Source organism: Ovis canadensis, chromosome 5, assembly GCF_042477335.2.
Source record: "Ovis canadensis isolate MfBH-ARS-UI-01 breed Bighorn chromosome 5, ARS-UI_OviCan_v2, whole genome shotgun sequence".
NCBI classification, from domain to species: domain Eukaryota; kingdom Metazoa; phylum Chordata; class Mammalia; order Artiodactyla; family Bovidae; genus Ovis; species Ovis canadensis.
In genome coordinates this window covers 43,291,015-43,435,193 of record NC_091249.1, presented here as the reverse complement: position 1 = coordinate 43,435,193, position 144,179 = coordinate 43,291,015, and the positions used below count along the sequence as shown (strand labels likewise).

At 42.2% G+C, this 144,179-nt stretch overlaps 1 protein-coding gene and 1 long non-coding RNA gene across 4 annotated transcripts; both read left to right on the top strand.

Annotated features, from left to right (window-relative positions):
• The first annotated feature begins 24,209 nt into the window (after positions 1–24,209).
• PRDM6 (PR/SET domain 6) lies at positions 24,210–135,240 on the top strand. 2 transcript variants are annotated; one of them, XM_069591674.1, is made up of 9 exons: positions 24,210–24,680; positions 25,183–25,777; positions 34,808–35,115; positions 98,528–98,655; positions 102,185–102,309; positions 117,821–118,163; positions 127,014–127,190; positions 133,973–134,121; positions 134,235–135,240. In XM_069591674.1, exons 2-8 carry the CDS (start codon positions 25,198–25,200, stop codon positions 134,106–134,108), a joined length of 1,797 nt encoding a protein of 598 aa, XP_069447775.1. In that variant the 5' UTR covers positions 24,210–24,680; positions 25,183–25,197; the 3' UTR covers positions 134,109–134,121; positions 134,235–135,240. The 2 variants fall into 2 exon arrangements, with proteins under 2 accessions (XP_069447775.1, XP_069447776.1); XM_069591675.1 differs by lacking the exon at positions 133,973–134,121.
• A 2,151-nt stretch (positions 135,241–137,391) lies between these two features.
• On the top strand, positions 137,392–143,143 carry LOC138441145 (uncharacterized). Of its 2 annotated transcripts, XR_011257265.1 has the most exons (3): positions 137,392–137,456; positions 139,896–139,964; positions 141,076–141,537. It is a non-coding gene; the product is annotated as an uncharacterized lncRNA (long non-coding RNA). The 2 variants fall into 2 exon arrangements; XR_011257264.1 differs by lacking the exon at positions 137,392–137,456 and having other exon boundaries at positions 139,028–139,964; positions 141,076–143,143.
• The last annotated feature ends 1,036 nt before the right edge of the window (positions 143,144–144,179 follow it).

Below are 144,179 nucleotides of genomic sequence, written 5' to 3'. Positions count from 1 at the left end.
ACAGCGCATGCATGGTGCTGCCCTCAGGCTGGGGTGGCCCTCAGAGAGGGAGCCAGGATGGATGGCAGATTTGGGAACATGGGCTTCTACTTGACTTGGACCAGGGAGGGGAGGAGTTGCCTGGTTTGCTGCCTTGTGTCAGGGGATAACGAACGTGGAGCCTGCTCTGGAGTGAAAGGTCAGGATGGGGTGGCCGTAGAGGTGGGAGTGAAGGGAGAAAACCATACACTCTTCTTTGTGGCTGTAGCGGCCTTTTGGGCCAAGGGCATTTTCATGGTCAGACACTCGCCCAGGGGAGTCATAATGCTTATGCTATTTGTATTTTCTGTGACTACTGCCTTTTTCCCTGTCTTGGTACAGAGAGCAGCTCTTTGTAGAAGTGCCACCTGTTCTAGTTCTGCTAAGGGGAACACAAGCAGAGGTTCTGTGAAGATTTGGACCAATGTTTTGAAGGAGAGGCAGCTCTGAGAGGCAAGTGAGGCGCGGCTGCCATGGAAGAAAGGCTGGGAAGATAACCAATGGGAGGGAGGGGCTTGGGAGCCAGGCTTCCAGCAGGCTTCCTCTGGGGCCTCTCCTTAACACACCTCAGTGTTTATCCCTCACAAAAGCCTGTGTTCTGCAAATGTGACTGAATAATACTGTGAGATATTAATTTACAGACTTTTCTCATATTTCCCCCTTTCACCTCCCCTCTTTAAATCAAATGGCTCTGCTCCATAATCTCAGGAGAAAGAGGTGACTGGCCCCACACCATAAATTACATTCTGTGTGTGTTTTGAAAGCCCAAATAGGGGAGCATAGGAGATTCTGGGTTTGAACACAATGATTGGGTAAAGGGGGCTTTCCTTTTACCTTCAAACTTGAAGAAAGGTCCTCCTGGGTTGGTGTAGGGATAGGGCAGGTTAAGGTGGGTACATGGGCATGAACAGAGAGGAGTGTGGGTCCCAGAGCAGAGGGGCCTGAGCCTGCTTTCCAGGGGAGCCTGGGAGGCCCCAGGGAGGGAAAGATCCTGTGGGTTGTGCTAGGCTGAATGTGTGCAGGCGCGAATGCTCAGCTGTGTCCGACTCTTTTCGACCCCATCTGTTCATGGGATTTCCCAGGCAAGAATACTGAAGTGGGTTGCATTTACTTCTGAAGGGGATCTTCCCAACTCAGAGACTGAAACCCTGCTTCTGGCACTAGCAGGTGGGTTCTTTACCGCTGAGCTGCCTGGGAAGCCCCCACTAGACTGAATGATGGCCCCTAAATGTCTGCCTTCTAATCCCAGAATCTGTGAATGTGTTACTTTACATGGCAAAAAGGGACATTGCAGGTAAGACCAAGCTAAGGATCTTCAGATGGGGAAAAGGAGCCTGGTGCACCCAGCTGTGCGCAATGTAATGACAGGCGCCTTAGGCGAGGGAGGCACGTGAGCGCAATGGGTCGTGAAGATCCTCCAAGCCGGCTTTGAAAACGGAGGTAAAGGCCACGAGCGGAGAAGTGCCTGAGGCCCCCAGAAGTTGGCAAAAGCAAGAAAACAGACTCTCTCCTAGAGCTTTCTGGAAGAACCAGACCCACGGACACCTTGATTTTGCTCATAAGACCCATTTGGACTTCTGACCTCCAGAACTGTAAGGTAATACTTGCCCTTAGTTTTAAGCCACGGAGTTTGTGGCCATTTGTTACAGCAGCCCTTGGGAACTGAAGAGTAGGGCGTCCGGCTGCATCAGGATGCCGACAGGGGGGCTTAAAGAGCCACATGCAGGGGCAGGGGGAGCCCAGCTGACTGTGTGGGCTGGGAACTGGGGACCTGGTGGGCTCCTAACCCCCTGCCCTGGCATGACAGCACCCCAGGACTTCCTGTCACAGTCCTAAGGAAGGCTGGAAGCTCTCTCCAAGTGACACTGAATTTCTGTCACCCAGCCTAAGTGAGCACTTAAAATATAAATAAAGGAAGTGATTATTCTTGAACACAGAGCTTTGGATCTGAAATTCTTCCTCTCCACATGATGTTTCATTTCAAGTTTAGGGGGTGGGGCAACCGCTGTGCGACACATACTTTATATATGCATGTTTAGTTCATTTTCACAGCCCAGTGAGGCATCATTATCAACTCAATTTGTTCCTGAAAATATGACATCGGGTTTAGGGAATGGGAGAGACTCTATTTCATTATTTTAAATAGTGCAAAAAAAATGAGTTCCAGGCTTGTCCAAAAAATACAATCAGTTTGCTCCGAATAGCACTGAGCAATAACTCTACTGTCATTCATTCATTTTTTTAAAAATTATTGAACTATAGTTGATTTACAATGTTTTAGGTATATAGCAAGGTGATTCAGTTGTACATATGTATATTCCTTTTCCAGATTCTTGTCCATTATAGGTTATTATACAATATTGAATATAGTTCCCTGTGCTATACAGGAGGTCTTTATTGGTTATCTATTTTATATGGAGTAGTATATATCTGTTAATCCAAAATTCCTAATTTATCCCTCCCCACCTTTCCCTTTTGGTAACCGTAAGTTTGTTTTCTCTCTGTGAGTCTATTTCTGTTTTGTAAACAAGTTCATTTCTATCATTTTTTTTTTTTTTTAGATTCCACACATAAATGATATCATGTGATGTTTGTCCTTCTCTGATTTGGTATGATAATCTCTGGGACCAACCATGATGCTGCAAATGCATTATTTCATTCTTCTTTATGGTTGAGTAATATTCTGTTGTATACATATTGCACACTTTCTTTGTCCATGTATATATCGACGGACGTGTAGGTTTACTTCCGTGTCCTGGCTACTGTGAATAGTGCTGCCGTGAACACTGGGGTGCAACAGTCTTTTCGAAGTAGTTCAGTTGAGTTCAGTCCCTCAGTCGTGTCCGACTCTTTGCGACCCTATGGACTGCAGCATGCCAGGTTTCCCTGTCCATCACCAACTCCTGGAGCTTGCTCAAACTCATGTCCATCTTTTCCACATATATGCCCAGGAGTGGGAGGGCAGGATCATATGGTAACTCTGTTTTTAGTTTCCTAAAGAACCTCTGTACTGTTCTGCATAGTGGCTGCACCAATTTACATTCCTACTCAACAGTGTGGGAGGGCTCCCTTTTCTCTACATCCTCTCATTCACTCTTTCAACTGGTGTGTACTGTTTGTTTGCATGGAACTGTGATTCTTTTCATGATCCCTGTATTAGTTTTCTCAGGTTACTCTAACAAAGTACCATAACTGGGTGGCTTGAAATAAAAGAAATTTCTTCTCTCATGGTTCATTTCTCTTGAGTTCAGTAGCTCAGTTGTGTCCAACTCTTTGTGACCCCATGGACTGTAGCCTGCCAGGCCTCCCTGTCCATCACCAACTCCCAGAACTTGCTCAAACTCATGTGCACTGAGTCAGTGATGCCATCCAACCAACTTATCCTCTGTCACCCCCTTCTCCTCTTGCCTTCAATCTTTCCCAGCATCGGGGTCTTTTCCAGTGAGTCAGTTCTTCACATCAGGTGGCCAAAGTATTGGAGTTTCAGCTTCAGCATCAGTCCTTCCAATGAATATTCAGGACTGACTTCCTTGAGGATTCACTGGTTTGATCTCCCTGCAGTCCAATGGACTCTCAAGAGTCTTTTCCAACACCACAGTTCAAATGCATCAATTCTTCAGCGCTCAGCTTTCTTTATGGTCCAATTCTCACATCCATACATGACTACTGGAAAAACCATAGCCTTAACTAGATGGACCTTTGTTGGCAAAGTAATGTCTCTGTTTTCTATTATGCTGTCCAGGTTGGTCACAGCTTTTCTTCCAAGGAGCAAGTGTCTTTTAATTTCATGGCTGAGGTTACCACCTACAGTGATTTTAGAACCCCCCAAAATTAAAGTCTCTGTTTCCACTCTTTCCCCATCTATTTGCCATGAAGTGATGGGACCAGATGCCATGATCTTAGTTTTTTTAATGTTGAGTTTTAAGCCAGTTTTTTCACTCTACTCTTTCACTCATGGTTCAGGGGCCAGAAATCTGAAGCCAAAGTGTCAGCAGGGTCATGCTCCCTTCAGAGGCCTGCAGAATCCTTCCTTTTCTCTTTTAGCTCCTGGTGATTCCTGGTGTCTCTTGACTTCTGACAGCATAGCTCCAATCTCTGCCTCCATCTTCCTGTGGCTGTCTTCCTGTGTCATTGTCTCCACACAGCTTGCTTACAGGGACATCGATCATTGGATTTAGGACCTAAACATCTATTTCTGCTTAATTGACTATGCCAAAGCCTTTGACTGTGTGGATCACAATAAACTGTGGAAAATTCTGAAAGAGATGGGAATGCCAGACCACCTGACCTGCCTTTTGAGAAACGTATATGCAGGTCAGGAAGCAACAGTTAGAACTGGACATGGAACAACAGACTAGTTCCAAATAGGAAAAGGAGTAAGTCCAGGCTGTATATTGTCACCCTGCTTATTTCACTTCTATGCAGAGTACATCATGAGAAATCCTGGGCTGGAAGAAGCACAAGCTGGAATCTAGATTGCTGGGAGAAATATCAATAACCTCAGATATGCAGATGACACCATCCTTATGGCAGAAAGTGAAGAGGAACTAAAAAGCCTCTTGATGAAAGTGAAAGAGGAAAGTGAAAAAGTTGGCTTAAAACTCAGCATTCAGAAAATGAAGATAATGGTATCTGGTCCCATCACTTCATGGGAAATAGATGGGGAAACAGTGGAAGCAGTGTCAGACTTTATTTTGGGGGGCTCCAAAATCACTGCAGATGGTGATTGCAGCCATGAAATTAAAAGACGCTTACTCCTTGGAAGGAAAGTTATGATCAACCCAGAGAGCATATTCAAAAGCAGAGACATTACTTTGCCAACAAAGGTCCATCTAGTCAAGGCTATGGTTTTTCCAGTGGTCATGTATGAATGTGAGAGTTGGACTGTGAAGAAAGCTGAGTGCCGAAGAATTGATGCTTTTGAACTGTGGTGTTGGAGAAGACTCTTGAGAGTCCCTTGGACTGCAAGGAGATCCAAGCAGTCCATCCTAAAGGAGATCTGTCCTGGGTGTTCATTGGAAGGACTGATGCTAAAGCTGAAACTCCAGTACTTTGGCCACCTCATGCAAAGAGTTGACTCATTGGAAAAGACTCTGATGCTGGGAGGGATTGGGGGCAGGAGGAGAAGGGGACGACAGAGGATGAGATAGCTGGATGGCATCACTGACTTGATGGACATGAGTTTGAGTGAACTCCAGGAGTTGATGATAGGGAGGCCTGGCATGCTGTGATTCATGGGGTCGCAGAGTCAGACACGACTGAGTGACTGAACTGAACTTATCCAATGTGACCTTATCTTATATACTTACATATGCAAAGACCTTGTTTACAAATAAGATCACATTGTGAGCTTTCAAGTGGACATGAATTTCAGGAGACACTGTTCCACCCATTGCAATCCCCCACCCGCTCCCACACCACCACCACTTCTATGCTCTTGCCAAGGCATGATCGAGAGTTAATTTTTTTTTACTTTTTCTTAAATGTGATATATTCCTGTTACATCTATCTATTACTTGTATCATTGGCCACCTGCCTTGTACATCACTTCATTTTCTTGACTTGCCTCAGTGCCTCTGAAGGAATCTGCCATATACCTTTGTATAGCATGCACATTGTCACTGGGCTGTTTACCTCTTATGAGGAGGTACTCCCTCTTTTGTCTTGGCATCGAATGGATTTTACAGTATGTTTGGTCAGAGATGGTGCTCATCTGCATGTTTGTTGGAGGAGGGAATGCTGTATGTGAGAGAGAAACAAATTGTATCTCCTCTGCTAATTGGATGTGCTAATCTACTTTAGAAGTTTCACTCTCCTTTCTGGCTGCTGCAAGGACTTACCCATTTGTTCCTGTTACCGCCTGGAAGCCTCTGCTGCTACCCCTGTTGATAGGTTAGCCTGATTCATCCCTCTACCTAGTAGCTATTGCTGCTCTGTGAATCCTGTAACAAAGAGCGTGTGAGCTGCTCATTGGTCATAACTGGAATCTTCTAGAGCCCAGGTACACATTCAGATGTACAGCACCTCACGAATGTGTAGAGGAGATGCTTTGACACACACCAGGTGAGGTTACCACTCAGATTCTGTGCAGGATCGGCACGGTGCCCTGCTGCCTTATAAAATGGCCTGGTTTCTATAGAATGGAAATAGTCTAATGAAGTTCACACCCGGTGAAGAGTACAGATGTGCTCCATTAAAAGAAAGTATGGATAATTTATGAACCAAGTCTAGGACAAATTATGGATCATTAAAACCAGCTTGCCTCAATTTAAGCTTTCAAGACTCACAAGTTGAAAGTAGTGAGTGTTGAACTTTCCAACCAGGCACACTTCAACCATTTCAAATTCTACTTTTGGGGGGGAATTATTCCTAGAAAACTCTCTCGTAACTTACCTTGTCATCTAGAGAAGCCCTAATAATTATTTCTCTTTCTTATATCTCTCCTTTTGCCCATCATTAATTTTGGTGATATCCTGAATATTACTTTGGATTGGCCACAAAGTTCATTCAGGTTTTTCTGTAAAAACTTAAGTGAACTTTTTAGTCAACTCAGTATAACATGTATTGCATTTCAGTCCAGACAAAGAGGTAAAGATAATGTATTTCAGCCCATAGAAAATCAAATGAGTTACCTAACTTCCTTTCATTTTCCTCATTTTCCTCATGATAACAAATGGCAACATTGAGGGGGTGGGGATCACTTTTGGTCTTTCATGTCTCATCTCTCCTTGATCCTGCGACTTCATGAGGATTCAAACACCAAATGATGTTGTCTCCTGTCATTGCTACCATGTACCACTCCACCACGTTTTGCTGCTGCTGCTAAGTCACGTCAGTCGTGTCCGACTCTGTGCGACCCCAGAGATGGCAGCCCACCAGGCTCCCCCATCCCTGGGATTCTCCAGGCAAGAACACTGGAGTGGGTTGCCATTTCCTTCTCCAACACATTTTACATTATATTATATTGCTAAGCCTAAGTTAATTTCCCCAGGCCTGGCACTCTGTTCCTTCAGAGAAGTGAGAGGAATTCCTTGTGCTTGTCCTCACTCTTTCTTTCCTCATTAGACCTCCATCTACCCTGACCTACCATATTCCCCCTCTACCCCAGTACCATAACATCCAGCTGTGCAGGGTCTCTCTCTTGAGTGTATATATTTGCTCAGCTTTGACTCAGAATTCTACCTGCGAATTTGGTGTGTTTAATAAATGAAACTCTCCCATTGTTCCAGGATCTGATGTAGCTTATATTATTTCCAAAGTATATGTTTCATGTGGAATTCATGAAAGCCATGGAGTTCAAAATTCATTTGATTACTCGTTCAGATTATTTGGGGTTTTGCTAAGACAGGCCAAGTTCCTGCTTCTTTCCTCTGTGTTGATTAGATCGCATCATGTTTTACACTAAGATTTCTCTGCACCATTATTACACTCGATGGACTTCATTTAGAATGTCATGGCATCACTCTGGTGTGAGATATGAGTGCATTCTGCCAGTCCACGGACGTGTGCTGTCATTTCCTATTAAAAAGAAAATGGACCACATATTTCTTGCTGTGCTTATGAGGCCTTAATGGGAATTATTAGACCAGAGGGAAGATTTGTAAGAGATAATGGTAATGTGATCATTTTATCGATCTTTCTATTTGAAGGAAGGAATCCCTTAATTTTACTTGCTCTATTGGAAGAACTGTTGATGAAGGTAAAGTTTACTGAGTCCAGAGGGCTGTGTGAGGGCCACGTGGGGATCCCAGACAGAGACCCTTTTCTTCAGGAAGGATATAGAAGTATAAATGGGTACAGATGGGGGAATATTCAGTTTGTAGTTAACTTGTGCGCGGCATTATAAAAGAGAGTGAGCTCTGTGTACCTAGGGCAAAGACAGCACTCTCCTGATACAGGGGGCCGAGGTGGACTCAAACTCTCCTGGTCTTCCAGCTTCATCTTCTGCCCTGCTGCGGTCTCTGAGCACCTGCTGGCTTTGACCCTTCAGGTTTTGTCTCTGACATGCCTCCATGTGGTGGGACCTTGGGGATCATTCATTCATTCACTTGTACATGCATTTATGTGCACCCTTATTCATTCATTCACTCATTTGACAGTGATTCAGCAGTATTTGATGACAGCCTCTGTGTGCCTTGTGGCATGGCGGGTACTGAGCACTGTATACAGATAAAGGTTAGCCATAATCCCTGTCCTCCAGAACCTTACTGCTTTCTTTGAGAGAGAAATCTAGCACATATTTTTGAGTTTAGTACGTTGCAGTTCAGAGTTTCAGCACCAAAAACATGACCCAGAGAGGAAGAGCTAGAGGAGATCAGAGAAGGTGAGTGTGAGGAGTGGGGGCTACCTGGATACAGCAGGACGTGAGCAGGACCCTAAAATAGGGGCCTTTGGCAGGTATGGAATAAAGAAAAGGAAAGTCAAAGCAGAAAACACAGGATAAGCTAAGGCAGAAGGTCATAAATGATAATGGTTTATAGGGGAGAGTGGAGAGACCATTCTGGCAAGAGGAAAAGGGCCATGTGTGGAGCTGTAGAATGTGAAAGTCAAATTAGATCAGGACCAGACTGATGAAATAATCTGAAAGAAAGGTGCCTTTTGACTTTATTCAGTACAGGTTTGAGAACCACTGGCACTCTGGAATATAAATGTGATACTGTTGCAACAAACTTAAGATAGCTCAGGATTTCACCATTCCCCAATAGTCAGATGGTGTGTCTGGGAGTGCAGGGTGGAGATGAACCCTGAATAAGATGACCTCTTTGATAGGCAATGGGAGGGGGACTGGAAAATGAGCAAAGGGGTCAATGTCCAATTTTCCTAACCATATGTGAAACATTGAAGAATTTTCTGATATACGTTTACATGGGTAAACGAATCAAACAGGGTTTGCCAATGAGAGGAAGCCTTGTGCACAGCGGTTCATTTAGAAAGAACAATGTACTGGCTCAGGTGCCTAAACTGTAGGAAGGGCTAAGGATACAGCTCAGGACACAGACAGATTTCATTTATAACTCTAGTCATTTTACATAAAGTTTAAGACAGTTATTTTTATTTATTTTTTGATTAACATCCAAATAATTTACATATTTAACCAAGTATATTTCTCTTAAACACTTTGCACCAGTTACATATCCAAATTCCCAGACAATTTTTTCCCACACTTTGAACTTTTTGTTTTGTACTGAAAAAGTGAAGTGAAAGTGAAGTCGCTCAGTCGTGTCTGACTCTTTGCAACCCATGGACTGTAGCCCACCAAGCTCCTCCGTCCATGGGATTCTCCAGGCAAGAATACTGGAGTAGGTTGCCATTTCCTTCTCTGGGGGATCTTCCCGGCCCAGGGATCAAACCCAGGTCTCCCACATTGCAGGCAGACGCTTTAACCTCTGCACCACCAGGGAAGCCCTTAAATACAAGAATACAGTCTCTCAGAAAACTACAGAACTTCAGATCCAAGTACTAACATCAAAAATTTCAAAGGAGGAAAGGAAGCCAGGTTGGAGTTTAGCCAATTAATAGTGTTGTGATAGTTACAGGTGAACCGACAAAGATACTCAGCCATGCATATACATGTATCCATTCTCCCCCAAACACCCCTCCCATCCAGGCTGGCACGTACCATTGCACAGAGTTCCATGTGCTGTACTGTAAGTCCTTATTATCCATTTTAAATATAGCACTGTGTACACAACCATCCCCAAATCCCTAACTATTCCCCCCAGCACCCACACGTTTGTTTTCTAAGTCTGGGAGTCTCTTTCCCTTTTGTCAGTAAGTTCATTTGTATCATTTCTTTCTAGGTTCCACATATAAGGGATGTCACACAATATTTTTTCCTTCTCTAACTTCCTTCACTCAGCATGACACTCTCTAGGTCCATCCTTGTTGCTGCAAATGGCATTATTTCATTCTTTTAATCGCTGAGTAATTTTCCGTTGTGTATATATATATATATATATACACATATATATATATATATATACACACTACATTTTCTTTATCTGTTCCTTTGTTGATAGACATTTATGTTGCTTGCATTTCTTGGCTATTGTGAATAGTGCTGCAATGAACACTGGGGTGCATGTGTCCTTTTGGATCATGTTTTTCTCTGGATATATGCCCAGGAGTGAGGTTGCAAGGTCATATGATAGCTCTACCCCATTTGGTAGCTCTATTTTTAGTTTTTTAAGGAACCTCCATACTGTTCTCCATAGTGGTTATACCAATTTACGTTCCCACCAGCAGTGTAGGAGGGTTCTCTTCTCTCCACACCCTCTCCAGCAGTTATTGTTCCCACAAATAATTTTCAATGAGAAGAACAAACCTACTATATAAAGATATAATGATGCCATAATGAACACTTACATAGCACTTACTATGTGCCAGGCCCTATTGTAAGCACAGCACAGTACTTACAGTTGGTTTTCCAGGTGGCACAGTGGTGAAATATTCGCCTGCCAATACAGGGGACATAGGAAATGTGGGTTCAGTCCCTGGGTCGGGAAGATACCCTGCAGTAGGAAATGGCAACGTGCTCCAGTATTCTTGCCTGGAGAATCCCACGGACAGAGGCAGGCTACAGTCCATGGGATCACAAAGAGTCAGACACAACTGAGCACACATATTTTATATACACATAATTCATATCCTCCTCAAAACAACTCTATCAGATAAATTGTTATCAACCCAATTTTTGAAATGAAAAATTGAGCCCTTTGGATTTATGCATTTAATAAGTCGTATAGATTAGATTTCAACCTAGTCATTCAGACTCCAGAGTTCATGCTCTTAACCATTATACTTCTACTACCTCTCAATATAAAAACTATTAGAAAGGTATATTCTAAAACTAGCATCATGCCTAAGAGGGAATCACTGTTCCTATCTTTATTTAATAATATTTTGGTGACACTAAACAATGCAACTACATATGAGAAAGAAATCATAAATATGAAACATTGCAAAGCAGGAGATAAAATAATTATTTGTAGATGCTATGATTCTACACCTGGAAAACAACAAGAAAATCAGCAGAAAAACTGCTGCAAATAATTAGGGAATTCAGACCATCGACGTGTTATAAAATGAAATTAGATATTTAGTCACTGTCATATATAAAAACTACATAAATGGAAGATATAATTGAAGAAAAGCCCCATTTGCAATAGTAAGAAAGCTAAAACTCTTTAAGATAAACCAAACAAAATCTATGCAAGATTCACATAAAGAAAACTTTAAAACACAAAGACACAGGAAGAAACATGAAGAGATAGAAAGGCGTGCCATATTCTTGGATAGGTTGTCTAAATACCATAAAGGTGTTTATTGAGGTATCTTAATTTAAAGATTAACTTGAACTTGGTAAAATTCCAAAAGCTAATTTTATAGTTCATATAGAAAAAATATAAAAGCAAATATAAGATTGGCTTAACATCCAAAAAACCAATGTAACACACTGTATCAATAGAAAAAAGGTCAAAATCACATGATCATCTCAGTGGATCAGAAAAAAAATCATTCATGGTAAACAAACAAAAAACTCTGAAAGGGCTTTCTCTGGTAATCAGTGGTTAAGAGTCCACCTTGCAATGCAGGGGACACTGGTTTGATCCTTGGTTTGGGAAAATCCTACCTGCCACAGAGCAACTAAGCCCGCGCACTGCCACGACTGAGCCCGTGAGCCACGACTGCGGAAGCCTCTGCACCTAGAGCCCGCGCTCCGTAACAAAAGGAAGCGCAGCAATGAGAAGCTCACACACCGCAACAGAGTAGCCCCGCTTGCTGAAACTAGAGAAGAGCCCACACATGGCAGCAAAGACCCGGCGGCAGCCATAAAAAGTTAAATAAATAAAATTATTTATCTTTAAAAGATTTTTTTTTTAAGCCCTAAAAAACTTGGAAGGGGAAGGAAGTTGATCAAACTGTTAAAGGTCATCTATGAAAAATTCCAGCTAACCTAGTGAAAGACTGATTGCTTTCCCCCCATGATCAGAAAAAGAGACAAGGATGGTCACTCTGACTCCTTCTATTCAATATTGTCCTGGAGGTTCTAGCCAAGGCAACCAGGCAAGAGAAAGAAAGAAACGGCATCCAGATAGGAAAGTCAAAAGTAAAACTGTCTCCATTAGCAAATAACATGACCTTGTATAGAAAATCCTAAGGAATCAGAATAACTGTTAGAACTCATAAATTTTTTTAAGCTATTAGAATTAACTAAGTTCAGCAGCAAGTTGGCAAGATACCAGATCAACATAAAAAATCAATTGTGTTTCTATATATAGCAATGAATAATGCAAAAGTGTAATTAAGAAAACAATTCCACTTGTAAATGCATTAAAAAGAATAAAATACTTAGAAATAAATTTAACAGAAGTGTAAGACTTAAAACTGAAAACTATAAGAAACTGTTGAATGAAATTAAAGATAAATAAATGGAAAAAAAATCTCATGTTTCTATATCAGATGACCTAATATTACTAAATTGTAGTACTCCCTAAACTGATCTACAGATTCAACAATCCCTACCAAAACTTCCCAGGTACTTCAGATGGTAAAGAATCTGCCTGCAATGCAGGAGACGCTAGCTCGATTCCTGGGTCAGGAAGTTCCCCTGGAGAAGGGATGGGCTCCCCACTCCAGTATTTTTGGCCCTCCTTGGTGGCTCAGACGATTAAGAATTCACCTGCAATGTGGGAGACCTGGGTTTGATCCCTGGGTTGGGAAGTCCAATGTTCTTGCCTGGAGACTCCCCATGGACAGAGAAGCCTGGTGGGTTACAGTCCATGGGGTCACAGAGAGTCAGACATGACTGACTAAGCATACACACACCAAAACTTCAGGTGGCTTTTTTGCAGGATTTGACGGGCTGATCTTCAAACTCATATGGAAATTCAAGAGGCCCAGAATAGCAAAGAAAAAAAAAAAATCTCGAAAAAGAATAGTGAAGTTTGAAGATTCATACTTACTTACTGCAAAACTTAAAACATAGCTGCAATAATTGAGATGGTAGCTCAGACGGTAAAGCATCTGTCTACAATGCGGGAGACTTGGGTTCGATCCCTGGGTTGGGAAGATCCCCTGGAGAAGGAAATGGCAACCCACTCCAGTATTCATGCCTGGAAAGTGCCATGGACCGAGGAGCTTGGTGGGCTACAGTCCATGGGGTCACAAAGAGTCGGACACGACTGAGTGACTTCACTCACTTCACTAATACTAGCATAAGGATAGATATGTATATCTGTGGAATAAAATTGAGAGTTCAGAAATAAACATTTATGGTCAGCTGATTGTCCACAATGATGCCAAGACTGTTCAATAGTGAGAGAATAATCTTTTGAACATATGGTGCTCAGATATTGGATTTCTACATGCAAAAGAATGAAGTTGGACCCCTATCTCACATCAAACACAAGATAACTCAAGATAGATCAGAGACTTCAATGTAAGAGTTAACAAGATAACTTAGAAGAAAGAAAAAATGAGGTCATCTTTACGACTGGGATCACAAAATGACACTAAAAGCCCAACGACAAAAGAGACAATTGATAAATTGGTCAAAGCTAAAAACTGTAGTGCTTCATGCCGATCAGCAGTAGCTCTCTTGAGTCCCCCATTCTGCAAGCTCTAGCCACCTTGGACTCCCCAGAAGCTTGACTCTGTCTCCTCTACTCAGAGGGTCTGCTGGTCTCCCGCTGGTTTCTTCCTCCCTGTGCTGGGTCCTGGAAGCTCTCTCAAGGCAGTAGGCTGGGAGAGTTAAAGAGCTTGTCTCATCTGCGCTTGACCTGTCAGGAATCACTGTCCTTCATGGCCTGATGTTACTGTTTTGGCAATGATTGTCATATATTTTGTTCAGTTTCTCAGTTCTTTTGGACAGGAGGGTAAATGCAGTCCCTGTTTTCCTATCTGGGCTGGAAATTGAAGTTCAATATAATTTTTAGGGAAAATATAGAATATATTCATGATCTCAGGATAGGGAAAGATGTCTTAAGCATTAAGCATTGCTCACACAAAATTAACATTTTATATTTAATATTAAGACCCCATAAAGAGAGTGAATATGTAAGTCACAGAAGGGGAGATGATATCTGTAGTGCATATAATTGACAACTCGTAAATAGACTATATGAGAAGAAGAAAACTGCAGATTAAGATCTAAAAAATATCACTCAAGATAAAGACATGGAAAAGCCATCGGTAGGCACCACACAAAAAAGAAATAGCCACTGATCACAGTGGCTGTTAACACAGTGATGTTAACTCATTAGAAATCTGGGAAATGCAAATTAATATCAAAATGCCATGAGATTCTGCAGGCAAGAATACTGGAATGGATTGCTGAGTCCCCTTTCAGGGATCTTCCTGACCCAGGGATCAAACCCGTGTCTCTTATGTCTCCTGCATTGGTAGACAGGTTCTTTACTACTAGTGCCACCTGGGAAGCCCCCCAAACTGCCACCAGGTAGACAAACATTTTAAAATCTAACAACTCCAAGTGTTAACAAGGCGTGGTATATAAAAACCCCTTTCCATTGCTTGTGGGAATACAAATTAATGTAACTATTTTTGAAAACAGTTTGGTACTTTCTAGTAAAGTTTAAAATATATAAACCCTATGATCCACCAAATTCACCCATGGGTCTACACCATACAGAACCTCACACGTACATGGAAGAGCATACAGGTCCAAGAATGTTCATGGGGCATTTTTCATAATAACCAAATAATGAAAACAACAATAAAGGTATATTCTCATAATATGCAGCATTAAAAATGAATGAGCTCTTCATACATGGAAGAGCATACAGGTCCAAGAATGTTCATGGGGCATTTTTCATAATAACCAAATAATGAAAACAACAATAAAGGTATATTCTCATAATATGCAGCATTAAAAATGAATGAGCTATTCATAATGTTGTTATCCACACAACAATGTGGATAAACTTTACAAATATAATTTTGAGCAAAAAGAGCAAGATTCTAAAGAAAGGAACAGTATGACTCTATTCATCAAGTTCAAAAACATATGAGATGAAGTATATTATTTAGATATGCACTCTTAGGTTGTAAAACTATAAAGAAAAAAGCTAAATGTTTCCCTAAAAAGTAACTCATATCCTCCAATTAAAATAAATTTAAAAAGAAAGAAAAAAAAGTAACTCATATCAAAGTGAATATTACATGAAATAATACATGAAAACAATCCACGATTTGTCACACAGTCTGTGCTCAATAAATTTTAGTTGAAAGTATTTATCTTTATCTTGAAACCCCGTCCTTTTTGTGGCAACAGCATGTACTTAGGTTGTGAATCTGAATGTGTTAAGTTAACCAGTTAACTCTGAGTGTCCTAATGATCAAGAAAGTGACCAGCTACTTAGCCTACTTCTTACCGACTTTAAATGGCAGTTTTCTCCTGAGGCATTTCTTTTTGTGTGAAATATATATATTCTCAGTCATAGTTATTGACTTCATATCTAGCTTTTTCTTACAGTCATAGAGAGAGAATATAAGAGAATATCTTCAGCTAAAGCAAGTAAATATGCATTTAAGAGTTCAGCCCAAACATCAACATAATTATCTTGAAAGTGACTGGAATCGAGTTGCAAGAGAAAGGATGAGGTCTGTGGTAAAGATGGCCCACTAACTCTTCTGACAACACAGTCTCTACGTTGTGATTCATAAACATTTAGAGGTAAAAATATAATCAGCCTTGATTTTTAGCAGGAGTTGACTAAGGAAACTAGCAGCATAATTTTGGAACTGCTAACTGTCCTTAGGACCAACTGTCTCAACACTGTGGAAGTGGGAAGGCAAACAAGACAAGCAACTGAACAGTTAACCATTTCTGTCTGCGTGCTGTGTGTCAATTGCTGAGCCATGTATATTAACTGGGAGTTACCTCCAGGAAACCAAAATGTAATGGAAATAAATCTTAAACAATTTTTAAAAGGCATTGTACATAACAAGATAAAACATATATACAGAGAGTGCTTTCTATGCTCTAAATATTTTTTTTCTAGGACTAACACCTTGAATGCTCATAACACCAGGGATGTACAGATGAGGTCTATGGGGAGCAGGGAGTAGAGGGGCCTGTGCTACCCACTTTCACAAATACGTATCCAGAAATGAGAAGACAGATGGAACCAACAATCAGATCACAGATAAAATAGCATCTACGAAAATGAAATGAAACATTGCTAAATGTGCATGTGTTATCTGAGCCATTTTTACCAAGAAAAAAAATCATTTTGAAAATGCTTTCCCTTGTCTTACAAAGTGTTTTGGGGGTTAGCCTTATAAAGCAACCCATGGAAATCTATAAGGCATGTGACCACTAGAGAATCTTGAAGGTGACAGAATAGTAGTGATGGATGTATGGAAGAAGTTTTCTGGAATGTTTGGCCGCCTCTGCTGGCTCCAAGACAAACATTTATTTTGAGGAAACAAATTGTGAGAAATGCTGCTGTTTGAAGACATTGGCTTATGGAGCACACATTTAACTTTGAAATCTATACTTAAACTATTAGGTTGCTGCCAAATAAAATACTTGTCTACCTAAACATATGTTTCAGTTGAAAATGCTTGTCAGTGTAGACAGACAAGAAGGAAATGCCCAGAACATGGTCAAACTTAGCAATATTTTAAAAAGTCAAATTGTTAAGCACTGAATTTTTAGAATATTAATTTTCCAAACAATGTTTCAGTGTCACTTGTCAATTACTTTTATAAAAATGAACTAAGAATGCATAGCCTTTTTTAAAACTTCTATTTAAGAACCCAGCAGTCTTGTCAATGAAAAAAAATGATTTTTTTTCCTTTGAGAGTCAAGAATCTTGTCATTTTTCTGTAATTCCTTTTTTTCTTTTAAAGAGGAATTAAACATAGTCTGTCAGAATCCTCAGAAAGCATATCTGCTTGTTCTAAAATATTTTCCTGTATGACTTTTCCTTCAGAGGAATCTAGATCACTCTCTCATACATATATATATGTTTATATATATGATAAATGTATATTATACATGGTTTTTGCATAGTTGTTTACAGTTTAAGAAGAGCAGTTCAGAACTTTTGGACTCAATGGGAGAAAGTGAGGGTGAGATGATTTGCGAGAATAGCTTTGAAACATTACCATGTGTGAAACAGATGGTCAGTGCAAGGATGATCAATGCATGGAGCAAAGCACCCAAAGCCAGTGCTCTGGGACAACCCAGAGGGATAGGGTGGGGAGGGAGGTGGAAGGGGGGTTCAGGATGTGGGGGGACACATGTATACCTGTGACTGATTCATGTTGATAAATGGCAAAAAACCATCACAATATTGTAATTATCCTCCAATTAAATTAATTAATTAAAAAATGCAAAGAGTAGTTCAGAACATCATAGCTTATACCATCCAGAAAATGGCGTTGTTGAACTTGCCAAATCTTTGTCCAGGGCAGTGTCTTCTGTGCTGACGGCTTCTCATCTTGGAACCCTCAACTTGTTTTCAATTATCTTAATTGTGAGTTGATTTCAGACTTGAAGTTGAGCATATTGGGTCAGGATGCTGTCATAAAAACATCATTCTGACTCTATGGAATATGACCACAGGGTCCCCCAAGGAGATGGCGTTCTGGCCCTTGGAGAGGAAGCAGTCAGCCAGACAATCATGATTGTCATGAATGGAGAAAAAAGTCACCAGGCCTCCCAGTGTGTTTGTACAGACAGTTCATTTGCTCAGGCAGCTCCCCTGATCTCGGGTCCCTTTCCTCAGTTCCTTTTTCCCTGCCTGAATGCAGGGGGCAAATTGATGGCTCATCTCATTTGTGAAACTTTGCTTGATCTTCTCCTCACCTAAAGTGGTAGCTTCCTCTTCTGATCTGTTATGCCACGCACTGGTTCCAGCTCCTAGCAACTAGAGAGGGAAAGCTGAGTTCTTGAAAGATTTCCCCAGTATAAGATCCTTAAAGACACTGGCACTGCAATTTACACTCTTGGTTTTCCCCACAGCAACTTCCAGGCTTCTCTGGTAAAGAATCTCCTGCAATGCAAGAGATGTGGGTTCGATCTCTGGGTCGGGAAGATCTCCTGGAGGAGGGCAGAGCAACCCCCTCCAGTATTCTTGCCCTGGACAGAGGAGCCTGGTGGGCTATACAGTCCATGGGGTCACAAAAAGTCAGACGCAACTGAAGTGATTTAGCACGCCTGCACACACAGCAACTTCCATAGTGTCTTTATTTTAAAGAGAAGTTTTCTGGTTCCAAAAAGGAAGCTGAGAATAAGTTGTTGTTGTTGTTATTTTAACTGAGAGGCTCTTACACAGTGAACAGAAACTCACCAAAAATAATACAATAATAATAAGCCTTCGTGTCATCATCTGACCCACTAACTCAGAGGAGGGTAAGGGTGGGCACCAGTCCAGACAGGAGAGGGTAGGCTGAGGGAGCAGACCAGTTTCCAGGATTCCCATAGGCATTCATAAGAGCCTCTGTGGGACTATGGGTCCTGTTTCCTCAGGCTGGCTGGTGGCAGTGGAGGGGGAAGGAGGGAGGCCTCAGGGCCCCTTCACTTCTGAGGCTACCTGTAGGCCATCCTGGCTCTCAGAGACTGTTGTTGAGCACTCAGGGAATTCACCACGCACTAGGACCCACCAACCCTCAGAATGTGAATCAACCATAGCATATGTTACTAATTTCAAACAGATGCACAGCAATATGCTTGCCTCATCCTGATTATAATTTAAAGCCTACAGGCTTCAACTGAGGTGACAAACTGGTCACCAAAGGAAGATTGTATTAGAACCAGGTAGCATTTGCTGGAAGAGTTTCGTAGGAGATTGTCCTAAACATCCCTACCAATAGTTGCTTGCATACAGTAGGTGCTCATTAGATATTATTTGTAGCTGTTACTTTGTAAGTAGCTAACTTCCATCGGGCTTGCGTCTTCTTAGAGATTCTTTGAAAAATGGAAGAATAAAGTATGAGGGGACAAGTGGCTGCAAAGGAGATAATGAAGGAAAAATATGAGTTTCTGAAGGGCCAGTTCCCCTTGTCTAATTCTTAAGCTTTTCCTTTACTTACCAAGAGTTGTTTTTTAAAAAGAGCAGCTGTTTTTCACACATTGGGTATTCATTAAATCTTTATGGGACTAAACTGTGTTTTAAACTGCATGAGGCCTTTGCAAATAATAGCTGATTTCCCTGCAAACGGAAAGGATATATTTAGAGGCTTTCCTGGGAGAATGAACCGGCCCCCGGGGATTTGTAATGGACTGTCGAGCCTTCCACCTCGAGGTCAGTAGGTCAAATCCAAATCAGGTCTGGGGTGGCTGACAAGCATTGTTTGAGTGACAGCTGTCGGGTGACCAGGATGAGAGGAGCTGGAGGGTTGGGCTGCATTCAAGTGAAGTGAACAGGTGCTGTCTGCAGTGATCTTGGCAGAGGACAGAGGATGGGAGAGTGGTTGGAAGATAGACGGAGCTCCGTGCCTCAGCCCAAAGGCCATCTTCGACCTGGTCAAGTGAGAAGCATGCCTTCCCAGGATGGTTCCGACAGAGGAAAGCTGAGGAGATGACATGTACAAAACTGCCAAGGCCTCAGAAAAACAGCGGCATTCATGCAGCTTTGTGGAAAGAGCTGACTTGTCCAGGCTAAGCTCTAATGCATCTTATTTTCCTGTATCTTCTTCCTCACACGTCTGCTTTCTGAAGGTAGTTGGCACTGTTTTCTGAAACTGAGTAAGGACAAACAAGTCAAGGTGCAGAGGGATCAATTGGAAGTAAGTGAATGATTCAAGTAAATGGTGTGAGTTTCTCAAATACATTCTTCGCCCCACACGCCTTAGACTCATGGCATCCAGGGAGTGGGGGTAGAAAATGGGTAGTGGAGAGGGAGGGCAGAATTGGTGAGTTGCTTACGAAAGAGCTTAGAGTTGACAGCTACATTAGTGCCATCCTTTTGTTTGACCATGGAAGAAACTGTGGCTCAGGGCAGTTTGGAATAGGTCACTGTGTAGCGTTTAAGTCACCAGCAGCGAAGGTGACTTCAGCTGATATAAATAGTGAATGGATGTATTTGAAAGGATACTGAGTAGCTCATAGCACCTTGTGGGAACCAGGTGGGAAGAGGTAGGAGCAAGGGGAACCACGTGTGGCCAGAGGTTGATGAGGCAGGAGCCTTCTCCAATATCTTGGGCGCTCTTTGGGGAAGCCCTTTTCACAGTGTTCACCACTGAGCCACAGGTTAGGGCAGGGAACGTCCCCACTCCAGGCACAAAACTGGCATCCTCTTGTTTAACTCTCCACCCAAATTTCATCTATGAGAGAAGCCTTCTCTGACCACTAGATTTAAAATAGTGACACTCTCCACCTACTGCTCTCTTCTTTCCTCTCATCCTTTCTGTCCTGCTCTCCATAACACTTCTTCCCATCTGACAATTACTTGTTTATTGTTTATTCCGCCTCTACCCCCTACAAAGTGATCTTCATGGGGATCTGGATTTTTTTGGGTTCATCTTGCTTTAAGGCCCCCACAGCCCCCTTTCTGAGGAGATAGAATGCCCACTAGAAGCTGCTTGTTCCCTTAGGAGTGGGGAGCCTCCTTGGGATCCCAGGTCTGGGCAAGTTGCAAAGCTCCTCTTCTGGGAACGTCATAGGGGTGGGGGTGGGAGGTGGGTAGTCTCCTTTCAGAGGTTCCCCCCTTTTGCCTGTACTCCCAAGTCCTAGCCTCCCAATTAGGTGGCTCTCCCCTTCCTAAAGAGTGGAGGGATGGCGCTTTCAGAACAAGTGTGAATGAACAGATGTAAAAGTAGGGGAAAGCACTGCTAGAGGCAGAGTCTTTGTGCAGTTTGGATGCCACGTTTTCAGCCAGGTGTTTAACAGCAGGGTAGAGGCGTCTGTCCACTAACCTGGCTAAATATACAAAGATCCTTCCTGGGTCCGGCCTCCCTTTTTCTCCGCCCCTTTTTTCACCTACAGTCCCTCCCACCCCCATCCATTTCCCAGGAAAATAAATCTCTGGGAGGAGGCCAAGAGAGTGGATCTCAGAGAACCCTTCTGAATAAATGTCTATATTAATGAATTATTAACTCAGTCACCCATGACCTTAAACCTGGTAGAGGGAGCATGGAGGGCAGAGAGGAGAGCTGCTGAATTCTTTATTGGAGTCCTGTCAAAGGCAACCGACCATTTGTTCCCCTCCTCCATCAGGAAAAAAAAAAAATTTAATATAAAAGGCAAACTTTAAAACTGTACGTCAAACGAAATCAGATAGGGAGTCCCCGGGACAGAATTCTCTTTTTGCTTTCCTGCCCCTTCTTGCCTCTCCTCCTCTGCCCTGCCCCCATCCCCCACCCACCAGTTCCCCCTCCAAGCTTAAGGGTCCAATGGCTTCCCAAGATAATTTTCTGGGGGAAAAAAGAATGCTCGAGAAAATGATGAATTTGGGTAGTTAATTTATCGATCCTGGCTTCTCTTCCCACTTGTTTTATTTTAGAGGTCATTAATCAATGAAGAAAAACACCACCGTGTCCCCCGTTTGCATTTAATACACTCACGCTCCTTATTTATTCCTCTGGAACAAATTCCCAGCAAATATTCACCCATCGATTTGGGAGCGATGGATTTTTATAAAGGTTTGATCGCTTCCTAAGTGATTTGTTTCATTGGTCTTCTAAATAATGAAGAGCAGGGGCGCGGATTTGTGGAGGCGCAGGCCGGTGGGCTCACTTTTTGAAAACTTCCGAGACGTGACAGGGTGGCTTGTGACAAAGAAGTCCGGATCAGCTGGGTGAGCGGAAAACGGCCCGGGGCGTCTGCTGTCCCCAGTAGGCAGCGACGGTGCGCCCCGGGGTGGGACTGCGCAGACCCTGTGTCCCAGCTAAGCCCCTGCCGACCTCGCGCTGATCACGGTGGGAGCCAGGGCCCCGCCCCGCCTCACGGGCCTGCTGGGGAGGCTCGGATCCCTGCGACCCTCCTTAGAGAGCTATTCGTGCTCACCTGGACTTCCCGGCCTTCTGAGCGCCCCCCTCCTTTAGCTAACCCTTGGTTCCCTAAGACCTTTGGGCCCTGGGTCCCGTTGCCTCAAGACCCGAGCACGCTGGGGCCGCTGGGAGTGGAGGGTGGTCCTCAAAGCTGGCAGGTCAGGAATACCGCAGGGGAGCAGAGAAGGAGAAATGGGCTCGGCTAGTTTCTACTTCTCCCCGTGCCCCCCACGCCCCCGCAGCAAGAGGAGCCAAATCTTCCCCCATGGTGCCCCAGTACACATCTGGCGTCAGTGCTTCCGGGCTAGTGTGGTCAGGAAGATGAACCTTGTGTCTCACTGACACGGGCTTGAATCTGCCTCCATCACTCATTAATGTGACCTCAGACAATTCACCAAACCTAACTAAGCCTGTGTCCCCATCTGTAAGATGGGGTGAATGGTACAGGTTTCTCCTCGTGGTTGCAGGGCGGACTTGAAGCTTCTTCCCGCACCTGTCCTGTCGAAAGCTCTCACAGACGGTCAGCTAGTCTTATTAGGAAGGGAACTCTCGGGCTTCCCGGAGTGTGGGCGGCAAGAGGCCTTGGGAGTAGTTGTCAGTAGTTGCCAGTTCCCAAATCCTGAGATTTTGAAGTGTGTTTGGAAGGCAGTTTTAGGAGGAGTTCTTCGGAACGGCCAGTGCTGGGGACCGAGCACTTGTTAAGTAGTGGGTTTGCACAGAGACAAGGAGGCGGCGGGACCGCTGCTGCAGTGTCCGGGCGCGGAGTCTCGGTGCTGTCTTTGTTCCAGAGAACAGAGGGAAAGAATATGAGAAAGACAGTATGACTCTTCTCCCGAGGCCCAACGGAGGCTGCTCTTCGGCAGTCCACGGGCAGATGAATTAAAGGGGCCTGGCCCTTCCCCCTCTCCCCCCGATGGAGTCGTTCAAAGTCGGTGGAGACTGAGTGACTCGCCTCGGGGGTCCACAGCACCGTGGGTTTTCCCTAGCGGTGTTTGCCTTAAACTTGGGTACTATCAATCTATTCAGGGATGACTGATGACCTTGTCACGGCGACGCCAGTCAAAATATTTTCGGTCCAACTCCGTACCAACCAGCACCGAGGCATCCTGCGTGAGACCGGACAGAGTCTAAACAGCGCGTTTCCCAGGCTCAGAAGAAATGAGTGGTGGGAAGACAAAAAGAAACAAGCAGAAATCAGGAAAGAATGGCTATTAATTGTTCAGAGTGGCAGGTGCTAAATAAATTGGCTTGTTTTTGCGGGGTGGGGGAGATGAATGTTATTTCTTCTCTGTGAGGTATGGACAGAACTCCGGTGATGGGAAAGCGCCCGAGCCAGTCCGGTGCCCTCTGCCTACCTGACTTATGTGAATGCCTTGAAGAGCCGGGGGCGGCGGGTGTCTAATACTTGGATGTGAAACCACGCCTGGAAGGGCTGCCACGGTCCGAGGCGCGGGGAGGAAGTAAGATGGGGGTAGGGTTGCGCTCCCACTCCGCACCTCGAACACGAGGTTTTGGGGGGCGAGAGACCCCTCTGGGGGCAGCCAAAGGCAAATAAGCCTAGCTTGTGTCCGGAGCACTTGTACCACCAGACGTAGCTCGGGATACTTGCCTTGCATGCCAAAAGGGAGAAGGAGCCAGCCTCCCAGGAAGAGCACTCGAAAGCGAATGGGCTGAGGGCTGGGCGCTGTGAGATTCCACTGCAGCCTCCTTTCAGCCCTGCGGCCTGGCCTGAGTCCCGCCAGGACCGGTGCCCTTTAGAGACCCTCTCGGTCTCACGTCTTCCACCTCTCAAAGACAGCCTTCTCGATTGCCGACTGAATTTCATTCCAGCTTGCAACCCACCCCACCCTGGACTCCCCCTTCACTCCCACCTTCACCAAGATTTATGTTAGAGACTGCGTGGCGGGCTAGCCGACTCTGGCACCCAGCAGTACTCCTGAGAAAAACTGAGCCCGGCAAAAGCGCAAACCCACTGCCGGGACTTGGTCCCACTCGCCCGGTCGCGCGCGCTCGCCCGGATGCCGACACCCGAGCGAGCGCCGAGATGCGTTCCGGTTTCCGCGTTTCCACTGCTTCCAGGACCAGGGCAGTGAGCCGGCACCTAGAAAAGATATATCATGGGCAGAAAGAGACAACAGGCGAACCGGAGACGTCACGCCAAAAAAAAAAAAGGGGGGGGGGTGGGAGGGCAGAGGGGGTATTTGTGCGAGAGAGGCGCAAGAGCTGTGTGTGGGTACACCCGAGTTAGAACTTCCTTCTTCCCTCTCCCCTCCCCTTGGTTCTTCTGGCCTGCCTCCCGCCTCCCCCCACCCCCATCTCTCCTCTCTCTTTCTCTCTCTCACACACACATGCACACACACTTGTATTTTGTGCTGTCGTAAAACCCACGTGTCCAGCCGGGAGGCTGCCAGAGCGTGGAGCGGAGGAGCCGGGACGCGGCAGCGGCCAAGAGCCCGCCGCCGCTGCTCGGTCCGGCGCCTTGGTCCGCCCCGCACTCCCGCGCTCGGAGTAACTGCTCTCACGCCTTCCGCAGGCTTCCACCACATCTCTGGCTTGTGGCCCCGGAGGGTCCCGGGGAGCCGGATCTCTAGCGCTCTGTTCCCGCGCTGCCCAGGGGCATGTAGCGTTCCGGGGGCGCACACTCTCCTGCACGCTCGCCAAGACAGCACGCACAAACCCGCCGGGCAGCTCCGAGTTTTCGGGTAAGCGTAGCTCATCTAGGGCTGAGGGTCTTGGGCCGCGGAAATGGGAGGCTGGAGGTCCCGCGCTGGGGGCGGGGGGGTGGGGTGGGCGAGACTGTCCCGCCTCCTGGCGCCGGAGGCCAGCGCGGCTCAGGCGCTGCGCCACTCGGGCGCGGGTCGGCTTCGAGCGCCGGCAGAGGGCGGGGGCTGAGTCCTGCCGCGGAGTTCCGCGGGGAAGCGCCCTCTCGCCGGGCTTCGACAGCGCAGGGTGGGAGCTGGGCGCCTCGGGCCGGGAGGCAAGGCAGGGTGCACATAGCTACCCTCGCGCGAAGCCGCGGCTTCAGAGTAAACTTTGCGCCCCAACCGAGTTGGGAAGAGGGAGCCGCCAAACCCGGCTGCCGCCGGCGGAGGCAAGGACTCAAACTCTTCGCTCCAGGGTCTTGGCTGCGGTCCTCCCCGCCCCTCTCGCACCAGGCCCTGAGTCCGGCTCACGCGCACCCATCTCTTTGCCCTCTGTCCCCAGCTTGAATCGTTGGACATGCTGAAGCCCGGAGACCCCGGCGGCTCGGCCTTCCTCAAAGTGGACCCAGCTTATCTGCAACACTGGCAGCAACTCTTCCCGCACGGGGGCGGAGGCCCGCTCAAGGGCGGCGGTGCCGCGGGTCCCCTGGGCGCACCACAGCCTCTCCAGCCGCCGCCACCCCCGGAGCGCGCGGAGCCCCAGCCAGACAGCCTGCGCCCGCGGCCGGCCTCGCTCTCCTCCGCCTCGTCCACCCCGGCTTCCTCCTCCACCTCGGCCTCCTCTGCCTCCTCCTGCGCTGCCGCTGCCGCTGCCGCCGCCGCCGCCGCCGCGCTGGCGGGTCTCTCGGCCCTGCCGGTGGCGCAGCTGCCGGTGTTCGCGCCTCTGGCCACCGTCGCCGCGGAGCCTCTGCCCCCCAAGGACCTGTGCCTCGGCGCCACTTCGGGCCCGGGGCCCTCCAAGTGCGGAGGCAGTGGCGGGGACGGCCGGGGTGCCCCGCGCTTCCGCTGCAGCGCGGAGGAGCTGGACTATTACCTGTACGGCCAGCAGCGCATGGAGATCATCCCGCTCAACCAGCACACCAGCGACCCCAACAACCGTACGTAGCAGCAGCCCGCACGCTCTCTTTCGGGGAGCTGGCTCCGTCGAGCGCGGGCGCCCGTCCAGGAGGCGCATCAGATGAGGGGGACCCCGGGTGGTTGGCTGTCCGGGCCGCGGGCCTGTACCTCCCTAACCACTGTGACCAAACTTTTCTGGATTAGAGAAGGAAGGAGAACGGCTAGGATGGCGGGGTGGCCCCCATGGGTTTCCTCTTGCCTCTTCTCTCATTCCCTGCTTCCCAGTCCCGAGTCTTTAAACCCAGTTTTCCTGCGGACCGAGCAGCACAGACCGCCGCCCTGCCGCGGCATATTGCGCCCGGCGCCGGGCGGGTTCTAGCAGCGCGCGATGGGAGTGCCCTGGGACCGGCCTGGTCTGGCCTTCGGAGGGACAAGACAGGAACTCTCAGCGGTTCTGGGGAGCGTGGATTCCAGGGCTGATTTCTCCTTATCTCTGTCTTACCTCTGGGGTTACCTGTGTCAGTTCATTTTCCGACCGTGGGGTTGTCGGGGGACCAGCAGGGAGCTGCTGGCTGGCCGGACCTCGAGTAGGAGTTTTGGATGGCACTGGGTCAGTCTCTCCCTGCAGGCAGGCATTATTCTTAAGTTTACTATTTATTTTAGGAAAGAAGGAAAAGAAAAAGAAATGCCAGTTACTTAGTGAGAAAACATTTCTGATTTCAGGCCAGGGTCGTTTCTTGCGGATCCCGCATTCTCCGTGCACCGTTGATCCTGCAAACGTTTACAGTCCGTAGCCACGCTTGTGGGCTCACACATCTTTTTTTTTTTTTAAATGAGGGTAATAGTAATTTAGTATAAGAAGCATATTCTTCTTGTCCCCACGTAAACGGAAAATGCCTAAATTAGCATCAGTTTTCTTCTAGCGTCCCTTCCTGTATTCACAATTTCAAACCCTTATCACAAGTGTAGTTCCATTTTGAGGCTTTGAAGTAAAACTCTAAATGAACACCAAAAATGTATTATTTATGTTTTATATCCGATTCTTCTTGGTCATTTCAGAAGTTATGCTATGTTTACACTTTTTGTGTTGTGACAAGTTGCAAATACATTTCCAGAGACCCCAGGAGAGAACATTAAAGCGGGTTAAGAAAGTTAGGTTGAAAGCAGTTCAGGATTTGAAAGAGCAACACCCAGCTACTTTCTTCATCTCATTCCTTCATCTAGCTTCTCTGTCAGCAAAGTTGATTACAAATGTGTATGATCATTCTATTTTGATCATGTCCCTTTTTACAGAATGTCTACCATCCTGCAAGCTTCTTAATTCGTTGTAAAAACAAAATAACTACAGGTTTTAGTTAGTGAAAGGACTCCCAAATTTATTACTTTGATTTAAAACACTGGGAATGACCCTAGTGATTGAGATGTATTAACCTTTTCATAATAGTTGGAAATAATTGTTTCAATGGAGATAATTATTGTTAATAAGAAGAGCAGTTGTATTTACTTTTTTCCTTTCTAGAGTCTGAGGCTAAAGCATTGGGTTTACAATGAGGGTTTCGATTCAAATTTGTTCTGCAGTTAAGGAAATTCTTGTATTTCAGAGTTCCAGAAAATGCTACAAAGCTATGTTGTCTGAATGGACTTAAAAAAAAAATACTTATCACCTACTGAATTCCTTGATGGTGTTGTTTTCAAAGCATTTCTATTTTAAAAATATTAAAAGCTAATACTTTACTAAAAAGGTATTTCTTTCAGTGAAGTATAGTCACTGTGGGCTGAGAATGCTTCATCAAACTTGCAAACTTTCTTCTGAATTAAGTCAGTACTGGAAAAGACACCAGCAGGGCAGCCCCAAATCCCTGTCTGTATGCTGAGCTCCCCATAGTGTTTACAATGCAGTCTTGAGGTTTAATGCATTTTCATCAGAGAAAAACCTGGACTAATCAGAGAAAGAACTGGGACAGAGTCCCAATTAATAATATGACTGTTAAACCAGTTTATTGTCTAGGTACCATTTTTCCTGGTTGGAGGAAATGAATTGTGATTTATTTAAATTACTCCTATTGTGTTAATATTCTGATATCTCCTTTTGAGTTGACTGGACTGCTTCAGTGGGCAAAGTGCAGAGGCAAAGACAGGAAAGAAAGGAAGTCAGATTCTCCTATTAGAGTTACACTTCATGTTGCTCTCTAATTAAAAGACAATTGAGAAAGAAAATAGAAAGCTGAGCTGGGTGGCTGTGTAATGCCAGGAGACCAGGTGTGCCATGCTTCCAGGAACCTCTCTGGGCAAGAGTAGGCACTCATTTGAAACCAGGAGATGTGTTTTGCAAAGACAAAGTGAGAAGCAATTGAGTTTAATCTAACTAGAGGATCAAAACACATCAGAAATGCATAGAGTGGGAAACTTTTTTTCCTTGGCAGAGGAAGTTGATATTATCACTTGAAAGATGGTGAAAAACAGTTTCACCCCATTCCCAGGTTGTGGTGGGGTGAGAGATGGACAGAAGGGAATCACCTATTAATTTATCATGCACAGATCTTTTTAGTTTTCCTTTTAGTCTATTGCCCTTTCCCTCTAAAAGAATTCCGTGAAGTGACCACTCAGCATTGGTTCATTTTTATTACTTTGTATGTAAAAGGGTATTGAGTCGTTTTGTCTGTTCTTTTTACAAGGCAAAGGCACCTCCAAACTTGTCTTTTCCCTTTAGAAGAGTAACTTGCCTGGGATCACCAACGCAGTAACACCTGTGAATCAATCAGTAGCACTCCTTTCTCTTGAAACTGTATTGGCATCTATGGGAACTGCCATAGGGAAGGCATAGTGAAAGGTGTTGCAGCTCTGTTTCACACATAAAAAGACTGAAAAACAGCAGAAACTATACAGCCTAGCCCGGTGAGCTCTTCTAGTATATATCTAACTCTGTGTATGAAGTTATTCTGTAATTGAAGTACACTTTCCACCGAACCACTCAATGCTTAGTTGCCTCTTCTTGCATCTGTTTAAAGTCAGGTGGGACTTTAAGGTAAATGGGAGATGGGGGACCTTCCGTCCTCTTCTTGTATTACTGCCCTCATTTGCTGACAATTTGCTTGACGCCATTGATTTCGTCAGGCTCTGTTGCAGCGGCAGCCTCTTCTTGGATTCTGGGAGCTCAGTGCGTTGTTTGAGACCCTGTCACTTTTCTTGGAAGGTATTGAGCAGCAGCCAAGCGGCGGGCTGAACGCTTATGTTTGTTCAGAAACGGCTGGCCTAGCCACTTTGCTCTTCATATCTTTTTAATTTTTGATTAAGATCATCCTCCCTTCTACCTGGGAGAGAGGAGGGGGCTAAGCCTGTCCCGGGTCTCTCTGCGGAGAATTGAGTCGGGGCATTCCGCAGCTTCCCCAGCAGGAGGTCTCTATTTCTTCAAATATTTCGGGGAGCCCTGCTGTGCAAGGAACAGCCCTGGGAACAGCACTGGCTCTGGCACAGGTGTAGGAGTTGGGGCCCCTGTTGAGTTGGGGCTGCCCTGTTGGTAGCGCCATCCTTTCCGAGGGTTTGGGGAGAGATACTGGAGAAAGAACGCTGGGGTTTGTTTAGTTGAGAGGTCAGGGCGAAGAGATAAAAGGAGAGTGAGTGTTTTCTGACCTTCCCTAATCTCTTCCCACCCAGTTGGAAAACGCAGGTCCTGTTTGGGAAGCTCCCGAGCCCAGTAACCCAACCAGTGGGATCTTCCTGACACCAAGGCACACTCGCTGCGCTACTCCTCACTGTCAATGGCCCTCGAGCGACTTAGATTTCAGACCCGGTCCTCGGTGGGAGGGAGGCGGCTCGGCGTCAGCGTGTGGGCTTTTGTGTCGTTCTCTTTTTCTTTTTCTGCTTTTTGTGTGCAGGCCCAAGCCCCATCCCGGAACACACATGATTTAGCTATTTTACATCATCCGTTATCTAGTGCTCTGAAACTGAACATAGAGCCATATATTAGATTGAGGTTAGGAGAGGTGGCGACTGTTTATTTAAGGTGATAAAATGGTCCATCAGCAGTAATCTCCATCGATATGTGCCACCAGGAGATGAAGGATGAGGGGACAAGCCACAATTAATTGCCCTATAGTTTTGTAGGAGAGAGTGGAGCCGGCCCAGACCCGCTTCGATCTCCTCTCGCGCCTCCTATTCATCATCTGCGCATTGTATATGGCGGCCTCGCAGGGGCAGGGGCCGGTGAGGTTTATCTCTGCGCAATATTCTCTCGCCCTCACACACTGGCGCTCCCATTTAATTTATTAATACAGTCATCGGGAGACCAAAAAAAAAAAAAAAGAATCACATTTCCTCTTTCTTTCCCTCCCCCTTTTGTCTCTCCCTCTTGGTCCCAGGGCCAAGCCGGCAGCCAGGCCGAGCAGCGGAAGCCTGACGCGGCTGTGATTCGCGGGCAAAGCTTTAAACCCGCCTAGAAAGAGTCCCGCAGAAGGCTCCCCGCGAGCTGGGCCACCCCGCGGAGGCCGAGACCACGCCTGGCGGCTCCCCTTCCTGGCCTGCCTCGCCTCTGGATCCGCTCGCTCCTAGCCCCGGTTCCGGGAAGCCTAGAAGACCCCTTCCCAGGGGAGGAAGGGGGCCGGGCCGGTGGTGGGAGCGCCGGAGTGCGGGTGGTGGCGATCACGTCTGGTCTTGTAAGAAAGCCGATCCCTGGCAGCCAGCGGGGCGAGGACTTCCACATTCCGGTTGAGTGCTGAGGGGCCCGGCGTCCACCCCGCGCAAGGTCCATCACCATCCCAGCCAGCCGGCGTGATGAGAGGAGAGTGCGCGCTGGAATCGGGCGTCGAACCCACGTGCGGGAGACTCCCGGCCACTGCACTCCACCGGCCCCAGGCCCGTGTCGGCTGACCCCCTCGGCGACCCTGAGGGTCCGCGCCACCCCCCGCCCCACCCCTGCTACGAAGCAGGCGGAGCTGCCAGCAGGCGGCACTCCCGGGGCCGCGTCGCCGTCGCCAGGCAGGGATCGATGGGCGCCAGCCCCACGGGGCTTGGCCTCAGGACAGAGGGCGGCGACCTCGGCGGTGGTCGCAGAGAATTTATAGCTCTGCAGTTACCGCGGTCCGGGCGGGGAGGCAGGCTTTTCAGCTGCTCCCCAGTTCCCTGCCCCGAGCACGCGTGAGGGCAGGAGAAAGCGGCGGGGAGGCTCTCGGGAGCGAAGGCCCAGCGTGACGGGAGCGTCCCCAGGGGTCCCCGCTCCGCCTGCGCCCACACGCGCCTGTCGAACGGCCCTGGAACGCTGTATATTTCACCTTTCCTAGAATGAGAAATGAGATACCAGAGGACTCTGGCCTCCTTTGCCCCTTTTGCCTTAAAAGAGATCCATTTTCAATTACAGGAGCCCCACGTGCTCTTGTAAAAACATCCTAACAGTACAGAAGGATAAGGAGCGAAGTGAAAGTCGGTTCTTCACTCCACTCGGTCTGGCCTTTTGAAGTCAGTGCGTGAACAAGTCTTTAACTAAGTGATACCTCCTCCTCATTCAGAGACCAATAAACAGGAGCTTTAAAAGATCTGTTCAAGATAGAGACCATGATCTCATATTCCCCAGTGCTATAATGGCATCCAAATATCTTGCTTGGAGAGTATAATATCTCTCACGATCCTAAGAGACAGTAGGAACATTTGTTTACCTCTTCGTTATGAAATCAAATAGACATATTATGTATTGTTTGGCCTAGAATGCTGTAACATGTATTATATATATTATTTTTTATGTGTAGTTTAGGCATCTAGCCCACTTCTCCCTCAAATCTTTTCATGTAGGTGTTGGTGGCTTGCTATCTAGAAGACACTAGAAGGTGTTGCTGGCTTGCTATCTAGAATGTTTGTCCACTTGGGCCACATTTGTCAACCCCAGGTAATCAGTTACTTGTTTTAGCCATTCTTAGGCTCCTTTGGGACTCTTGAGACATACGTCAGAAGTCACATATTTTCAGTGACAGAAGCTGTTTCTATTAAGAAACAGTAATGTTAGGATAACCGGTATTTTTACGTAATTGGTCAGCTTTTGGGGTGGAATATTTTGAAATAGCATGAAGTCGTTTATAAATGATAACTTCTATTGGATGGACTAAAGACAGTGGATTGGCGTTGCCTATCCTGCAAGTATTCTTTGACATATTGGGAGAGCCTCTGCTTGTCACTCTGCGGAGTGCTACTATTGTTCTTAACACTTCACCGAGACAAATGAAAATTCCTAAGTTGAAGAAGTGCTTTAGAGGACATCTTTGAGAAACGACTAGACATACTCTATCACGCATAACAAAAAACAGGAATATGCTTGTCTTTGTGGGTGGTGGCTGGAGTTGGCACCTTTGCTCCTTATTTTATTGCTGATGTAGTTGGTATGATGTTACAGGTTGTGGTAATCTTGTAGGTTGACAGAATCTCTGGTATGGACTGTTGGGGAATGAATACCAAATGCTCTTCTCACACTTTGTTTCATTGAGCCAACTAGAAAGGAAAGGTCTGTTAATCAAATCCCTGGGGTGATTTATTTTTACTTTTACAGGCATATTGCGTTTGCTTATTGTCATTTGTTTTAAGCTATTTCTGCTAAGGTGCTGAAAGGCCATGTCTGAAGTTAGGCACTAAAATTCAAAATTACGGACGTTATCATCTTACTTTTCAAATCATCCTCTTAAGTTAAACTCCCCAAACCCCAGAGTGTGGAAAAGAGAGAAATCTCTTTAATTCACTCATGCTACAACACTTTTGTAGCGTTCTGCCCCACCCCCCCCACCGCCGCCAAATAGTGACTTCAGTGAAATATTTCAATTCTATTGATTGAGTTACAAGTTTGGATATAAAATTCTCCTGGCTTTCATTAATCTTCGCTCTCTAGATTTGGAGGCTTTTAGAGTCAGGTGGACCTGCTGGTGAATCTTTGCCCCTTTCTAAGTTTCTGGTCCTTGGTTAAGTTATATTGCTCATAAAGCCTCACTTGCCTCATCTGTAAAATGGGAATCGTGATATTACAATAATATAGTGGCTGTTTGGTTGAAGATGGGTGCCTGGCACCTAGGTAATTGGTAATTGTGAGTTTTTATTGTCTTTCTTTCCATGCCCCCTTCCTCTTAAAGTTTTTCTTCTCACAATCAGGAACTTGAGAAGGTGTGAGAAATGAGTACATTCTGGAGGAGTTGAGAGTACCTCCCTCCATCTAGGCCCCAGGGTCAAAGGCATAGCCTGGCACAGTTTTGATGGTTAGTTTGTGTTGCTGAAAGAGAGGCCCTTTGTGTGACGGCAGTCCAAGGGGCATGGTCACTTCATGACCTGCAGAAAGAGGTTGCTACTTTCCACTTGAGAGGCCTGGGGACACCCTCAAGAAGCTCCAGATAAAGGTCCCCTCATTCTCTGGGCTCTTTGGGGAGAAGTGTATTAGGAGCCGGCTGAGAGGGAGGCACAGAGGGCTGGAGCCCTTCTTCACTGAGATAGGATGCTCATGTAGTCAACCTTCAGTTCACTGTGAAGCAATTGAGGAAAATGGGGGATCACTCACCAAGCTGGGTTGCCATCAGATGTTCCTCGAAGGTTGCTCCATGACTCACTTGTCACGAATTCTTTGGGCATTTCAGTTGTTCTAGCACGGATAGAGTACACCCAGGGCCATCCACCAGGACCGGCTGTGACTAAGGTTGGGCACAAGTGTCCAGAGTGTGATCCGTCGCCCAGTGCTGGCGCATCCGCTAGTGCCCAGATCTTGCCATCTCTGCCAGTCGGGGCTCGCCCTACATCAGGCCCAGTGCCACAGGGCTCTGCTGGGCAGGGGCGCCGCGGCTCCCCAGGGAGGCTGGGCCAGAGAGGCCGGTGTCGTCGGCGGGCGCCGAGACCGCGTCCCAGAGGCAGGTCCGCCGAGCCGGGGCGCAGACACGGCGGCTCCGCCAGGCCCATTAATAACCCGGAGGGCGCTGCGATCCGACAGCATGGTCGCCGCAGGCCTGCTTCCCGCGGCTGCCGGGCCTGTTCCTGCCGGGTTTCAGTCGAGGGATACCAGGCCGGCCGCCCCAGAGGGTGTAGTGTGTGTGTGAGGCTGCGGGTGTGTGTGTGTGGGGGGGGGGGTGCGGTGGGCTGGGAGAGGGGTGGTCCCCTCATGCGCTGGCTGCTCTGAAGGCTTCACTAAAGCTCTCACTTAGTTTGTAATGTTAAAAAAAAAGCGCATTTAGCCTCGGTATTAACCGTCTGGGAGGGATTTGGGGCCCTCTCCAAGGAAACTTTATCTTCATCATTAAAGACCCATTATTTTGATCATTACATTTGCTGTTCGTTTTTTCTCGGGGGTGGGGGGCTTCGGGGAAGAGCTTGCACGCAAGCACAGGGCACCCCAAACCCGCCAGAACATCCCCCTGTCTCCCACCGGCTCCAGTAGAGCCGGGACCACCGCAGCGCTCGAGAGACCCTAGCGCCAGGGCGCCCTCTGTGGCTGGGGTGTGGGACTGCGGCTCTACCGGGCCACGGTCGGCTCCGCCCCCTCTCATGGACCTTCTCGCGGGAGCAGAGCGCGTATTGAGGACCCGGGGGTGGCGGGGAGGGTCGCCCGCCTGCTCTGGTGATTTTGAAAATCTCTTTGTAAAGGAAGGAAAACCAAACATGGCCAAGATTCCACCAAGGTAGAATCTCTCCGAGGTTCCAGATGGGTCGAGAGATGGGTCCCTCCTGGTACAACGATAAAGACACCTCGAAACACCACGCAGAGCGAGAATAGGGGAGAGGGTGAGAAGGAGAATAGGGAGGGGAGCCAGGCAGAGGCCGGGAGAAGCCGCCAGCTGTCCCGTCGGTTCCTTGGAGACGACGACGCCATCCGCAGGCTGGAGGACGGCTCCGGAGGCTTGTGGAGGGCGCGCGGGGTCTCGACCCGGTACCAGACAGATTTGGGCCCGGTGAATTCCAAGGGAGAGCGTCGAGTCCACCTCTCCCTCGCAGGCGCCTCGGCGCCCTCGCAGCGTCACCTCCCTCGCAGGTGGCTCACCCGGGCGGGGAGGCTTGTTGTCTCGGGGTTTACCAGGGGTTAACCCTCTCCCTTTCCTCCCCTCCCTCTCGCGTGTCTCCGGCAGGTTGCGACATGTGCGCGGACAACCGCAACGGCGAGTGCCCCATGCACGGGCCGCTGCACTCGCTGCGCCGGCTCGTGGGCACCAGCAGCGCCGCGGCCGCCGCGCCCCCGCCGGAGCTACCCGAGTGGCTGCGGGACCTGCCCAGGGAGGTGTGCCTGTGCACCAGCACCGTGCCCGGCCTGGCCTACGGCATCTGCGCGGCACAGAGGATCCAGCAGGGCACCTGGATCGGGCCCTTCCAGGGCGTGCTCCTGCCCCCGGAGAAGGTGCAGGCCGGGGCCGTGAGGAACACGCAGCATCTCTGGGAGGTAAGTCGCCTGGCCACCCAGGACCTGGCCACCCGGCAGAATCTAGGCCCATATAGAGCCTCCTTTGTTCCCCAGAGGGCAGTGGAGACAAGATTTCTCTGGTCATGCAAATATCTGGTATTTGCAGCACCTGCAGAAAAAGAGGTGCCCATAGCAGCCCAGCCAGGAAGCAGCCCAGGCTTACAGGTTTCTGAAGATGGAATCACCTTAACAAGCTTCCAGTCCAGCTGCGATAGCTTTGACCCTTGGTCTCCCTTGATCTTGAGAAAAAGAGAAAACACCTGAGGAAATAAAACAGAGGCGATTGGGCATCAGGATGTGAGCTAGGTGAATTTTGTGTCCTATTTTTAAGCTCTTCCAACATGTTTTTGTGTTTGTCCACTGGGCAAAAAGGAACATAAGCATAAACAGGAGGAAGGAGAGTCAGGCTTCTTTTCTCCAATACAGACAATTCCCTAAACGCGGAATGTGAGAGACTGTAACACATTCCACAACTTTCAAAGTGCCCAAAGTAAAGCAAGACTATATTGTGAATCAGAAATCACAAATTCTGCTTCTTCTCTGGCAAAGTACAATTGTTCAGATAGAAAATCATACTGTACGAAAACTCTGAAGTGGTTTGGTGTAACCCAATTGATAGTACTTCAACAGTACAATCTTACCTGATGCTGTTACTTAAAAATCAACAATGTATTTGAAAAATATTAACCTGAGAGTTGTCTCAGAGCTTCATGGTTGATTACCAAGGTCCATTCTGAAAGAGACAAGTCTCTTAATATAGGTCCTCCCCCTACCAATTTTGGATACTCCTACCCTGGAGAGTTGTTTGTGAAGATAAGGTGCCGTAAGTCTTACCCTTAAGCGATATGTAAATCTGACCGAGACCAGGGAATATAATGGAATGGGATTAACCAGAAAATAAACATTTTTAAAGGGCCAGGTTGGCATGGACCTTAGGCCTCCATTAAAGGGTCATTTCTGCAACAGCTTGCACCCCACACTTGGCTCAGTATCCTCCAAGATGACCATTTTCATTGCAAGCTGCCCTTTAGTCACTAAATGAACTTCATGGGATTCAACAGTCTGCTCAGATTTTTGCTGAGCACCTTCTCTGGCCAGCACTATGACTTGGTCTCCAGAACACTTATATGACTGTTGGCAATGGGCTACTATGGCTTGTGTCTTCAAAGCCACCTTTGATGGAGGAGGAGCTAAATCGGTGAGCTCATAGAGAAACAGCCCGAGATGACCTCATGGTGGCTGTTGGGCTATGTACCATACAGTTACCCACTGGTGCACTGTGCCCAGGCTCCCAGGTTCCAGTTCACACCTGAACAGTTATTGGAAAACAGTTACATTTTCAGTCTTTCAGATTAGGATTCTTGAATGAGGGGAACATAGAGATATATTTATGTTACCAAATAGTGCTCTATTTAAAAACAATTTTATATAGGGAAATAGGGCAGGAGAAAATGGTTGCTACGTTGAGGCAAGTTAGACATTAGCATTTTGGGGTAGGAAAAACTGAGAAGTGGGGAATAAAGCATCTGATTCTGAAATGTTTCCTAGCTGGTGTTTGTTTCTGACTAGTTAGTTGTGACCTCCAGTGTGGTTTAAAGTTTGTAAAACAGTTCCAGGCACTTTTCATGTTCCAGTGGTATTATTAGGAACTCTGTACCATACAGCTGAAGGTCTGCCAGTACTTTTCTGAGGAAATTGAAAAGCAATTGTTTAGTGTACAGATTTATTCTATCTGAAAGTGTTAAAACTGAGCACTATTATATTGCCCTCTGATGCCTTGAGGTCAGTGCCTATTTTTAGAGTGCCGGGGACAAAGCCACAATCATGAAAAAATCCCATAGTTTATTGTCGTTGTTGGTTTTCGTTTTCCTCAAAGGCTTTAAATGATTGGGATGTTGGCAGGAAACCACTGTATAGGTAGAATGTGATGATTTTTATCAATAATGAAAACTATGGATTCTTTTTTCTGTACCTTTACTTGTACTTGATGAAGTTAAAATTCTGTTGCAGTAAGGAGACCAGGGAATTTCATTTGTTGTTGGTGGTGATGCTTTGGTAGATAGAGTGAGTTTTATCTGTTGCTTGAGGTATGTGAGTTGAGTGTGTTGGGGATTGGTGCATAGACTTGGTTCTGTGTTTAAAAATAATACTTGTTGGGTTTATGCTTGAATGGTCTACTTCTAAAAAGGACATAATCCGTTTATCATCTGTAAGAATAGTTATAATGACATGCCTTTAGAGGATTGAAGAAATATTAAAACTGTGACCATGTAAAATGTATCAGGCTTCTGGGAGATTGTATAAAATGTGACTGACTGAGGTCAGGTAACTTAGTGCCAGTGTCCGTTTGTAAGATGAAATACTTTAACAGGTTTCAGATGTTTACTAGTAATTACTTTTTAAAATATGAAGTATAAGTTTATTTTTAAGCATTATGATTTATTACTTTTATGAAATGTGACTATTTGGATTAAGTTACACTTATAACAAAATTCTAAATGTTGAATTGTTCCTTAGACTTTAGTCTTTCCTTTCAAATCTAAATTTTATTATGAAAAAAATTTTAATTACTATTTTTTTATATTAGAATCAGTAATTGGAATACACTGTAGGTCTATAGGAAACTCTTGGCAATAATTGTTTAATGACTCATGTAGTAATTATTCATTTTGAAAACATACTTTTAAAGATATCTTCTAGAATACAGATCGACATAAAGCAGATCTTGAAAAAATTAAAAGAATTGAATCATGACTATTGCATTGTAAATGTTAACTGGAATCATTTCTCTTTCTCACATTTTTTTGTCACTTGCTGATGAAGAAATGTCTTTATATTTAGAGTTCAATACTCAGGACCTGATGGATCTTACTAAGGTTACTTATCTTTATTTCAGTACAATAAATGGATTGCTAATCTTTTCCCATCACTCTTTCCAAGTGGATGATGGATTTTCGTTTCAGTTTACAGTTCATTGTTTTTAGTGTGGTTGTACTTTATTATACACATGAAGGCTTATTACAGAAACAGATTCACCTTAGTTACTCCTTTTGTTTAATTTTTTAAAGCTCTATTTTTTGTAGAAAAATGACTTTTTAAAAAATATTTAAAGTATATCAGCTATGAAGAGCTTGATTGGTTTGTAAGTGTGATGTCATCTTTTAGTTAATATTTTCTTTTTGTATAATCCTGGTTCATAAAAATATAATTTTATAAAAGTTAAGTATCATACCACTACCTTCATTATGTTTTGACTCTTTGGGGTACCGTGGGAAATTCTAAGAATTTTTCTTGTTTAGCAATAATCCAAGGTAAAATTTTTTGTGTGCCTTAAAGAGGTTAACATGCTAAAAGTCAAATTTATCATTTTGGGGGGCCAATTTCTTTTAGAATCAGAATTTTAATGTATTTTACAAAAATAGTAAATTTAGATCTCTTAAAATAGAAATATAACTGGATAGATTAAATAATCACTTGCCTTGCTTGTATACATTTATTCCAGCAAGGCTTGGATGCATGATATATTTCTAGCTATTTGGCCATAATGGGAAAAATCTTTCTAAATGTTTTGCAAAGAAAACATAGTCTTTCTCAGCGACTAGGTCTTATTGATGAGAGTGAGATAATTTTGTCCTAATGTGTTTTCTAATAAAGAAGTGAAAAGGCACATTTGATTCCAACATTTATGAAAACATTATCTCCATTATTAATGTGCCCCTTTTCCCTTGAGATAAATTAATCTAGTCTGCACATGGTTTCCCCTTTCTGCTTAGCATCAGACTTTAATATGACTGGACCTGAGGAATGTACACAGTGTATACTTCGGATTCTACTGGAAGAAAATACGGAAGTTTAAAATAAAGTTACAGTTTAAGATAGGTTAGAATTACTCAGGCCTTTCAACTCAAAGTCTGATCTGACAAGAAGTTTTAACAACGTTGACAAAATAAATTGCACTTATTTTCACCCTAGAAAAGTTACTCTGTTAATTGAAAATGTAGTAACTTGTTAGGATTGCAGTCAAGGTATTAGAAATTACACTAACTTGGAGTACTTTCCAATACTTTGGAGTTAATTTTATAGAATTTCTCTTTGCCTAGGTTAATTTGAGTGTCTCGTTTTCATTTTTACTGTGTAGAGGCTTTCATTATTTTTCTTCAGAAAATCAAGGGGGATAATATACAGTGGTCCTTTTTGTGGTTTGATTTTGTGCCATAATATTTTAGATTTAATAAGAGGTTTACTTTGAAGCAAATAGTCTATTTTTCATCATTACTATTTAGCTTAGGTCAAAAGACATTAATGAAAACCAATATTAAAAATATATTGCACGCTACTAAATGTTTATATTTCAAAACCATCACAGGTAATTGGTACTAGAAGGAAATGAATTGATCTCGTATTTTAAATGTATTATGTATGTTTTCATAAGGGACCGAGTTCCATATGTAGTACTGTACACATTTGTATATATTTAGATAGTAAAAAAGTCACTTGAAAAGAGTAATTTTAAATTGAATAAAAGTAACTTAAAAATTCAATTAAAATTATTTAAAATTTTTCCAGTAATTGTACTGTAACTGTATATTCCATATTTTGCTCTATAGACCTGGGTTCATTTTGGCCTGATTCACCAAGTACCAGGGGACAGGATTATATAGCTATCACAGCTGGATTGAAGTAAAAGTTATGTTTCTCAGCAATTTATCATTCAATATAGCAGACTGTCGTTTCAGTTTTGAGCGTATTGACTTCATGAAATCCAAATATTCTCCTTCAAAACAAATCATAGTAATGTTACTATTATGTTTTTAATTATGCAGAGGAACAGCTGGTGTATCTCGTTGACTTTGCCTCATTTGATTTGAAGATGTCTTTTATAGTGGTGCCCATTTGATCGAGTGTGAGCATTTTGTAGTTTTACATAAACTGTAAAACCATCTGCCGCCTCTTGGAATGGTTTCCAGCATTGTGTTAAAAATAAAAGCTTAGTACTTAAAGCTGGCTTTGAAAAGGTCATTTAAAGTCCCGATACTCTTGGTTTATGTACCAAATGCCACCCTTGGTTTTCTAAGTCCAAAAATGACTCTGTTAAAAAAAAAATTATAATAGCCATTTGGAAATTCTCATGTCAGTGAAGTTTAATCCAAATATACATGTGACTCTACAGGGTTTTATTTTTTTAGTTGTAAATGCTTTGTAAAGAATAATATATTCTATATCTGAAGGACTGTCTTTCTGATCAGTCAGTTCAGTTTATCTATTGTTTATAGGTTCCTTCTTTTGATAGCATTTTGTCCGCATGAAGAAAATAATTCCTAAGTTTTTTGTGGCCCATTCCATATTTTCTTACATTGTATGATTTTTTTTTTTTCCACACTGGGAAAAACAGAATAGAGATTAAAATAGAGAATGGGAATTAAAATCAGAATTGTGGAGGTTACTGGACAAATGAAACCTGCTCTCCTCAGTCACTCTGTGGCAGCAAGTGATTTGATTAAAATGTGGTTTAGGTAACACTGCATCAGAGAAATCTGCAGGGGAGCCTTTTAATTTTATGTGTCAATTAAGGCAGTTTTACTTATTCAAGGAAATCTATTGTGTTACCCAGAAACCATTTATAGTTGTTGTAATGTGAGTTTTAAAACAATTTTGGTTGAATATGAAAATCTTATCTTTTACTCAGCTGAGAGATCATGTCCACAGTATCAAAATTCTCTTTTCTCAAAGGGTAGATGTGATACTTTGGTGTTCTGCCATTCTAAAAAAAATGCAGTGCATGAAACCACTATGAGACCGCCTTGCTCCCCCTTCTTTCTTTCTTTCTTTTTTTCTGTTTTGGACTCATATATACTCCCAGATTTCGTGAGTTCAGACATTCCTTGTGTATTTACACAAGAAATACAGACTCTGGTATAACTACTTAGCATAAAAGCCAGAGCAGCCAGAGCAGCATATACTTTTCCTTGTAAGCGTTTGCCACCTCACTCAGATAAGTTACAGAATTCCATTATCCAAATTGTTACACATGTGTGACAGAGGTTGACCTTTCGTCATGTCAATCCTTTTTGTGTAGGCCCCAGGCTCCAGCCTAATGGCTCAAACCCTGATTTACTCACTGTAATAAGGGCAGGAGGTCGAGCAATTGTCAGGCTGCCTGTTCGTACTCTTCTTGGAGCCTGGTTGAAGGCTGTTAACACAAAGCTTTTCAAAGTGAATTTACAACCAGCGCCACTGACAGAGGCCAATCAGTGCACCATAAATGTCAGGTTAGTGAGATTGAGCAGTAAGTAAAGTACTGACAGCACACTATTGGCTGGAATCAATCGGCCAAGGTTTAACTGAGAAGAGCAATCTCCTTGTGGTGGTCTTCGGGAAAGAGCGAAGTGTGCAGCCGGGGTTTCCAGGTAGGATCTGTAGGTTTACCTGTAAGGGTTGGAATGTCATCCATTTGCGGCAGAGCATCCGGCATCCTCGTGTTGATATGCTTCACAATCTGGGAGTTCAGAGTGGTGGAGCCTACTGACTCTGAGTTGGGTGGTTAAAAAAAAAAAAAGCCCCAGCATTAGAAAGGAGAGATAGAAAAAAACTGTTAAAATATGGGGCTGTTAGAATTGGGAGACACATCCAGTGCGTTACAATTCAGTGAAAGGTAGTTTGTTCAAATTGCAAACTGTACCAGGGAATTTCCACCAAGGCACAGACATAAATAAGCCCGCTCTTCCTGGGGCTCAGCAGGGTGAGACTTTCATGGAAGTCACTAATGAGTGATTATGGGTTGAGGGTCTGAATATCCATGAGATGTGGTTTCTCTACCAGACGAATGTTTTTATCATTTTGTGTAATGACAGCCTGGACAACAATTCATTGAGCTCAGAAGGCATCAGCATTAAAATGGAGGAATCCATTAAAATGCTGTATGCAAGGATTTATAAATTAGGCAATTTCCTTGATTATTGCAATCATTTACAAAATTGATTGTTCCAGTGTGGTATAGACAGATTTCAGCACTGATCATTGACAACAAGCACATTCTCTGATATCTGTAGCTACTGGTCACTAAACCAGGTCGCTATTCCTCACCCCTCTGCTGTTCTTGGTCTCAAGGTCAGGCAGACTGATTTCAAAGAAGTTATAATTATGAAGTTTCACTTGTCTTCAGAGGAGACTCACCTAAGCTGTGAGAGTAGGTAGGTCCAGGTTGCTCTAAAGGTTGTTACATTGTTTTTATATTTTAATCTAAGTTGGGGGGAAGATATGGATAATCCTGATATGCTTCAGATCAGCAGGACAGTTTTGAGATGTTGCCAACTTAAATGGAAATAATTTTTGCAAATTGCAGCTATAAATATTTGTTTGATTGAAGATCTAAAAGTCAATAATGTGTTTTATGTGTTGGTCCATAGAGTTCTAATTATCCAATAGATATATTGTAGAGTCGCTGGATTTTAGGTCAGTTAATTCTGGAAGGCATAATAAAGACATTGTTACAAGTGTGAAACACTCAAAATGCTGCAGATTTTCCTATATGTGAACACACACAAGTTCACTTGGTGCTTAATCACTAACCACAAACCACAGAGTTGTCTTTATTCCTGAAATATCAGAGATGGGCATGCCAAATGTGTCTGCAGAGCTCTGTTCAATGAAAGCTAGCCGTGCAGTTTATGCTTAGTACAAAATAACTTCAGCCATTTGTTTTCAATCATTTTGTTTTTAATCATAATTTTCCCCTTTTGGAACTCTAGCACAAACTGGGGTTTGTAAAAGAATAACACTTTACAAAATTGTTTAACACTGTGGGGAAGGCAAAAAATTGTTCAGTTTGATTTGAATATATTATAATTTGATCCGAGATAGCTCCTTGTTTAAAGTGAAGATGATACGTTGTGGGAAGGCCTGTGGCTTGGGGACACTTTGCACTTACTTGGCTACTGTCACTTAATCCTGTAAATAAGAAGTTCATTTTCACTTTTAATCGGTTGTAAAATTCACCGCTTAAAAATTCAGTACAAAAGGCAGTGTTTTCAGTACTGTGTCTTGATATGATCTCTTCATTTTTATTTAAATATTTCTCTACACAGTATTCTGGTTTCTGTTAAGAATTAGAGGCCGTGTCACTATAGATCCGTCTTAGGAGATCTTAGAATGAGGCACTCAGTTTTATAGATGTTTTTGCTTGTCCCTTTGTACATTTATTTAATAAACCAACACCTCACGCACATGTTTGTCAAATAATGATATGGGATTAAGCCCATTTTATTAAAATGAACAGTATTTTTCCCTCTCTGTGATCGTTTTAAATTAAAGCTGCCTCAGATAATGAAGTGTCGTCTATAGAAACATTCAGTGTAATCTAATTCACTAGAAAGTTCTTAAGTGCTTTTTAATTGGAATCAAATTAAATGTAATCAAGTCATGTTTTCAGTATCTTGTAAAGCACTGGGGCCTTAAGTGTTGTTAGCACACTTGGGAATATTAATGTTTAGTGCAAAAGCAGTAGTGCTAAATTCTGAGATATCCTTGCAAATTCCAAAATGGTAGATAACCCATAAATAAATTATATGTTAGAGTGTAATGTTTTTAGAACCTGTTGTGTTTATCCCAAACTAATATTCAAATTCATTTTTGATGTGCGAAATGCACAAATAGTTCCTGGGGCAGAGAATCCTGAAAAGTATTGGTCTATTGAGGAAAGCAGTTAATTTCAATTTATTAAGATTAATTGCAATTTAAAATTTGGCCTGGTTAATCTACAAAGAAAGTTTAATTATAAACTTTAAAATAGTAGAAATGAGCTTTTCTATTAAAAATAATTCTTACCATAAGAAATTTAAACTATATAAAAGTATAAACCAAAGGTAGCCATTAATGATGATTTTTATAACAGCCTTTTGAGAGATAACTATGTAATGTGACATACATTTGTTTGTATATGCATTGTATATACATTGCATCACAGTTTGAGTAAAGATACTTGTGTTATTTCCTTAATACCACAAAACACATTTTTAAAGCAGCAACTAATGGCACTATTTTCATGGAAGTTCCTGCAGATGTTTAAATTTGGCTCACCCATGAATAGACTTTGTGTCTAGTTCCATCCTCTGATCTCTGTATCTTTCCTGGTGGGAAATTTCAATCTGTAGACCCCACTGATACTATAGACGCATTTCTACTGGTATATTCATATGTTTGATGGCCCATCTTCATAAGACCAGAGCTTTTCTGGGATCTAAAGGAAGATTTTAATGGTCCTTAGGGAAGAAGGAAGAAAATTTGTTTCTTTTACTAGATCAAGGTGTTAGCAAAAAAGAATCAGATCTCTTTGAAATGCTTTTCTAAGTAAGAATACTCTCTTTATGTAGCTGTATATGAGACTTCAGGGAACATACTTAATTTCTTTATATCTCTTATTTCTCCATATGGAAAAAAGAGCCATATTTGACTACTATACAAATTAGAGGGGCAATATTTGTGATGTTTGTGTAATAAAGGAGAGCTTTCTCTTTTCAGTTAGGGTTTTAACAATACTTTTTAACACTAGTGGACTCTGCATAGAGTTATAAAGAATCTCGTTATTTGTTAAAGCAAAAGATTGTACATGGTAGACCATGATACATAGCTTGGATTTAATTACTATAAAATCAGGCTTAAAAAAATATTTAAATACAAATTTATTTAGCACCGCTCTCAGGTAACAAAGGATTATGTATTAAAGGGATACCATACAGTGTGGAGGACTTCCCTGGTGATGTGGTGGTAAAGAATCCGCTTGCCAGTGCAGGAGACACAAGAGCCGTGGTTTTGATCCTTGGGTGGGGAAGATCCCCTGGAGAAGGAAATGGCAACCCACTCCAGTGGCACCCACTCCCGCTTCTTGCCTGGAGAATTGCATGGACAGAGGAGCCTGGCGGGCTGCAGTCCGTGTGGTTGCACAGAGTTGGATGCGACTGAGCATGTGTGATACACTTCTCACAACTGAGAATTGACTCCCAATGTGGAAGAGGACAGACTCAGTAAAATCACAAAGGGCCCTAAACCTGAAGGTCTTTTGACCCTGATCAGGAGCAAGTTGTTAGGTAGGTGTGCCCCCACATACTGAATTCTGAATAGAAAAACATCTCCATGCCCAGCGTATTGTGATTTGTCAATAAATATTAAATAGCAGCAAGTCAGCATAATGGCACCTTTGCCACTGTCCATAAAAATGTGTGTGTAGCTGCATGTGTACCAGTGAATACTGACATAATAGTGCATCATACAACTCCTGAATATGTGTCAGTGTTAACCATAAAATGTATGTAAAGCAAGAATTCCAAGTGACAGAGCAAGTTTTAATGAAAAAAGTAAGCGTAAATACTGAAACATGTCTTAGAGAACAAAAATTAATCTGAGATTTGTATTTTTTCTAATATATGTTTGCTGAATACTAACCAGGTCTCTCATGGTATCTGGAGTTTTCCCTTTGGCAATCCAATGAAGGTGATGGTCAAACTATTTGACAAGCACCAGCTTAGACCTTGCCCATAAACCTGAATGCCTGTGGTTGTATCTGTGCTCCATGGGCTGATATTAGCTCCAAAGCTACGCTAGCTAGCAGAGCTTTAGCAAAACCACTGAACAGATAATCCATCATGGGTGTAAAGCTTCAGTTTTGCAAGATGAAAAAGTTCTGGAACTTGATTGTATGACATTGTGGATATTCTTCACACTACTAAACTATGGTAACTTTTATAACATGTGCATTTTACCGTAATAAGAAAGAAAAAATAACTCTATTTTCAGTGATTTTTCTTCTAGCTCACTGATTATTAAACTCTAACATCCATAACAATCTCCAGGTACAGGGTGCTCAGCAAAATTCAGTCTGGGGACCTGCTCCCCAGAGATTCTGATTCAGTCCTGTAGAAGGACTTAGGAACCTGTTTTCTGAACCAGTGCCTCATGTGGTGCTGGGACTACACCTGAAGAAATGAAATGCCAGGCTCTACCTTCCTCTGCCTGACTCCTTGGTTGTCTACTTCCCTTTCTGCCTCCTTCTTTGTCTTGGCTGCTCTTGAGCAAATCCAGTATCTCTTCTGCTTCCCTTCCATACCTGGTCTCATCTGTTCCTATGTGAATTCTAGTCTTACACTTGCTTTCATTTCTGCTACACCTTGGCTAATCAATGGGCATTTCCAATCTTCTCCCTTACCACCCACCCTCAAAATAGATAGATAAGTAGATAGATTTTTTTAAAAAAGATATAAATATTACAGAGCTACTAACAGACAGCCCTGGTAGCTCAGCTGGTAAAGAATCTGCCCGCATTGCAGGAGACCCTGTTTCGATCCCTGGTTTGGGAAAATCCCCTGGAGAAGGGAACGCTACCTAGTCCAGTGTTCTGGCCTGGAGAATTATGGACTGTATAGTCGGTGGGGTCGCAAAGAGTCAGACATGACTGAGCGACTTTCGCTTCACTTCAGCAGACAGGGAAATGGACTTCCCTGGTTTTCATCTTTTCTGTCTTTCTGAAGTCCACCTGACCAGGTATAAGGAAGCAGCCAAAAAGGAGAAGGCTCTCCACAGCATGTCGACTGCAGTGTGTAATTAGCACCTTAGCAATCAGGGTGTGCTTCAGGAGGAGGTGGCCTGCTGAAAGGTGTTCAGTAGGTTCACAGGTCCTGAGTTCCAGCTCTCACCGGGTCTGAGCTCTGTGACTGCAAGCAGATACCTTCCCTCCCTTGGCTCTTACCAATGCTACATCCGATGGCACTGTCCTTTCTGTTTCTCCTGCCAGCCCCTTCTGTGCATCCCAAGATCAAATAGAGAGGCCATATGCTTGCATGATATTTGCAGTTTGCAGCCAACTTTATCTGCGAATGTGCTGGTTGTTTTCAGTCTTCCTCCTCGGGTTCGCATTTTTGCTGGTTGAGGGAGCATGCAGCCTGTATTCTGATCAGAGCTTACCTGATCCTATTGTTTCAGTTGGTGCCACTTCCCACACTCCTCTCTCTTGGATTGTCTATCCTCACTTGGCTGTGGGAAGTTTCCATTTAGATATCCAGACATTGTTTCAAATTGAGTTCACTAATCATTCTCACCTCTGCTGCTGCTAAGGCGCTTCAGTCGTGTCTGACTCTGTGTGACCCCATAGACGGCAGCCCACCAGGCTCCCTGTCCCTGGCATTCTCCAGGCAAGAACACTGGAGTAGGTTGCCATTTCCTTTTCCAATGCATAAAAGTAAAAAGTGAAAGTGAAGTCGGTCAGTCATGTCCGACTCTTAGCGACCCCATGGACTGCAGCCCACCAGGCTCCTCCGTCCATGGATTTTTCAGGCAAGAGTACTGGAGTGGGGTGTCATTGCCTTCTCCGCACCTCACATCTCTTCAAATAAGCATCTCCTTATTCCTAACTTATAGTGCTCTGGTTGTCCTTTTTGACCTATGAGCCCAACATTTTGGAGTTACTATAATGGTGCTTTTTTTTAAGATTTTTTTTTTTTTTGGTGTGGACTATTTTTAAAATCTTTATTGACTTTTTTTTACAATATTGCTTCTGTTTCTATGTTTTAGTTTCTTGGCTGTGAGGCATGTGAGATGTTATCTCCCCTACCAGGGATCGAACCTTCACCCCCTGCCTTTGAAGGGCGAGTCTTGACCACTGGACTGCCAGGGAAGTCCCTGTAATAGCTTTTTAAAATATTTTTATTCCTGGCAACTAACAGAGTATCTGGCACATAAAAGGCACTTAATAAACACTGTTGATCTCTTTCTATTTTTTAGAGCTGGAGGTTTTATATGAACAAACTGAAGGATCACTCAAGTAAAAGTTAATGGTGCATACAAATTATTTTGTAAAAAAAAAAAATCAGTCTAAATATGAATCCTAAATTGTATCCTAGCTTCTGGCCAGAAATATCCATTACTGAAAGCCAAATATCCTCTGTTGCTAATAACAAATAAAAGAAGATTTCTTTTTATTCTTGAACTTTGTGACTCATTTGACAGTACTAAAATGTCTAAACAAATCTTATCTGTGACACTTTTATAAACAAGGTATTACAAATTGCAGTGGGACATCTTAGACACAAGCTACAGTTGGTGCTAAGATCTACTTTTAGAGTCTACTTCTGTAAAAAGTAAGGTGGTAATGATCTGACACTGGAAACACTGTTGATCTGACCACAGTAGTAAGAGCTAATACATTTAAGCTGAGACTGTGTGAGGCGTTCTGCTGGGAGCTTTATAGGAACTACCTTAATTAACCCTCAGAATCAGCCAATAACGTAAAGACTATTACAGTATTTTTCAGATGAAGCGGCTTTTCAGATGCAGAAGTAACTGGCCCAAGGTTTAGGTAGTCAAGGTAGGGTTTCCAGAGCGTGTGGGCTGCCGAGTTTTTGTGGCACCCCACTCCAGTACTCTTGCCTGGAAAATCCCATGGATGGAGGAGCCGGGTGGGCTGCAGTCCATGGGGTCGCTAAGAGTCAGACATGACTGACCGACTTCACTTTCACTTTTCACTTTTCACTTTCATGCATTGGAGAGGGAAATGGCAACCCACTCCAGTGTTCTTGCCTGGAGAATCCCAGGAACAGGGGAGCCTGGTGGGCTGCCGTCTATGGGGTCACACAGAGTCGGGCATGACTGAAGCGACTTAGCAGCAGCAGCAGCAGCAATAGTAGTCTGTAGCTGTGTCTCCTGCCCCCTCCCACTCTTAGACCTGAACTCCCATCCTATCACATAGGGCTCCAGTCTCTACCCCAGACTTTGCCTCTGGATCTGGCTGGGAGCACTCCCTCCCTGGTGGTCACTGATTTGGTTTGTCAAATGCAGCCCAGCTATCTTCCCAGAGACCCCATAGCTCAGACCCTTGGCATACTTAGTCCACCTTGTGTTCCAGGACACAATGTGAATGGATTTCACGTTCATCATCCCCAGAAAATTTAACCTCCCCAGCATTCAGAGAAGTGCATTTATGGAGAAACTGCTGTGCCTGAGTTGTGCATGGCACAGATATCATGAGTAATTCCAGTTGAGAACAGTGTCCAGAAAGTGCTGTTTGAAAGGAGAAGTTCCTGCTGGGAAGACCAGGGAAAGGAGGAGGAATTTGACCCTGGGACATAGATAGTTAACACTCAAGAGTTAGAGGTTGGGAGAAAGGATGCTCCAAGGGGAGCGTCAGCCAGCCCCGATAGTACTTGCAAGCCCAGCTTTCCTCCCTCTGTCTGCTGCTTCTTTTTAAGTGGACTGCTCCCTATTCTGTGTCCTTGTGTTGCTGATTTCCACTGTTGCCTAAGCTGTTATTTCACCCAGAAGGCTTTTGCTTCCCATTCTGGTCAACCTGTACCTTTTACTTTTTTCCAGTTGTATCGTCATTTGGTGTGAATCCCACATCTGCACCACCCTTTCCACGTTCTTTTTCCTCAGTCCTCTCCTTGACAGTTAAAGCTTTGCTCTTTGCCTGATATTGCCTGCAGCCTCAGTTTGGTAAGCTCACACTTGGGACGTACTTGGACTAAACCATTGCTTGTTGTTTATCTGTGATTCAGCTTTGACTGGGTGTCCTGTATTTTTATTTGTGAACGTTCAGTTCAGTTGTCACTCAGTCGTGTCTGACTCTTTGCAACCCCGTAGACTGCAGCATGCCAGGCTTCCCTGTCCATCACCAACTCCTGGAGATTACTCAAACTCATGTCCATCGAGTCAGTGATGTCATCCAACCATCTCATCCTCTGTCATCCCCTTCTCCTGCCTTCAATCTTTGCCAGCATCAGGGTCTTTTCCAATGAGTCAGTTCTTCACATCAGGTGGCCTAAATATTGGAGTTTCAGCTTCAGCATCAATCCTTCCAATGAATATTCAGGAATGATTTCCTTTAGGATGGACTGGTTGGATCTCCTTGCAGTCCAAGGGACTCTCAAGAGTCTTCTCCAACACCACAGTTCAAAAGCATCAATTCTTTGGCAGTCAGCTTTCTTTGGCACCCAACTCTCACATCCATACCTGACTACTGGAAAAACCATAGCTTTGATTAGATGGACCTTGATTGGCAAAGTAATGTTTCTGTTTTTTATTATGCTGTCTAGGTTGGTCACGGCTTTTCTTCCAGGGAACAAGTGTCTTTTAATTTCATGGCTGCAACCACCATCTGCAGTGATTTTGGAGCCCAAGAAAATAAAGTCTCTCACTGTTTCCATTGTTTCCCCATATATTTGCCAGGCAGTGATGGGACCAGATGCCATGATCTTAGTTTTCTGAATGTTGACTTTTAAGCCAACTTTTTCATTCTCCTCTTTCACTTTCATCAAGAGGCTCTTTCGTTCTTCATTTTCTGCTATAAGGGTGGTGTCATCTGCATATCTGAGGTTATTGATATTTGTCCCAGCAATCTTGATTCCAGCTTGTGCTTCATCCAGGCCAGCGTTTCTCATGATGTCCTCTGCATGTAAGTTAAATAAGCAGGGTGACAATATACAGCCTTGATATACTCCTTTCCCGATTTGGAACCAGTCTGGTGTTCCATGTCCAGTTCTAACTGTTGCTTCTTGACCTGCATACAGATTTCTCAGGAGGCAGGTCAAGTGGTCTAGTATTCCCATCTCTTTCAGAATTTTCCACAGTTTATTGTGATCCACACAGTCAAAGGCTTTGGCATAGTCAATAAAGCAGAAGTAGATGTTTTTCTGGAACTCTCTTGCTTTTTTTTAAATTTGTGGAATGTGGGATCCTATTAAGATGACAATTGCGGAGACATCTGATGGAAAAGGAATGAATTGCCAGGGGGGCCAGTGTGCCAGTAGCACAGTGAGTTCAGTGGAGTGTGGTGGAGAGAAGGTCAGAGGTACCTGGGTTCAGGTAAATGAGGCCATGGGAGAGACTTTGCGTTTAATCCTGAGTGAGGAGTAGCGCAGGTTGCTGTGTTTTAAAAGAATCACGCTGGGTACTGTGTGGAGAACAGTCTGTGTGGGATAAGGGTGTACGCTGGCAGGAGAAACTCAGAGGACAGGATTTGGCTGGAGAAATAAATTAGGAGTTGTGAGCATGTGGCTGTTTAAATCCGTAGGACCACTTGAGTTCAGTTGGGCAGTGTGGGAAGGCAGAGCTCTGCCTAGAGGAGGGCTGTGATATCTCTAGCTCTAGAAACCTCTGTGAATTGGATCTGCAGGTTGGCTGTGGATGAGGAACCAAGTGGTTGGGCACAACTGGATGCATCGCCTTGTGTCCTTCCTGTGCCATTAATGACTGTCCTTACTCTGCCTCTGTGACTGAGTGGCAGTGAGACAGTAATATAGTGACTTAGAATGATGCTGCTGCTCTTAAATGTATTGGAGTCTGAACCAGGAGGCCACTATATAATATGTCCTAAATGCAGTCTCTACCTGGATCCTTCCTCAAGGAGGTGCTTAACCTGACTCACCTATGCATTCTGTGGAAAATGTCGTGTATGTCCTCTCCTCATCAGGAGGCATCCCCGTTCTCTCTTGTAATTTTAACCATGTGGTTTAGTTGCTAGGTCATGTCCGACTCTTTTGAGACCCCATGGACTGTAGCTCTCCAGGCTCTTCTGTCCATGGGATTTCCCAAGCAAGAATCGTGGAGTGGGTTGCCATTTCCTTCTCCAAGGGATCTTCCCGACCCAGGGATATAACCTACATCTCCTCCATTGCAGGTGGGTTCTTTACTAACTGAACCACCAGGGGAGCCCAATTTTAACTATGCTTCCTGTGAAATCTTTATTTTTTTGTGATTATAAGGGCTAAACATTTATGAAAAGTAATTTGGAAAAGTGCAGAAAAATATTTTTAAAAGGAAAGAAAAATGAGCTGAAATTAATTTGGTGTCATTTTTTCTTATTGCAGTTAGTTTTTTCTTTTATTATACAGAAGAAAGCATGCTGTTTGCCTTTCATCATCAAATCAATAAGCATTTTCCCCATATTGGAAATTCTTTGAGTATGTAGCCAGTAATGTTGCTTGGGTATATACTCTTTAATATGGTTGTATCCAGTTGTTGAACTTTCCCTTTCCCCTTCACTCTCTCCTTTTCTCCTTCCCTCCCTCCCTTCCACCTTCTCTTTTTACTTTGAAAATATTACTAATCATTTGATATCCCGAGTGTGTTGGATCATGTTTGCCAAAATACCTGCAGGAAAAACACACACACAGAGAAAAATTCCCTTTGTATACTCACAAAAATAATATTAAGAACAATAGGAAACGTTTGTCCTGCACTTTCTAGTTTATAGGAGGTTTAGCCACCCCACCGGCTCACTGATTTTGTTGCTGCTGCCTCACGGAGGAGGCAGAGAGCTCTCTGTCCTGCCCGATGGGAGTGAGGTGGGGAGGCTGGGGCCTGCGGGCTGCCTGCTCTGCTCCTCAGAAGGCCGGGCTGGTGGGGCTGGCTCTTTTGACCCTAATGCTCCAGGGGAGCTTTCCATCTGTCCAAATGTTAGCTTGGAACTAGACGCCTCCACACAGTGATGAAATCCTTAACAAATGTAGTGAGAACACCGAACATAAGGGCTTCATTTTTTTTTTTTCAAATTGCTTGCATTTACAGTTAATTCAATTTGAATTATAAGTCACCTCCACGCGAATGACTCATGCACTCATAATTATGAGCTTTGTTTTTGAAAATGTACAAAACAGAGGGAAGTTGGTTTGCATGGTCTGCCTTGCCAAGGTAGGATGGAACCAGTTTCCAACTGAGAAAAGGGCTTCGCATCTTTGTACATCTTGTATTCCAGGCCTAGAGTTCTACAGGAAAACAGAAATATCTTTTAAAAGCACACTTGGATCACTGTCCACACTGGCTCTTGGAAGGAATCAATATGCAAATCAAACTTAACTGTGTAGCAAAGTGAAAAAAATTTTTTTCTATTTCAGGACATTTCACTTCAGGCCAGTTGAAACCCTTTTTCCAAGTTCTGACCTCTGGGATCCACAGAGGCAAATAGGTTAGGCCTTGTAGGTTATGATGAAAGTGAAGAAATGGTTTCAGAAGTGAATCACTTTCATTCTGTTTAAAGGACTGGAGAGAAACAGTAAGGATATATTTAGAAAACAACCATATAAATAGATAATTGCTGAAATATTTGGATAATTTTGAGAATAAATGCAGGCTAACATTTTTGGACAGTTACATCAGCTTTTCATAATAACCCTGTCTCCCGGCCAGTAATTTCCTTGTTCTCCCTAATTTACTTCACTTTTCTGTAGCTGACAAATTTCTTGTTCCGTACCTCAAATAAACCAACTTTTCCAGCCACCAAGTTCTGTTTGGAGACTCTTGTGTAAGTTACCTCCTGTTTTTATGCACAAGCTGGTTCCCACCACTCTGCCAGTGTGCTCCTGAGCCCTGAACTGGCTTTGGGCTTTCTGACGACTTTCATCAGGCATCCAAGGATGCCTGATATCCCAACAGTTCGGTTAATTTTGGACCCAGATCCAGAGTAATTCTACAGTTATGCAACTTTTAACAGTCTTAAGGTTTCTAATAAGGGGTGTGGGTCCTGGGAGAGGGCAGCAAACACACCCAGCAGTCTCTGCTAGGGGGCTGATGGCTGAGTGGTCACAGCCAAGGTTGGACTGCCCTAGAAGGCATGGGTCATTTAAGGTACCGTGGGTTTTTGACTTTTTTTTTCCTGGCCGAGGGAGAGGAACGTCAGTGACTTCTACTTCTGAAAACTATTTAGTAGCCTGGCATGATGGAACTGTTCACGCTCTTAACTGGATCACAGCAAGTTTGTGTCTGGAAAGTGTGAAATGGGTGTTTTACAAATACATTCTAAAGGACTAGATAACCAGCAGGAAATGAGGTGGTTTCTATTTGGTGTCTCATCATTTCTCCTGTTTGGCTAGAGTGACCAATGGATTTTTCTTAGATTTACCCTGCTGGCATAAGATGTCTAATGGTGGAAGTTCTATTTAAATCTTGCCGAAGTTTCCAGAGCAGAGAGCTTCTCTCAAAGCAGCTGAAGAGAGTGTCATGTAGGAAAGAGTGTAAAGTCCAAGCAACATTTGCTTTGCACGCATGATGATTAACCTACTGAGAACTGGAGTGGGAGTTGTGAAGGTGCGGAAAGTGTTAACAGAAGGAAACTTGGAAGAGTTCGAAGTGTGACAGAGGAGAGCCACTTAGTCAGTTAGTCTGTATATTTGATAGGCACCTGCCATGTACCAGGTACTCACTATGCAGGGTTGTTGGAGGGTAGCGTTGTCTTAGGAAGACATAGTCTGTGCCTACGAAGTCATCAAATAACCTAGAAAGATACTAAATGAAGCAACGCACAGTGAGTATAGCAGACTGTGAACTGAGTGTGAAAATCCAGAGTGCTAACTCAAGAGGTGAATGAAGGGCAGCTGGGGAGGAGAGTCATCTAAAGCCTCTGAAGCTGAAGCTGCTGTCAAGGCTTTCAGGGACAGGTGTAAGTGGAATAGTAACCAAGAGGAGAGATGGCATTTCAGGTAGGGAGAAAAAGGGGTGCAAAAGGCTTGAGGAGGAATAAGCTACTTAAAAAATTTTTTCTTCAATTGCAGTATAGTTGATTAACAATGTTGTGTTAAGTTCTGTTGTACAGCAAAGTGGTTCAGTTATACATATATATTATTTTTCCATTGTGGTTTATCACAAGGTATTAAATTTAGTCCCCTGTGCTATACAGTAGGATCTTGCTGTTTATCCATCCCATATATAATTGCCTGTGATAATTCCAAACTCCCACGATTCCCTCCTCCACCAGTCCCCTGGCAACCAGAAGTCTGTTCTCTGTGTCTGTGAGCCTGTGCAAATTGCTTTTGTCAGAAAGGATCCCTTGGTCTGTTGGTGTCTCTCAGTGCTAGTAAGAAACAAAGCTGAACAAAGCTAGTAGGAAACAAAAAGGCATATCAGTGGGATCCTTGAAAATGGGTTGGAGAGTTGAGATTGAGATGCAAATAGGAAACTCTAGCATTATCTTTAGAAGGTTCACTTGAGGAGGGCCAGTTGCAGATGAAGTGGATATGAGTTGGACTCCGCAGATAGTATTTTGACTTCTGTGAGTATAGGTGATGGAAGTTTCATCAGCATTTGAGATCTTGCCTTTAGTCAGACTGATAAAGATTTTAAGAAAGCTAGGCACATCCCTGAATCCCAGAGAATTTCAAAGACTAAAGCACAGTTCATCATACACACGAGCTGTGGGTCAAGGTGCATAGCTCTCTCAGGGCAGTTGAATGTTGTAGTATCTTGAATTTGGTATTTAACTCCAAGTAACATCGAATTAGATGGACAAAGGAGTAGTTCAGTTCAGTCGCTCAGTCATGTCTGACTCTTGGCAGCCCTGTGGACTGTAGCACACCAGGCTTCCCTGTCCATCACCAACTCCTGGAGCCTGCTCAAACTCATGTCCATAGAGTCAGTGATGCCATCCAACCATCTCATCCTCTGTCGTCCCCTTCTCCTCCTCCTCCAAGAGTGGGCAGTAAATAGAAGGATGCTTGAAAGGGGATTAGGAGCTTCTCTAAAACAGCAATTTTCTGTGTTAGAACCTTTTTCCCCCCTTGCTGATAGTGTTCATGGTTGGGCCGCACACAGCTGGGGTGTGTTCTGTTGAAACAAGGAGGTGTATCTTATGCTTTGTGACAAATGAATGCATCTTGTTAGACTCAGGATCTAATTATTTCTACCTTTATGAAGTTCTTCAACAGACAGCACTGAGCTGTACAAATAGAAACAACAACAACTAGAAACCCAGCTGTTTAGGAACACTGGGTTGAAAGAGGGAAGGGCTATTCACATGACACTTGAAAAAAAAAATCTTTGTGATGTTTCAAGTGACTGATGTGTAGCAGGGAGCATTAACTGTTACTCCTTTCTACTTACTAAGAAACAAAAAGGAGAAAGAAACTAACCTAAACCATCCTCCAAACTAGTAAGAGTACTAAGGAATGCAGTTTTTAAAAATTAATTAATTTTAATTGGAGGATAATTACTTTTCAATATTGTGATGCTTTTTGCCATACATTGACATGAATCAGCCAGGGGTACACATGTGTCCCCCCATCAAGATTAGGGTAGGGAAAAACAAGATGAGAGATTTTTAAAAATGAAGGGATGAGAATGAAATTGGTGATAAAGAATGAGTCAGAAAAAAAAGGACCTGGGCAACAAGATGATAGTCTGTGAGAAATAAAGAAGGAATCGAGAGAGGGGGAAAGAAGCCCAGAACACCCTGCCGTGCACTTTCCAGGCTGGGCCAGGCTTACAGGCTTGTCACCTTCAGGGCCTCGACCAGCAGCTTCTGCTCTAATGCCGAGCCCTGCCCCCTCTTGGAATTAAAGGAATGCATCTGTTTGTGGCTGGAGATTAGAGTTCTGAGTGGGCGACTACCAAGGAAAGCTGTCTTTTTGGGTGGCCTCACAAGACATGCTTCAGACCCAAAGTTGATACTTCTAAACTTCCTTCCCTGATGATCTATAATTTTCTGTTTTTTAAGACCACATTGTTGGCGATGTCAGGGAGACCCCTCTCAGATGATCCATCCATTTAAGACTAGCAGTAATATCTCTTATCTGAAAATTAAGCAGCAGAAAGGAATTCAAGGGGGCAAGCTAAACAAAGACATTTTAAATTAAAATACGTCTCAGCTTCTACAACGAAGTTAAGTCAGGTCTGTTTTATTCCAGAGCTTTAAACAAGGTGGAAAGATTATGTTTTAATTCATATTTTAACATTTTTTTAATCTGAAAATATTAAGTTAAAAATTATTTTTACAGGTTTTTCCCTCATCACTTCTTCTACAATGCCTGACACACCTTAGCTATCTTGTGAAGAGTTATTGCTCAGTTTTTAGTATCTTTCATTTTATTCAAGGCAGTTTTTTTTTCTCTCAGTTTACCTTGTTCCAAAAAGATCTAAAATGACTCAGAGAGTCTACGTTTAGAGACAAATATATTAGGGAGATGAAGATGGAAAATAGCAACAAATGTGAGTAATTTAAAAATATTCAAGGTACTGTTTTGGTGCTGGGATGTGTTATATCCAAATAGTGTTGCCATGACATGGTTAGCTGGTTTACCATCCCTGCCTCAGGTACTCTGCTGTTTATTTGTTTGTAGGATGGATATGATGTTACCAGGATGTGATGTTTTACTCCATCATCTGGAGGCAATGTCTTACACAGGACAGAGAGACACTTGCAGAGTTGGGCAGCTGGAAATCTGTCTGTGGGGTGTTGTTGACTGTACCTGCGCAATACTGTTTCTTTATTAAATTGTTTTTGGGTTTTTTTCCTTATAGAACAAGTAATTGATTTTTTTTAAATTTTTATTTTTACTTTATTTTACTTTACAATACTGTATTGGTATTGTAATTGATGTTAATTATCAAAAAAATTGAAAGAAACAGGGAAAAAAATCAATTCTCATAGCCCATCACCTGATAACAAACTCTGAATTTTTTTATTTTTTATAAACTCTAAATTTTAAACGTATTTTAAAGAAAATTATATATGTTTGTGTGTTTTATGTAAAAAATGTTTTGCTTAAAATTATTACCTAAACATGTCTGAGTATAATTAATGTTCTTTATCACTTTATTCAATATATTGTCCAGCAAATGGAGTCAGGATTAGTTTAACTGTTTCCTCATTATTAGGCATTTAGCTGTGTTGTTTACAGGTTTTCATTATTTTTGTAAACATATCAATATTTGTTACCATGGCTTGGACTTTGGTGTATTGGGAAATGACTTCTCTCCTATAGGGTTATTGATAATAATGAATAAGGTAATATAGGACAAATAGTAGGTTCTTATTAAATATGGACCACATTTCCTTTACTTTTGACCAAAATAGGGCTGTCTTAAGATCTATGAGTTGATGTTTATAAGCATTAACTTACTGATATTTTGAAAATGATAATTACAAAAATGTAATTTTCTTAACTTTGTATTCTACAAGAGAGAGAGTTCTGAAAAGTTCTGAAAATTAAGTTCAATTTTGCAGACTTAGTCATTTTTAAATCACAAGGCCAGTGGGTTTCCAACCCATGGGGAAACTTTTACCCTAACTTTTAATAGAAGTTTAAAATCTACCCAAAGGAAGAGAGAACTAGTATAAGTCCTCTTGTACACAGCATCTGTTTTGAATAATTTTTCTTGCCATCCTTTTCCATTTGTTCTATGCCGCTTTTTTTTGGCTTTGTTTTAAATTTGTTTTGTATTTTTTGTTATTGTTCAGATATTTTAATGCAAATCCCAGACACCATAGCATCTGACTTACAGATATTTTCTCTAAAAGATACAGATTTTAGAAACCCACATAACCATAATATAATCGTCACACTCAGCAATATTAACAATAATTTCTTAATATTATCTAATTTCCATTTTCCCTCATTTCTTCCCAGTTTTTTTTTTTTTTTTTTTTTAACTGGTTTGTTTGAGTAACAGTGAAACCAAGATCTTCACATTGCACTTTGTTGAAATTTCTCTTAGGTCTCTTTTGATTGTAACTGTTGAATAGTTGTGGGTTTTTGTTTTTGTTTTTTAATGAGAATTCTTGAATCTTCCCCTCTAGGAGACCCTAGAGTCTTTCCCTCCTGAATCGTGATCTTCAGGGAGGTGGTTTGATGGTCTGCATTTTGTAGAAGCTCTAGCAGTGGTTCTGATGGAGAAACAACTTTGAGACTCTTGTTCAAAAGAGTATCCTTAAGATACCTTTGGAGTGAATTTTTAGTAAAGGAGCAAACTTTTTGAAATATTAAAATAATCAGCTGGTTCTGTACTTTATTATATAAATGTTGACTATTTATTGGATTTTCCCCAAATGAAAATTACTTTTTGTATGGATGATGATTGCGGTGGTTTATGATTCTTTTCAGAATAAACTCTTTTTCTCTTGATTATTCCTCCTGATGGGTGTTTTTACTGTTTCCTGTTTTTAAATCAATACTAAAAATTTCTTAGTCTATTTGCATTATATCCTTGGTTATGTATCTTTGTGAAAAGTTTTTAAATGCAGATATATAGGGCAGTAAGAAGAAAATAAAAATTACCTGTACTCTATTTAGAGGTAATCAGTGGTGGTATTTTCACTGTATTTCATTCCAGTCTTTTCCTATGGCAGTAGACTTTTTAAAAAGCAAAGTCTTAAGTTCTATTATGGACATTTTGGTAACTTTCTAACATATGTTATAATTTTTTTTTTCAGTAACTAAACATTCTATACTATAAATTTAATGACTGGTATTTAAGCATATGGGTATGGTCTAATATATTTGTCTTGTTAATTTTTTCACTGCTATAGGTAATATTCTGTTAGAATTGTTATAGTTTGTTTTTTTTTTTTACTTATATATGATTGTTTTACTGGTTTAACTTTTTATTCTTCTAAGCTAGAATGTTTTTTACCTTTTAAAGGCTTTTAATTTTGCCTAATTTGCCTTCAGGAGGGTTGTGCCAGTTTACATTCTTCTTTGTGGATGAGACAATATTTGTTTCCCTGACCCCTTATCTACATTCTCTTTATAAGACAATGCTATTTGTCTATTATAAGTCAGTTATTTGTTCTTCCCTCATTGTATCAGTGGTTTTTAATCCAGTACCTCATTTACACTCAGTTATGCTTTCTGAAGCACATCATACCTAATGATTCAATATTAGGTCCTTTTGACTCTTCGAGTGTTAGGAAAATATATTTTGGAAGTCAAGGATGCCACCTGTGGTCAGTTCAAAGCCCTCTGCTCTCATTACAGGAATGAAGGATGATAGAACCAAGTAGCTGGCTGTTGAAATTGTATTTTTTGGTCTAGTTTGATCATTTTAAATATTGCATTGTGACAGAGATAATGGAATATCCTACTTCTAGAGGTGGGGTTCCCTGGTGGCTCTGCAGTAAAGAAAATGTAGGAGACTCAGGTTTGATCCCTGGGTCGGGAAGATCCTCTGGAGGAGGGCATGACAGCCCACTCTCATTATTCTTGCCTGGGAAATCCCATGAACAGAGGAGCCTGGCAGGCTGCAGTCCATGGGGTCTCAAAGAATCAGATATGATCTAACGACCAAACAACAACAGCTTCTAGAAGTAGCTGTGTTTTGTGGATAAGCAAAATGAATCCAAAATAAATGAACTTTGTCAGATATCTTTAGAATACTTAGAGTCCAAGTTTACAGGAAACAATTTTTACAATTGTTAGTATAGTTTTCATTTTTATTGCCTTTCATTCTCCTTCCACATTTGTACTGATGCTATGATAGACGTATGCTCTCTCTCTCCTCCCATGCAAACTCTCATACCACACTGATGTAGTCTGAAATGTCAGCCCTGGGTGACATGGACTCTTATTATACCTTATCTAGCTTTTTTGGCTGCCATCAGTCTAATCTCTTGTGTCAGATGGGAGCTCTGTGGGCTGTCATTACAGGGTGACTGAAAAAGGAATAACATGGAGAGACTGCTGAGGTTTGGATAGGGAAAGAGAGATCTGGGGTCTTTGAATATTTAAAAATACTGGAGAAATCTATGGTTTAGAGCAGTTGACAGTCTTTAAATGAAGCTCATCAGAGTGGAAAGAGCCAAGCCAGGGAAGACAGGATCCCCTGCAAATTTCACCTTGGCTCAGGGCAGGCCAGTCTCGGAGACTGACCCGCCAGGCGGGGCTGCTGCTCCTTCTGTGTTGCAGGCGAGTTGGGTTGTGCATCTCTATAGCGTGAGGCAATTGTTCTGAGCAATTTTGAATTGTGGTGCTGGAGAAGACTCTTGAGACTCCCTTGGACTGCAAGGAGATCAAACCAGTCAATCCTAAAGGAAATCAACCCTGAATATTCATTGGAAGGACTGATGCTGAAGCTCCAATACTTTGGCCACCTGATGCGAAGAACTGACTCCTTGGAAAAGACCCTGGTGCTGGGAAAGATTGAAGGCGGGAGAAGGAGATGACAGAGGATGAGATGGCTGGATGGCATCACTGACTTAAAGGACATGAGTTTGAGCAAGCTCTGGGAATTGGTGATGAACAGAGAAACCTGACGTGCTGCAGACCATAGGGTTGCAAAGAGTCAGACACTACTGAGTGACTTACCTGATTCAACCGAATCACACCAGAATACTCTTTATTTGTGACTGTTTATGCAGCACAACAGGAAGAATCAATCTGGTGATTTTCTAAATAATTATTTCCGTCTAGATGGCCAGCAGGATAACGCAGACTCCAATGAAAATGATTTTATCTTAAATCGTCTAGTGTAGCCACTCACATTGGTACAATGAATGTTGCCAAATTTTAGTTTACTTTTGTGCTGTTTAGACACACTTCATATGGTGCTCTGTTTTAAAAGACCTCAAAGTATTTTTATGGAAGTATTTACAGGAAGTTTGGTTTTCAAGGGCTAAGGCAAAAATATTATCACTCCATTGGTAAATACATTTATCCAAATCTAATTTTTAAGACAATAGCCTAACGTAGAGTTGGCATTAAATGGAGTGATTCTGGTCTTTCACAGTTGCAGTGTCTAATTCAGAAACTTTGCTGTTTTTGGCAATCACACTGCCTTGATTTAGGTAGGGCAGGGATCAGGGAATAAAATGATTCCACCTAGGAGCAAAGTATACAAGTTTGACAGCAGTGAAAACTAAGACATTGCCACATCTGGAACATTTATGATTAAGACCAGGGAAGTCTGGAAAGTTAGACAACTGTCATTTATTAATTTATTACCTTTACAGCATACTTTAGAAGACTGACCTCTGAAGGGCAATGTCTTCAAGCTCTGTATTTCTTCTCTTCATATAAAATAAAGATACTTTACTTTGAGTTTTCTAAAAAAGGTAAAATAAAGGGGAAAACCAGGCATGCTTTTGCATCCAGATCTGTTGAAAAAACTTTTTCCTCTAGTCTGATATGTGTATCCCAAAGATTTGATGCTAGAACCTCATCATTACAAATCTTTCCCTGGTGACTTGTGTGGACAACTTATAAAGCTTTTTTTTTTTTTTTTGAAACCTTGCATTGCAAGTACTGCCAGTAGTCTACTCAGTGTATATAACCACACACACATGCACACACACATATACACTTATACCGAGGGACTCTTAGCTGTGGCTGGGTGCCTTTTGTGCTGCTAACTCAGCTAGCTTATAGTACATTTTAAGTCTGATGACTCACAGTCTATTTGTTTTGTTGCCTCATTTAAATTGTGCTATCATAAATCACTCCATTTTTTTAATCATTTGAGTAGCAAACACCCCAAAGCATTAAAATTAAACAATGTTAATGGGGATTTACTTTGGATGCTATTGTTTTAATATGACAAATGGCCATGCATCAAGCTGCGTAGCACAGTTTATTTATGCAGACATAATTGGGCCTTTGAGATGAAATATACAGTGAGCCATTTGCCAAAAATTCCAAGTTGACTTGACATGGTCCCTCCTCCAATCTTACTCCTCCAGTGTGCCTATTGAGTTTATAGCAAAATGTAAGCCAGATGAATACTCCTGGGTGGGGGACATTATAAGTAGGCAAGAAGCTACCTGATACTCAAAATGGAACACTTCCTCCTGCATTTATTTCTTTGGCATATATATATATATATATGTATATATATTTTGTGTGTGTGTGTGTGACTTCTGGTGGGAGAAACTTGAAAGTCAGAAAAAAATGCTTTTGGTTTCAGATGTCTGAAACAGATGCAGTTTCCCAAAGTGTTCTCATTGAAGAGTTCTGCGGTCTGAAGGATACTGAGCAGCCCTAACACACAGACTTTGGAGAGAAACTGTAGAATGACCTTTCTCAGAGTTTGTGGGGAACAGGGTACATGTGATCGTTTCCAAGTCCTTGTCAAGGACTCTCTGTGTCCTTCTCTCTCTATGTTCATTCTGCTGTGCTTAGCTGTGTGTTAGGAGGGGTGGAGATTTAGTCCTTCGTTCATGGCTGGACGCATGTTGCTTTAAGGTCTTAATTACTTATGTTTTAACAGTTAGGAAATAGGCACTAAGTAGGCACAGGAGACGAATTCTGGAAATGACGAAAGTGAAAGTTGCTCAGTCATGTCCGACTCTTTGTGACCCCATGGACTGTACAGTACATGAAATTATCCAGGCCAGAATACTGGAGTGGGTAGCCTTTCCCTTCTCCAGGAGATCTTCCCAACCCAGGGATCGAACCCAGGTCTACTGCATTGCAGGTGGATTCTTTACCAGCTGAGCCACCACGGAAGCCCAAGAATACTGGAGTGGGTAGCCTGTCCCTTCTCCAGCAGATCTTCCTGACCCAGAAGTCGAACCAGGGTCTCCCGCATCACAGGCAGATTCTTTACCAGCTGAGCTACTAGGAAAGCCCCAAAATGAGGAACCAGCCTGCAAAGAATTCTCCCCAGTTCGTTTCAGCTTCGCATTCTTGTTCATGTGTAACTAAGCCCAGTCTTCCTCATTAATCTGAAAGGGATAGGGTCATATCAATAAAGGCAAAGAGAAGGAGCAGGATTCTATGAGTTATGTCATGTTTGTGACAATCATTCTGTCTCTTGCTAGGAATGAAATGTCAAAGGACACCTCCTTTGTTCTTAGGTGACTGCTTAGAAGTCTGAAAGGAGGGATTGTTGGCTATAATTGATAGTGGTTTTCCTAGTGAAGATTCAAATATAGCATTTCTGTAGTAACAGAGATCTGAGACCGTTGGCAGTGACCAGTGGGTTAGTTCTGTTTGGGAAGAGCATTTTCTCTGGGCTTAGCTAATTAGTTGCAGAAATGGTCTCATGCCAGCCAACACTGTACCTGGGTTCTCGCATATTCTCAGAACTGGTCCAGTTCTTTTTAAGATATTGCCAGTTTCTTGGATTCTGTTTTAACCAAGTTTTGTTTAGTTAAGCAAGATAAATTTCCTAGACACCAGGTGATATATATTCCTACATTTTCTTAGAATGTAGAGAATGAGATTAATTTTAAGGAGAATATTCCTAAACAATGACAGGAATATCCAAGTATTACAGCAAAGAAATATTGCAGATACTCAGCTGACTCTAGTCTCGAAAGATTTTTAAAATTATACTCATAGTTATTAATAAGATTTTTGTGTTTAATATTGTAATACAAAGTGCTTCCTTCTGTTGGTATAAGGAAAGTTACATGTTAAATGTTTGTTGTTTTTGTACAAATGACTTAGCAGTAAATTTAACTGAAAAGCCACGCTCCCAAAACATAGATAAAGACCCCACCTGACTCCCAACACTTACGTTCCTGTTCATCAGAAACACTGGGAAAATCTGACAGTTGAAGTGGAAAGAAAAAATAAAATCAAGAGATTGAGAGAAAGTTCTCATTTCTAATCCTTGGAACTATATGTTTGAGGGCAAACAATCTGGTCTCTTTATGTAGCACCATTCAAAGAAGTAACTGGAGAAGGGACTGTGCATTTGGGGTTGAGAGAATGAAAACATTGCTGGTAATGAGACTTAACCCTTCTCAAGGTTTGTTAACTTTTAAATCCATGCCAGAAAAGATCTATGGATGAAAATAAAGTGAAGAATTTTGATCCTAAAACAGAACTTTTAAAGAACTGATAGACTAAGGTATTTACCAAATAATATGTTAGTATTATGAAACCTTTTAGGATCATACCAACTCCAGGATAGGGTTCTTTGGTGGCTCAGATGGTAAAGAATCTGCCTACAGTGCAGGAGACCTGGGTTTAATCCCTGCGATGGGGAGAAGGGGAGAAGGAAATGGCAACCTACTCCAGTATTCTTGCCTGGAGAATTCCACGGACAGAGGAGCTTGGTGGGCTACAGTCCATGGGGTCCTGAAGAGTTGGACATGAATGAGCGACTTTCACTTGGTATGTAAATAATCATTAAAAAAAAACAAAGTCCTCAAATTCTAGGCACAGTAAAAATATCTTGGGTGTTCATGAAGTTTTACTGCGCTAAGTGACTTCAGTTGTGTCCAACTATGTGCAACCGTATAGACAGCAGCCCACTAGGCTCCTCTGTCCCTGGGATTCTCCAGGCAAGAATACTGGAGTGGATTGCCATTTCCCCTAAATCTACTGAAGTGTCTGGAAAAGACCTTGCATTGTAAACAAGCACAACAACATTTGAGAATATTAAATAAAGGTTGTTGTATGATTTGCCTAGGCATTTTTCTTTCAGTGGAGTATGAAACGTGAGCCTTTATGTGCAAGGAGCTACGTGGGGTGGCGGACATAATGAATAAGGCCTTGGTAATTATGCAGGTTGTTCAAATCTTGACTCCACTGCATGTGATTTTGGGCAAGTCATTTTTAGTGTTTCTTAACCTCAGGTTTCTCATTTGTCAAATGCGGAATACCAGTCTTATCTAACTTTGATAAGAATTAAATATAACTAATTTATATAAATGAAGCATGTTGCTTGTCACATAATAGGTTCTCAGTAAATGTTTCGTTCCCTTTACTGCACTTTCAAAAAAAAATTTATGAAGTTCTGCTTCACTTAGCATCTAAGCCAGAGAGAATCAGCAAATCTAGTATTTCAGACCTAAGCAATCCCTGTTTGTAAAGATAGCATCTGAATGGGCTGGCACTCTTCCTTCCTTCTTGTCTTCTTCCCTCCCTCCTTCCTTCCCTCCTCCTTCTCTCCACCCCTCCTCCCTGCTTCGTTTCTTCCCTTCCCTTTTCCTCTCTTTCTCTCAATAGCAGTTAGCCATGAAACACATCTTAAAGAATCAGGAAATCTTCAAGCATGGCAAATAACATTTCTTAATACATGCAGCAACGGATGTACATTTTTGGATCAGAATCAGACACAGAGGGTCTTTTCTGTAATGAGTTTATTTAAATACTCTCTATTAGAGATTTTTTTTAATGATAAAGTCCATGTGTTCCAGTATTAACAGTAAAAATTGCATTTGAGTCAAATGATAGTCAATAAGCAGTTACAAATTCTCTCAAGAGATGGTCTGAGAAGTTGATACCATTGTAGTTCCACTTGTATTTCCTTGTTCTTGACGGCATGCAGTATTCCAGGCTACTACAGTCTATTCATTACATTAAAAATTATCATTATTAGTATTAGCAGCATTTACCATGTACCAGGCATTATTCTGTACACTTTGCACACGTTATGCATCTTAATCCTTGAATCATCCCTCTGAGGGTGGTTTAATTATGCCCATTTAAAGATTTTCTATTCAGTATATTTTTGATTGTGCTGGATCTTTGTTGCAATGTGGGCTTTTCTTAGTTGTGGCAAGCGAGGGTCAACTCTTAATTTCATGTGCTTCTCATTGCGATGACTTCTCGTTGCAAAGCATGGGCTCTAGGGAGGGTCATGCAGGCTTCAGCAGTTGCAGCACTCGGGATCAGTAGTTGCGGCTCACGGGTTCTGGAGCACAGGCTCAAGAGTTGTGACACATGGATGTAGTTTCTCTGGGGCATGTAGGATCTTCCTGGATCAGGGATCCTACTCATGTCTCCTACATTGGCAGGTGAATTCTTAGCACTGAGCTACCAGGGAAGCCCTAAGGATGTGCATTTGATACATCAAAACAGGTATTGGGAAGCTATATCTATCATAATACAGTGGGGCATTGTAGTCATAAATTTTAATATCTGTATTTCTCAGTAGATTGAATAAAAGCAACTTGAAGTTACAGATCACGTCTGACTCAAATGTCCAGCTGACCCTTGAGCATCATGGTGGTTAGGGATGCTGACTATGCTGATGTCTATCCAATTGAAAACCCACATATAACTTACATTCAGCCCTCTGTATCCATGGTTCTTTCCCATCTGCGATTTTGCATAGGGATTTCAGCCAACCTTGGATATGTGGTACTATAGGATTTACTATCACAAAATTCGTGTATAAATGGACCTGTGCAATTCAAACTAATGCTGTTCAAGGGTCAATTGTATAGCCTCAATTTTTGATAAATATTTGCTGGATGAACAATGGTGGTAAGAGTTATTTATTACTTTGAGTGCTTACTATGTGCCTAGATGTTTTGTATCTAGAATAATCTAGCTTTGCATCTCAGCTTTGTCCTCCACTAGGTAGATTGCTAAGCCTTTTTGTGCCTCATGTGCATCAGAGGCAAACTGGGCATAATAACAGCGTCTTTTCTGTAAGGCAGTTTGAGGATTATATGAGTTAACATATAAAGCTCTTAATGCCTGAAACAGAGCAGGCAGGCTATAAATATTAACTATATCATCATTATTTCCAAGCCAGGTGTGTCTCATTCCAAAGTATGTGCTCTTTTCATAAAAGAACCTATATTTCTTTTAAAAATTATATACCTATCTTTAAATAAAAGTTGTGTACATTTAAGGTGTACAGCAGGGCTTCCCTGGTGGCTTAGCAGTAAAGAATCCACCTCCCAATGCAGGAGATGTGGGTTTGATCCCTGGGTGGGGAAGATCCCCTGGAGGAGAGCATGGCAAGCCACTCCAGTATTCTTGCCTGGAGAATCCCATGGACAGAGGAGCCTACAGTCCGTGGGGTTGCAAAGAGTCAGACACCACTTAGCAACTAAACAACAACAAAGGTGTGCAGCATGATTTATATATATATATATATTTTATATATATGGTGAAATGATTATATAGTCAAGCTAATTAACATGTCATCTCACATAGTATTTTTTTGTGTGTATTATATGCCCTTGAAATCTGTATTTTAAGATATTTGTAGTGCTCAGTATGGTATTATTGAGTATAGTTATCATGCCTGTACATTAACTTTCATGAGGTTATACTTAGAAATGTTCACGTAGAGAGACCCAGACTTCCTTTGTCTGAGTAAGACCCTACTTAAGCTAAATTCCTACGTTGTGGGCTTTTTAGCGCTGAGAAGCCCATTCATTAACACACGGGGTACATAAATGTGGAGAAACACCTCCAGGCCTTCCAAAATTAGAATTATTGCTGGCTCAACCTTCACATAGGCTTCCCTGGTAGCTCAGATGGTAAAGAATCCACCCACAGTGCAAAAGACCTGGGTTCCATCCCTGGGTTGGGAAGATCCCCTGGAGAAGGGAACAGCTTCAGTATTCTGGCCTGGAGAATTCCTCAGACTGTATAGTCCATGAGGTTGCAAAGAGTCAGACACGCCTGAGTGACTTTCACTTCACTTCAATCTTCACATAAGTGGGATAAACAAATTCCTCTATCCAAGTAACAACAAGTGATGTGAGGTTTTTTGTTTGTTTCCTCTTCCTGACATATCAAAGAGAAGTTTCCGAATCCTGGATGTTTTGTAAGTACTTTCTAATGGGTTTCCTTGTTTAGTTTTTCACAAGAGCAGGTATCTTATTCACATATCTCTGGTGGAGCACTCTTAAAGTGTGTTGACATTTCAGGAAGCTTTGAATGTTTCTAAATGCATTGGTGTTTGGGGCTGAGTGGTTGGCCTAGACCCAGAAAAATGTGCTTGCATAAGATAGTTTCCAAGGATGATTGCTAACATGGTAAAACTGTGGTTGTACACATTGTTGTATATAGGAAGGTATCTTTTCCAGACCCCTGCCTTTCTCTCAACATCATTATTTTAGAGGTTTTAATTATTTATTAAGCGTTTTCTCTCTCAGACATGTTAGATTTTGCTCATTTTTTTCTATTTTGCCAACATGTAGATACTAACACTTTGGGTTTCCCTGCTGGCTTAGATGGTAAACAGTCTGCCTGCAGTGCAAGAGACCTGGGTTCAATCCCTGATCAGGAAGATTCCCTAGAGAAGGGAATAGCTACCCACTCCAGTATTCTTGCCTGGAAAATTCCATGGACAGAAGAGCCTGGCAGGCTACGGTTCATGGGGTCGCAAAGAGTCAGACATGACTGAGCAACTAACGCTTTCACTTTCAGATATTTTATCTTTACAGTTGTTGAGCTTCGATAAACTCTTACGTATTATCTTTGGAAAATATTAGCCTGAAGGCTATTTTCTGACAAATAGGACATACTGTCTATCCAATTCTGTAAGCCCTAGAAACGTACAATATCTCCCTAGTGAAGGGCCTTGTAAGGAGAGAGGACACGTTGATATTGATAACACATTTTCTGTTTTGGAAAGAAGATACAAAGTCAACGACACTATTATGAGATGGCTATACATGTGAAAGTAAAAAGAAAGTAAAGACTTGATAGCAGAAATCGTGTTAATTACCTTTGCCGTAATCCCCTTTTCCTTTTAAAATGAAGTATTTTTATAATCATAGGTTATACGTTTTGCCAAACTGAAGAAAAAGTAGGAATCTCATATATATTCTCCCTGTTCGAACATGTAAGTTTCTCCTATAACTGAGAGAAATAACCACCTCTGATAGTACTGGTAGTTTTCTCCTTTTAAAATGGAATCAGAGTCAAAGCTTCCATCATAGAAAAGGGAAAAAAAAAAAAAAGTTCTGATAGCATATTACACCTTTTAAAGAAAAAGGACAAAAGAACAAAACACAACCAAAATATCTTTTTTCATTAAAAGTCATAATTAGCATTGCAAATACAACCCCGAACTTAAGAGCTGTCACATAAGGTGAACCTTTTGATAAATTGGATCTTGATATTTACAAAATCTATTAAAACACAACCAATAATGTGTTTGTTTATATGTTGACAAGATGATATACACCCTGAAGGTCAAGGGTGATGTGAACTGTTATGGTGTTCCTGTCAAAGTGGCTAAGAAAGGAGGGCGATTTAAAGAGTTTTGATGGAATAATGGCTTCACCAGAATGGTGACAGCACAGGCAAAGACCATCTTGAAAAAGTTCAATTGATTTGAAACAAAAATCTGTGATGTTTACCAATCAAAAAAATAAAAGGGAAAGTTTCTGTTCCTTCTGTAGCATGTTAAAAAAATTGGCAGCTCAAATGGAAAACAAATAGTGAAATTAAACAGAAAAATATTGATTTAACTTCTTGGGTGGTTTATCAAATGCCACAACGAACTTTTCGTTCTGTCTTGTCATTTATTAATTACCCTCTTTTAATCAAACCAGTTAAGGATCACTTTATAAACTTTTGGGTTAATTCTGTATAAATAGTTTCAGCAATTCAAAATCACTTTGTCTTTTCACAAAGATCTTTCTCTCATTGTCAGCCAAGTTGTAGCTGTTATCTTCTTGTAAAAAACTCAGAATGTCTCTAAAAAATAAATGTGGGATTTACATAATATTTTTCATAGCATGATTTTATCACTGCATTTGGTAAAATCTTTTTACTTTTTCTTAGTAGTTGTAATGGCCTTAGTTATGGGAAATATTAGCTCTAAAATGTAACACCAAAAAGAATGTGGACGCATTCAAAATCAGTTAAGTTTTTTAAGAGGTCTTTATTTTGATGCTTCAAAGTAGCATCTAGAAGAAACTTGGGAAAAAATTGTATGTGTTAATTTCAAAGTAATATGTTAAACTTACTTTAATGAAGAGGGTTGGTACAGTCTGTCAATAAAACATGAATTTGGTATAAAGAGATAGATATTTGTTCTCCTCCATCTCTTTAGAAAGCTTTTTAATTTTCATGTATTTTAAATTATAGTAGCATCTAAAGAGTAATTTATGCACATTTTAATTTATGTTTTGAAAGGACCTGAACCTGTTTATGTGTTTGTCATAAAATGGATTCATTAAATGAAATTAAGCCAGAATAACTATAAACAGACATAAACATCATTAACCTCACATCTCCACCAATCATTTTCAGTTAGGATTTCTGCAGAACAGTCTGTGTGGTTTAGCTCCCAGGAATTCATTATTTGAGTACATTCCAATAGGTTGGTTCATCTCCGTTACTGTTCAGCACGTGGAGATGTGTAATAGAATGTTTGAGAAGATGTCAGGGTTTTAAGAAACTGATCACATTGCAGTGCTGGGACATTTAACCTGCAGTGGTTGACACATTCAGCCTCTGCAGGATTTGAGGACACTCAGATCATACCAAATAAATGCATGAAAAAAGCCAGAATATTCTTTCAGCAAAGCTCTTCGATTCCTGTTCTCCTTAAGTAATTAGAAACTGTGGCTGAAAACAAATCTCTATGGTTGTCTTGATTTAAAAGATCATGGTCATCCCAGAGGTAGCAATTATTGAATGGTTTATATAGGCTGGAAACCATAGTGAGGTAACATGTATGAGAGTTTTTTGAAAACAATAAAGTTCTACACAAATGCACAGTGACGTTGGATGGATGAGCTTGGACGAAACTGTAAGCATTGAAAACGTTTACTCATCTTAACAGAAGACAGGATAGAAGTCAGCAGTTCAGATAAAATGTTCGTAGAAGGAAATGGCAACCCACTCCAGTGTTCTTGCCTGGAGAATCCCAGGGACTGGGGAGCCTGGTAGGCTGCCGTCTATGGGGTCGCACAGAGTCGGACACGACTGAAGCGACTTAGCAGCAGCAGCAGCAGCAGCAGCAGATCATCTTGAAGGCAGCGTGTGATTGTGAAACTCTCCATGCTGAAAAAGCTAAGGCCATTCGCCCGAACAAAACAAACCAAACCAGAAAGCCGTCCCTGGCTGTGAGAGTGAATGCAGGAGTTTCTCCACTGATGTGGCTCCGCTCTGTGTTCATATCTGACAGCTGTATGTCAGCTTCGCATTAAAGACCTGTGGATTTGGTTGCTATAGAGAGGATGTTGTTGGTAATGCAGCATTACCCCAAACCACCCTCATCTCCCTAGCTTAGAGCCCCAGGAACTATACCTAAGCCACTAAACTATTACTAAAATTGATTAATCACCTCTGACTGCTTTGAAATAAAACAAATGATTTAAGAATTAAAGTTTCTGTATCCTATTATCAAACTCATTAAGTCATCTCAAACTGCTGGGTTTTGGATGAATTTCTAAATTCCTTAGAATCTATTCATGCACCATCACCCCACAACACACACACACACACACACACACACACACACGTACACATTTATCCATGTTACACAAATATTGTAATAACCAGACCAATCCATTTGGGCAACAGAGTTCAACATAATTATTTTTGAGTTTTGTTATTTTGTTTTGTTAACTGTCACATTGCCTGGGATATTTTTTTTTTTCAATTTTTTAAAAATTACGTTTTCACTCTCACTAAGTGAAGGAAATTAAAGTATTAAAATTAAATTGCAGATGGTCTAAGATCTTACAATAAAAACAAAACTTCCTTCTTGGGCCAAGTCTCACTGTTCTGCTTATATTCATTGTTTTTAGAGATCTCTGTGATGTGATAGCAACCAGGTTTCTTGTGAGAAATTTTGGGGAAGAGTTAAATTATAAGGCTGTGTTTTCAGTCTCATCATACTATGAAGTCAGACCTTCAGCTCCTTTTGGAAATCATTCCTTTAAATTTTAAGGCAGTGATCGTATGACTACAACTCTGAATGTATTCCTTGGCATGTCGCATAGTGTAATGTGAACTAAGCAGGCCTTAAATGAACCACTTCTATTTTATTTCTGCTCTAATTGTTTTAATGTGTTTATAGGATTCATGTTGGCCAGGAATGACAGTGAGATATACAATGTTGTTCGCCTAATACAGTAGACCGTTTCACAAAGTAGATACCCAAGAGGCCAGTCAAAGTGTTTCCGATTGTTATGATTTTCTGTTCTTTTGTAGAAAGAATGAACATGTAAAAAGAAAAAAAAATAACCTAATTGCAAACTATTTTAAATAGCCAGTAAATCAAAGAGGCTGCAAACACATTTTAGTGCATTTGACTCTACTTTGGAATATTTCAACCGTAGTCTTTCTTTTTAATAAGAATCCTTTAGGGGGCAGGGCAGACAGATTGGGTATGGATTATTTGGGTTTTTTCTTTTTTTCAATTGATTGTAGTACTATTGAAAGATTTAATATTACTGATGTCATTTAAGCTAAATTTAGTGTAAATAATACATTTTGCAGCATATTTCTTTTCAGTTTCCTTTTCATTTTCCAACTGTTGTTCACTTTTCATTCAGTTCAGTTCGGTGGCTCAGTCGTGTTCAACTCTTTGCAGCCCGCCAGGCTTCCTTGTCCATCACCTACTCCCAGAGCTTGCTCAAACTCATGTCCATCCAGTTGGTGATGCCATCTAACCATCTCATCCTCTGTCATCTCCTTCTCCCGCCTTCGATCTTTCCCAGCAGCAGGGTCTTTTCCAAGGAGTCAGTTCTTCGCATCAGGTGGCCAAAGTATTGGAGTTTCAGCTTCAGCATCAGTTCTTCAATGAATATTCAGGACTGATTTCCTTTAGGGTTGACTGGTTTGATCTTGCAGTCCAAGGGACTCTGGAGAGTCTTCTCCAACACCACAGTTCAAAAACATCAATTCTTTGGCACTCAGCTTTCTTTATGGTCCCACTGTCACATCCATACATGACTACTGGAAAAACCATAGCTTTGATTAGATGGACCTTGGTTGGCAAAGTAATGTCTCTGCTTTTTAATATGCTGTCTAGGTTGGTCACAGCTTTTCTTCCAAGCAACAAGTATCTTAATTTCATGGTGCAGTCACCATCTTCAGTGATTTTGGAGCCCCCCCAAATAAAGTCTCTCACAGTTTCCATTGTTTCCCCATCTATTTGCCATGAAATGATGGGACCAGATGCTATGATCTTAGTTTTTTGAATGTTGACTTTTAAGCCAACTTTTTCATTCTCCTCTTTCACTTTCATCAAGAGGCTCTTTAGTTATTTACTCTCTGTCATAAGAGTGGTGTCATCTGTATGTCTGAGGTTATTGATATTTGTCCCGGCAATCTTGATTCCAGCTTGTGCTTCATCCAGCCTGGCATTTTGCATGATGTACTCTGCACAGGTTAAATAATCGGGATAACAATATACAGCCTTGACGTACTCCTTTCCCAATTTGGAACCAGTCTGTTTTTCCATGTCCAGTTCTAAGTGTTGCTTCTTGACTTGCATACAGATTTCTCAGGAGGTAGGTAAGGTGGTCTGGTATTCCCATCTCTTCAAGAATTTTCCACAATTTGTTGTGATCCACAGAGTCAAAGGCTTTGGCGTAGTAAATAAAACAGAAGTAGGTGTTTTCCTGAAACTCTCTTGGTTTTTCTATGATCCAGCGGATGTTGGCAATTTGATCTCTGGTTCATCTGCCTTTCTAAATCCAGCTTGAACATCTGGAAGTTCACGGTTCATGTACTGTTGAAGTTCTGGAGAACTTTGAGTATTACTTTGCTAGCATGTGAGATGTGTGCTGTTGTGCAGTAGTTTAAACATTCTTTGGGATTGGAATGAAAACTGACCTTTTTCAGTTACTTTTAAATTTAATTGCTTTCCATATTACTTTTTAATTCCCTCTCTGCTTCTCCTATCTGCTCTCCTAACATCCTCTGATGTTATCCTCAGCAAAGTGTACATGGGAACCTAAAAGCCCACACTGCCGCCAGGCTCATGGGCTCCAATTCCCAGCTATCTCACCACCTTCCTCTCTTCATGCCTCAGTTTCCTATCTGTGAAATGGGCTAAAGAATGGCTGTGAGGATCAAGTGAGATAATATATGGTGCATCCATGGCACCATCCTTGGCACAAGGTAGGCACTAGGTAGGTGTTTGTTGTCATTTCCCAATACACTCATTTCCAAGCCATTGCAAATTTGTTTGCAAGGTAGGATGAGGATGAAGGCGCACTCAGTTGGGAGTCAAGAAACCTGAGGTCTGGATCTGGTTCTCCCCTAACTTTCTTGAGCTCAATGATGGTACAAATCATTCCAGGAGTCCCGTGATTATCACCTTTTAGAATTTAGAAGAGCCGTGAGGTTGCCCTAATATTTTACTTATGACTGAACAAAAGAGGGGATCCACAGAATTTGCAGTTGCTTGCCCCATGTCACATATAACTAGGGCAGAGCTGGCCTTGGAAACCAATGCTGTGTTCTTATTTCTAAAGTTGATGTTTGCCAAAGTGTGCATGTTGTTGTAGATAAAAAGAGTTCTAGGCAGTATATAGAAAAATGTTTTCAATACTACCATATTAGTAGTATTAAGGTAGTATTATACATGTTACAGGATTAGTAGTATTGAAGTAGTAACAGCAGAAATATACAAACAAACCCACAGTTTTATAAATAGCATTGTTTACACTGAGGCTAAATAACATGAATAAATAGAATTAAAGTCATTTTAAAATGGGACATCAGGTAGGTAAGGGTATAGATATTGTAAAGATAAAGCAAAAACCATTAATGTGCAAGCTGAGGTCTGGGAAATCCTGCTTTTCCATATCAGTTTCAGACACTGAACTCTGTGACAGCTCACATGATTTTCTATGATCTAAGATCTTTTTTTTTTTTTCAAATTCATGAGTATATGCCCAAAGAGATGTTTTTTTAGACCTGAGGAGTTTTTCCTATTCTAATAAGTTAAAAAGTGAATAAATGGATATTGGTGAATCATATGACATCCTGTTCTAGAATCCTAAGTGCAAAGGGAAGCAGTGGTCATTGGCAGTGGCACTGAGCAGAGGGAAGTGTGAGATGCACTTTAGAGGAAAAAGGCAGATATGAAAACCCAAATGTCAGGAATGGTTCTGATAGTGGGTTATCTTATCGCAGGCAGATGTGCATTTACCCATTCATGATCCACACGATGGTGATGCACCCTTGTCATCTCTTCTCTGTAGCTGTGTGCACACACAGGTAAACCCTCTTTCACACAGTAACTGTAGGTTTGCAATGGTATGAATACTTTGAATTTGTTTCATTCAGGCTATCCTTTAGGGCTCTGCTAAAGTCGAGCATTCTAAGGAAAACTAGTAACGTCTTTACTAGTCAAACAAAATCACCCTATAACTCTTATAAATTCAGTTATTTATATATCACATTTTTTAAAACAAAGCAGACATAAGTAGAATGTTCAAGGTTTGGGCATATTAGACAACAAATGCTTGGTTTTGTCTCAGTTGTTTGTGCTCTTTGTTGATTGTTTTTGAAAGCATGGAGGGAAGCTGTTGGAAATGTCAGTCAAACTCATGGAGAGGAATGGCAGGTCCCTTACCCACCCTTGGTTTTGTGGGTTTTTTTTACTTTTTATTTTATATTGAAGTATGGTTGATTAACAATGTTTTCATAGTTTTGGCTGTACAGCAGAGTGATTCAGTTATCCATGTATCTATTCTTTTTCAAATTATTTTCCTGTTTAGGTTGTTTCAGTACCGCGCAGAGTTCCTTGTGCCATATAGTAAGTCCTTGTTGGTTATCTATTTTAAATATAGCAGTGTGTACATACCCATCCCAAACACCCTAACCATCCCTCCCCACCAGCCTTTCCTCCCGGTAACCATACATTTGTTTTCTAAGCCTGTGAATCTGTTTTGTAAATAAGTTCATTTGGGTAATTTTTTAAAAAAGATTCTGTATATAAGTGAGATCATGCAATATTACTCTGTCTGGCTTACTCAGTGTAACAATCTCTGGGTCCGTCCGTGTTGCTTCAGCCACCCTTGTTAAGCACCATCTCTCTCTCTCCATGAAAGTATACTTGGTCATTTGTTAAATGAATGAAATTTTAATATTAAAAAGGGAGTTCTGTGACCCAAAAATGGGGAAGTTTCTTATTATCTTTCCAACTAGGGAACTAGTCTGGCTCAAATCAGCTTTAAAGCATAACTTGGAATCTTGGTAGATTCTGAAAGCCAGTTCTGTTTTAGGTGATCTGTGAGCCAATCTCCTCATGTGGATGATTCAGAAGCGCAGCCAGTCATTTAGAGATTATATATAGTGAAAGTCAGGTTTTGCTGTGGTGTTAAAATTAGCATCCATTTCGGAGTAATTTCTTTTGTGCATAGTTTGGGATGGTGATCTTGAGAGAGAGGAGGATACAGGACAGTGTGGAGCATGGGGTCCTTTCCATTCTTGAAAAGGTCTTTGGAGAGTCAGTTCCTTACTGGTATATGCTGAGCCCATCCTTGGGGACACAGGCTTCCCTCAGTGTAGACTCTGGTGACTTATTTCTATAAAGTCACTGTGTCTACTGTTTTGCTTCCATTGACTGATCCAACCAATGTTTAAAATGTGGAAATTGAGGGACTTTGGGTTTATTCCAGGGTCAGAGTTGGATTGAAAGAGGGCAGAGATTCTGAAACCCCTTGCTCAGTGAGTTGAACAAGAGAGAGAAGAGCACGAGGGCTGGGCTGAGTAATGGGGGAGGATGACCCGGAACGGGGGAGGATGGGTGGCAAAAAGGATGCTGCAGGAATGGCCTCCATTTAATGTAAATGTTTTTGTAATTTGTTTGTGAAAAGATGCTGACAGAATTGTAGCCTTTAGTTCAAACAGCAGTGATCCCTGCATTTGATTTTTGTTTTTTTAATAAAAGAGCTGTGTAATTGGTAGTACAGTTTATATCAAGCTGTTCAAAACATATCCTAAGCCCAGTTGCAAGCTCATATTTCCTAAACGGTGTCAGAATTTCAGATCATAATTATAATTATAATTTTCATGCTTATGAAAAAAATGGATTAAGTTCTAAGTTATAAGGACACCTTTAATGTAAAATTATCTGTGCTTGGCCAAATCAGCTTGCCTGTATTTTCTTTCACAAAACATTTGGTCTCAATTGTAGATTTCTTTCTTAAAAAATAGGTCAGAAAAAGTTCAAAATGACATGATGGAATATATATTTGTTTGGAAAAATGATCTGGTTATTGCCATGGCAGCTATATTAAATTTTTAGGGTTATGTGATATAGGTTTTATATTAATACCATCTTTGAAATTTATTGACATGATGTAACAGCTTCAATGGTCACATTACATCCTTGAAAGCAAAAATGTACGGACTAGTCAAGATTTATGCAGTTTCTAAGCAGGACAAAATTATTCAACTTAACGGAAAAATATACATGTGTTGAATTTTAATTATACCATGTAGAATATGATGTGTGTTGAATTTATGACAAGAGAAATATAAAGATGGTTTATAGAAAAGAGTCTTAAATAATGACACATATCTTGGTAAGATTATTTAATTTTGCTTTCTAAAGAAAGCAAAGGTCAGAAGCAGGAGTTATAAATGAGAGAATCTTTGTTTTCAGTCTTCCCTCTGGTGTGTGAAATTGTTAAAATATATTTACTCTTGCTGGGAGTCTGGTTTATAAATGGTTTACTGATCAAGAGAAGGCTGCTGCTGCTGCTAAGTCGCTTCAGTCGTGTCCGACCCTGTGCGACCCATAGATGGCAGCCCACCAGGCTCCCCCGTCCCTGAGATTCTCCAGGCAAGAACGCTGGAGTGGGTTGCCATTTCCTTCTCCAATGCATGAAAGTGAAAATTGTAAGTGAAGTCGCTCAGTCATGTCCAACTCTTAGCGACCACATGTCTGCAGCCTACCAGGCTCCTCCATCCATGGGATTTTCCAGGCAGGGTTAATATGGTAGTTGTTACAAGGGTAATCATGGAAACTAAGTATTTCTATTGAGATAGAGAAAAAAATAAAGTCTGTGACTCTTCTTGTGATTATACTTCCTTGGTTTAATAAGCCAGTTTTGAGTAATTATTTTATCAGGAGTTGCTTGGGGGCCATTCATGCAGCCCATAGGCTGTAAGAATTTAACCTCCTTTATGAGGCTGGTGGCTCAGCTGGTAAAGAATCCCGGCTGCAATGCAGGAGACCTGGGTTTGATCCCTGGGTTGGGAAGATCCTCTGGAGAAGGGAAAGGCTACCCACTCTGATATTCTGGCCTGGAGAATTCCATGGACTGTTTAGTCCACGGGGTCGCAAAGAGTCGGACACGACTGAGTGACTTTCACCTCACCTTTGAGTAATTATAATCCCAAGCTCAGAATTGTTCTGTAAAATAAATATATCAAATTCTGATTCTTTTGAGGATATAGTAGTAGTAGTACTTTCCCCCTTTAAACTATTATTTTAACCTAAAAAGAAATGTGGTTCAATAAAATGAGATAAAACTGAAATTAGGTGGAAATATATTTTCAAGTTGAAATGTGCCTCAGTTAATATTTTAAACATTGAGTACTTTGGCATTTATATTTTTGATTAAAAATAGTTGTATAGAGGTTTTTCAGAATTTGTTCTTCTTTGGTGGTCTTCGTATTTAAGATTATGGGGACACTGAGCTATGGAAAAAGAAAGTTTAATTTTTCTAATAGTTATCTTTTGTAGCTGCATGCCCGCCACTATTCTCAGCCCTTGTTTTATGCCTTATTTTTCTCAACCCTAGCACAGCCTGTTATTCTCTTTTTACACATGAGAAAATGAACTTGGGAATATTAAGCAGTTTGCTCAGAGGCACCCACAACTTAGAGTCACACAGCTGAGGTTTGATTCCTGCTATGCCCAAATCCATTGAATACTGCAGCACCCTGGAGTTGAAAATTCTCTATCATTTTCTTCTGTAATTAGTTTTCCAGCAATATTGAAGTAGAGGAAAATTTTTTTGGAAAGGAAAACTTAAATCCATCAGTTAAAAAGCAACAATAATGGTGCTGTTAACATTTAGGGTTTTCTTAGTGGCGTAGTGATAAAGAATCTGCCTGCCAATGAAGGAGACACAAAAGAAGCCAGTTCGATCTCTGGGTTGGGAATATCCTCTCAAGGAGAGCATGGCGACCCGTTCCAGTATTCTTGCCTGGAACATTCCATGACAGAGGAGCCTGGTGGGCTAATAGTCCCTGGGGTTGCAAAGAGTCAGACACTACCGAGCAAAGCATAGCAGCAGTGATGCTATTTATTGAGCACTTACTATGTTTCATGCACTTACATGAATCATCTCATTTCATCCTCACAAAACCCTTTTGCAGTTGCATTAACATCTTCCTCATCTTACAAATGAGATACGTGTTTTGCTTAGGATGATGACACAGCTCCTAATCGCTGAATCCAAGACTCAGACCCAGCCTGTCTGATTGTGTTCCATGACTGTGTCTCCTTTTCATTGAAATCTGAATGTAACCATTACATATTTACATAATTGAATTCACTTTCAATTACATGCTATTTAAAAATATATCAACTGTTGAGTTTACTCTTGACTTAGTTCTGTTCTGCAGCTTGGTAGGTATGAATTATAGTTAAATTTGTACAGATCTAATGAAAAAGTATGTGACTTATAGTTATTCTAAGCATGCCCCCCCACCCCATAATTGGACATCAGAATATTTTTATAGGTATGCAAAATTGTTGTTATGGCTTTTATCCTTCTGGGTTCCAGCAATCAAGTTTTTATATTTAAAACATATTTACATAGTCATCAATTATAGGGTCATATAAGTTGATCTGGATGACCCCCAAAATTATCTAATTTAACATCCATACTTCACGTTGGAGGACTTACAAAGTCAGGTTAAGTGACTTAGTTAGTACTGGCTAAGCAGAGTTAGAATCCAGAATTCCTATTTTGTAGCTCATATACCAATGAATTAATTAGGAAGTACAAAGGCATAAGCCTGAGGAAGGTAAACAATGCCTTAATTTATAAAAACATTACCATTTACAAAGCAAGTGGTTCTACCAGGTGAGTTGATTTAGTGTGACAGTATACTTTCCTTTTAATAGTAAAAAATGGTGGCATCAGTGTTTGATCAAAGCTGAAAAGAAACACTTTAGAGTATTAATAACCATTGACTCACTAAATCCAGAATGTTTAATGTCCACGGAGCTGAAACACTCAGCTGTCCAGTGTAATCTGGCCCACATGCTCTCTAAGCTAAAAATATCTGTCTTATGAAATAAACCAACCAAAGGTTTACTATTCCAGTTTACTTTTCTAGTGGTCATGAAAATGTGGTCAGAAATTTAGGCAAAACCAATACAACAAAACGCAGTTGCAATCAAATATAAAATCAAAGTCCAGTAAAGGGGTCACAGGAAACTCAGGGTCCTTGGTTTCAGAGAAGAGGAAATGAGAATGAGATCAGATAATTCAGAGACCCAGAGAAGCCTATTGGTCTTTAAAGAGAGCCTCATCAGAAGTATATAAAACACCTCAAGGACTCTAGCTCATCATCCGCAGATGGGTCTCATCTTTTCTTCATTCAGTACTCTCCTATCTGAATGTGTAGAATTCTGGCAGTAGTTCTGTGTGTGGGTGTGGGTGTGTGTGTGTGTGTGTAAACACACCCCATTTGAGACTCCAGTAAATCTGCAGACTTTCTTCCCAGAAGATTACTCACATGCTCATCCATCATTTTCTTGAGATTCAAGGTGTTTGTAGCCTTGCCTGGAACTTCACTATGCACCCTGGTGTGAAAGATCTCTTTCCGTTCTTTCCTTTCAGCTCACAGATGCTTCCTGTGGAAAGAAAGGAATCCCGAATCTTGTCTAAAATAAAGCGTGCATGTTCTAACAATGTGATAATTAGGTGGTTGCTTTGCTTTGGGTGTTGACATACGTCACACCCCCACTAGCCAGAGGATTTGCAAACCTGGGGCCCTAGACGTCCAGGTTTACTCCATCTCTTGATTGGATTTCCGGGGAATCCTGCCTTAAGGACTTGACTGCCTCACCAGGAACACAGGACTGTCTCTGGGGGGGAAAGCAGTGCACCTCAGTGCCGGCTCCAAGCTTGCCAGCCCTTTGACCTAACTGTGTAAAAGGAGCTTTATTAACAAGCCCTAAAGAAGGCTTGACAGACATGGGCTACTTCCATTTTTCTGAGGTCCTTGATACATGGAAAAATGAAAAAAATGCTGAAACAGGGTTACAAAAACAGTGGTATACTTTAAAATGTTTACCTTTAGCAACTTAATGCTTTTAATACCAGCAACATATAATTGTGCTATTCATAAGTTAATTACAAGATTTATAAAAATGTTAATTTATGACTCACTTCAGGCAGTGTGGTCTGGTCAAAGGACCTGAGTTCAGAGAGTGCAAAGGCGGCTTCCTTTTAATCCTGTGGGTCTGTCTCTGTGATTGTATGTGTAACTTCATTTGGAAATAACTTCAGAGGTCTCAATTTGAGGCTGTTTACATAAGTGAGGCAGAATGGCCCTGTTGGCACCCCCTGGAGGGGATCTGCGGGGAACTCTTCTGCAGGAGTAGCTGGGGTTGCCTGCTGACCTTCTCCTCCGAGCCCCCACCCTTCGCAAGATGCCTGTGCCCTTGACTGGAGCTACAGCAGTACAGTCAGTGGCCTTACCCTGCCTCTCTTCTGAGGATCAAAATGGACTGTCTGTGCCATGCCAGGGTTCCAGGGATGGTCATCTGTTCTCCCCAGGGTGACTTCAGCCCTTATTATGGTACTTCAAATTCCTTTCTGAGGGCAGACCCCCTTCTAAGCCTCACTTGAAGATGAAGTTCTAGATGCAAATACTCCTTCTGGAGCAGCACCTTGACCTACATTCACTAGGTGTAAATCTCAGCTTCTGGGAACCTGATGAGGGCAACACTGGGCCCAGGAGAGAGGGCTGGAAGCATGATGGAAGGTCAAAAAAGTGTCACCTTAAGGAAGGACTCTGGGCTTCCCCAGCGGCTCAGATGGTAAAGGGTCTGCCTGCAATGCAGGAGAACTGTGTTCAATCCCCGGGTCAGAAAGATCTACTGGAGAAGGGAATGGCTATCCACACCAGTATTCTTGCCTAAAGAGCTCCATGGACAGAGGAACCTGGTGGGCTGCAGTCCATGGGGTTGCAAAGAGTCAAGGGATAGTAACAGTGACCCCCAGCTAGGGGTAGATTTGGGGAGTGGGATGGGAGTAGGGGCCAACAGCAGAAAGTTAGGTATCTGCCAGGTTCTGAGTAACTTCTGGCCTTGCTGTTGACTGAAGTCTCTATCCAGCTGCTCTTCACTGACCTTAGCTCTGCAGAGACATTTAGGCATTTTTAAAGGAACTTAAATGTTCTTACCGGAAAAAAAAAAAAAAGTAGATGAAGTGATGAATGTGTTAAGTAACTAGATGGGGAGGAAATCCTTTCACAGTATATATCAAGTTACCACCATGTACACTTCAAGTATCTTACAATTTTATTTATCAGTTTTACCTCGGGAAAACTGAAATTTAAACAAGAAACAAAAAACTAGGGGAAAAATAATAAAAGTAGTGTCAGTTTTTTTTTAAGGGCTTCCCTGGTGGCTCAGATGGTAAAGAATCTGACTTCTATACAGGAGACCTGAGTTTGATCCTTGGGTTGGGAAGATTCCCTGGAGAAGGAAATGGCAACCCAGTCCAGTATTCTTTCCATGGAGAGAGTAGCCTCGCCGAGGGCTACAGTCCATGGGGTCCCAAAGAGTTGCACACAACTGAGCTATGGATCAAATCGTGAAATCGTGAGTGTCCATTTTAACTAGTGAGGAAAAGTAGACCTTTTTGGAAATGCTGCTTTCCTTAAAATTTTTTTCTGGAATATTCAGCTCTGCCTAAGATGTGTGGACCTGCCCAGAGGGCAGAGTGACATGGTCCAGCCATTAGTGCTTGGGTACCTAGAAGGTATCAGTATCCTTCTAATTGTCCATCTATTCATCCAACCAGCCATCTCCTCAACCACCCATCCATCCACCCACCAAACCAACTAACCAACAGACATTGATTGAACTGAGCTCTCTATTAACCACTAGGGAATTAATAGCCAACATGACAGATTTTATCTTTGTCCTCATTGAGGTTATAGCCTAGCAGATTTTAATTAAACATTTGTGTAATGCTGCCCTCACAGTCCACAAGTTGTTTAAACAACTGAGATGACTTAAAGAGCTTTAGCTTTAGCTCTTTAAGTCCTCATGTCTTTTTTACATTGTAAAAAATTGCAATGGATTACTCTTCCTACACTTATGAACCCCATTGTAGACATCAAATGTGCAAAGACTGGATAGGAAAATCTACAGATAGTCATGCCAGGATGAATGTCTTCTGATTTAAGTGTTTATTTCTTCTGCATGCTGTGCTGTGATCACTCAGTTGTGTCAGACTCTTTGCAATGCTGTGGACCATATCCTGCCAGGCTCTTCTGTCCATGGGGATTCTCCAGGCAAGAATACTGGAGTGGGTTGCCATCATCCTTCAGGGGATCTTCCCAGCCCAAGGATCGAATCTGCATCTCCTGAATTGGCAGATTATTTACCACGGTGCCGCCTGTATCTCTCCTATTGAATGGTAAATTGCTTGAGGGTAGGGCCTGGGTCTTCAGTTTTTTTAAAACCTGCGCTAAGCACAGTGGCTGGCACATAGTAGATACTTTCTAAATGTTTGTTAAAGGAATGCCGTCTGGGGAGTCAGAAGTCTCATATTGAGGCTCACCACTACTGCTATGATATTCTGTTCTTGGCTGCATCATCTCCTGGGTCTTGATGGGGAGGAGCTCTATGCAAACCAATGTGTGCATTCAGTCCTCTGCACACCTATGCAAGCCTTCCTTCAAGAAGAATGGTTCCAAGAAGCCAAAATTCATCCCTCTACCATGTTTCTTGCTCCAGGAGAAACCTGGAATTTCACTCAGGTTTTCCTGCAAGCAGTTACTTGTTCAGTCGCTCAGTCGTGTCTAACTCTTTGTGACTCCATGGACTGCAGCATGCCAGGCTTCCCTGTCCATCACTATCTATCTCCTGGAGTTTTCTCAAACTCATGTCCATTGAGTCAGTAATGCCATCCAACCATCTCATCCTCTGTTGCCCCCTTCTCCTCCTGCCTTCAGTCTCTCCCAGCATCAGAGTCTTTTCCAATGAGTCAGTTCTTCACATCAGATGGCCAAAGTTTTGGAGCTTCAGCTTCGGCATCAGCCCTTCCAATGAATACGCAGGGTTGATTTCCTTTAGGATTGACTGGTTTGATTTCCTTGCAGTCCAAGGGACTCCCAAGAGTCTTTTCCAACTTGGGAAAACAGCAAACTCCCCTCAGGACCACCTGGTCTAGGCCTATGTTAGCCTCCACACTCTCTCTTTCTTGAGCACCCTGAATCTAGGGTTTATTTTGTTTCCTGGTTTCTCCTGTGATCCAGGGCATGATGGTGTAAATTAGGAATTGAGGGCATGTTTGGTACTGTCCCAACTTGACGTAAGGAATGTCACCTAAATTATTTAAGATCTGAAAATATGTTTTCTACCCTCTACAGATGGTCACTTTCCCCTTAATAAAGCATGTCTGACAATCATACTTTATTGGTGTGGCTAGGAAGAAAATGTCATAGACTTGAGAAAACATAATAATTTAGAGAGTGACACATTTCAGAGAGGAAATAAAGCTGTAGGCTACTTTGAAAAGAAGTGAAAAACCATAGGAAACCATGATTTCATTGGAACAAACATTCTGCGTTTTCAGAAAGTTTTTACTTAAAAAAAGAGGGTGACCTCTAGGGCATGGTACATGTGTGTCTATACATTCGTGGAAGTAGCCTCTTTCTGATTTTTTAGGGACATTCTCTTTGCAAACACTCCCCACTTAGTACCTTGTAAGTTTTTAATACAGTTGCTAATATAGTAGTTTGTACATAGGCTTTGGTCAGGCTACTTCTTGCAAAGCATAGCTACCATGCTGAAGTATAAAATCACTAACCATTTTCATCAAGGTCTAAAGGTCTGCATAGTATCATACCACGTGGAATTTTTAAACCAGAAATTTCTACTGCAATAAGGGTTAAATAGCACCCCGCGAGATCCCATATGGAGAATTCAAGTGCTTGCCACAGTGCATTCACTACTGTGTTCTTTTATAGCTTTCAAGCATAGAACTATTCAGTACACTGTCAGAGATAATTTGCACATCCCAGAAGTTCACACTGGTAATAATCTAGGATTATTTTAACAAAATAATGGTCCCCTTTCCTGTTTGGTAGATAACTAAAGCTTTGTTTTTCCAAGTATGTCCATTCAAATTTCCCTGTGGTTTAATTTTCCAAAATTGATGCTTTCTCACATGGAATACATTATTATTATTATTTTTAAATCTGCCTCTCATGGATTGGATAAAGGATGGTGAGTGCTGTGCGTGTTCACTAGTCAGAGTCTGAGATCAGTATATCTCTGAGGCTCAGTGCTGGGATCTTGTTCCACCGATTCTTTTTCTTCTCAGCAAAAGTGAAAATGCGAAAGGAAAGAAGGGCCAGAATGAGAGGGTGACTGGAAACTGCAGTGTTTTACTTGTTCATCTCAGTAGATGGAGAAAAACGTGGTAACGCTGTGAGCTGCTCTTTGTTTATAACACACACAATTCATGGCAACAGTCTTTACAGGCTTCTCTGGTGGCTTAGATGGTAAAGCATCTGTCTATAATGCAGGAGACCTGGGTTCAATCCCTGGGTCGGGAAGATTCCCTGGAGAAGGAAACAGCAACCCACTCCAATACTCTTGCCTAGAAAATCCCATGGACAGAGGAGCTTGGTGCAGGCTACTGCGCATGGGGTCACAAAGAGTCGGGCACGACTGAGCGGCTTCACTTCACGTCAATGGCATTTAGCAAATATGAGAAGATACAAGCTTTCTTGATTACTTAGATCTAAATGTTTATTCAAGCTTCCCTGAGAGCTTTTCTTCATTTATACAGAGTTCTCTCCACTGGACAAATGTCCATTTTTAAGTGTGGACTCAGTGTATATGAAACAAGTTTTCACAGCATCCAAATTCATTTCATTTGGTCAGGACTTCTTGGTGAATTTAATGAAAACTGGATTTTTAAAAACTGAGTTGAAGCCACATTTAAATGGGTGGCTTATATCAAAAAATTTTACAGTTTGTGAAAGACATTAGTGCTGATACAAAAAAAGAAAAGGAATGCAAAACAAATTGCCACTTGAAAATATTTCCGAGACTGTTCTTAGCAGTATAGGATCAGCACTATTTTCCTTTTCAGTGTCGATGTTGTATGGACACTGGAGACAGTTGTACACTGTGGATATGACTGCTGTGACGAAGCAGAAGGGAAGAGATGTAGGTTTGCAGCCGAGCCTGAGGATGGCACCAAGCCAGTGCCCTGAAAAATGGCAAACATGTCACAGCTAACAGCTGGACGCAGAAATATTTCCCTTTAATTTGGATGGATAAAATTTTTTTCACAGCAGGGCACTCTCAGAAGAGGACAACATCAAAGGGGGTGGGTCTCTGCAGTCAGACATCAGCTGGCTCCAGGATGGAGCAAAATGAATGAACTGTCAGGACTTTTCCAGCGTGCAGGCTTCTGCCAAGTGAAAAGCTGAAGGTTCAGTGGCTTGTTCGGATCACAGACAAAGTCCTGATAATGCAAGTCTGATTCCCCCAAGTCTCCCCTCCGATCAGCAGACAGGATGTCTGAAGAAGCTTCTGGGTTGATGGATGACAGACTTTGTATGGATGACCACTGCTGTCCTCGGAGATAAGGGAGATTCGCCAAGGGCTCAGCGGCTCTCCGGAGCTCTCAGTCTCTGTGCTGGAATCCGCAGTCACCCACTCTCCTCTGCCAGCCTGCAGCCCAGCAGCCACTGCCCCAGAGTGGCTGAAACACCCATTTCATCTCTTCCCATGCCCAGCTCTCTGAGGCAGACTTCACAAATACCACCTCTGGTGTTTTATGGTTTATTGACACTTTTCAACTGTTTTTCTGATTACCATATTTCAGTCTTGACTTATATGTTAGTATTATCTGCAAACTCAACATAAACCTCTAATGATTTTCTAATATTTCTGGAACTTGATGAATGTGAATTGACAAAGTACAGTATATAGCTTTATATCAGCATTACTGAAAATACGGCAACGGTGTATATAACCATTACTCATTTCTTTTATGGGGCATTTATTACTTGACCTTTGAAACCTCAACTCAAAACCTTGGCATTCCAATGTACTCCAAACCAGAAGGAGAGGGAAGAGTTTTCTTATGAAAAACAGCAATGAAACAACTTAATTCTAATGGAGAGAAAAAATATTGAAATAAAAAAACCTGTAGTATTACATATTTGAGAAAAAAGTGGGAAAACTGAACACAAATAAAACTGGTCACACTAGCCAGTATTTGCTTTAAGAAGAATCTTTCATTTTAAAATGTGTATCTTCCTCCACAGATTTATACCCTAGCCATTTTTTGATGGTCCTTGTCATAGCACATGGTCAGCAGAAGGAGAGTGGTGTCTTTATCCACTGCATGCTTGCTTTGTGTAAATTTGACTAATGGGTTAAGTAATTCTCGCTAAATTGGCGTTTTCTCTGAAGGACAGGAGTTTGTTTTATAAATGACGTTGTTAATTATTATGAACGTGTTTTATGGCTCTCATTCTTACATAGTAAGAGTTTTAGGCACTTTTAATGAAAGAGTTCTACTAGCTCTCCTTGATAGGACGAATGGGATGTTATGAAAGCAATAGTCACATGGTGGCCTATGAATCAGTAAAATTTCCTCCTTGTCACACAGGGCTGCTGTGTGACTGTGGGCAACTCATTTCCCCTTTCTCAGCCCAAAGTTTCAGACCTGTAAAATGGAGTAACTGCTCCGGTCTACCTTCTAGGTCAGTTATAAGGATCAATGAAGGTTGGGAAAGTATTTTATAAACCAAAATACCACCCGGATGCGTATGACCGGGTCATCAGCTGCTGTTCTTTCTTTGTGTTTAGGTGGTGGCAGATGCTTCACTCCTTTGAGAGTATTGCTTTGTGGTCTCTATTCTCAAGCTGGATTTAGCTGGAGTTGAGAGTTTACAAGTAAAAAGGTTAGGAGACCACAGTGGTGTGGTCCTTGCTGTCCTCTTCTCTGGGTTAGGAAGCAGTGCCCAGAAGCCACGGCTGACGGGGCTCCCTGTTGATCTGATTCTGCAGGCTGCCATCCACAACTGTCCTCTGCCCCTCATCCAGGTACATTTGACTGCACAGACAGCTCATGTACCTGGACCTTGTTCAAGGTTCATGTACATATGAGATACTGTGAGTTGGGGCCTCTTCTGGCTAGAAATGTCAGTGTCTTCAGAAGTCAAGCAGTCCTACATGGTAGATATTGTTCAGTAAGAGGGCTGAAGCCACAGCGAATTAAAACACTTCCTCTCGGGCGGTGGTCCCACGGGTTGCAAAGAGTCAGACACAACTGAGTGAGCACAGACAACCTGTTAGTTACAGAAATGCTCCAGGAGTGCTCTTAAAGGTGTGGTAGGTACCTGTGTTTGTGTTAACTTTAGCAAATGGAAAATGTAGGACTGGAAAAATGCTTCCTTACTGTTTTTTTCTGGAGAGTTTTCACATTTATCCAGCATTTTCAGTATTTTGTTTTATTTTTTGATAGATTCATCAAAGGAACAAAAACATAAATGACTGGCTTATTGCTACACCCCCTCTATGTTATTTCCAACTCTTTTTTCTCTCTCTCTTTGAACAAAAGTTGATTTCCTGATGTGTACAAAGCTTTGTGTAAGATACTGATGGGTAAAGGCTTAAAATATTTAAAATGCATTCCTGCCCTCAATGAGTTTGTAATCTTCTGGTCTTATAATCTTAGCAATAATGAGTTTCCAAACGCTGCACATATTATCCGGTGGCCACTGTCCATGAGCAGGTTAGTAGATGAAGCCTGGGCTGACATGTCCCCTCTAATGTGATGGCCTCAGAGTAGCTAATGCTTTTTGGACTCTTACTGTGTGCCCAGCACTGATTTAACTCCTTCATATAGACTAGCTCATTTGATTTTCACATGAGCCCTATGACTGGTACTGTCAGTAGCATCATTTTTTCAAAGGTCTCACCTTCCCGAAGAGTTAAGTAACTGCCCAGAGTCACTTGGCCCGCAGACATGAAGCTGCGACTGTAACTCACACACATTGGAGCTGACACCCACAGGCGTGCTCTTAACCTCTGCCCTCCACCCCCTCTCCACTTCCTATTGACTAGGGTGACTTCTAGTACGTATTTTCATTAGTAATACTTTAGGAATTCCCCTCTAACAATTATAATATTAAAAGTAAAATCTTTTATTGAGCAATAAAGGTATTGGGTTTTTTAACTTTTCACAGTTCAGTCAGGAATTATTCTTGTGTAAATAGTTGCAAAACAGATTCTAACCTCTTAACTTCTGATACAAAGAAGTCTCACAGTAAAACATTTTTATCTAGGCAAACAGGATAGTTTTCAATTGAGTTTCTCAATTACTAATACACTTCATTATTGAAGCCCTCATTTTCTGAATTTAACAGAAAGTTGGGGCATCTAAGGTAGTGTGTGGAGAATAGGTAGAGAAGATCTGAGAAACCATCTTTGTGTCTAGTCTTCCCTGGATTCTCCAAGTGCTGTGAGAGGACTTAAGACAGTGCTGGGTTCTCATGTCTAAACTGGGAAACTCTCTAAGACCTCTCCCCAGCCCTTTTCTGTGGGCTTCCCTGGTGGCTCAGATGGTAAAGAATCTGACTGCAGCGTGGGAGACCTGGCTTGATCCCTGGCTTGGAAAGATCCCCGGGAGGAGGGCATGGCTACACACTGCAGTATTCTTGCCTGGAAAATCACTATGGACAGAAGAGCCTGGTGGGCTACAGTCCATGGAGTTTCAAAGAGTTGGACGTGACTGAGCGACATGACAGCACATGGACATAGACTCAACTGTTTATTGCATTTTAATCATCTTATGAAAACCACCTTTGCATTTCATAGACTTGAAAGAACTTAAGTTCAAAAAGGTGTAATATTTTCTTTAAAAAGCCCTGGTTGTTAGTGCTTAGAATGGAGTTTTAGTTGCATTTAGTGGTGGTTTATTCTCAAGTTTTGAATAAAATCTGAGATCTTTAAGAAGCTATTTAATTATTGTGAGAATTCAGTTCACTTCAGCTTATTTTGAGTTCTTCCAATGTGTTAGGCCTTGTTTTAGATGTTTAGGTATAAAATATGCACCCACACCTCAGCTTTTTGCGGGGGAAGCTGAAGGCTACTGGTGTTTCAGTACATGACCAAATGTTGCTCTCTGGGTCCTTGACACAGGGACCTGCCACTGTGTGGAATCACAGGAGAGGGAGCCTGAGACATCTCCCTGCTCACTGAAAACTGGCTAATCCTTTCAAATACAACCTTTGCATCTTTTCTTTTTCCTCTGTTTCATGCCAAGATTCAGAGAACCAGGTTCTGGGAGGAGTGGATTAATGTTTAAGTTATAATTTTAAGTTTCTTTTGTTTAAGGTTCTTGGCTCTCTTTATTTGTCAGATTGAATGAGGTGTGAGGAGGCCTCATTGTGCCTCTGACTAGAGTCTGTTTGTTGAAGTCCCTGATTTCTGGGCTTCCTTGGTATCTCAGATGGTAGAGAATCTGCCTGCAGTGCAGGAGACCTGGGTTCAGTCCCTGGGTTGGGAAGATCCCCTGGAGAAGGGAATGGCTACTCACATCAGTATTCTTGCCTGGAGAATCCTCATGGACAGACAAGCCCGTCAGGCTATAGTCCGTGGCATCACAAAGAGTTGGATACGACCGAGCAACTAACACTGTATAGTGTACAGCACTATACAACTAACTTTTGGAGGCCCCTTTTTCTTATGTATATAATTGCTGCTGGGTTTCCTCGTGGTGTCAGTTCCAGCACCCACCGCGGATACCCTGCTCTTCATTGTTCAAGATCCCTTATACAAGCCAGACTAGTGCATTTGGCCCTGAGCCATCCTCCGTGATTGGTTGAATCCGAGGGTGCAAGCTCTCGAGAGAAACTTGTGAGACCAAAACTAGCAAAAGGAACAAAAGCTGACTGCGAGCTTAGAGCTGGTGCTCTCTTCCCTGTCTCATTTCCTGACCTCTGAACGTGGCTGAGGTGCTCAGTGGTCTAACAGAAGAAGGGGAAGCTCATCTGGCAGAGCAAGTGCTCTGTCGGCCGTTTTTCAAACAAGGTCCCCCCTTCCCTGCCAGCCCCTGGTGATGTCCCAGCGCCTGCATCAGAGAGCAAAGGTGAGGTTTGTTGAGGTGGTGGGGTGCTTCCTGGTGAGCTCTCTTTGTATCTGTTTTTACAGTAGACCCAGCAACTTTTATGTGATTTTATAGTGTAATTACATTGATGACGTCTTTGAATTAAAATGGACCCCTTGCTTTAAAAGACTATTGAAAGCCCTTCTGGTAAAAGTAAATGAACACTCTGCTCTGCTCTCCCACTCTCTGGAAAACTATAGCACAAAATGCCTGCATCCCAGTCATATGATGGCTTCTGGGCTGTGAAGGAGTGATGGGCATTTGCAGTGTTTCCAGGCCATCAGATCAGATGATTTTTCTTGAAAGTGCCCCCAGCTGTAGCAGATTGATTTTCAGGGGTAGCAAAAATTCCTTTACAGCAGAGTTTACCAACTTAGGTGCTTCATGAGGCTGAGCAGCTAAGTAAATGAGTGAAGTAAGGAACAGCTAAGAAGAGGGGAGAGGAGGGAGGATAGGGAAGGAGAAAAGCCCATGGCTGATCTCAGGGGGCCACTTTGAAAGCGACTTAAGTTTCTGTGGATTAGTCCCAGAGATTGAGGACCCACCTTCTGATTTTTTTCCTCAAGAAAAATTAAAAATTAGAATTTCCAAAATTTTAAAACACTTGTGGAAAAACAAAATTGGTCAAGCATTCAACCCAAGAGCCACCAGTTTACAGATCTTGTTTTAGAGATACAGATTGCTCAGAGCCACCAGTATACATAAATTTCTATCATTCAGAAGATGGTTTTCTCGCTATTAAGTTAAAATGGGCCCCAGTCAGTCACTGCTGCTGCTGCTGCTGCTGCTACTAAGTCACTTCAGTCCTGTCCGACTCTGTGCGACCCCATAGATGGCAGCCTACCAGGCTCCCCCATCCCTGGGATTCCCCAGGCAAGAACACTGGAGTGGGTTGCCATTTCCTTCTCCAATGCATGAAAGTGAAAAGTGAAAGTGAAGTCGCTCAGTCGTGTCTGACTCTCAGCGACCCCATGGACTGCAGCCCACCAGGCTCCTCTGTCCATGGGATTTTCCAGGCAAGAGTACTGGAGAGGGGTGCCATTGGCTTCTCCTAGCTTACACTATTTCTGTGATGATTGTTGTTGTTAATGTAAGTTGGCAGCGTTCATAAATGACAAAGCTGTGGATAAGCCGCTCATGATCAGTTTATTTAAGACACAACCCTGGTATGGTTTTCACTCATGTTCTCATTTTTAAAAAATTTATTTATTTTTGGCTGCACCGGGTCTTTGTTGCTATGCAGGCTTTTCTCTAATGGTGCTGAGCAGGGGCTACTCTCTAGTTGCAGTGTTTGGGTTTCTCATTGCAGTGGCTTCTCTTGTTATGGAGCACCGGGTCTAGCCTCATGGGCTCAGAGCTGTACTTCCCAAGCTCTAGAGCACAGGCTCAAGAGTTGTGGCACACAGGCTGGCTTGCTCCTAGGCATGTGGGATCTTCCCTGATCAGGGATCAAATCCATGTCTCTCTTGCCTGGAAAATCCCATGGATGGAGGAGCCTAGTGGGCTGCAGTCCATGGGGTCGCTGAGGGTCGGACACGACTGAGCGACTTCACTTTCTTTTCACTTTCATGAATTGGAGAAGGAAATAGCAACCCACTCCAGTGTTCTTGCCTGGAGAATCCCAGGGACGGGGGAGCCTGGTGGGCTGCTGTCTATAGGGCTGCACAGAGTCGGACACGACTGAAGCGACTTAGCAGCAGCACTGGCAGACAGCTTCTTTACCACTGGGCCACCAGGAAAGCCCTGCTGTTGTTATTCAAAGTGGTTTGGTGTTCTAGGAAAGTAAGATTGTAGCAAAGAGTGCAGTTCCCTGATCTTCAGGATTGCAATGAAGTCTTTCACATAGTGGTTTTCAGTTAATGGCATGCGTGGTTTATAATGAGTGACAGTTTGTGTGATCATTATCTCAACCACATGTGTGGCATTTCAGTAAATATTATTGGTTTGTAAACTATAAAAATATCCTTAAAAAGGTAAGAATGAGCTCTCCTCTTATCTTTCTCCTCCTGTTGATACAGGATAAAAGAAAAAGTACAGACCACAACCAGGGGTTTTAAAATAGCAACAAAGCAATCAGAAAGGTAATCAGTGGGTGCATATTACTGAGAGTTTCCCAGGAGGATAACACAGATAGTTTCTAACTTTGGGTAAGATAATCTCCTGTATTTTAACAACCCATTCAAAACTTGATGTACACGGAAATAGATGACTAGACTTTTCACTTATTGTTTCACTTTGATTTAAAAAATCAGAATAAGTTCAAAGTATAATATATAAATGCCAAAAAAGAGAATGTTAACACTTTGTCATACTTGCTTCAGAAACTTTTTTTTTTTTTTTAAAGAAAAAGCATTTCAGATATATGTGTGTTCCCTTTGTTATCCTTCATTCCCCTTCTTTCCCAAGGCCAGGACTCTGATGAAGTTAATGGTGAATCCTCCCAGCACGTTTGTTGTAAACAGATATATACAGATAGATAGACATATTGCTATCTGTATATTACAGTATACACTATTTTAAAATATACAATTGCGTTATTTTGTATATTTTGAAATGTTAACAAATGATATCATATGCATTAATCTGCAACTGATTTTCTCAATCAACATTATGTTTTTGATGTTTTGATCTCTATCAACTAGATCTTAATACAAACAGGTTTTGTTCATTCATTTTAAGTGTTTAGTACTTTTTTGTTGAATAAATAAACCACAGTTAGTTTATTCTTCTGATGATGGATATTTCTCTTATTTATAATTATTTGCTGTTAAAAGTTGTGCTCCAGTGAATGCCCTTGAACTTTTCTCCTAAGGCACATGTATCAGAATTGTATTGGAGTAGTTTCCTAGAAGTGAAATTGCTGAGTCACAGGAAATATGCATTGTCAAGTTTATTTCAACATTGCCAAAATGTTCTCCAATATGACTGTGCCATTTTACACTCCCTTTCAGCAATGCTGGGACTCGCTTTGTAAAACAAATACTCTTTCTCCGGTTTGGAGGGGTTCTCCTTACAAAATTTAACCCTTTTCCTACCAAGTGTCCTGTGTGTTTCTTTACAGGTGTTTCCCCTACCTCTAGCTTCCTTAGGAAAAACAGAGCAAGTATAAAATTTTGGTGGTTCATATTCATTGAGAATAAAGTGTACAGTTTTCAGCAAAACTATGCTTGACTCAAGGATTCTTTCAAGGAATTTCTTCCGTAAATTTAACTCTTACTTTCATTCTTACCATTTGAACAAATTCAATTTCTGACCCCTTTGACATTTTCATTGGTCCTGAGGAGATTATCTAAACTGTGTAAGATTTTTGATATTTTTCTTCTTATTTTAAATCTTATTTTAAATCTTTTGAAAGGTAATGAAAACAAAATAACTCTTGGTCTTGGCATTAATAAATCTCCTCAAATTCCTTAACATTTTTAGACCTGTTAGGTATCTATCTTACAGTTACATTTTAGTGTCACACAAATGTAGATGTTGGTGCAGCCTCCAAGAACAACTTCTCGACCTTGAAATTGTTGCAGTGGCTCTAGACTGAAATCTGCTGAAGCATTTCCCCACTTGTGGTTGCTTGTCTCCCAGAAGGACGAATGTCAGCCCGTCTGGGTACAAGGACAGTGTCCTTGTATAGTTCCGATGCATGTGGAATTTTATCGCCCTCTTTTTTAAAAAATTCTTTTACTGAACTCTAAAATAAAAACAAAGTTGAGCTAATGATGGAGATTAATAACAACACTCAAACTGGGACGCAGAACTTTTTTGAAAAGTTCCTCTCTAGCGCTTACATGTGGATGTCGTGGTTTTCCCAATTTTATTTTACTTTTATTAGGAAAATGAACAGAAATAGGCATCACTGACTTCTGAGCCCTTGTTTCTTTTTCAAGAAACACAGTTTAAATGTTTAACAACACAAGCTAGAAAGGGCCCCAAGATGGCCTTGAGCCAAATGCGAAGGTCCGTGTTTTTGGCCAGCCTCCCTAAATAACTTCGGCTTGAGGTGCTGCCCATATTAGCATGATGGATCCCATTGAGGAAATCTCACATGCTGAGAATGTATGTTGTTATGACTTGACATTTTATGGCATTTATGAAACTCTTACTTTGGCAGGGGGGATAAAAGCAAATAATTAGATTTGGATTTTGAAAGATCCCTCTGGCTATACTTGAGAGACTAGGTTGGAAGGGCCTGAAGAAACAGCAGGGAAATCTATCAAGGGACTTTTGTAGTCCTTCAGGCGAGAGAGGAAGCTGGTTCAGGTAGGATGGTGGTGGTGAAGAGGGAGAGATGGGTGCGTGTGAAAAAGTTTTAGGAGGCAAATTCAGCTGGAGTTGGTGATGGCTGGGCTCTGGGTGCTAAGGGAAAGAACAGTGTCAAGCCTGAATGAGTTTCCTCATTTCTGATGGGGTGCACACTTACAGGATCTAACTTGGTAAGTGGGATTTTTGTCAAGTTTCATGTGAAACAATGTAACACCGGTATCAGGCTGAAGCAAGGGAGGCTCAGCTTCATGCTGTTTGCTCAGTGTGTGATACTTTGGGGAAGCCTGACAAATAGCCATCTACTTTTCCTCAAAGCAAGTAGCATTTTCACCAGGCAGGCAAGAATTGCAGGATTCCTGTAATCACAATAGACTTAGTTTAAGAAGGTTATTGTGGAAACAGTGTGGGAGAAAACACTTTTTTATACTCATTTTGGAGACTGACTGGCTAATGTCTGGTGTTCAGATGGGCTAACACTCGGCATCACCCATGATGTGTAAACGTTAGAGAGTTTAACTTGCTGTTGAGGACATTGGCTGGAAGCATGAAGGAGAACTGCACTTCTCCAAGGGCTTCCTAAGTGTTTTCACCAGCAGCTGTCATGGAAGATGTGTTCGTGGGAGAAGGACAGGGCAGAGGGCTGGGTCCTCAACATTTTGGGCTCCATTATAGACAGATAGTGGTATTCAAAGAACTGATGGCTTTGTACAGTGTCACATGGGCTGTTGACAGCAGACTCAAGGTTGAGACTTTGAGCTTTTGAACCAGTTTCCTAAAACAAAAATAAGAGCAACAAAATAAGTACCATGTAATAATCTTACCTAAATATGAAATCTATCATCAGGTTGCTTACAGAGCAGATGTGTCTACCACATGAAATGCTCGCATTTCCTGCTATCATCCCCAAACTAGGAGTTTAAAGTCAGTAATCTTAAATGTAATCTAGGACTCTGTTCATTGTTCTCAGGCTACATTGATTATCAACTATAATCATTCTAGCCTGCTACCCAGTCATAGCTTCTCCAACCATTATATTGATTAGGTTGGCATCTCTTCTTTTATTTGTGGGGGTTAGTGGAAAGATTGGAGGTGAAGAAAAATGAGTTCAAGAAAAGCCAAAAAAAAAACCCACAAAAAACAAATCAACTGTTTTAAAATGACTGACGATGATAAAAAGAACCATCATCACTAAGTCCTTTGGCCCCCAGAATAGAAATGCTGAGCTAAATTAATATGAATGACCTTACTAATTTTGGGGCTAAAATGTAACCAGTGAGGCGCTCCGGGAGACTTGTTCTCTGTGTCTGTTTGGAAGAGAAAAGTGGAAAGGCTGATTAGCAAGAATAAGAGACAGAATTTCTCAGAATGCTCTGCAGAACACAATCTTACTGCTGATTTTTCTTTAAAAGGCCCTGTTTTGCCATGGTCCTTCTGAGAACTGTGCCCCTTGCTTCCTGGCTGCCCCTAGGACTGAGGATGGTCTTCCAAAATTGCTGCCCATATATAACTCCCCACCCCACCCTTCCAGATACCCCAGCCTCCAAGGTGCCCAGGGCTGGCCTGGTTTCTGGAAGTGGAGGCCGATTGTCTCTGCTGTTAGCCCTGATTCCAACATCCCGGGCTGTCCAGTTGTTTAGCAGAAGGTTTTTGGTCCCATGCTCATTGCCTGGGATTCCATTACCTTGGATGTGATCCTGAAAGAAAATCTGCTTCAGGTGACCTAAGGCAATAGTGATTAGACTGACCTCAGTTAAGACATTTTAAATCCATAGGAAACTTTTATTATTTTTTTCTTTCCCTTTGCGAGGGTCCCTCTTTTTTGATGACTCCTCTCCTAATAGTTTCAGGTCCTGACAGCTGAAGTCCTACATCTTCTGCGAGGTGAGAGTCCATTTCTTTCAATCCAAATCAGAGTCTAATTTTATCAATCTGAAACAGCTCCATAATGCGCCAACCCCTGCTAGGTGTCACCCGGCTTGTTGAGCCGACAGTCCCTGCCTCCCAGATGCCTTCAACCAGTTACGTGTTTGAGACGAGGGCCTCTCATGCGGATGTTCCAGCCATGTCAGCGTGGCCTCGCCTCTCAGCTTGCTTTGTTTATCCAGCAGCTCATTACTAAAGGGTAGCCTGTCAAAAAGAGGTTAAGTATTCTTTGGGAAACATGGTCACTCACATCCTTGAGATGCCACACATATGTTTAATAAAGGGAAGATTGGCTTGATAAGAAAAACGTGATTGACTTGCATCACCAGAAAATGTTTTTCTCCTGTTATTCTAGTTGAGTTTCCACAAGCATTCCAGAGCACTAGCAAAACCTATGGGCAATAAATTGCTGCAGCCAACACACAAAGACACCAAGGGAAGCAGGGAAAATGACTGCTGATGACTCGTTCTAACTACTTGACCTTCTGACCTCTTCCCTAGATATATGACCAAGACGGAACACTACAGCACTTTATTGATGGTGGGGAGCCTAGTAAGTCGAGCTGGATGAGGTATATCCGATGTGCAAGGCACTGCGGAGAACAGAATCTAACAGTAGTTCAGTACAGGTAAAGTATACCTTGATTTACCACTTACAAAGCCGAAGCCCTTTGCCTTGCATATATAAATTCAGGCTTGCTGCTAGTTTTGAAAAAATCCTGCAGAGTCCTGACGAACTCTGCAAGGGCTGGCAGGAATTTCTTTTTTTTTTCTTTTTCTGCTAGTTTTGTGATATCTCTCTAGTTCTTGTAACAGTCATTTCTTGAGCATTCAGAAATAAGGATGCTAGGAGAAGGCCTTTTTCACTCACTGCACATGATAAAAGTTACTTCCACATCATCATGTGAATGTTCACCATGGCCTGAGTGAGCCCAGCGAACTCACTGACTTGCAGTGATTTCCTCCCCAGCAGATGCGTCCACATGCAAACAGGAGTTGGCAGATTCAGCCCAGGTCACTTGCTTTCAGTCATCTTCGGTCTGGCTGTCTCTCAGAGGGAACAGCACAAAGGCGTGGGAAATCAAGAAGTCTCAACCCTCCCCAGGCTGCTTTCCTAAAACCATTGTGCTCAGCAGCCTTGACTAAGTCGTAGTAACCTCTCCTGATCCCTTGAAAGATGCCAAAGCATTTCTGGTCCTGAGGCCATTCAGAGTATGTTTCAGGGGATGGGGTGGTTCCAGCGCACAGAAAAGGCACCAGTCCCTTGAGATATTTTGGCAAATCCTGAAGGTGAATGGAGATGAGGTGGAGCCTCCCCTATTTCCCAGAGTCTCATAGGGAGGCCTAGAGTGGGGGAGGGGAAGAAAAGCCAGTGGGATCCCAGATCCAAAGCCACACCTGCCTGATGCACCTGTTGGTCAAGCATTTCCATCATGTATTAAAGGCTAGAGTGGCAACCCAAAGGCAAACACAGATACCATAGGAAAAAAAGCCCTGCTACGAAGCCTTCTTCTCTCAAAATCCCTCGAAAACATGTGCCATGTAAATATATGACCTCAGTTATAAACAGCCACGTTCCCTTTAGAATCAGAAGCAACTGTTTAACTTTATCAGGCACCACAGACACATCAAAGCAGGAGCCTTGCTCGGCAACTTGGAGTCCTGCCGATGACAATTTCTTTTCTTTTTTTTTTTATTTTTAAAAATGAAGCCTTAAAAAAAAAGAAGCAAACTTTATTCCCCTTATAGGTTAAAGGCTGCACAAATCTGGCTTGCTCTCCGAAGGCCTCCAAATTCAAAGGGAACATATTTGGACAGCATGTGACTCACTGCCTTGGTTTCCTAGGCAGTTATCTTTCATTACATAAGGGTTTATATGAACTTGCACACGATGGTATCTGGTTACAGTCTGTATATGGGCTTCACCCACCTTCCCTGCAGCTGCATCTCTGTTGTGAAGTTTTTATAAAACTCGGAGCTAGTAAAGTAGTAAAGATTGTGTTTGTCTACTCGGCAAGAGATAGTTTGGCTGGTTCCGTCACGGGCACCCTGGGAGCTCTTGAGAAGAGTTCTGACTTTGGGAAAATAAGAAACCCCTGCAAGAAAGGTGGGCATGAGAAAGTCGTTACCTTTCTGTCAATATTAAGTGGGTTTTATTGCTCCCCTTCCTTATGGCGCTTCCACACTGAATTCTCTCTGCCGATCTGTTTTCGATTACCTCAGATCTTTATAAAATGAACTACAAAAACACAATTTAAAAACTGGCATCCATCACCAGTGACCACGTCCAAGAGTAAGAAAATAGAAAAGTTGGACCCTGAAGAGCCAGCCTAATTTTTATTGTACATGAATGTCCTCTTCACAAAAAGTCAGCTGGTTTAGATTCATTCTGTTATGATTTGTAATATCTAAATGGAATTTTCTTCAAAGCACCCTTGATTGATTGACCCTTAGCTGAACGTTTTGTTTTTATTTTGAGGCTGACAATAATGTTTGTTGGCATGTGTTCCGCTTCAGCTGCGTTGGGACGCCATGAAGCTATCTTTATGAGTCATCCAACCACAATACTAAATACATGTCAGCAAAGGAAATATTATCTGAAAAGGGAAAAATCCCTTTGATGTGCTTCAACATGCAGAGATTTCTGCGAGTTTTGGAAGCTCTGCCCGCTTGTAAGGAACGGTGTACGCTTACACTTTTCTTTTTCCCCTTTTGGCCTACTCTGTGCCTCAAAAGACCACCCATCGCTCGAAAACAGTTCTGCTCTTTCAGCGGCAAAGTATGTCATTTGGTTTTAGCACATTCATTTGCCGGCGCTGTGTTTATATTAAGGGAAGCCAAACCGAGAGATGAAATGTTACAAGGGTGAAGTACAAAGTCGACTCAATTTTTCTCAAGTTAGGAGATGCCAGTGATTTATATCCCAGCTCCAATTTTGATTTTTTTATGTAGCAGTGGAAAGAATTAATAAAATGCACAGCGCTTAGAGATGCGGAGGGAGGAAGGGGAGTGAGGTCTGGACAACTGGCTAGAGTTTTTGTCAGATATTCATAGAATGTTGGGGAAAAACATTCTGCTTAGCTAGCAGTGCCCTCATGAGACAGAATGGCAGCAAGTAAGGAAAATAACAAGATAAATGAAATTTTTGCAGCTGCAAGTAAAATATTGAGAATCTGCACTTTTTTATTGATCTTTATGATCCTATTGCCAAGAGCCACTTTGTGGTGACAAAATATGTTGACAAGTGCATATCTCACCACCATGAAAAATGTGGTGAAGGATTCGCCTTATGTCTACAGTGTTGTACAAGGAACAGATTGCCCTGCTATGGCCAGTTCCTTACAGAAAGGCTAAATTTAAGGTTCACCAACCCTGAACACTTTTATCTTGAACTTGAGGCTAATGTTTGTAGCAATTCTTCACTGAGAAAACCGATCACAGGCTCCTCTTTTTTTTTTTTTTTTTTTAAATCTGTAGATTTTTATTTACTGTGCCACGGCTGTTTAGTTCTTGGTACCTTCACTCTGTCATTTCATAGTGTAATCTTTCAGCCAGAGTAAAGTGCCCCTCTTGTATTTATTGAATTTCCATCCACTTCACATAAGAGGGTTATTTTTCCTCTTCTCCTGTATCAAATTTTAGAGGCAAAAAAGCTATGGGGAAGATTTTTATTTCTCTTAGCCCTTATATCACAAAGCTGCTTAATTTTATTACAAATTTGAGAACTCCCATGCCAAGTTGTAAGAATACACTTAACACTTTTCCTTCAAATAAGAAATCAATGGTGTTAATTTGTATGTGGGGTCGACGTACCAGAGTCTGCAGTTTACCAAGAAAGAGAATTTTCTCATTAGTGTGAGATGAAATTTTTTCTTTAAATGAACTCTTCCTTTCTGCTTTCTCCGGGGCCAAATATCTGTCTCTTCAGCCAGGATGTTCCATGGAGGGACACTGTGGAAATAAACTGTGAGCTATTTATCGTACTGGGTTACAGGCTCTAATTGGTTGCTGGGAACGATAAGGTGGGTGCAGATTTTATTACAAACAGAAATTGTTTAGGTGGGAAACTGGGCAGAACTTTTTGAGGGCAATAAAAATGTGGATGGAGCATGTGAGTCCTACTGTTTACTAAGCTGGGTTTTCTTTTGTTTTGAATAGGTCGAATATATTCTACCGAGCCTGTATAGATATTCCCAGGGGTACCGAGCTTCTCGTGTGGTACAATGACAGCTATACGTCTTTCTTTGGGATCCCTTTACAATGCATTGCCCAGGATGAAAACTGTAAGAATTTATTTTAGCTCTGAATTCACATTTCCAAATACCTATTTCAAAGCTAACTTTTAAAATAAGAGTGTTGTTTGAAACTCCTGAAATGTGGTTCACTCTGCTGTGTAACACAAATGCGCACAAGTCTGTTCCATCATTTTATTTTTCCTTGTATATCCTGTGCTTTCTCCCAGGACGTCTTGACCTGTACAGTCCAATGTTTTTTCACCCATTTATGATTTCAAAACCTTTGTCCTAGTTTAAATCATTGCCAGCAGCAGTGTTAAGGCAGCTGGTATCTACTGAGTACCAACTATGTGTCTGGTTCCAAGAGCAGCATAAGTTATAACTTCTGCTCTGAAGGATTGCACAGTCTTGCTGGAGTCACACTGTTTGGAAAAACGAAGTAAGGAGACAACACTTTCTTTAATCAGGAACAACACCCCTCCAGTCAATTGGCTTTGCTTCCTCTTGAGTAGTTGTTGGAATAATAAATGGTAGTAAAAACCATGGATATGATTGAGGAATTTGTCTCTAAACATCTTAGTCTAAAATGAACCATGTAATTTTCTTCTATCTTTATTACTATTACTATCATTATGTTTGAAAAAATAATGCAAACCTTTGCAGTAGTTTTCATATAAACTTTATATATTTGTTTTTATCAATTTTGGGGAAAATATTATAAGGTGATTTCTAGTATTTGGAATAGATTTAGATGATTCTGATGTGCTTCAGTGAGAAACACTGGTTTGAATGATGCAGTTTTTTTCTTGTCATCCAACTGACTGATCTGTGAACTGATAAATTTGGATTATACAGTAGAAAAAGAAGCAGAGAGAACAGATTTATATAAGAAACTTAATTTTGGGAAAAAAGTTTTATTTTAATTTTTCCTTCTCTACTCACTTTCTCTCACACACATATGAACTGAAAAAAAATGCTTATAATATTACTGATCAAAATGCTGATGATCAAATATTTCTTTTCCATGTTATCTTTGTTTTCTTTGTAAAAAAAAATAGAATCCTCAAAAAGCATATTATGCTCAACTTTCTTTTTCTACTTTACCCTAACCCCAAACCAATCTCAAATTAAAAAAAAATGAATCTTTGGACATATAAGTACATTCCTCTTACCAAGTTTCCATTGGAAAGTTTTTTTTCTGCAGTAATGCTCTTATTTGAGGGAGTGTCTGTTTTTACAGGGGAAAATCTCCATGTTGGACATGAGTGTGTGGTTGGTGTTAGAAGCAGAAATGGGAATGGTGGCCAGTATGCTCTGTCTTCCCAATATGGCTCCATGCCCAGCTCTCCCAAGACTGGATGTAGGTACACACATGGAAAAGCACTGTTATCAGCTCCTCTTATTAGAACCTCAGTGTAGCTTCACCTTCTAAAAGATGGACTCTGATCCAGAAAGATTCCATAAAACCTATAAGGCCTTCTATTTCCTTCCTTAGTACAGCCTACTACAGACTCTGAAGATATTCTGGTGTGCGTGTCAAGGAATGCCTGGAAGTAAACACATCGAAGCCTAGAGTTCTAAAGTACATAGCACATAGTCCAAAAATCCATTCATTTGTTAGATAGTTGTTGAATACATCCTAAGGACCAGTGTCGTTGCTGCATACTGTAAATACAGCAGTGAACAAGACGTACAGGAATCCCTGCCCTCATGGAGCGTATAGTCTAATGCAGGGAGACAGATGATCAACCAATAAATAAATAAGTAAGTTTGTCGTGTGATGATAAGTGTCATAGAGATAACAAAGTAGAGAAGGGGTGAGGAGTGCTAGGAATTGGGAGTTGCGGGTTTAGAGATGACCAGTGTGAGCCCTACGAGGAAGGTGGCCTTTGGGCAAAGACTTAAAGAAGTGAAAGAACAAGCCACATGTTCTTTGGGAGCAGAGTGTTGCAGGCAGTTGGACTCCAAGCATAAAGGCTCAAGATGGAGATGCTACTGGCCTGTAGGAAGGGCATCACAACAGTTAGCATAGGGGTGTCAGTTGGAGAGAGTGGGTTGGGGGGAGTTAACTTAGATCTGGGGACAAGAATCTTATAAGGTCCAGAAGGTCACTGCCAAGACTCTGGATTTTATTCTGTTTGCATTGGACAAATGGGGTATTGTAGAGTTTCAAGCAGAAGAGTGACATGATCTGACTGAAGTTGTTACAGGTTTACTCTGGCCACTGAGTGGAGATCTGACAGTGAGGGTGAGGATGGAGCAGGATCCAGTTAGAGGCTCTTGCTGGAATCCGGGGAGGAGGGATGATAGTGGTTTGGACCAGGGTAAAAGTGGTGGAGGTGGTGAGAAGTGCTTGGATTCTGGATACATTCTGAAGGTAAAGTCAACAGCATTTGCTAACACGCTGGATGCCGAATAAGAGAAAGGAGTCAAGGATAACTCCAGGGCTTTGGTCTGAAGAGCTGGATGGATGGGATGGCCACTTAACTGGATTACGAGTCAGACATAGGAAGCGTGAAGTGACTGCTCAGGGAATGCTTTTCTTCCCTTTGACATGGATCTCTTGGGGGTGGGAGTCTCGAGTTTGCAGCATTGCTTCTGCCTTGTGATGCTGTTACAGGATGAGAGGGATTTCGGGGCCGGGCTGGGCGATTTGGGTTTTGTGTGCCATTCGCAGCCACCTGACTGTGGTGTCTGGGAGTGTAGCAGCTGGTCTCCAGGTTGTGTGCTAGTGCCATCCAAAATGTGCCTGGTGGCAGCCCCAGGGGCGTTGCTTCTCAAACCTTCTTTCTCCCATAGTTCAGCCTCTGTGGAGCATTCTTGAGGTTGCTGATTATTGAATCAACTCTACCAGGGCACATGTTATGTATCATTTAGCACCTGAAATCCTTGGAAGGAAATTCGCAAAACTTCAGCACCTTGAAGTGTTATGGATTCAGTAGGCAAACTATGTAGCTCTTTTCGGTTGAGTTCAGAGCTCTAAGTAAGGGTGGAGGGAAGTTGAAAGAGAATTAAGTCATTGACCAAAATGCTCAACGGTGACAATCCCCCATCCCCCTAAGGGTATTATAGGAATTTTATTTCAGTTCCTGTCTCAGAGTCGTATATCTATCATGGGATTGGCCACCCAAGAAACCAGCAGAAAGCTTCATCAGATGGTGTGGGGGTAGATATACGGCTTTGACTCTAACTGGAAGATGGATTCTCATTCCATATGATTCACAGAGGTACCTAGGGAGGCTTTATAATGAGGGCTCTTTTTTCTGTACTGAGAAAATACTCGGTGTGATTTAAAAGAGCAAATGTGTGAAAGGGCATGGACAGATAATTTAACAGATAGCCTTTCACAGCCCTGAGTAATTTAAATCATCTCACCAGGATTAGCAATTTGAAGACAATTTTTATTCTACCAAGCTAGCCACAAAATAAATTAGGTACCTTAAAAAGAAGCTTCTTGAGATCAAAGACTTTTTTGACAAAATGCCTCCATAGAGCCTCCTTATAGTGCTGTGCACACAGTAAACAATACATGCTCACTGGATACATATTGAGAATTTTACTGCCAGTATTAGACGCGATGGATACAAGGTTCAGCCAGATTTGTTGTTGTTGTTGTTAATGAAATTGTTACATGATCCAAGACATTCAAGGAAAATATGATTTTGCTTAGTGAATAATACTTATTAAGCACTTTCATTTATAAAAATACCACTTTCTTCCCATGGTCTTTCAATGGTGAAAGTACACATTTCCTATTGAGCGTGTGGGGTGGGTTCAGGCTTCAGGCGCTGGCCCCTCTGGCAGCAGCCACGAAGCAGTGGGACACGCTCCCTGCCCGGACAAGCCATTGAAAGCCGCCTGGCCTCAAAGAGAGGGCAGCGTTTCACACAGGCATTTGGGCTCTGGAAGCAATTCCTATGTTATTTTCTTTAAGAAAGAAAAAAGAAAAAACCCATAGTTCTAAATGTAATAGAGCTGCAAAGAGAGCACAGCTACGTCCACTGTGGGCCTTTCAGAAGAGCCTGAAGGAACGCCTGTGTCGACAGATTGTATCCGCAAGGAGGAATGAGGTTCCCCAAAGCTTCCAGTGGGGGATTAGCTCCTGCAGAGTGTAAAGACCATAGTGTATTCATATTCATTTCAGAGGAAATTAAAAAAAAAAACCTGGGAATAAATGTTAAACAAGTCTTCCTGCTGCTTTTTCTGTCTTGGCAGATGAAGCTGAGGTGGTGGAATGTGAAACTTGATGGCAACACAGAGGTTGTTACACCGGACTAAACTCTGTCTGAGAGAGGCCTGCCTTTTTGTTTTGATTTTAAAGAGCAGAAAATAAAGACGGGCACCTCTGCCTGGTGCCCTGGCCCCACCGTCCCACCAACAGTGTGGAATTAGGCCCTGGGTAGAGAAGGCTCTGTCAGGCCTTCTGTCTGTGAACATTGAGGAGATGATGGTATAGTTCAGTCCAACAAGAACATCTGTCTGCAAGACCCTGGGAGCATCATGATGGGGTACAAAACCTCAGACCCTGTCCTCAAAGGGCTCAGTTCAGGAGAAGGCACATAAGCAAAAACTACACTATAGAACCTAATACGGGTGCCTTGTGACATGGCCATAGCAGGGAGCTGGCCTTGGTGGTGTCAGTGATAGTCAATCAGTTCTGGCTGACTCTTTGTGACCCCATGGACGGTAGCCCGCCAGGCTCCTCTGTCCATGGCATTCTCCCAGGCAAGAATACTGGAGTGGGTAGCCATTCCATTCTCTAGGGGATCTTCCCGACCCAGGGATCAAACCTAGGTCTCTTGCATTGCAAGCAGATTCTCTACTGTCTGAGCCACCAGGCCGGTAGGCTCGGTGTTAATGCAGTTGGGAGGAGTCCAGTTCCAGGCCCTTGTGCACAATGGGCAGCTGGGATTGGACCCCTCCCATAAATCCAGAAACCAGAAGTCACTGTTTGTCCCTGAATGGGGAATAGAAAGTGCCACCCTCAGGCCAATAGTCTAAAAAACTCTCCATTTGAGGCCATTGATGAAAGCAGTAAGTTGAATTCCAAAACCGGCCCCAGCTATGGGAGGGTATGGGGTTGGGTTTTGCATTACCTGCCAGTTGTGGAAACGCAAAGCCAAGAAGCTGATATAAAACTTGGCCCAGAACTGGAGGAACATGGAGGGTCCTAGAACAAGCAGAGAAGATTTCCACCCCAGAGGTATCTGCTCAGGACTCCCAATAGAAGGCAGTGGCCACTGAAAATACCTTCATTGAAGGAAGTGGCAAAAGACACAGAGGAGCACACTGTCATGAGAGATTTGACCTCTTGGATGCCTCAGTCCTTGGCACCTTGGGAGCCTTGCTTTAGGATTGAGGCCCGCATCCCTCCACTTTCTGAGGGTGTAGAGGGCTGACAGCTGAATTGTCTTCAGCCTACAGAGCCACTTTGAAGTGAAGTGAAGTGAAGTCGCTCAGTTGTGTCCAACTCTTTGCCACCCCATGGACTGTAGCCCACCAGGCTCCTCAGTCTATGGGATTTTCCAGGCAAGAATACTGGAGTGGGTTGCCATTTCCTTCTCCAGGGGATCTTCCTGACCCAGGGATTGAACCCAGGTCTCCTGCATTGTAGGCAGACGCTTTACCGTCTGAGCTACCAGGGGTCTTACCCTTGGTCATGTTTCCTCCCCATGTAGCATGTGTCCAGGGACTGGTCAGTGTGGGACTACTGCCACACTGTAGGACTACTCCCCTTATTCCACAGAGAAAGCAATGGTACCCCACTCCAGTACTTTTGCCTGGAGAATCCCGTGGACGGAGGAGCCTGGTAGGCTACAGTCCATGAGGTCCCTAAGAGTCGGACAAGACTGAGCGACTTCACTTTCATTTTTCACTTTCATGCATTGGAAAAGGAAATGGCAGCCCACTCCAGTGTTCTTGCCTGGAGAATCCCAGGGATTGGGGAGCCTGGTGGGCTGCCGTCTATGGGGTCGCATAGAGTCAGACACGACTGAAGTGGCTTAGCAGCAGCAGCAGCCCCTTATTCCAAAGCCAGATGACTCAAAAGGTTAATTAAGTGCTTAGTTAAGTGCTTTTAATTGCTCTGGACACCATCCTCTCTCCTCATTCTGCAGTAAACCTCTTGTACACAAAACAGCAGATCTCCATTTCAGACTGTTTCCCAGGGGATGCGAATTCAGACAGGGGCTACCAGATTTATATTGCCAGCTCACTCCTCTCACCAGAGACCCGGGCTCCTGTCCACCTGTTGAATTCTCAGCTGCACTTGCCTGTCTCACAGATGTCTCAAACTCAACACATGGAACTGAAACCATCCTACTCTGTCCCCCAAGCTGTCTGTCTTCCAATTCAGTACCTCTCACTCCCATTCACACAGCTGTTCTTTCTAGAAACCTTGACACCTTGTTCTTTCTCAGCCCATCTGTCTAGTCATTCATAAATCCCTGTTGATTGTATATTCTTAAATGCTTTTCTTTCCATTTCTGCTGCCACCTCCCGATCAGCCTCACAGTCAGCTTTGGCCTGAACCTCTGCATTTTCCTTTTTAGTATCACTGCAGCCAAAGTGAAGTCTCATTGATTTTATTGTTTCAGTTTAATCACTTATTTGGTTAAAAGTTAGTTTTTAACTAACTTTTGGTTCCGTTGATCAGAATTCAGAAAATAATATGGACATATAATTCTTCTTCCAAAGGGAGTGAGTTGACATATTCTAAGGTGTCCTTTCAGATGTATTTTTTTGCCCATTCTCTCATTTGTACACATTCTCCCTCTTTTTCTCTGCCTCTCTGTTCCTGGTAGCTCAGATGGAAAAGAATCTGCCTGCAGTGCAGGAGACCTGGGTATAACTCCTGGGTTGGGAAGATCCCCTGGAGAAGGGAATGGCAACCCACTCCAGTATTCTTGCCTGGAGAATTCCATGGACAGAGGACCCTGGAGGGCTAGAGACTATAGGGTCGCATAGAGTTGGCCATGACTGAGCAGCTAACACTACTACTATTAGATTTTTTGTACTGCATCTCACTTTTTCATTTAATGATATAGGGTGATGATGCATTTAAAGTATAAGTCCAATCACCTTACACCCTTTTCCGTGGGGATGGTCTTGATCCCTGTCTTCTGTACAATGTCACGAACCTCATTCCATAGTTCATCAGGCACTCTACCTATCAGATCTAGACCCTTAAATCTATTTCTCACTTCCACTGTATAATCATAAGGGATTTGATTTAGGTTATACCTGAATGGTCTAGCAGTTTTCCCTACTTTCTTCAATTTAAGTCTGAATTTGGCAATAAAGAGTTCATGATCTGAGCCACAGTCAGCTCCCGGTCTTGTTTTTGTTGACTGTATAGAGTTTCTCCATCTTTGGCTGCAAAGAATATAATCAATCTGATTTCGGTGTTGACCATCTGGTGATGTCCATGTGTAGAGTCTTCTCTTGTGTTGTTCGAAGACGGTGTTTGCTATGACCAGTGCATTTTCTTGGCAAAACTCTATTAGTCTTTGCCCTGCTTCATTCCACATTCCAAGACCAAATTTGCCTGTTACTCCAGGTGTTTCTTGACTTCCTACTTTTGCATTCCAGTCCCCTATAATGAAAAGGACATCTTTTTTGGGTGTTAGTTCTAAAAGATCTTGTAGGTCTTAATAAAACTGTTCAACTTCAGTTTCTTCAGCATTACTGGTTGGGGCATAGACTTGGATAATTGTGATATTGAATGGTTTGCCTTGGGGACAAACAGAGACCATTCTGTCGTTTTTGAGATTGCATCCAAGTACTGCATTTCGGATTCTTTGTTGACCATGATGGCTACTCCATTTCTTCTGAGGGATTCCTGCCCGCAGTAGTAGATGTAATGGTCATCTGAGTTAAATTCACCCATTCCAGTCCATTTTAGTTAGCTGATTCCTAGAATGTTGATGTTCACCCTTGCCATCTCTTGTTTGACCACTTCCAATTTGCCTTGATTCATGGACCTGACATTCCAGGTTCCTATGCAATATTGCTCTTTACAGCATCGAATCTTGCTTCTATCACCAGTCACATCCACAACTGGGTATTGTTTTTGCTTTGGCTCCATCCCTTCATTCTTTCTGGAGTTATTTCTCCACTGATCTCCAGTAGCATATTGGGCACCTAATGACCTGGGGAGTTCCCCTTTCAGTATCCTATCATTTTGCCTTTTCCTACTGTTCATGGGGTTCTCGAGGCAAGAATATTGAAGTGGTTTGCCATTCCCTTCTCCAGTGGACCACATTCTGTCAGACCTCTCCACCATGACCCGTCCGTCTTGGGTTGCCCTGCAGGCATGGCTTGGTTTCATTGAGTTAGACAAGGCTGTGGTCCTAGTGTGATTAGATTGACTAGTTTTCTGTATGGTTTCAGTGTGTCTGCCCTCTGATGCCCTCTTGCAACACTTACCATCTTACTTGGGTTTCTCTTACCCTGGCATGGGGTATCTCTTCAAGGCTGCTCCAGCAAAGCACAGCCGCTGTTCCTTACCTTGGACGAGGGGTATCTCCTTACCGCCCCCGTTCCTGACCTTCAACGTGGGATAGCTCCTCTAGGCCCTCCTGTGCCTGCGCAGTCACCACTCCTCGGGTTGCTCCTCCTGGCCACCGGCCCTGGCCTCGGGAGTGGGTGACTCCTCCCAGCTGCCACCCATGGCCTCGGGCTCCGGGTGGCTCCTCAAGGTCACCGCCCCTGGCCTTGGGCACGAGGTGGCTTCTCCTGGCTGCCTCTGACCTCGGACGCGGGGTGTCTCCTCCCGGCTGCTGCCACTGACCTCGGACACAGGGTAGCTCCTCTCGGCTGCCACCACTGACCTCGGACGCAGGGTAGCTCCTCTCAGCTGTTCCTGTGCCATTGCAGCCTGGCACTCTAGGCCGCTGCCCCTGACCTCGGAGGTGGTGTAGCTCCTCTTGACCGCGCTTAGGGACCCAGCTCGCAGCCGCCTGCGCTTAGCAAAATGGCTGTCTGGGGAGGCCTTACAAATAGCTGTGAAAAGAAGAGAGGCGAAAAGCAAAGGAGAAAAGGAAAGGTATAAGCATCCGAATGCAGAGTTCCAGAGAATAGCAAGAAGAGATAAGAAAGCCTTCTTCAGCAATCAATGCAAAGAAATAGAGGAAAACAACAGAATGGGAAAGACTAGAGATCTCTTCAAGAAAATGAGAGATACCAAGGGAACGTTTCATGCAAAGATGGGCTCGATAAAGGACAGAAATGGTCTGGACCTAACTGAAGCAGAAGATATTAAGAAGAGGTGGCAAGAATACACAGAAGAACTGTACAAAACAGATCTTCACGACCCAGATAATCATGATGATGTGATCACTAATCTAGAGCCAGACATCTTGGAATGTGAAGTCAAGTGGGCCTTAGAAAGCATCACTACAAACAAAGCTAGTGGAGGTGATGGCATTCCAGTTGAGCTGTTTCAAATCCTGAAAGATGATGCTGTGAAAGTGCTGCACTCAATATGCCAGCAAATTTGGAAAACTCAGCAGTGGCCACGGGACTGGAAAAGGTCAGTTTTCATTCCCATCTCAAAGAAAGGCAATGCAAAAGAATGCTCAAACTACCACACAATTGCACTCATCTCACATGCTAGTAAAGTAATGCTCGAAATTCTCCAAGCCAGGCTTCAGCAATACATGAACCGTGAACTCCCTGATGTCCAAGCTGGTTTTAGAACAGGCAAAGGAACCAGAGATCAAATTGCCAACATCCACTGGATCATGGAAAAAGCAAGAGAGTTCCAAAAAAGCATCTATTTCTGCTTTATTGACTATGCCAAAGCCTTTGACTGTGTGGATCACAATAAACTGTGGAAAATTCTGAAAGAGATGGGCATACCAGACCACCTGACCTGCCTCTTGAGAAATCTGTATGCAGGTCAGGAAGCAACAATTAGAACTGGACATGGAACAACAGACTGGTTCCAAATTGGAAAAGGAGTCCATCAAGGCTGTATATTGTCACCCTGCTTGTTTAACTTATATGCAGAGTACATCATGAGAAATGCTGGACTGGAAGAAACACAAGCTGGAATCAAGATTGCTGGGAGAAATATCAATAACCTCAGATATGCAAATGACACCACCCTTATGGCAGAAAGTGAAGAGGAACTAAAAAGCCTCTTGATGAAAGTGAAAGAGGAGAGTGAAAAAGTTGGCTTAAAGCTCAACATTCAGAAAATGAAGATCATGGCATCTGGTCCCATCACTTCATGGGAAATAGATGGGGAAACAGTGGAAACAGTGTCAGACTTTATTTTTGGGGGCTCCAAAATCACTGCAGATGGTGACTGAAGCCATGAAATTAAAAGACGCTTACTCCTTGGACCAACCTAGATAGTATATTCAAAAGCAGAGACATTACTTTGCTGAATAAGATCCGTCTAGTCAAGGCTATGGTTTTTCCTGTGGTCATGTATGGATATGAGAGTTGGACTGTGAAGAAGGCTGAGCGCCAAAGAATTGATGCTTTTGAACTGTGGTGTTGGAGAAGACTCTTGAGGGTCCCTTGGACTGCAAGGAGATCCAACCAGTCCATTCTGAAGGAGATCAACCCTGGGATTTCTTTGGAAGGACTGATGCTAAAGCTGAAACTCCAGTACTTTGGCCACCTCATGCGAAGAGTTGACTCATTGGAAAAGACTCTGATGCTGGGAGGGATTTGGGGCAGGAGGAGAAGGGGACGACAGAGGATGAGATGGCTGGATGGCATCACTGACTCGATGGACATGAGTTTGAGTGAACTCCGGGAGATGGTGATGGACAGGGAGGCCTGGCGTGCTGCGATTCATGGGGTCGCAAAGAGTTGGACACGACTGAGTGACTGAACCGAACCGAACCTTACACCCTAGCTTTAACCCCTTTTTTGGATTGCCATTACTCTTATAATCAATCCCCAGCTCTTTAAAGAGATAGCGCACGGACTACATATAGTCTTCAGAAATGTTTTGTATGGCTCACTTAGTGTTTTGTAACATTCTATATTAAGCATCATCAGACTGGCCATGCCCTATTTGGTTTGCTACAGATCCCACTGTCCTCTGTTGTACTAACTTACTTCACATTCAAGGTCACTGTCTCAAGGAAGCTATCTTTCCCACCCCAAGTTTAGCCAGCTCTGATAGATGTTTTCCTGACTCCTTTTCTTCTCTGTCACCGCAGTTATACTTGTAGAGACTGTATATTGTCAATTCTAAGATTTGCATATTTTTTTGCATTTTAATTTTTCTGAACCTGGTCTTACAACACACAGTGACTTAATGGTGCAGCTTGCAATTCATGGAACTTTAAATTTGATGAAACCAAGTAAATAATTACCTGTGAAGACTTTTGTGTGTGTCTCTCACGAGAGTTTTAAATGGTCTGAGAGTCAGGCTATTCCTGTCTTGTTCCTCTATATCTGCAGCGCTTGCAGTGTCTGGCTTGTCACCAATGCTTTGTAAGCACTCGTGGGCTGAATGAATGACTGAGGGTGTGAAATAGGACTTTGTAAAACAGATCCTGTATTGCTCTCTCTCAGAATTTTAATTTTGCAGGATTTGGTGAGTTCACGTTCTTTCTTGAGTATATCCTTTAGAGCTTCCAGAGTTTGCCCTCTCCCCCTCAATCTTTGTCCTATAGACTGAAGACAAAGTCTTCTTTGCTCACCGTGTCTTCATGGAGAAACCCCTTTATCCTTCTGAGGAATTTCGTTAGTTGTCTCTGGGCATTTTGCAGTTGTCTAGAATGTCTTGGCTTGGGATAGCATAGTCTTTTCTGATTCATTTCTTGTCCTCTTATAAGTTTTTCATTAATACTTTTGTTTATTGGACCAATTAAAGTGGTATTCAGAAAGAATGATCTCCTGTGTCTTTTAAGTCCTGTTTAAAGTACTAGACCTTTAAGGGTATCTAGACCTCTAGGGTCTGTGGGCATGTGCAGGCACTCTGCAGAACAACTTCGAGAGCTAATACAGTTGTTTTGTGAAAATTATCCATTCCTAGCTTTACTTTTCTCTCTCTCTAAATTATATGCTCATTTCATTCAGTAAAATTGAATTTATTCACAAGTACAAGAAAAGGTGATGCCAAAAGCAGAATATAGAGTGTAAGCATTGCTAATATATCTTGAAAACGTGTTTGTTTTGAGGATCCTGTAGGAGAAAATAAGACAGAGAATAAGCATCCCAACTCCTATTACCTCAATGCTCTTATTATCATTAATTTAGATCCCTGTTTATCCCAAATCATCATAAAAGCTAATATAAACTTTTCTTTATTGCTATTTTGACTTTGGTTATTAAACTTAAAAAAATCTATTGGCCCACACATTCTTTTCTTTAATAGAAAAGGTGATGTGACCCTAATAATTTTTGAAAATGAGTTTATTGAGTTACTTTCCAAGAGCTTAAGTGAGAAGTCAGCCTTTATCATCTATACTCGGAGTATCATTTGTATGATTTCCCCCAGAGACATCATATTCCTCTTTCCAGCAGTGAGCTTCTGGCTGGCTTTCCTGCTCTCTTGCATGTTGATGACATCTTCATTCCACAGTCTCCCCACCCTGCCTTCCTTCCTGCTAGTCTGGCCTTCCCAGCCCACCAGAGCTCTGTGTTGCCTGAAGACTTGCGGGTTTCCCTTTGCTTTATCTCTTCCGGATTAGTTATAAATGGGCTAAGTAAGAGGAGTTTTACCTTAATCTCTTGACAGTACTGGTGTTTTGTTTTTTAAGAAAGAGCCAAAACATAAAACATTTCTCTTTATCTTTCAGTATGTAGTTTAGAAGTCACAGCCTCTGTGCAATCAAAGGTTTTTTTGAAAGTCTAAAATGTGTGCACACATTTCATATTGGTGATACACTTTTGCCCCAGAAGTTGAAATTAAACAGAAATTTTATACATGAAATATAGACATAAGTATGTATATGCACGTGTTTATAGGTGCATTTATAACTTTTATGTTTATGTATGGGTTTATATACACACACAAAAAAACTCTGTACTAGCTGTGAAATGTCCTTTTTATTTTTGCAACACAGCTATTGAGTAGACACAGAATTGGAGAGTGGTCAGGAAAAAAAAATCACCCTGGAAATCAGAGAGCTAAAGCTTCCAGCTTGCTGCTGCTAAGTCGCTTCAGTCATGTCCGACTCTGTGCGACCCCAGAGACGGCAGCCCACCAGGCTCCCCCGTCCCTGGGATTCTTCAGGCAAGAACACTGGAGTGGGTTGCCATTTCCTTCTCCAATGCAGGAAAGTGAAAAGTGAAAGTGAAGTTGCTCAGTCGTGTCCGACTCCTAGCGACCGCATGACTGCAGCCTACCAGGCTCCTCTGTCCATGGGATTTTCCAGGCAAGAATACTGGAGTGGGCTACCATTGCCTTCTCCAGCTTCCAGCTTAGCTGTGTCCTTAACCTAATGTGTGACCATGGGCAGTTATTAGACCGTGAGCAAATTATTAGACCTTCAGCCTTTTTTTTCCTTTTTTTGGTTATAAGAGAAGGTAGAACTGGATCAGTTGTTCTCATCTCTATATATTAGAAGTACTTGGGGGGAACTTTAAAAAAATACAGATGCTCAGGCCCTACCAAGAGATTCTGGCATTTCAAAAAAAATCTCCCCTGTGAGTCTATTATGCATTCAGGGTAAAGAACTGTCAAGTAGACAAACTCTCCCTTGGTCTGTAAGTCTCTTTTTTAAGTTGATATTTCTCCTTCCTAAGACAGGACGGGCCAGGCCAACTGCATGGGCCAGTCCAGAGCCCTGCAAGATAAGCTGTTGTTATTACAACACGCAGAGGTAAAGTGTCCTTGTTGTTGCTGTTCAGTCACTCAGTCATGTCTGACTCTTTGCGACCCGTGGACTGCAGCATGCTAGGCTTCTGTGTCCTTCACCATCTCCCGGAGTTTGCTCAAACTCCTGTCCATTGAGTCGACGATGCCATCCAATCATCTCATCCTCTATTGCCCCCTTTTCCTCCTACCCTCAATCTTTCTCAGCATCAGGGTCTTTTCCAGTGAGTCAGCCCTTCACATCAGAGGCCCAAAGTATTGGAGCTTCAGCTTCAGCATCAGCCCAATGAAGACTTCTTGCACTATCTCACTCAGTCCTTCTGATGACCATTTTACATTTTACCAAGGACTAAATTGTGGATTTAGATGTTCTGTACTTGCCGACAGTCAAAAGAAATAGTCAGCCCTCTGTATCCGTGGGTTCCATCTGCAGATTCAACCAACCACAGATGAAACATATTGGAAGAAAAATTCTAGAAAGTGCCAAAAAGCAAAACTTGAATTTGCTGTATGTTTTGGCAACTCTTTACATAGCACTTAAATAGTACTTAGGTATTATAACTAAGCTAGAGATGACTTAAAGTATCCAGCAGGGTGTGAGTAAATTATACGTAAATATTGTGCCATTTTATATAAGGGACTTGAGCATCAGCAGATTTGGGCATCTGCAAGGGTTCTGGAACCAAACCCTTCCGGATACCCAGGGACAGCTGTAGATGGTGGAGTTTAAATCTTGGCCATCTGAATCACTAAGCCATGCTGCTGTTACTGTCACGGTTATTATTTCCACTGTCCTCATTTTGCAGATGAGGAAACAGAGACACAGAGAGATTGTATAACTTGCCTTAGGTGACCACGCTAATAAAAGGCAGAGTTAGAATTTGGACATAGCTCTTTGTGATTCCAAAGCCCGAGTTTCAAGCTCCATGACTGCGTACTCTGTTGCCTCCCACTCTTACCTTATCCACTGCAGCCTGTCTGTGCATTGTGCCTCTCTCGGGCCCTCCCTGAACACTAATTCGTTCTTTTTTCTTGCTGTTCCTATGCTCAAAAACAGTCAGTGCCTGTTTCTTAGGCCCAAGGTCTTTTGTTTATTTATTTATTTGGACGTTAAAGGCCCACTGAGGTCTGCCCCCTGCCGCCCTTTTATTCCCACAGTGCCGAAAACGCATGCTGTGCTCTGTCGCCCTGATTCCCCGCCATCCCATCAGCGTGCCAGACTTCTGTCTCCAGGCATCTTTCATAGGGTTGCCTTCATCCTTCAGCCAGTTTTCCTTGAAAACCTGTTTTGTGCTGACAGGACCAAGTGGAAGGCCTGAAATCCTGAGGGCCTGAATCTCCCTTCTCTGCTCAAAGCCCCGTTTTCAGGGAGCCCTCCTTCCTCTCCCTGTCTACTGCTGTGCCTCCCATCTCAACGCTCCCCACATCTGGGCTACAGTGTGGAACTTCATTATGGAGTCTTTTGTCTCAGGTCATAAGTAACTATGTGAGGGCAAAGACCATCTATGAAAATCTTGAGCAGATAATCACTGCTTAATAAATAGACATTGAATGAGTTCATTTTGGATAATTGTGCTTTCCCCCTCAAATCAAACTGTCTGCTCTTACATTTATTCTGAGACCAGAAAAGCCAATTTTTAAAATACAGACTTACAGGAATTCTTTTAGACGTTGTTTGTTACTATGACTTCTAGGAATTTTTTAGAAGCCTGTGCTTTGCTTATTTGAAGGACAAATAAAACTGATCTCAAACTTTTGCTGTTCTCCTAGTAAATGTCCCCTCAACGGTCATGGAAGCCATGTGCAGACAGGACGCCCTGCAGCCCTTCAACAAGAGCAGCAAACTCTCCCAGGCTCCCCAGCAGCGCTCTGTCGTCTTCCCCCAGACTCCCTGCGGCAGGAACTTCTCCCTCCTGGATAAGTCAGGGCCCCTGGAATCTGGATTTAATCAAATCAGCGTGAAGAACCAGCGCGTCCTGGCGAGCCCCACCTCCACCAGCCAGCTCCACTCGGAGTTCAGTGACTGGCACCTCTGGAAATGCGGGCAGTGCTTTAAGACTTTTACGCAGCGGATCCTGCTACAGATGCACGTGTGCACACAGAACCCTGACAGGTAACCCCACCTCTCGTCGCTCACAGGGTGTGTGTGCTTGTGAGACTCACTGCTTGCCTTCCTGTCGCCTCCTCCAGCCACACCTGGGGGAAAATCCTGCAATCAGAGGTCTGGAAAGATGAGAGTCATGTGAGGCGCTTCTTTGGCTTTATTGTGTAGAAGGGCTGCATGAACGGGGGCTGCAGAAAGGAATCTTCTGTCACTTTCCAAAGAGCTCTGCCTGGGTCTAAAGGGAGGCAAAATAGAAGGTGCAAACTTATGAATATCATAGGTGGAAAAATGAGGTCAGGATAATTAGAATCCTCTCTGTCTTCCAAAGATAATATAGCTGCCCTCTCTGCCGCTGTCACAGTCGTTTCAGGGTTCACCTCCAGTGTGCCGTGGGTATGAACTTAATTAAGTACTAAGAGGTAATGAATTGGAATTTTTTGCTTAGTACTATTTTTCTTCAGAGCATGCAAACCCATAAATCCTGCAAAGCTGTCAAAAGGAAATACCTACTCTGCTAGTGATGTGGAGGAAAACAGATGCCACTTATTCAATAAACTAATATCCACACAGAAGAAAAATGTTGACTAGATACCTCGGAGTCAAAGTTGGTTTGAAAGTTTGTCAATAAAGAATTTTATGGCCATGAACTGAAGATGAAATTTAGCTGAACAAGTGAATTAAAATTTCAGGTACTTTGATGAGTGGCACAGTAGACATAATGGAACTATTATTTATGAATCAAAACGGGTTTATTCGACAGTCTTGATAGCTGGGAGCGCAAAAGACAAAAATCAAATTAATTCAGTAAGAAAGGACAGTGTTTTATCTCCCCTTCACATCCTATGAAAATTTGATTAAATGCAAACTATCTAAAAATATTTTTAATATAAAGGCAGAAAGTAAATTTTGGAAGTAGAATAGGAGACTCCAAAGCAGGACTCCTGAATTAATTTTCTTAATTTAGCCACTGATGAACCTTAAGCCACTCAGGACTCCTTGCCCTAAAATATATGCACCCAACTGTCCCCTCTTAGCTCTGCAGGATACAGCAGTGTATTGGAACCCAAGCAGGCAGGGAGGATGTTGGAGAGGGGGCAGATTTTTTTTATTTTTAAAATTTATTTTCATTTAATTTATCTTTTTTATCTTTTTATTTCAGATAATGATCCATTTTTAGGGTGCATGTGCAGTTTTATGTGTATACATGTTTTGTTTTGTGCCATGCTAGAAACCACTTGCTTGGCTTCAAAGCATTGCCGTAACTGATTGATGCTGAAACATTCATATTAAGGCCATTAAGGCAGCTGTGTCTATATCATCTTTTGCCTTCAATAGGAGAGCCTCCCGGTGAAAATACCAACAGACTTCTGCATATCTTTGTAGTGTTGACTTTAAGGGAACACAAAAGTTTTGGAAATGTTTTTCTTACTGCAGAAGGATTTTTTTTTTTTTAATTTGCCTTCCTTGCAAGTATATGGATAACCTCAAGATATATCTGTTCAAAGTTTGCAAAGCATTTTGTTTTGTTTTGTTTTGTTTTTTAATATAAGAAGTACATTACAATTTGTTATTATAAACTTGCTTTTTAAATTGAGGGAGTTTAGGTGTGCATGAGTTTAGGTTTATCCTCAGAGATTCGTTGTGATCATCACAACTAAATATACAAGGTAAGATGAAATGATAGTTGAAAATTTCTGGATGGAGGAACTGAAAGCTTAGCTTTGAGTATGACGACTTCACGCTGAATGTCTTATGAAACAATGAAATATATCATGGTAAATAAAAAGATAGCAAGACAGACTGTTTTGTCTGACCTCAGTTTCGCTTCGAAAAACGTGTGTATTCTGGTTTAAGTTCCTGTGAAGTCTGTTCTGTCAAATAATAGTGTTAGAATTTGTAAAGCATCTATGTAATCTGTCAGACAAGTGCCCGACAAATTAGAAAACTTACAAAGGGTACGAAAGTGTACAAAATACACTTCCACGAGAGACTGTTAGGTTATTGCTGATTCCAAGCTGATCTAGAGTTACTGGCAAAAATCCGGGTGGCTTGAGACTGCTGTCCTGTGTGAGACCCCGCTGGGCTTGTTTGATGCAGATGTTCAGGTGTGGTTTGGCCAGGCCCTCCCAGATGGGGTGAAGTAATGTTTTTGATATGCAGGTAGATCGCCTCATCTCCTTCTCCTTTCCCTGTACTTTGCTGGTGAAGACTTGAGAGGCGGTCACCATCATTCGTGAATAAGTTAAAAGTAAGAATTATGACTTCAATGAAGTAGTCCTTTTAGAGGCAGAGTAATAAAATACAATGTTTCTTACTAATAACAGGGAGATGCTTGAATTATTCCATCACATTTGAGTTGGTTAGTGGAGATATGGGAAATAGAGATGCTCAGTCTCCTCGACCCACTAGTTTCACTGAGTTACATAATGTGCTTTTAGGATATAGGCTTGGAAGAGCTGTATGGTTGCTGTTCCAGAATCTCGCCAGCTTTCCTGTACCAGCACATTTGGGAGTAGAAAACGTTCTCTCCGTAATTCTTAACCACATGAGTGAATTTCTAAAGAGGAGAAATATACAGAACTAAAGTGGAGCATCAATTTGTGCATAGTTGTGAGATTTGGAGTCTTTTATTATCCATGTGGAGACTTTGAACTGCTGAATAGACGTATTTTCTTTAGTGGTTGACTCCATACATTAACTGACTTTTAGTCCTTGGCAGTTTGTGCCCATTCAGCCCTATACAGTGAAAAAACTTGGAACCTGCCAGTCAGAAACCATTTCCCTCCTATTTGAAAAACGCAAAAGCTTTTATTTTGATAGGAAAATCTTGCTACAACTAGAGGCAAGAAAGGGAGACACAGAAGACAAAGTCAGAAAGTAAACAAGCTAGAGTTTAGTTTCAAACAGGTCCAAATTTTGAAACAGGTCCTCGAATCTTAGGTCCAAAAGATTTTTCACTCAACAGAAAACCCAAGACATTTGAACTTTCATCAAAGAGACTGGGTGTGTCTTTATTTGTAAGTTTTTTCATGTGAGGGACAATCAGTAAGTCAATGCCTTAATGTAAAGGAAAGAGATCCGAGGATACCCAGGATTGGCGGCCTTACTGATTTTCACTACCATGTTATTTACATTGAACACAGAAGGAAAATTCACTTGACCTGGCAAAGTAGCAATTAGCATTAAAGATAAAAATACACCCATAATAGGGTCCAGAAGCCACAGGATTGTTATTTCTGAATTTTATTGTGTTAATGTCATGTCCGACTCTTTGTGACCCCATGGACTGTAGCCCACCAGGCTCCTCCATCCATGGGATTCTCCAGGTAAGAGTACTGGAATGGGTTGCCATTTCCTTCTCCAGGGGATCTTCCTGACCTAGGGATCGAATCCAGGTCTCCCGCATAGTAGGCAGACGCTTTACCGTCTGAGCCACGAAGGAAGTCCTAATATTAAACATACCCACCCCCAAACTCTCTTCTTCCCTTTTCTCCAGCTACTGACTTTTTCTTTCATGAGTAAATTCAAAGGGAGGAAGCTGTAGGAATCTAGATCAACCTAGATATTATTTAGGGATTTCAAAAAACATTTATGCTTTAGCATAAGTTTATTCCAGGTGGTGCAGTGGTAAAGAATCTGCCTAACAATGCAGGTGATGCAATCCCTGGGTCGCGAAGATCTCCTGGAGAAGGGAATAGCAACCCACTCCAGTATTCTTGCTTGGGAAATTCCATGGACAGAGGAACCTGGCGAGCTGCAGTCCATGGGGTCGCAAAGAGTCAGACATGACAGAGAGACTAAGTGTACACACAGGCACATAAGCTTATTACCCAGGCCAGGGCAGCTTGACAAACTTGTGCTTGAACCAGGAATTAGAAATCCCTTTCCCTTCTGTTTTTTGCTGCAGAAACTCCAAGGTCCCACTGGGGGTAGTGGTGGTGGTAGTGGGGCTCCAGAAAGGTGTAAGCAAAGCCTTCAATCACAGTGGGTTATTTTCTGATGAATATATTCTATTTTATTCTCTGCAGAATGTCTTTACAGTGCTTATCTTTATTTTGCATCATTTTCCTTTCCTTCTTGATTGTACCACATGGGGAAAGCTTGCCTTTACCCTCCTGAACACACTGTCAGCCGCTCACATTTGTGTTTTAAGCGTCCTTGTTTATATAATTGTATGCTAAAGTACCAGAGGGGAAGATAACTCTAGAAAGAGCTGTTTGATGGGAGGAACCTGAAGATAATCCATCACCATAATAGTTGCTTTGGAATGCATCAGTGTTTCTGTTCCATTGTTTCCCCTTCCCCTACGTGTGAAGGTTATCTTCTCTCTAGCTTTCCATGTTCTCCGAGTGTCTTGGCTCTGTACTTCTGCCAGTCTCCTGAAATCTTTTTCTCCTTACATAGAGCTTAGTTCTTTTCTCACTCAGTACAGCCTACAGTGACCTCAATGGCACCCCATTTGAAGTCTCTGGGGATGGGCTCTTGGGCTTGACTGACGGGGAGCAAGGAGGGAACATGGGCCCAGCTGAACAGCTTTTGTCCTGGAGGCTTTCATGCCATGAAAGAAAAATCAAGGAAGGATTAATAATATTTTAAACCAAACCACACTTAATTTTGTTAAACGTTTCATCCTTTTCCTATGTGTACACCAAACCAATTACAGACGCAGAGTAAATGAATTGCACATTTTACTCGTCATCTTTGGCAGAGAAGCCACCAGTTGCAGAGAATGCCAGGGGATGCACAAAACCGTCCTTCTGCTTTCTTTCTACTTAGAAATTTACCGGCATTGATATATGCTAACTAAATCGACCCAGGCTTTGTCTATTTTTTTAGATATTTCATTGTTGAGGACAGAGCACCTCCTAGTTTTTCTTGAAACTTGATATTTCTGTGTTGGAACAAGCCACACAAGGTTATTTAAATTAATCCAAGTTAAGTAAAATAGTATTTTGGTTTCTTAGTCTCCCTAGCCACATTTCCAGTGTTCAGTGACTGTGTGTGTCTAGTAGTTCCCCTGTTGGATAGTGTAGATACAGAACGTTTCCATCGTGGGACAGCACTGCTAGGGATCTCAAGTAGTGTTTAAAAAGAAACAAACAAACAGCCAAAAGCTTTTTCTGGTCACTAGATGTTATCACTTTGTGAGGAATGCTCGTTGCATTTGTTTGGAGAATAATAAAATGATATATGTGTATGACAACTTGGAGAGAATCAAAGTGCTTTAGAAAGGAGAGTCTCATTTAGTTGCCCAGTGACCTGCAGTCCTACAAAGAGTGAAGCTGAACACAGCACATGTCGATGCCAGACTTCCTGTGCTGCTTTTGCATCAAAGGGATGCAGAATTTGAGAACTGAAATTGATCGTATCCAAGAGTTTGATAAATTAAGACTTGCTTTTTTGTTGCTGTTGATAGTTTCATTTTTTTCACTTTTAAAAAAGTCTTTTATTATTTGTAGAACTTTTCAAACCCCACCCTCTATTTTATGAGTCTTTTTTTAAAAAGTACAATTTTAAAAGGTTACTTTCCATTTATAGTTACAACACAATATTGAGTGTATTCCCCTTGTGCAATACATCCTTAACGCTATCTTACACCCAAGAGTTTGCATCTCCCACTCTTCCATCCCTGTACTGCCCCTTTAACCAGACCCTTGACAAGTTAATGGGAATGTTAGTCATCAGAATAAAAAGCTGAGAAATGGCAAGTGATTCTGTGCCCTCAGACCCGTTTAGATGTAAACAGAGAGGTGAGGAGTCAGGGTGTGCTAATAAAAACATACATACAGAGTCTTAAATCCTGAGTCAGTTGTTTCGAAACAAGTTGTGACATCTGAGATTCTGTAGTAGCCATGATGTTTTCTGAGTCCTGCTCTTGGGCATGAAGATTTCATTCTGTCTTAAATGTATTCCTGTGTGCTTAGGTCAACACTGGGATGCAGTCAATGTTAAATTTACTTTTTGATCATTTCCTTTTATTCATTCTTGAGACATATTGAAAATCCAGAGAAAGAAGGATCTTGTCTCTATTTCCTAAGGGCTCACTTTCCATATATTTTGAGGCTGAGAGAGAGGCTCTGTTATTATAATGGCAAATAGAGTACACATTTTGGTACTAAATTCTACATAAAATAAGTATCTGCAAAGGTGAATGTGACAATATGGTCTAAAATCTTACTCTTCAGGGTACCAGAATTAAAGGGATATCACTTTGTTTTTTGGGATCAGCTAAAGTAAAGTTTGTTCCTGTATTTCTGTTCTAGATTTTCTTGTTGCTTGGAAGTCTCAACGGTTTACCAAGTTACTTTAAATAGTCTATATTTTAATTAGTGGGACTAGAGACAAAACTGTGGAAGACTGGCTACAGGGCACTGGCTGGTACAGACAGTGGAGGGTGGAGGTTGATGGTTGATGCTGTCTCCCGTGAGGCTGTGTCTTGGTGAGATCCTTAGGTGGCACGTGTTTGTTGATTATCTAAAAGCAGGAGCAGAACAGGATGGGATGTGAGAGGGCAGCTAGTCCAGTCCATCCTGCTTACCAGAGCGATGAGGAAACAGGGAAGTTGGGCAACTTGTCAAGTCCCACAGCTGATTAGGTTCAGAAGCTGAAGCAGGACTCATCGCCGTTTCCCTCATTTGAGGCCATTCCATTCATTCAGCTGAATTGTGCAGAGTTTTAAAAGCTGCGCCATAGGTCACGGGATACCTAGCAAACCTCTCTCAGGCTAGTACTGGACAAGGTGATGTTTTAGAATCCAGTTTGCCTTTCATTGTTGTTACCTTGATATAAGAATGCAGCAAAAACCCCTCTGTGGTCACTTCTTCTCTTTGGTGTGTAAATCTTTGCCACCTTAATTATTAGCATAAGAAGGCTGGAATGACTTCTGACTACAGGAGATAAATCACTCCAACTTTTGACAGCAGAATTAGAAAAAAAGAAGAAAAGATTAATTGGTTTTATTTAGTGGCTTATTTTTTATAGTGATAGCTATTAAAAATAGATAACCAGAGGCTAATAAATGTTAATGGTCCTTCACTATTAGAAAAATCAATTGTCAGTGGATATAGCATATATTAATACATTATTTTGTTTATGATCTTCAGTAACATTAAAAAAATTCACCCCAAGAGAATGATTTCTGGCGGACCCCTCTAAGGTTAATGGTTACTACAAAGAATAGATTTGGCAAAAGGACATTCTCATCTACATATAATTTTAATGACTTCAAAGCTTTGTTTTATCATTGTAATAAAATGCACGTGCAATTTGTCAAGTTTGATAAACTCCTTACCAAGGACTCGTATATATTTCTTTGAAACTTGTTTGAAAGCAGATAGATTTCTAAATGTAAGTAATTAAAATTGTATAGTATTGAGTTATTGACCAATCCTGGACTATTAATCAAGCTAAAAAATTCTACAATCAGTGCTCAGTGTGCTGAAGCCTGGTAAAATAATAGTATTTGTGTTCAGTGAGGCAAGTAGCCACAATTAAGCACTTCACTTGACAAATGAGAGGGTACACTTTATTTTGCACTTAATTGAATTGTTGTACATGCTCGGTCGCCGTTGTCTCCTGGCCCTACATTTTGGTTTCCAGTCATTGAAACGTATGCATTTGCTGAAGGTAGAGCAATTAAGTCTGTTTTAGTCACTGGCTTTCTAAACACAGCCAGAAACGTTTGAGCCACAAGCCAGGGCTTCCTGAGCTCTCTTGATATCACTCATGACAGATTATTAATTTTCTTAACAAAACTTTTGATAAAGAAATTAGAGCCCTGTCAAGGAATGATATGAAATAGCCTCGAATAGGGAAAACTCCCCAGGTTTTATATCACTCACCAGATTCTGCTTAAGTAAGCAGAAGAACTTCTGTAGAGAAGACAGAATTTTAATCTATTTTATGAAAACCAAAAATTGATTTCCTTCTCAGGAGCTGAAAAGAACGTGCTCCGATAATCTTGCTAATTATCAGGTATTTGTCACAACTTCCTTCCATTTGCTTTTGCATCCCAGTCTTCCTCCTGCAAACATAGTGATATCCTGTCATTTCTGGGCTGCTATAAATCATCGCTTGCTACCAGATTAAACTGGGGAGCTGAAGTTTCAGAAGAAGACCCAGTGGATAAATATAAGTCAGGGTTGGGGGTGGGGAGAGAGTAAATTGAAGTCAGGATGTCTTTTTCAAAGAAGCAAATCTGAGTGCATGACCATGTTGATCTGTGCGCTACCAGATAGCCGCACGTTGGGGATGTGCTGTAGACAGAGCCCAGGACTACCTAGTATCTTTTATGCAGCTTGCCAACTTGCCTGCCTATTTGCCTGGGACTTAGAATAAAGTCCAATCACTCTTGAGTGACCTTGGCATCAAGAGCTTATTTCCTTTGAGAACAGTTTATCCTCCATTTTCTGAACTGACAGAGATAATAATAACTGCTTTCCCTGAGGATTATCGTAAAGATTAAACCAGATAATTGATTTTAATGCACTTTGTAAAGTTAAAGTGCCACAGAATTACGAGAGACAATTACATATTTTCTCTTATACCATTCTCCTTCATCAAGTCTGTACTCTCAAAGCTCCGATATTTGCCTGGGGGTGGGGATCAAAATAGGAAATAGAAGTTGTGGAAATGGTGCAGTTAATATTGGAAAGGAATATTCATGGGGTATTGAATGTGTCTCATCAGCTTTGTGAATTTTGTTTCTGTGGCAACAAGTATAGTAATGAGAACCCAGTGGCCCCAGCTCTATGCTTTGTAATAGAAACTGAATGCTACCAAAACATTTTGGCCCTAGCCTCGTGATGCTAACTTCTACTGTAGAATATAATGACCAGGTAGTGTCTTCATTTGTTGCAGACCTTACCAATGCGGCCACTGCTCCCAGTCCTTTTCCCAGCCTTCAGAACTGAGGAACCACGTGGTCACTCACTCCAGTGACCGGCCTTTCAAATGCGGCTACTGTGGTCGTGCCTTTGCTGGGGCCACCACTCTCAACAACCACATCCGAACCCACACTGGAGAAAAGCCCTTCAAGTAAGTAGTGGCTCGTGCTGCCTTCTTCCTTTCTCCTCACCTTTCCTGAGAGCCGGCAGACAAGGTGGGCAGCAGTGCCCAGCTCAGCCAGCTGCTGGAGAAGGCTGGGTGCAAAGTCAATGTCCAGATTGCAGAATTACCTACTTGTGTAGTAGCTGATGCTGGGAAAATGAATTCAGAATATTTATACACTGAGCCTGGCTTGAGCTGTGCAGCCTTGAACGTGAGACATTCTTTGTGATCTGTTTTCTCATAAGTAAAATCAGGAAGTAGGAATGAGTAATTTAGAGATTCTTTCTAGTTTCTCAGGGTCTGTGCCTCTGGAATTTGAACTGGGAGCCTCGCAGAGTGCCATCTGTGGCCATCTGCAAGGTGGCCATAGTTGAGAACAGCTGAATAACTGTCTCTTGGGAAATTTGAACCCTTTAAAATTCTGATGAATGATTTCCTCCTCTTTTGTATGTAAGGAGGTTTGAATCTATTACAGCAGCCAACTGGTAGCTTTTCAGTGTGCCCTTTTGGATTTCAGACTTCCATGGAAGTAACAGAAAGAAAAACAAAACCAAACACAGGACATGTTTGAGTTCTTGAAGATTCAAGGAATGTGGAAAGAGGTAGACAAGGGCTTTGGCCAAGGCAAGGGCACCTGAGCAAGAAACGATGTTTCTAGATATAGCACAGTCATGAAAACAGCAGACGTCTGAATGGCCTTTTCATTCTCTCACTCATTCATTCATGTATGTGTGTGTTCATTCATGCAGCAAATATTTATTGAGCACCTTCTTTTGTACTAGGCACACTGCTAGGCATAAGAGATAAAAAGGTGAATGAGACTCAGCCCCCTAATCTTTGAAGATTCATAGTTTTAGGGGAAGCCCAATTAATATGCAAGTATTACCACATAGGGTGGAAGGCGCAAAATTGCAAAACAGCAAGGCATGTGTATACAGTGTTTCAGGTAGCATGGAAGTGGAGTAATTGATGCTCTCTGGAGGAGATGAGGTTTAAGATATGTTTTGAATGCTGAGTAGGAGTTTTCCAGACATACAAGGGAAGAAGGCTTTCTGGAAGCCCATGTGGGATATGGAAAGGCTTGGGAGTGTGAACCAGCTTGTGTGAACAATTGGTCATCTCAGAACAGGTTTTACTGTCTATGTGATAGGCTCTTCTTTGTTCAGCCCTCTTATATCTCTCTTTGCTCATTTGCCATGATGACTTTACTTGATTAAGAAAGAGCATGAAAAGGGCATGGATGTATAGTCTGTTTACCTTCTGTTCAGTTCAGTTGAGTCACTCAGTTGTGTCTGACTCTTTGTGACCCCATGGACTGCAGAAAGCCAGGCTTCCCTGTCTTTCACTATCTCTTGGAGTTTCCTCAAACTCATGTTCATTGAATCAGTGATGCCATCCAACCATCTCATCCTCTATCATCCTCTGTCGTCCCCTTTTCCTCTTGCCTTCAGTCTTTCCCAGCATCAGGGTCTTTTCCAGTGAGTCAGCTCTTTGCATCAGATGGTGAAAGTATTGGGGCTTCAGCATCAGTCCTTCCAGTGAATATTCAGGGTTGATTTCCTTTAGGATTGACTGGTTTGATCTCCTTGCTTCTATAGGATAAGATCAAGTAAGAAAGGAAATGATTCAGGCAGTAGGAGGCGAATCCCCTTGCTGGTCTCAGCCGAGGAGTCTCTGCAGAGTCTCAGTCCCCATGCTTTTCCCTCCGGACCGGTTGGGTGGAGCATGTGGTTGCCATGGTGCTCAGCCAGAGGCGGGGCTTGGCTCACAGTGGCAGAGTCCTGCTGGTCTGCATCCTGCATGCCTCAGTGTCTGCAGCTGAGGGAAAGGTCATAAACACTCATCTTCACCCACTTCCTCACCAACTAGTAACCTTTATTCATTATTCTTAACTATTTTCCATTGTGGTTTAATTTACGATATTAATTAATAATTGCAACTTTTCATTTTTGTCTGTGTTTGTGGGTGGAGCTTGTTTGTTGCATAAGACATCTGGTGAGGGGACTGGATGAGGTCTAAAAATCCAGCCTGCACCACACCAGGCAGGCCGTGTCCTCTGGGGCTGCCATAGCCCTGAGGAGCCCCTTTCTTTCTAGTCCACTGTGAGGACCAAGTGGGTTAGCACAGCCCTGGAATTCCCTAGGGCAGATGTCTGTGTCCTGCACAGTGGGCTTTGTCATTGCCCCAGGTCCCCAGGGGCTTCACAATCTCTGGCTTCACCACTGCTCTGGATGTGGGAGATGCCAGTGGCATACTCCCTGTGCCTGTGAGCAAGAGAGCTCTTCAAAAGCAGAGATGCAAGAGGGCCAAGGATCCTCGTGGCCCCTTATAACAGAGAAGGTAGCCAGACAGAGGCAGTGCCAGGCATCAGATTGATTTTTATCTTGTTGCTGTGTAAATAGATTTTAGTAATTAATTGAAGAGGCTTCGGGGTCAGAATGGGAAATAGATTTCTGTTAATGTTAAGGTGTTACTTAAGTGTAACCTCGTTGACTCCACTCAATTTTTTTCCTCTAACATCCCGTTTTTGTCATGTTTCCGATAAAGGTGCCATTTTAACTTAATTTTAATTCATCAGATTAGTAGTTCCAGGACTTTAGTATTTGTGTGTGTTTTTTTTTCTCAAAGTATTCTTAGGGACCATAACCTAATTTCATCTGGAAAAACAAAGAAACGCGAAAGTTGGTTGGATTAGATTCTTTGTGCATGGTTTAGTTCCTCCTGCTTCTTCTTGTATTAAGATAGCCACATGCTGCGGGGTTTTTAAAAATTTATCAAATATATGTTGCCAGGGGAGACCTGAGTGAACACTTCCTTTGTAAGTGCAAGATATAAACGTCTTCTAGGAAATGGAGACTTAAATCCTTCAGTGTATACAACCGGATCGTTCAGGATTGAACTATCCCAGGGGAATTTTGGGAATCTTCCAATCATAGCTCATGGATATCCATCCCATGGACATTTGTAAATATTTTGAAGATATCCTTTTACAAGCCTATAAAACAAACATTCAAAAAAAAATTTGTTGCAGATTAGTCAGTAAAATGGGTTTTGCCACAATAGTTAATTTTACTACTTCAACTAATGGGTATTGACTTAAACAATTTTGCAAAGAAGGAAAAGAATCTTGTTAAGAAGCACAACCCTAAACTGTACACTTTGGGCAGCTTCCAAATAGATGCCCCAAAGGATTCAGTCCCCAAACTGTCCCACCCACCCCAGGGCCTGGGAGGCCTTTGCAAGATTCTCGGGGGGCCAGGCCCCAGCAGGGGAAAGCCCTTTATAGCTTCTAAAATCTTCCGATGAAAAGTGGCTTTTCAAGACAGATCAAGATTGGTGCCGTATAAGCAGTCCGGAGAAGATCTGGTATTGAGAAGAGAGTTTCATTCCAGGCTTTGTCTCATGGTGTGACTGGCTGAAATCCCACTGAAAAACTCCCCTCTCCTCCCTACCCCCATGCTCTAGGTAGACCTTGAGCTTGTCAACAGCTAACCTGGGCTGTGGACTCCGAATGTGTGAGGTGAAGGAGATCATAGGAAAAGCACATTTCAAAGGATCATATACTTTCAGTTTGTACTGTGAGACTGGAAGTTGTGGAGAACAAGGGACGAACATATGACTTCATTTCATCTCACAGCAATTGCCAAGCGCTTTATCAAAAAGAGGAGGGAAGGAAGGAAGTTGTCAGTCTCAAACTTACTCTTTACAGTAAGATCTCCTTCTCCTTCTCTGTTATTAAACATAAACTCTCAAGATTTCAGGGAGGCTGCTCTGCCTGGAATCCATGTGAGCTGCTTGATGCCTGGCTTCTGGGCCTGGGAAGACCAGGAGTTTCTATAGAATTTCTTTTCCTCCTCATCGTTAGAAGCAGGGGAAATGCTCATCACTATGTTTTTGCCTTAAGACAGTTTGACTTAGTATAGAATATAATCAAAGGATATTCCAAAAAGCATCTTATATTTTAACAAGATCTAGGCAAAATCAAAGCAAATCAAAAAAGCACATCAGTAAATATGCATAATATGCAATAAATGTGCATTGCATCATAAGTATGAAGCAACCTGATTTAATTCAGGAAGTATTCGGTGACAGGCCATAGAGGACCAGAAAGAAAGCTTCCTGCATGTTTTCTGTGTGACAGAACTTGACGTCATTTTACACTTCTGTCAGTTTCAGATGACAATTGTTAAACTCCCTTTGAACCTATCAGCCAGTCAACTATCATGTTAAGTAAAGAATGATCTCAAATCTAAAAGGAACTCAAGTGTTATATAAGATGCCCACATTGGTACAAAGCTGGGGACTTGCTCTCTGCTGAAATATTTGGACAACTTTCTCTTCGTTGTTCCTGCGACATTTCCTTCAAGGCTGTGACGTCAGCACCGTGAGGAGGACCCTGTGCCCGGCAGGTCTTTTGCTCCTGGATCATTACCCATGTCTTTCCTTCTTTTTTTTTTTTTTTTTTTCCTGCTGAGTAGCATGAAATCCAAGCTTGAAGGTTCCCTTGCCCAGGCACTTGTCTGGGATTGTAATTCAGGATTTGTTCAATCCCAGTCCAGCTGAAGTCCAGCTCTGACCTGCCAGAATCTAAGTATTTACTTTGAGTCTGTCCTTCTGATGAGTTCTGTTGTCTATGAAAATGATTTGTGAAGCGATTTGTTTCTAAAATTAAAGATGATGAACATAAAACCAAGGCTCTTTATTAAAAATGGTTTTCTATCAAGCTTTCTTTACTTCCTTAATTATATAAATGGTATTCTTATAATTACCAACACACATAAGTATTAATTCTGATAGCCTACTTTTTTCCAGAAGGGGAAAAGGATCCTTTCCTAGGTAAAGGATCTAAGTTAAGGTAACTGTCTACATATCTGCATATATTTCCACTCACACTTGGTGAGCAGATGGCCCTAGAGAAGATTTTTCAGTGATGATCTCAGGAGCCTTATAGATTTAGTAAATCTCCCGACTATGACAACAACAAATGGTTCCATGAGTGTAAATATCTGGGAGGCATTTAGGCAAACACATGAGAAAAGTGTCAACCCACCTCGTACTGTCTGATGCTTATATATAGACATGCACCCTTGCCATATACGAAGCACTACGCTTCCCACTTCTGAACTGTTTATATTCTGATACACAAGATCAGAGGTACAAAAGCGCAACCTACGTGACTGGTCATTCCTTGTAATTGTTCAAACTCTTCAGCTCTCTTTGAAATTGGTTCTAAAGCTTAAAGTTTTTAAAAAGAAATATAATAATTTGAAAGTTTATCAGGCAGTGAAAGGTAGTATATTTTGACACACCAATCCAGTAACTAATCAGTTTTCTAATAAACAATCAGCAGCTCACTGGCATGTCATCAGCACTCCAGGAGCTCTGGAGAGGGGATAAGCTGCCCATGGACGTTAATGAATACACCAAAAATCATTAGCTGATCAATACTTCTGAGTTATTTTCATTGAGCTGATAGGTCTGATACATTAAAGCTGACATTATACATTTGTCAAGATCACAGTGCAGTTTTTAACAGTGGAACAGGCTGCTAAGAATATTCTCTGAAAGACAATCAAAGAAACACAACTTCCTCATCCTGACACATCCAGCTGGCACAGGAGCCCTGAAAAATCCAAGTGTGATGGTCAAGCTCCAGCCTCCCAACGTTAAAGAAATAGGTGGGACTCCCTAATATGGATAGAGGTGATTTATTTTTATAGGTAATTGTCTTCCTAGCAAAGCACTTTGTGTACTTTACTCAAAAGGAAAATTAGAGACCCTCTGACTGGATAGTGGGGCTCACAGCATATGAGACGCAATGTGGACTTTCTGCTGAGGGCTCCCCTCAGCCCCACCAGTGTAAGAACCTGAGACCAGAATTGCCTCATTTAAAAGAAGACACGTGTCTGCAGCTCTCCTCAGTATCTTTTCCCTCAAAGGTTTGAGGAGAGGACATTAGGGGGAGAGCCAAGGTGGCTGCTGTGCCCTAGTGGGTAGCTTGACCAATGCTGCAGGTAGCCCAGACAAGCGGCCTGAGGGACAGGGAAGCCACCATCTGTGCAGAGCTCGCTTCTGCAGCGTGTGCATGTGCACGCGTGTGTATACACACACAATCATTGGTAACCAGCCAGGAACAACCACCACCATAGAAAAACCAGAGGACACCATTGGATGCGTGTGTGTGTGTGTGTGTTCTGAAGATTGTGTAGCCATCAAGCTAGTTGGTATGTGTTGCATGGAAGATGTGTTAGGCCCAAGGTCTCTAGATTAGCTATTTTATTTTTTAAGTTAAGGAGACGAGATATTCTTGAAACATGATGCCAATTTTGTCCTTAATGGACACACCAACTCTTAAGTATGGCCCGCATGTACATTCTTTCTGCTGTGTCTGGTAGAGAGGTGAACCTGAAACACACAAACATTGATTGATTTTGAGTTTTTCCCATCCCTCTGCAAACATTTTTTAACCCTAACTTTGGTTGAGGTGCAATACTCTAGCTTTGGCTCGAAAGCGGCCACTCATACCCACCTCCCACACTCACCACAGACTAATGCATTGCTTCCTCCAGTTTCCAGATTCAGGGCTGATGGCTCTCTGGCCGCTGTGTTGAGGGGAGTAGAATTCCCGATTTCAAATTAGCAGCAGGTGAAATTCTATTTGTCATCCATTTCTCTTTGGGGTTACGGAGCAGAAAACTGCAGACAAGCTGCTGCTTTGATGGCTCACTCCTAAAAATCTCTTTTTGTTCTTTATCTATTTGAACTGACAGTGATCAGAGCTGCAGCAGGACAGGGCCCTCTGGAGAAATCACCTTCCCCCTGCCTATTGACAGATCCCTCTGTTGTGCATCAGCCGGGCTTTGTCCCATCACAGGCGTCCGGGCCTTGGAAGGAGCCACCAATTAAACCTCTTGAGCCGGTAAAATCTGAAGCCACTTTGGAGTGTCTGTTCTGATTAGGCAGGATGAGAGGAAGCCCATCACCCTGCAGGCCCCGCTCCCTGGTCTCAATTTTCTCTCTTGCCTCCTCCAGGTGTGAGAGGTGTGAGAGGAGCTTCACGCAGGCCACCCAGCTGAGCCGACACCAGCGGATGCCCAATGAGTGCAAGCCAATAACCGAGAGCCCAGAATCAATCGAAGTGGATTAACTGATTGACTGGTTGGAATTAAACTGCAAGGAAAGTCATGATTAAATGTCACGGACACTTAAGCAAAACCAAAGATTTCCTCGAAGCAACTTTCAATCAGTCCCAGAAAACCAAAAGCAGTAATAAAATAAGTAAGATGTTAAGAGATATTGATCCTGGCGTGGAAGTCAGACCAGGAGAGAGATTATTTATTTATGACTAGGGATGAGACTCATTTCAGTGGACAACCAACCTGGGATGGCTTACATTTCCAGGCCCACCATGTATTTGCTTTGTTTCTAAAAAGCTTTTTTTAAAAAAAAAAAAAAAAACAACAACTGTTATTTAATACCAAAGGGAGGAATCGGATGGGCTCTTCTGCCCACAGTTGTGACTGAGAATGCACAGGGACTTGTTTCTCATTGCACCTTTTTTAGTAGCATGAATTCAAGGGGACCCACTGTACAACCCTTCTTCCTGCTGTTGTAGTTTGGCCTGGCCTCTGCCTCAGGCTGCCCAGCGGGGACTACGGATGCAGTTGCTGAAGCCTTTGCTGAGTCCGGGCCATCTTCAGCCCCACAGGCACTCCATGTCTGTTTTCCATGCTTACTTCTCATGCACTTTTCTCATGGCTCCTTCTATCCAGCAGCTGGTCTTGATGCAGAAGAGCCTGAAAGTGGAAGAAGATGGTTTAAAATTTAAAATTCAAGTGGAAAAGAAAAATGGGGACTTACCGTGTCCTGTCAGGATTTCAGAAACATTTAAAATGTATGGAGCTTCATAATACAGTATATTATTGTTCCAAAGCAGCTAGTTGAGAAAATTTTGTTTTCATGTTTTCAGTAACATTTTAGCGTTTAAAAAAAAAAAAAACCACGAAAATAAAGTACTTCAGTGAGAGGCTGAATATAAGATATTAAGCTTCCAGTAATTTTTTTGTTGTGTCTATGAAAGCATTGAATTTGTGGCAAAAGTAATGCCAAGCCCCACCATCAAGACCGTTGTAGGCATCTTCATCTTTCTTGCTTGTACCTCCAAGGGGAAGCCTGGGATGCCCTCCTGAGTGTGGGGGAGCGTTTCTGCAAAAATAGGTGAAAATAGCCCAGACAAGGAAACCTTGAGAGGAGGAGCCATGCAGAGGGTTATGGTTCAAACAGACTGCCCTGGAACAGCTAATTTTATCAAGAAGAGTTACCTTCTCATCCCCTCTGGCCCTTGATAATATTCTTCCTTCAGCATTGATCCACTGAGAGAGAAAGGAGTATGTGCGCAGTTTCACTGACCTTTGATTGAGTGCTAGGAGAGCGAGTGTCGCTTCAGCTAGCCTTGGGCAGTTCAGCAACGGTGCTCAATGAGATTGGGTCCCATTTCCGAGCAATGATCCAACATCAGGAAGAACTGACAGCTCTCGCTTATAGGCCTTTAGCTCCCAGCGACATTGGAGAGACTGAGTCTACCTTGATGACCAACGTAAATCTGAACAGCTTAGAGCACACACCAGCAGCAGTCTTTGTAGGTTTCTTGGTCACGTGATATCAGGACACACCCTTTTAAGGAATTCCTTGTCTTTTTAGCCTTCCCATTGTCTCCCTATAACAAAAATACAAGACACATAACTGAACTGGTCACTGATAGGCAAGGATATCTGTGGTTTGGTTTAATCTGTCGTCACGTATTTTGTTCTAAGAAATCTTCCTTCCCTTTTCATTTCACTTTCCCCATCCCTTAGCACCCATTCTGCCACATTTAAAATGGAGTGAAACAGGGCCTCACTAATTGTGTTTTAACTTATTTATATATGTCTCAATCTTTCATGGAGTCTGGCTAATTCTGACCTCCATTGTCCAATCTGAAGTCATTCACATTTCCCCCCATTTCTTGTTGGCCCCTTGTCATAAAAGTAGTAAGTAAGCTGTGCAACTGTGTTGCTGTTTCTGATGGAAAATACTTTCTCTGGTGGATTGGAATGTGTCGAACTTTTATAGTTTCTTATCCTAAGTGATGGAGACATTTGACAAAAACAGGTGCCCTTGGGAAGGGTGGAAAGAATTATGTAGTGGTGCTAACTGGAAATCTGCAAGACAGTAACACACTGGCTACACTGATGAGCAGGCTGTTCCATTTACTCAAGTTGAAACATTTGGTTATACTCTTTAAACATGATAAGGAACTCACCTGTTCATTTCTAATATTGTTTTCCATGAGAAAAACCAGTTCTGCGTTTCGTCTCACTTCATAAGTTTTATACAGTGTACCCAGCCAGGGCCCGTGAGCCCCCATGCGAGTATGGGAAGCCTTCTCTCTGCCCTGCAATCATGTAGTCAGAGTTTCTGTGACAGTGACAGTGGTCTCTGCCAGTCAAGTGGCTTTGCCAACTGATCCCAAACTCCCACTTAATATGGTGATAACCTCAATGCCGAAAGATTCTTCTAACTTCCTGCCCACATAAGCATCTTTTCCTCCTTTATAAGTAAGGGATATTTTTTGCCATGTCTTTGCCACCAAATTTAGCCTGAGAATATTTGCCACTTGATAAACAGAAAATTGGGAACATTCAGAATTTTCACACTGCTGAGCCATTGCTGGCTTCTAGCAAACTGGCCTTGGCCTTCAGTCTACTGGTTAAGACAGGCCTACATCTGTGGATTGACTTGGAGCCCTGAAGCATATACTAGCATCGCTTGGGTCCTAAATGCTTTTAATCAAAGTGTGTATTGGGCAGGAGGGTGGTGGAGGGAGTGTCTCCTTAAAACCTACCAACGATTGCTTTAGCCTTTTCTGTTTAAAATTAACAGGTATTCTCTAGCAACACTGCAAATGGGTCGTAGATGCTGCAGTCATCAAGAGTCGCTAGTTTTCCTTATATCCTTATTTTCGCTGCTTGACAATAAGAGAAAAACTGTATAGAGAGAAGAAAAACTCAGAGTCATTGTGGAGGGGGAGGAGATCTAAGATGAGAAAGGGAGACTCTCTGAGAGTCTGTGTTTGGCTCTTGAAGCAGCCCTTCTTGCCCCTTTCTATCATTGGAGATGGGATTTTTTTTTTTTTTTTTTTGCCAGAATAAGACATGCCATCCCAGCATATGCCTGTTTGTGTGGCTAAGAGCCTAAGCTAACAAGTAATCCCAGGTGGGTATGCAGATAGCATATTTCTAGAAAAGTCTCAGTAACTTTAGATAAAGCCAAATATTTTCCCCAGGAAACGTGCATGATTTTTTTTTTAAGATAAGCTTTGCATTTTGGTTGTCTTTATCTTTAAAAATGACATTTTTAAAAGGAGATATGCTTTTATAGAGTTCTTAGGATAATTAAGACTATAAAACTAAATCTTATATAATTTATATAATTTGATTCAATCAGTAAATATTTATTGAGTGTCCCTTCAAGTATAACCTTATGGGGGGAAAACTAATAGGGGTAGACATGTGTCCTCACACGGCTTACAAGTTATTGGATTGTACTTTGGGAAAACTTCATTCTAGTCAAGATAGACAAAAATTTACTAACATTTACCAACTCATCAAATTTTTTTCATCAGTTGGTTGTTTCATTGTTTCATTCATTTATTCATCAAGTATTTACTGAACTCTAGTTTTGTATAAAGACCCCATTTTAGGTGTTTGCTGTAAGGAGTTTTATTTGAATGACTATTGATGAGAAAATAATATCTTCCTTCTAAGTGGCCGGCTAATAGCAATGGATCTTTTATGGCTTTAGACCATTGTCTCTGAAGTTACAGAGATTGCTACAACTGGGAGAATCAGAGAGATGTAAATTCAGCTGGTGACCAGAAGGTAGCAAGTTTCAAAACAGATTAAGATATACAACTTGGTTTTCTTTGTCTGATCAGACCAGCTGTTGTTTCTTAGCAACAATCTCAAGATACCAGGATTAGGGTCTGGCTCTTAGATTTTTATGAGCCTCTTCCAGTGATAAGGCAACAAATGGGGACAGGGCTGGAGCTGCTCAGGACAGGAGCTCTGCAGACCCTGTGTGGGTCTGAGTGGCCTCATTAGTGTCAAGCCTTGGCAATGTGGTCCTTGTCCCCGGTGCATGGCTGTGGTGCTCTCAGAGGTGGGGACTCCTGACTTGCACTCAAGAGCTTCAGAGAGCCCTGTCAGGGTGAATATTCACTGCTGGTTAAAGATAGCAGTTTTGATAACTTTGTCTTTGAACCTCACAATCAAGTTCTTCTTAAAGCAGTAAAACTGGAGTGTCTCCCCCTTTAGTGGCACCACCTCCAAGGCCCCAGGTATCTGGGACCTTATTGCAAAACCATTTGCTGATAATTGGCTCTGAGTTGTGCATATAAGAAACTAATGTTTCGTTGCTTTTTGTGGTAAAAGTATCATCATTACTGTTACTTGTTTTGTGCTGATTCTGAAAATCAAATGTAGTGCCTGTTGAGCTGTTTAAAATGGGAAATGTGGCGGCATCTCATGAAGCAGGGTATTTCCGGAACAGGATGGGGTCATGGGTCCTCCGAGCAGGCGCAGGAGCCTGTGTTGAGGAGCAGATCAATCATTTTAGGGCTACATATGCCTCTAGAAACTAGGCCAAGAACAACAAATAAATAAACACATTTTTGAAAAAGTGAGTTTCAATTTTCCTTCCTTGATGTGAACTTAAATTTTATTTCCCATAGCCTTTGCCGATTCTTGACACCGAATCCTGAAAGATACTGAGAGAGGTGCTTCTTTAAGTGACAACAGTAGGTTCCAGATATGTCACTCATTTATCAAATTCCTTTCAAGATCAAGAGGTTTGGAGACATTGGATGAAGTGACTAGGTGGATGTTTAGGTCCTTATCCACCCAAGAACTGAGGCTTTCCCCACTGCTAGTGCTTATCTGAACTACCAGAAAATAACAACAGGATCCCAGGAAAAACCACATGTTTCAAGACCTTCTCAAGATTATATTCTACAAATCCAACAGTTAGCTTTCCCAGACAACTGACCAAAGAGAGCCAAACTGAAAAGGATATTGCTTTATCTGGGGAAGCTGTGCCACAAATGTTTAGCCTGTAATCCATGGTCATGTTTAACATTTAAAATATTTATTTGGTTTGTTCTTTTAAGTAATGGATGTCAGATGTTTCATCGAATCAATATGAAAAATTATTTAGAAAAAACAAAAATATGTCAGAAAACAGGAAGCCATTGGATTGTCTGCCCTATGCATTGAGATGCTAATCTGTTGAGTAAATTTTAATGGAAAAATAAAATCTGAGCTGCTTATTCCCTCCGATGTTGATGAGGATAATAATGATAGCAATTTATTTTATGCAATCACTGTTAGGCATCATTCTAACTGCCTAACATGGATTATCTAATTTAATCCTTGTAACAAAGATAAAATTATTATCCTTTTCTCTTATATTCTTAATCTTATCTTTGCAGTTCTACAATTTTCCCACTCCAAAACCATCTGAGAGTACTTTTTAAAAGGGAAAATATCTTTATTCCAACTCTCTTTAAGCATAAGAGCTTTTTAAACACAAATATAATTTGTCAAATGCATTTGTGGAAAAAATGCTAAAATATTCTCAAAATATGTATTATTGCAGTTGCTGATTTTGTCATCTCTCAACCTGTGCCTCTGGACAGCAGAATTTCAAATATCCCACTGCTAGCAGGTATTGTTTTGTTTTTCTAAACTTGCAAGTAAAACTCCACATTAAAAGAAAAAAATCCTCTCAAGCATATGATACACATTAGGACAGATGGCAACAGGAAGGCAGGTTATGTTGGACATTGGCCAAGAAAAAGTAGGCTTGAATGCTATTGACAAGCAAAAACACATCCTGAATGGGGCCAAGTGAAATCTGGTTTTCTTTCTTTGTTCCGACTGAATGCTAAGTGAGTTACTTTGCAGGCATCAATGGAGTAATTATGCAGTTTTGTCCATTAAGAATATGAGCTTCTGTGGCTAGGCTGTTGGTTCAAAGCACTGAGGTAGAGACACTGGACTCATAGGTGTGGTTTGTCAAAGACACAGATAATGTACTTCTATGCACGAGGTACTCAAGGAACCAGTTCAAGTTCTTAGATACAATCTAGATGAGACTATTTATGAGAGGTATTCAGGAAGGAAGTTTATAAAACTTCCTGAACTGAATTATAAGCCAATTCTTTACTATGGTCCTCAGAGTACAGTCTGTGTTGTTTTCCCACAGATTCTAACAGGCACAGTGATTGTCAAAACAATGAATGTGTTTTCCCCGCCAAACATGCTGCCTGACAAAACAGCCCTGTTGCTGCTTTTCTCCCCCAAGCTTGGCACATCACTCCGTACTGAAAATTATTATCTTGGTACAGACCTCAACAAATTGGGTATGTTTTTCTACAACAGAACTTGTGTAGGCTTTTAAGAAGTCCTATCCCACAGCAGGTGATCCCTGCATTTTGGGAGAGCCGCCATTTTAGACCAGCTCCCCACCAGCTCATCATCACTGTTGATCCCCATTCAAGCATCATCTTAATGCTAAAAATCAACCCTGTAGACTCCCTTTTTCCAAACAGTTTAGTTCATATACTCAAGCTTCTCCCATCTTGGTGAGAATGATATAGTGAAAAATAGGCAAGTTTTCTCTCCTTAGAAGTTATAGGTACTCTGTGAAAGAGACTTCCTCAGGTATGAATGCAAATGCCAGGTTGGTGACTCAGATATTGAGGAAAACTTTGGCTCAGATCAGCAAAATTAATTTGGAAACCTGATGTTCCTTTAATTTATTTTGTTATCTCAAGGGGAGGACATCCAGCTTTGTAATATGCTAATAAAAGTGTGGTGTGATGACTCACCTAGAGTCAGACATCCTGGAACGCGAAATCAAGTGGGCCTTGGGAAGCACCATGATGAATAAAGCAAGTGGAGGTGATGGAATTCCAGTTGAGCAATTTCAGATCCTAAAAGATGATGCTGTTAAAGTGCTGCACTCAATATGCCAACAAATTTGGAAAACTCAGCAGTGACCACAGGACTGGAAAAGGTCAATTTTCATTTCAATCCCAAAGAAAGGCAATGCCAGAGAATGTTCAAGCTACCACGCAATTGCACTCATCTCACCCACTAGCAAAGTAATGCTCAAAATTCTCCAAGCCAGGCTTCAACAGTATATGAACTGTGAACTTCCAGATGTTCAACCTGGATTTAGAAAAGTCAGAGGAACCAGAGATCAAATTACCAACATCTGTTGGATCATAGAAAAAGCAAGAAAATTCCAGAAAAACATCTACTTCTGCTTTATTGACAATGCCAAAACCTTTGACTATGTGGATCACAACAAACTGTGGAAAATTCTGAAAGAGATGGGAATATCAGACCACCTGACCTGCCTCCTGAGAAACCTGTATGCAGATCAAGAAACCAGTTAGAACTGGACATGGAACAACAGATTGGTTCCAAATCAGGAAAGGAGTACATCAAGGCTGTATATTGTCACCCTGCTTATTTAACTTATAAGCAGAGTACATCATGAGAAATGCTGGGCTGGATGAAGCACAAGCTGGAATCAAGACTGCCAGGAGAAATATCAATAACCTCAGATATGCAGATGACACCACCCTTATGGCACAAAGTGAAGAGATAAAGAGCCTCTTGATGAAAGTGAAAGAGGAGAGTGAGAAAGTTGACTTAAAACTCAACATTCAGAAAACTAAGGTCATGGCATTGGGTTCCATCACTTCATGGCAAGTAGATGGGGAAACAATGTCAACAGTGAGAGACTTTATTTTGGGGGACTCCAAAATCACTGCAGATGGTGACTGCAGCCATGAAATTAAGACACTTGCTGCTTGGAAGAAAAGCTATGACCAACCTAGATAGCATATTAAAAAGCAGAGACATTACTTTGCCAACAAAGGTCTGTCTAGTCATAGCTATGGTTTTTCCAGTAGTCGTATATGGATGTGAGAGTTGGACTATAAAGAAAGCTAAGTGCCAAAGAATTGATGTTTTTGAACTGTGGTGTTGGATAAGACTCTTGAGAGTCCCTTGGACTAGAAGGAGATCCAACCAGTCCATCCTAAAGGAAATCAGTCCTGAATATTCATTGGAAGGACTGATGCTGAAGCTATAACTCCAATACTTTGGCCACCTGATGCAAAGAACTGAGTCATTTGAAAAGACCCTGATACTGGGAAAGATTGAAGGTGGGAGGAGAAGGGGATGACAGAGGAAGAGATGGTTGGATGGCATCACCAATTCGATGGACTTGAGTTTGAGTAAGCTCTGGGAGTTGGTGATGGACAGGGAAGCCTGGCGTGCTACAGTCCATGGGGTTGCAAAGACTCAGACACGACTGGGCAACGGAACTGAACTGAATAAAAGTGTGATATTTAGTTGCTATCAAGGCATTGTATAGATTTCCCTCATATGCTAATTAAAATTTACTGTAAATGTTCTCACTGAAATAAAATATGTCTCTCTTTAGCTTCCCCACAAAGAAAATGCTAGAGTTAGGGCTCTATTTCAGTCTTGATTTTTGAGGTTTGAAAAATTTTAACAAGTCAGTCAAGAGAATGACGAGAAGCTTACTGTGAATGATGAGAATCCCTTGCTCTAGAGGCTGCTGATGTGACAAGAACAATTATCCTGGCATTAGAGTGGTAAACAATTTGCTTGTTTTTTTAAAAAAACTTACTAAACTCACATCTTAAAAACCTACAAAGAACCAATGAACTCATGCATGCAACTGTACTCTTATGATAGAATCTACCAGGATTCGATTGTGTTTAAATAAAAAACACATTTAGAGATAATTGGCCAAGAAACATAAATATATTTGATAAATAAAACATTCCTATGATGACCTGATCTGCCCTTGGATTCTTTCTAGTCCCACATTGGTCCTTTTTCCAAGTGTGAACTGTTTAATTCTAGCATACAGCTTAGGGACTAGGCAGTCAACAAACTCTTGGAGGGGAAAACATTGGCTAGAAAATGGAGTGAGAAAGCTTGTAGAGCTAGCTAGCAGAAAGGCTGTTAAAATTCATGCTTGTGATTTATCTGGTATACTTGAGATGGCTCTCATGCTCATTTGTTAATCCAAGTTGGGTCCCCTCTCAAGGAAACTCATGTTACAGAGGTCCAGCCACAATTCTGTGGCTGGATGGATGTGATATTTTATTTCTGGCCTCCATAAAACTTCAAGAAGTTTACTTGCTCTGAGAGGAACCTGGATCTGTGACTCTTCTTGATATCCATGGCCACGGGGCTCTCGATCAGAAAGCTCAAGTCAGCTATTTCATTTATCTGTGATTCTGTTAGATAATAAAATTCTGCTTGTATCTGAGGAAAAAGAATAAATGAGCTTCAAGGATTAGCAAGTACACTGAGGCTGGAGCGGATGGAAAGAGGCAGAGGTTGGAGAGGTGAGGTAGGAGAGGTAAAGTGAGGTGGACCATTTAGAGCCTGGGGGGCTATTGTGAGAACTTGACTGCTTCCTCTGAAGTGAGGTGGGGGAAAAACTGGCTTTGAGCAGTTTGAAACTGCTCACAAAACTGGCTTGAGCTGACTGAAAAGGATAATTCTGGGTGATTTGTTGTGTATAGACTGTAGGGGGATGTGGGCTGAAGATGGTAGATGATTAGGAGGGTATCTCAGTACAGATGGAGAGGGTGATGGTGTCTTCCACTTGGATGGGAGTGATCAGCATGGCAGGAAGTGGTTAACTTCTGGTCATAATTTGAAGATTGTCAGGATTTGCTGATGGGTTGGATGTGGGGTGTTACATAAAGAGAGGAGTCAAGAATGACTCCAAGGTGTTTTGGTCTAAGCAACTGAAAGATGCACTGTTTCTGTTTGGGAGTTTATTGTTGTTGTTTTGTTGCCAAGTCGTATCCGACTTACT

What these genes read in the sequence shown, in the direction of transcription:
- PRDM6 (XM_069591674.1), top strand. Translation starts at nt 25,198, where the DNA reads ATGCTGAAGCCCGGAGACCCCGGCGGCTCGGCCTTCCTCAAAGTGGAC. An exon ending in CATTGCCCAGGATGAAAACT is followed by an intron (nt 102,310 to 117,820) that starts GTAAGAATTTAT and finishes CTGTTCTCCTAG; the next exon opens with TAAATGTCCCCTCAACGGTC. An exon ending in ACTGGAGAAAAGCCCTTCAA is followed by an intron (nt 127,191 to 133,972) that starts GTAAGTAGTGGC and finishes TTGAACTGACAG; the next exon opens with TGATCAGAGCTGCAGCAGGA.